This window comes from Camelus bactrianus, chromosome 1 (genome assembly GCF_048773025.1).
Source record: "Camelus bactrianus isolate YW-2024 breed Bactrian camel chromosome 1, ASM4877302v1, whole genome shotgun sequence".
NCBI classification, from domain to species: Eukaryota; Metazoa; Chordata; class Mammalia; order Artiodactyla; family Camelidae; genus Camelus; species Camelus bactrianus.
Window position 1 is genome coordinate 129,193,737 of NC_133539.1, and position 121,896 is coordinate 129,315,632.

The 121,896-nt window shown below is 42.8% G+C and overlaps 1 long non-coding RNA gene across 6 annotated transcripts; it reads right to left on the reverse strand.

Annotated features, from left to right (window-relative positions):
* Positions 1–9,394: 9,394 nt before the first annotated feature.
* On the reverse strand, positions 9,395–121,598 carry LOC141578904 (uncharacterized). Of its 6 annotated transcripts, XR_012509770.1 has the most exons (6): positions 65,404–65,556; positions 43,399–43,584; positions 40,715–40,935; positions 34,434–34,633; positions 21,855–21,950; positions 9,395–10,439 (listed from the first exon to the last, which is right to left on the reverse strand). It is a non-coding gene; the product is annotated as an uncharacterized LOC141578904 (long non-coding RNA). The 6 variants fall into 6 exon arrangements; XR_012509777.1 differs by lacking the exons at positions 21,855–21,950; positions 34,434–34,633; positions 65,404–65,556 and adding exons at positions 88,086–88,209; positions 121,441–121,598; XR_012509776.1 differs by lacking the exons at positions 21,855–21,950; positions 34,434–34,633; positions 65,404–65,556 and adding exons at positions 88,086–88,209; positions 120,954–121,598.
* Positions 121,599–121,896: the final 298 nt, after the last annotated feature.

Below are 121,896 nucleotides of genomic sequence, written 5' to 3' on the forward strand. Positions count from 1 at the left end.
TTCCCTGGAGAACACACGTGTCACAGGTGAGGGAACCAAGATCATCCAGTGTAAGTGGCTGGAAGGCAGATGGGTTGGAGGGCTTACTCTCCTTCAGGCTGAGACAGAGACACCAAGGTTTATTGACAAGCGTGTAGCTGAAGTGGTTTATTTAATACTTTGCTTCCTTGATGAATTGGATCTCTTGAAATTGTTTATGTCTGGCTTATCTTCCCCTCTCTCCTCTGCCTCAGGACTTCTCCTCGTAAGTAGTATGAATTCAGCCTGAGCTGATTCAGGAAAATCAGAAAATAAAAAATTAGCCCACACAAATGACTCCTTAGTCCTTGTAATTCAGTACTTCCTAAAATTCTCAGAAACGCAAGGAAGGTGTGTTACCTCGGGGACTGAGTGCATTTGAAGAGTGAGAAATGTTAAGTGTGATATGGTAAAGGCGCAGGCTCTATAGACAAAGATCCGGGTTTGGGTACTGGCTCCATCAAGTACTGGAAACATGACCACCTACAGCCTCAGTTTCTTCATGTGTTAAATGGGCTGATGGAGCTCACGTCCAAGTGGTCAGGTCAAAATGAGATGGTACGAGTGACTCTCAGGCAGAATGCTTGGCAAAGTGCTAGTTGCTCTTGCTGGTTTATAATGTCCTCTTAGGTAATTCTGTTGTCCATTGGCTTGAGAATACCTCCTCATTTGATTTAAGAAAAATAGCATACCTTAAGAATTTTAAAATAAGGAATGAAGATTTACTGATTAATGCTGGGTGTATTTTATAGGTCATTTATTAAAAAAAAAAAGTAGGAGTTCTCTAAAGAGAATTTATTCAGTGTGCCTAGAATATGATTCAGTTAAAAATGGTTTTCCTTTAAATACTTTTCAGAAATTTTCTGTGATATTTTTCTTGAAAAGTACTTGAAGATTTCTGAGGAGGTTTTACATTTAGAAAAGTTTATTCTTGTAACAATTGACACATTAAATAAATGATTCATATCCCTGGACAGCATAAAGCACTGGCTTTTTTTTTTTAATATATATAATTTTGGTGGTTAGTTCTATGACATTTTATTGGGTAGAACTATCTCCCATTTCCATTTTACAGGCAGAGAAGATGAGTCATACGATACTCACTATACAAGAGAAGCAGAGGCTGATTAATTTGGGCAGAAGTGTAAAAGGGTGTGGAGAAAAAAATCGTTGACTCACAAACTGGACGCATTCTGTGGTGCTGTGCAGCTGAAACGGATTTGATTTTGCTTCTGGGTTGTCCTAGGTTTTGGCACATGTGCCTGGAAATGTCTGTCGGGCAAAGATGCTTATTTAAGAAGGTTGTCATTGTAAATGTTCTTAAGAGTATTAAACAAATTCCACAGCAAATAAATGAACATGTTTGGAAGGTTTTCCACCCTCATGTAATTTCCAGAAAACAGACATGATTCACTTGCTAAACCAAACACACAGGTACAGTAATGAGCCTGGCTCACATGACTGGACAGCACGGAGGGAGCCTCATCTATTGGCGTGGGTTACGCTGCAGGAAGCGCAACTGAAATTTTAATTAGAATTTATTTACAGCGAGTGCTGCTTCCGCGTTTTTCTCCCCAAAGTAAGGAAGCGCCCTCAATGCCTGGCCATTAGTCTGCAGAGCCCCGCGGCTCACACACTCCCCTGCTCATCAGGAGGCTGATGGAGCCAGTTTGCTTAGACACACTTAGCTACACTCGCAGCGGGGATCATCAGTCTCTTCTGTGTGTTGATCTCCACGTGCAGGGGAGAAAATCGACTTTTGCTGCCGACAAACGCTAATTGACTACCAGTTGTTTCAGAGGGACTGTGATGTTGAAAACTGGTGTCCCATTCATTTTTATATGTTGGATGCTGACAAATTTCACGGCAACAACTGCACGGTAAGTACACCCACCAGGGAGGGTGTCGGAGTTTGAATCTGTGTGTTTTAGTATTCAGATCCTGGCACTGGTCAGTTTACAGTGTTCTCGCTGGGTTTGGGAGACTGTTTCTGGAGCGATTTCTTTGGCTTCCAATAAATTTGCAAAGCCGTCTCCTTCAGTCGATTTCTGATGAGTTGAGTTGGGAGGGGCATGTGAAATTGGGGCGGGCAGAGAGGTGCAATGAAAACTAGCCACCATCTGGTTACCTTTCATTTTTTGTGGGCCAAAAATGCTTGTCTTCTTTTCTTTCCTCCTCCATCCATCCCTTCAGGTCAGGGAGTCGTCTTCAAGAATTTCTTCCTAAAATGTAAAGTAATGATGAAGGCAGTGTGTTTCTGTGGTTGATTTCATTTGATTTGCTTTCATTGTTAAAGATTTTCTGGTGAGGTTCTTATGAGCTCTTAAAAGCTGGAAGAGCAGCAATACCAAGGAGAGAAAGTCAGAGAAACGAGTCAGCGGCCCCTGTGAGGTCTGCAGGATGAAGGCAGGAGGTGGGGCGGAGGCAGCATCGTGGCCTCCCCTGCAGCCATGAGGGCAACGTGTGCATGTAAAGCCAGCGTCTCTTGTCACCATGTGTTCTAACAGGACTCCCACTAAAGGAATGCTAGGAGATTTGGGGAGGCCTTACCTTTTACCCTCTTGCCAAACATCTTTAATGCTGACTGTATTTATTCAAGATGACACAGAGATCACCTGCAGAGTGTGAGGAAGCGGTGCTTGCTTCCTGTCTTGCCCGCCCCAGGCTCACTCATCAGACACCTGATTCTTGCAGGCACTGCAGTGCCCGTGGGGGGAGCTGTGCTCCTCGGGGAGCTGGGCACGTCAGTGCGCACACTGAAGCCGGCCGCACCATCGCTGATCCCACTCCAAATGGTGAGATGAGCCCTTTGTGTAAGTAGTAGAGGTGGGATCCAGAGTCTTCCTGTGTTTAAGGAGTTCTGCAGTAAAGCCAACTTGGAGGAAAGAAAGAAAATGCCTACTGTTCCATGACTGTGTCCTAAGGGTTTAAAGCTCACTGTGGAGCACACGTGAGATCTCATTCAGTAAACACTCTGGGGTCTTGATTCTGACTTGTCTTGAATTTGGCATTCTCATGTTATTTCTCTTAAAATATGTCTAAGCAATCATTTTTGTTTGATGGTTATGTGTGCATAAGGGTCCTGAAGTAACTGTTGTGGATGGAAGTGTGGGTACCAGAAGGGCTGGTGGCCCTGGGGGCTGCCCGAGCTCCACATCATTTGTTACCAGCAGTCTTTCAGATTGCATCTTATTCCAGAGCTCATCAGGGCTCCCATCTCTCACTACGTGTCTTGAGAGAATATTTGTTCAGAGGGGAGGGGACGGGGTGCTTCCAAGTTTGGGTTCTGGGGTTCCCTGTCTAAAGGTGGCACTGGAACAAATCATTTATTCATGGAGTAATGAAGCCCCCCAGTCTCGTGGCTAATTGGGACTCCCTGTCCTTCTTGATTTTAGGAGCTGGAGGGCTTGGGTTAGGCCCCCAAACCTGTTTTTTGGTGAGCTTTCAGTCCTATAACTCCACCTGGGTTGTCCCGTTTCAGTCACATGACTTTGATTTTTGCAGGTAGGTGTTAATCCTGGATAGTGCCTGGGACTTCCTAGTTTCCCCTACAGTAGGGACACTGAAGAAAGTTCACCCCATAAGGTGTGTTCGGGGGCCTCGAGGACAAGTAGGGACCCACAGACAGATGTCTGGATGGGTGGCGATCAGGCCCAAGTCTTGGAAGAACAGAGATTCCATTACTGTTTTAACAGTGAAATTGAAGGAGTAATTCTGGAAGATCTGATGCAACTGAGATTAAAATTATTATATGGTTTTTATTGTTAGCAGGAGTGGTTTTTAACCCTTAGACCCACTCCCCCCTATTGACAATAAATATTTTTTAACCTTTCTTTTCTGGTGCCCGGAAGTGAACGTCATAGAAAATGTAAAGTAACTATAAATATGATAAACAAATAGACAGGTAGATGGAAAGATGTTTTGCCTAAATTCTTATATTATGGGGTATTTTATATTCTATGCTAATTAGTGACCACTCAGGACAAAAGGCACATACAAAGGGAGTCACTTCTAATAAACTATTTTTCCAACCCTTACCTAACTGGGAAACAAGTGGCTTCAGAATGTTAGAGCACCTCCCAAGTCCCTGGGGAAATCTCCTTGTCAGAGTTACACTTGCTGATGGTGTCCTGTGCCAAGTGAAAGCAAATGCGGTTCGGAAGCTGCCCGGAGGCTGACTCCGGGGATTCCTTCTCCGTCGCAGCTGTGAGGGAGCCTTGTCTTTCCTGACCACAACCAAAGAGGCGATTTTGAATCTCTTAAAACTGCCATACCAGTGTATATCACAACCCTCACAAGATACATTGAATAAAGTAGAAAAATTTAAGTGTCTCCTTTAGGATAGAAATAGGGTATAAAAGAAATAAATTAAAAAATTCTAGTGCCCGAATAAGTGCTACATTACACTGGCTGCATTATAAGGTTAGAAAACTTCATTACCGCTTTACATACCACATCTTGTATTTAGATTTTATTTATCTTTTTTTCCCTAAAGAAAAAACAATCATTTGATGAGTTCTTGTGTCAGAGGTGATGAGAAGAGAGCAAGTGTAAAACCGGGAATCGTGGTGCTGGTTAGTCTAAGACCATCTCCGTCACTGCGCAGATCATCTTTACTCATTTTACTGCACTTTTTGGAATCACCTTCTCACTTGGAAAAACTCCCGTGTCAGTTGGATTTGCTAGTAAAACAATTATTTTTCTTACCTAGAACATCAGTGATGTTTTCAAGATGATAAAAAAAATTTGCCCATGGCATTTAAACAGTTGCTTGTTCTCGTAACTCATGGCTCACGGTCTCGTATTTGTCACAATTGGAACTGTGTTTTCTTTCTGCAAATTCACATTGCTTTGGTGACGCAGGGACACTTGTCCTTACTGGATGGAGTATGATAGTAGTTTTTTGCATTCTCTCCCTAAATCTGGAGTCCTGTGTTATGTTTCCTGTTAACTTAAAAAATAGGAATATTGTTATTTACCTAAATATCTAACCTCACACCAGTGGTGCATATCAAATTGGTCCAAATAGGAATTCCAATATTAAATGAAACAGTAATTTCACAACCCACTTTTCCAAAAATTTGGATTGATGGTTCAATTATACCAGGGACATTAGCTGTTTTAATTGAATCAATCATTGCTTTCTTCAATAAAATTTTCCATTCCATCTGCTCTTTTGGTTTATTGTTCTTCAGTGTTTCATTTGCTTTCTTTCCCAAAAATATATGATTTTGGCTTTTGTCATTGAAAACCCTTACTGGTTTTGCTACCTCTTGCTGGAGAGGAAGGCTTGTGACTGTTTTATAGTCACTGGTTTCATGGTTGTATGAGTGCTTAATGCCACGTTGCAGGGGTGTGGAGACCTAATGAATTGTGTACATAAAAGGCTTAGTCTACACTGAGTGCAGGGTTAGTGTTCGCAGCCCATGTCATCAGTATCATAATTAATCCATTACAATCATCCTCTATTAATCAGTGTTTTCCTTCTAACGTCTCCAGGAGAGGAAATGTAGTAGTCTAAATGCAAATCTTTGCCAAACTTTCAGTCAATTCAAAACCTTTAAAGCTTTGCTGTCAATAGGACTGTGTGCCTTCTATCCCTAATTCTGCTCCTCCTGACCCAGGACGCGGTCTCCACAGCTGATGATCCATGAGACACTGGATTCTTGGTCCCATGGCTCTGTGTGTTCTGGGGCTTCTGGGGACTTCAGCACTGTTTTAGGGGCTTTGGGTCCCACCTCTTCATAGCATTGCTGAGATGAGATCTGTGGGTTCACCCTCATACTTGACTGTATGGTGCATTTTTTCTAGAACCAACACACGCCACCATGGCAGCACTACTTTGAACACGTGCTGGGTCAGCGTGTGCTTGTCAGTTCTTGGGTTTAAATTTTCTGTTCTAATTTCTATAATGGGGTATATTGACAGATACACTCCATGTAAACAGAAGCTTTGTGGGGTTTTCAGCAACTTCTAAGAGCATAAATATTCCTGAAGCAGCTAATCTTCCTCCCAACAATTGAGGAGCAAGCCGGCAAGTCCTGCGTGCCTGTGGCGGCCAAGCTGTGCAGCCCAGGCTGCTCACCGAGGAGCAAGGAGAAAATCTTAAAAACCTACTTCCATGCCGTCTTTCACAGAATCTCAGAAATGAACGTTTTAATATCTACAGAGGGGTGTTTTTTTTAAAAAAATTTTTATTTTTTTCCTTTTTCAGTTTTATCAGGTAGAATTTTTACAGTTCAACTTCACATACACATATTGCATGTAAATACATGTATAGAGCATACTGCAGTTTTTAGTTTACATATATGTACTAATTATTGTTTCATAAGAACAGATTAGAGCTTTAGATTTTTAAAATTAGTTACCAGAGGAATAAGGACATCTACAAAAGAATAAACAGAATATGGTAATCCAATCACAAAGGACAGTCAGATGTGCTTGCATATATTCAAGAAATCAAAACAATATTTAGTTCATTTGTGGTCTTATTATTATTGCTATTAATTTTAGATTCCCCATAAATGAAGTCATATGGCATTTTTCTTTCTCTTTCCACCCCACTTCACTTAGAATGACAGTCTTCAGGTCCATCCATATTGCTGCAAATGGCATCTTTTATGGCTGAGTAGTATTCCATTGTATATATGTATCACCTCGTCTTTATCCAGTCATGTGCTGATGGACATTTGTGTTGTTTACATGTTCCTTGTTCTATGTCCCTTCTGGCAACAATTACGGATTTTAAATATTTTCCACCTTAAAATCCTTCCTGAAGGAGATGTGGTAACTGGAATCAAAAACAGTTACAGCACAGGGTTGTTTGTGATGGCCTTGGGGGCTTGGTAGAAAGGTTGGCAGAAAGGATTTCAGATTCTGATCAAATGAGTCCTCCTCTTGTAGCCCTGCTGACCGCCTCTCTCACGGCCTGCCCTACAAGTCTGACCAGTCCCTTCTGTGAATCCTACTGTATTGTGCACAAATTTTGTCCAATTGGTGTCATCCAGTAGGGACCTTAAGTGAGGCACCCAAGCTCCTGTGTTGGTTTCTTCCATCAGCCCTTACTTCCTTGGGAGCCAGGACTGTCTCATTGCCCCAAGGATCCCTAATGCCTAGTGAGATGCATGATAAAGCTGGTACTTAATGAGCACATGGGTCAAATGGAAAAACCTGATCAAAAAAAGGCCCTCATTTTTCAGACATGCCTACTTGAGCACATAGGGTAAAATGACATGTCTTCTTGGATTTGCTGTCAAATACTTCAACAAAGGACAAATAAAAGAACAAAGGTCTGAATAAAGGAAATATGGAAAAGTTTGTGAATTCCTTAATCTGGGTGATTGGCTTATTGTACTATACTTACTCATGTATACTTAAGTTAGTTTATAATTTTACTGTCATTAGCTGAATAGCAAGTATTAATACGTATTAATTGAAATCCTTAGAACTGAACAAACTTACCCCACACAAAATCCTTAATATCCTAGTTGTTTGTCTTTCAGAAATCTTTTCCCACAAAGACAGGAAAAAAGGGAAAGGCAGATCCGTGCAGTATTTCCACGTTGTCAAAAGACCAAAGGCCGATACAAAAGAAGAGATTGTAAAAAATATAAAGAGGCTGAAATCAATGTCCGGAAAACCTAGCTAACAATCCTAAATGGCCCAACTTAACTAACCTCAGCACTGCTGCATCAAGAATGGGGCAAATAGCACCTAGTGGATTTTTTTTTAATAAATAAATAACAATCCAGTTCCTACCACAGGCAATTATGATAAGACTGAGTATAATTTCTAACACCAACTAGTGTACAAATCATAATTTCTACTTGATTCAAACTGCTTCTTCTATAAAATTTGAATCTTTTTATTCTTAAGACAGATTTGTGGCCTATGACCAAGTGATAAAATTTTCAACTGGCTTGTATTAAAAAAGGTTCACCATAGTGAGAGTTTATTACATCAAGTATTACTTTTTGGGAAACCCATGTGCCTTGTCACTCTCTTTCATAAGATTTCCTGTGGAAAATTCAATCCTTCATTCAGGAAAAGGCTGAGCAATATATCTCATGGGAAAACCTTCATAAACTGCAACACAAGAAAATGAAAATGACAGTGAGCAGCCCGTGAAGCAGGCAGACACGAAGCGCACGGCTGTGTTCCCGCCTCGAATTTCTGTAACCAGCAGGGAAAATGTGCATTTCAAGAAATAGACATAAACAATTTTCAGGACCTGAGCACACAATTTCCCTTTCAGGGTTTAGTGGGCTTCCATTTAATTCTATGAGAAATGTTTAAAACAACAGAAAAACAGCTGAGATAGGGTTTAAAGTAACTTTTATGTCTTAGTGAAAATAAAGCCAACTGATAGTTATCATTTTTACTTTATTTGATCTCACTCTCTTACTTTACCTCCCCAACCTCCTCCAGAAAATGATTGTGAACATCCCCTCCTGTGTCAGAAGGCTAAGTAGAAAGTACCAATCAAATGGAGGTGTGCTTTGTTGTTTTATTTTTCAAAACAAACAAGTTTCATTCATGTGATTTAATAATTTACATCAGAAACAAAGTCTACTCAATAAATGGTAGCCAACACATGTCATCATAGCTGCTCATCAGGTTTGGCCCCACGTTACACACTTTTACACGGACATGTGCCATGTGCTGTCATGGGAAATGGTGAGTGGGGACAAGGCCTCTGCTCTCACAGGGCACACAGCCTGGTGGGGGAGGTGGTGTTCAATCATTGCCCTTTTTTTTTTAATATACTTACAAATTATGGGAAATGCTATTTAAAAAGAACAAAATGAGTCAATGAAAGTGAAAAATACAAGGACAGTATTTAGGCTGAGGGAAGACAGGGAACCTCTTTGAAGAGCTGACACTCCACTGAGACCCAAAGGACAACTCCGGTGCTGCAGGTGAAGGGCAGGGACACATTGATAAGGGGCTGATATCCAGAATATACCAAAATCTCTTTAAACTCAACAAGAAGGATGAACAACCTGATTAAAAAATGAGCAAAATTCCTGACACAGACCTCATCAAAGAAAAAATCTAGATGCCAAAGAAATCTATGGAAAGGTGCTCCACAGCATCTGTCATCAAGGGGATGCAGACTGAAACAGCGAGGTACCACTGCACACCTGTCAGAACTGCCAAAACGCAGAACGCTGACAGCACCGAATGCTGGTGAGGATGTGGAGCATAAGGAATTCTCATGCATTGCTGGTGGGAATGTAAAATGGCCCAGATACTTTGGAAGACGGTCTGGCAATTTTTTACAAAACTAAACGTACTCCTAACACATGATCCGGCAACTGTGCTCCTTGGTGTTTACTCGACGAAATGGAAACTTATGTCCACACACAAAACTGCATACAGATGTTAATAGCAGCTTTATTCATAATCACCAGAACTCAGAAGCAACTAAGCTGTTCTTCAGTAGGTGAATGGATTAACTGTGGTCCAGCCAGAAAATGGACTATTATTTGGTGCTAAAATGAAATGAGTTATCAAGGCATGGAAAGACATGGAGGAACCTTAAATGCATATTACTAAGTGAAAGAAGCCAATCTGGGAAGGTTCCGCAACTGTCTGATTCCAACTGTATGGTGTTCTGGGAAAGGGAAAACCACAGAGACTAAAAGATCAGTGGCTGTCAGAGGCTAGAGGGGAAGGAGCAATGAATGAGGTGCAGCACGGAGCATTTTAAGGTCACTAAGACAGACTACTCTGTATGATGCTGTGACGGTGGATACATGTCATTGCACATCTGTCCAAACCCACAGAGTGCACACCACCAAGTGTAAATCCTAGTGTCAAGTCTGGGCTCTGGGTGATGATGACGTGTCAGTGCAGGTTCACCCAGTGTCGCAAATGCATGCTCTGTTGAAGGCGTCAATAATGAGGAGGCTGTGGGGACAAACTGCAGTTCATACACTGAATCCAGCCCCAGACACCGCTGTTAATAAAGCTCTGTGGGTGTGTGGAATGTCCGGATGCTCTGGCGTCTGAACAGCAGAGCTGAGCAGCTGCACCAGAGATCAGGAGGTTTGCAGACCCTGAAATACTTACTCCCAAGCCCTTGACAGAAAAAGTCTGCTGAGCCCTATTCTAAACGAATCAGAATTCACCCTGATGAGACAGGACAGCAGGGCCCAAACCAGGCATGGTTAATGGGACTGAAGCAATGTTTTAGTTCCAACACCTTTGCTGAAGTCCTGCAGATCCAGCGACAGACTGTAGCCAGGAAGCGTCTGCAGAAGGAGTCGGTAGCAGGCCTTCGCGCCAGGCTCCGTAATGCCGGGGGCCACACGCTGCACGGGGGCCACCCTCTTGAAGAAGGCGGACTTGCGGTGGAAGCCGATCAACTCATAGAGCTCGGAGAGGATGCTGCACTGCTGAATTCTCTCCTAGGAATGCTGAAGCACAGGGAAAAAAGCAACAAGCATCTGAACGAAACATGTAATGGAAAAAAGACCCGTAAAAAATTTTCCCTTAAAACAGAGACCCAACGATACAGGAAGGAAGAGGAAGGCTGACTTCATGCACTGATGGGACCGGATGCAGAAATGCAGGGAAGCAGCGCTGTGCAGATGCTCCAGACCCACTCTGGGCCCCACCTTTCCGCGTTCCGCCTCTCCTTTTACTAGAAAGTTCCGTATTCCCTGAAACAGAGGAATCTCCTACCTAAACATGGGACACAGAGAAGGGAAATAGGAAAAGGACGGGAAAGTAAAGGAACAACAGTTCATCTACATCCTAGGGTTTGGGCGGGACTTTCACCAAACACACAACCTCTCAAAGCACAGAGCACACAGTGAGAGGCTGACAGAGTGACTGCGACTTCTGCTCCTTAAACACCAGCTACCTGCCAGCACACGCTGTGCCCGTTACTGAATCATTACAGTCATTTCAGAAACTATTACTACCCCGGCTCACAGGCAAGGAAATCTGAATCTCGGGGAGGATTTATTATCATCCTGGACAAATTCCCATGGCCCAGAAGTGTCAGAGCCTCCGGCAGACCCTGGACTAAAATGCTCCTCATCACCACGGGCCCTGAGCCCACGTTAGGTCTGCACGGGCCCAGAGCATGAGTCTGTGTGACAGGGAGTGGTCCCATTTGAAGTGCCAGGCCAAGGCCCTCAGGAACATATGTAATGAAACCAAATACCCAAACTCATTTCCAACGCACTTCCCTGTCCGGTAGGACTGCTCGGCACATCTGGCTTATCACCTGTGCACAGGCTGTGCAAGGGGCCCAGACAGTGACGTGACGTCCCCATGGAAGTGGCTCAGAGACCGCTTCATCACAGGACAGACTCTCCCGGCTTCCAACGTTAACTCTCCATTCCATTTCCAACTGGAAAGTAACTTTAGACTTGTTTTCCTCTCCAGAAACAAAGACAGTGGTAACATCAGCGGGAAACTCAAGACTGAGGAAGAGTCTCCTGGACATTTGGAAGGATAGGCTGGGGAGGGAACAGAGATAGGGATCAGAAAGACCCGTGTTCCAGTCCAAAGTCTGCACATCACTCGCTTTGACAGTTTCCTTATTAATACAGGTGATAAAATCTAATTATGATTGTTTTGAAAACTAAAAGAAATAACGTATGCCATTAGCATAGGTGTTAAATCCTCCATGAGTGTTCCAGAAATGGACGTGACCATGGTTAGATACTGTCTGCCAAGTCTTGTGTGCTAAGCTCACATCAGCCAGCCAGAGATGTGCCAGAGAATGCCTCAACAGCCAGCAGCCTTCTCCAACTTGGAAACTCACAGTGTCCGAAGAACAGGCAGTGGTGGATGCTTTGGGACACTGTGGAGGTAGCACTCCAGTGATGACTTTAAAAAGCTGGGGAGAATTTAGGGGACCATACAGTTCAAATACAGTAAACTCATTCCATGTCTACAAATATTCATCTGTAGCCATGATGATTCAGAGAGGAAATACATATTCAAACGTACATCATTTTCCCACATAAGTGCATCAAAACAATTTGGAAAGAATGTAACTTTATTCTCTAGATCACACAGTGGGGATTACAAGGTTTGTACTGACAGCACTACGTGTAAATCATATGCAAACGTAACTGGGTCCATTATCAGTCATCATCATTTGAAGGGAAGGATGGAAAAGAACAAAGCCAAGCTAATACGCTCCGGTATTTTGTTGGGTTACTATGTCACAGAGGAGACGGACAGGTCATCAAGGAACCACTCTGCCGTGATCACGGAGCCAGGGAACGGGATGGGCGGCAAGATGTATGGCGCAGCCGTAGCTGTGCCCGCCCTTCTAGGCAGGTACCCAGTCACTTTGACAAGATGTCAAAAGTGTATGCCCACGTCCTCATCACCTGTCATGCATTAAAGAGAAATGGAAACCTATAAACTGCCAATAACCTCGGTGGGTACACCGTCCAAAGAGCAACGTCACAGTTTGACAACTGGCCATCCCGGTTCCCTGGGCTTCATTCTTGGAGAACCTTAAAAACCACTCCTCTGTCCTCAAGAAGTGCTGCCTACTTGTCCTATCTTTGGCTCAGGGATACAGCACGTTCACGTGGACTTTAATGTCTGCACAGATTTGACTGTCTTTCTCCAGGTTCACTTGTCCATTCTGAAGAGGCCTGAGTTAAGTCCAAACTCCATAAGATCAATTCCCTCCAGTGACAACTCAACGAGCCTGCAATTACAAACCAACTGAACAGGACTGTCCTCAGCTAAAAATGTCACCCGCCCTTCACTGCTTTCTTAATCTCCTCTCCTGGCTAATTGCAACAGACTAAAACCACCCTCCACCAAGTTCCCTAACTATGTCAAATAGAAAGTAAGGTCCATAAAAGAGGTGACAACTCCATAGTCACCTCTGAATTCCTAGCATATGTTAGTGTCAATAAGTAGAACTATGATTATGGCTTCTTTCCTTTAAAACCTTTCTGGTTATTTAAATGAGACCATGGAAGGGAGGAGTTTGGGTTCAGTATCTTGATCCAGTAGACTCTGGAGACATTTTTCGGAATGGCTGTCCACTGATTCATTCAAAACACAACTTCTCTTTCCGGGAGGAGCTGTGATTTTCTGCCAGGAGCTTGTTGTCACTCTCATGCCAGAACAGATTTAAACTAAATACATACATTGGATATGTTATTTTTCCCCGCTTCCAAAAAATTTAACTTTCCTTACTTCCTTGCCTTGAGGAATGCTTTTTTACTTTTCATTCTAATTCACCCTTTTATAAAGCAGGATTCTCAGGATGTGCTTGGCCTTACATAAGAACAGCCATCCAACTCCCAGTGTGAGAGGCCTTGGGCTCATCTCCTGACCTCCTGTCAAGGCAACTGAAACTCAGTTCAGGAGCCAACTGGCCCCCCAGGGCTTCTAAGGCTCGCGTATCTCCCAGAATCCCTGCTTTCTGGTTTGACATGTCTTCTGAGGATTTCCCCTCACTTACTTCACAATTAGCTGTGCAGCTTGAAATATGAGGAAGGAAGGTCTTATTTCTTAATCAGCATTTTAAGGAACTTATGTAATGAAGGTTTTCAAGACTTTCTAGAACCCTCCATTGCCAAGGCAGAAAACACAATAGATATTTTCTAAATTTAGCTTTCATGTGCAATTTTTCTTTGCTTTTGTTTTCTTAACTGCTAACAGACATTTTTTAATTAAAAAATAAAATAAGGCCCCAAATAGGATAGAACATTGAAGAGGAAACAAAATTAAAGGGCAAAGACAGAAAAATGATAAGTACTCTACAAAGTTAATAGAAAACATACACTATGGATCAGATCAGCAATTCTCAGTAACAACTAATTGAAAACTGACTATGAGGTAAAATGTCTCTCCTGTCAGGAGACGGCCAACAGAAAGCAGAATTAAATCAACAAACTAAAATTCTAAGTCTGGCGAAGTAGAGAAGTCTACCAGCTAAATGTGTTTTCTTCTGGAAGAGAGGGAGACTCATAAGATCTTTTCTGTGGAGCCTGAGCCCAGGTGAGGACGGTGAAGTGAGGTCTGTAAGTACCCAATTAGCAAAGTGAGTGATGAATAAAGAGACGTGAGCTTTGATGACAGAGATGATACTACTATTCACTTGTCCTTTAAGTATGTCTTCACGTTCAATGATCAATACCTCGGCGTCCTCAGGGATTGAGATTATAGGAAAATGCACAGCCCGGGCCTAGACCTCCTCTGTGATTGTGGCACTGCACTTAGATGTTTCAAGGGCACCTCCAACTCCACCTGCAAAGAGCTGACTTCATGGTGCTCCTCCCATGGCCGTCCTGCCCAGGGCCCCTTGTCGGGGTCAAGGTCTGTCTGCCTCTCCCAGCTCAGTCCCATCACTCACAGATGTGACTGGACCCCTCCTTCAGGGCCCAATTTCCTCAGTCAACGAGTCCCACCACCCACACCTCACCTACCAGGTTCTCACTGGCACTCCCTCAGCACTGACTCTGTGCTGGGGACCACACTGCACACTATGAACACGTTATCTCACTGGATCTCCACAGCAGTCCTGGGAAGTCGGTATATCACTGCTTCAAGTAATAAGATAAATTGTTTCACTTCCTTGAGTGTGTCATCCAAAGTGACACGGCTACTGAGACACAAACATGGTACTGAAAATCACTTGAAAATTGAACACTGCTACACCTCAAAAACACCCTACTCTGACTTATCACATCACCTCCTGCCGAGCCTTCTAAATGTTTCTAAGCATTCTACAAGACAAAAGTGATCTACGAGAGCACCCTTCTCCCCTACTTAAAATCTGACAATGACGTTCCACTTCCCTTAGGAGAAAGCCCCACCGGGCCTGAGCAAAGCCCAACAGCCCGGCATCCGTGTTCCCTGCGCGGCCGCGCCGCCTCACCCACCACGCAGCTCTACACGTGCCGTGTCCAGGACAGGGATGCTGACTCCCTACAACCCGGGGATCGTCTCAATCGAACAATGATCACCCTCTTCAGTGGTCACCCTATTCATTGCTGACTCTCAGAAAAATATTTTCTCAGGGTGAATCAATATCTTTTTCCTTACAACTTCCCATCATTGATAATGAGCTCCCCCCAAAAGAGAGAAGACCTAATCCTCAGTCTCCTTATCTGCAATGTATGAATAACAAGGAAATATGAGAGGTTTTAAGCGAAATAATATTGATATGAAGCTGAGGGACAATTCCCAACATACAGTAAGCACTCAATATGTGCTTACTTAATATTAATAAAATAGATTCCATTCCAGCAACCTTAAATCAAAGTTTTATGGCTTTGTCCAAAAGACTACTGACAAACTATTGGACGAACCCCTTTGAGCAGATCCGCCCAAGCGTACTGGGATAGGTAAGCCTTGACTCCAGTTACAGCTGCAGCCAACCAGCACTACGGGGCAGGGGCAGTTTGCTCAAACTCTTACATGTTGTTTGAGCATTTAGTTGTAGTTATTGAATAAAGACATGTATTATATAGTCAAAGCTCCTGAAACATAAATCTTCAAAGATTGATTCAAATTAGGTTTCAAGTACAACACTCTCACTAGAAATTATTTGAAAATTATTGTCTTAGCTCCTCTGCACATCAAAAGGTCATGTTCTTAATGTATCTGACTATATACACTGAGAGGATTGTTTAAAAGAAATTAAGATGAAGCCATAATGAATAAGCTTTCATTATAATCTGCACAAAGCCCCACCCAAGGGTCTCACTTCTCACTTCCACATAGGAGTTCAGGTAGCTTAACCTGGGTCTTGGTTTCTTATGACACGGGGGTGGGAAGAATTGTGGATAGATTTATGTAGCAAATATAAATCTAGGGTATTTGCTGTGTAGGAATGCTAGAAATAAATAAATTGATATATAGTCCCACCCTTAGGAAGCTCAGCCTTTCAAATTACAACAGCATAAAAAATGAAATGAGAGATACATTTAAGAAAATTTTACAAGATTTTCACATTGAACATTTTGAAGTATCACCAAAAAAATAATTAAAAGATCTACATATATGGAAGGCATCCCATGTTCATGGAATGGTAGACAATATTGTTAAAAATGTTAAGACTCCCGAAAGTGATCTACAAATTAAATGGAGTCCCTATCAAAATTCCAGCTGACTTCTTTGCAAAAATTGAAAAACTGATGCCAAAATTCATATGGAAGTGCAAGGGGCCCAGGACAGCCAAAACAATCTTGAAAAAGAAGAGCAAATTTGGAGGACTCACTCAAAGGTTACTACAAATCTATAGTACTAAAGTCATTATGGTACTGGCATAAGTTTGAATGCAAAAATCTATGAGACACAATAAAAAATCCAGGGGGGAAACTTACATTTACAGTCATTTTTCCAGAAATGTGCCAACAACACTCCATTGAAAGAATAGTCTATTCAACAAATGGTGCAGAGACACCTGGGTAGCTGAAGGCAAAAGAATGATTCTGGAATCTGGACCCCCGTATTTTATATAACAAATAAAATATTAATTCAAAATGGATCACAGACAGAAACGTAAAAACTAAATGTATAAATTTTCTAAAAGAAGACATAGTTTAAATCTTTGTGGTCCTAGGATAGGCTATGGCTTCCTAGATACAATACCAAGAGCACAAGTGAAAAACAAGAAAGATAAGATGGACTTCATCAAAATTAAAACCATTTGTTACAAAGGACATCATCAAGAAAGTGAAATGAAAGGGGAAGGGGGTAGCTCAAGTGATAGAGTGCGTGCTTAGCAAGAAAAATAAAATGAATAAATCTAATTACCTCCCCTAGAAAGAAATTGTTTTAATGTTTAAAAAAAGTAAAGTGAAACGACAATCTGCTGAATAGGAGAAAAATTTTGCAGAGCATATATCTAATAAGAGACTAGTATCCAGGATATAAAACAAATGCTTACAACTGACCAATACAAAGAAAATTGACCCAATTTTTAAATATGCCAAGTATTTAAATAGATACACAATTGGCCAATAAGCATATGAAAAGATGCTCAGCATCACTTGCGAAATCAAAATCAAAATGATATCTGATTTTACACTCACTAGGATGGTTATAATCAAAACATGGACAATAACAAGTGTCGGTCAGGAGGCAGAGAAATGGGAAACCTCAATATGCAGCCGTTGGAAAGGAGCAATGGTGCAGCTTCTTTGGAAAAGCCTGGTGTTTCCTCAAAAGGTTAGAAATATATGGCTCAGCAATTCCACTCCTACATATAGAGTCATCCCTCAGTATCCTCGGGGGGTTCGTTTCAGGAACCCCCCACCCTGGATACCATAATCCAAGGATGTTCGAGTCCCTTTACAACCAGCCATCTGGATCCATGAAGTGGAAACTACAGATATGGCGGGCCAACTGTACAGCCAACAGAATGAAAATATATTCTCACAAAAACTTACACATCAATATTCATGGCAGTATCATTCAGAGTAGCCAAAGGTTACAAACAATATCCATCCATCAATGAATGGGTAAACAAAATTACCAAGAATAGGCCCACAAATTTTTGGTCATTGAATCTTTGACAAAGGAGGTGAGAACATACAATGGAGTAAAGACAGCCTCTTCAGCAAATGATGTAGGGAAAACTGGACAGCTGCATGTAAATGAATGAAGTTAGACTACTCCCTCACAGCATACACAAAAATGAATTCAAAATGGCTTAAAGACTTAAACATGTAGTCAAGACACTATGAACCTCTTAGAAGAAAACATAGGCAAAACATCTGACATACATCTCAACAATGTTTTCCTAGAGCAGTCTACTCAAGCAATAGAAATACAAGCAAAAATATACAAGTGGGATTTAATTAAACTTGCAAGCTTTAGCACAGAAAAGGAAACAATAAGCAAAACAAAAAGACAATCTATGGAATGGGAGAAAATAGTTGCAATAAATGAGACTGACAAGGGCTTAATTCCCAGAATATGTAAACAGCTTTTACACTTCATAAGAAAGAAAAACAAACAATTCAATCCAAAAATGGTCAGAAGTCCTAAAGAAACATTTCTCCAATGAAGACATACAATTGACCAAGAGGCACATGAAAAAATGCTCAATATCATTATCAGAGAAATGCAAATCAAAACTGCAATCAAGTATCAACTCTCACTAGTCAGAATAGCCATCATTCAGAAGTTCACAGACAGTAAATGCTGGAGAGGCTGCGGGGAATTGGGAACCCTCCTACACTGTGGTGGGAATGAAGTTTGGTGGAGCCATTGTGGAAAACAGTATAGAGGTTCCTCAAAAGACTAAAAATTGACCTCTCATATGACCCAGCAATCTCACTCCTGGGCGTATATCCAGAAGGATCCGTAATTCAAAAAGACACCTACACCCCAACTTTCAGAGCAGCACTATTTACAATAGCAAGACATGGAAACAACCTAAATGTCCACTGACAGATGACTGGATAAAGAGTTTGTAGTGTATTTGTACAATAGATTACTATTCACCCATAAAAAAATAATAAAATAATGCCATTTGCAGCAACATGAATGGACCTGGAGAATGTCATTCTAAGTGAAGTAAGCCCGAAAGAGAAAGAAAAATACCATATGAGATCGCTCACATGTGGAATCTAAAACAAACAAACAAACAAAAAACAAAAAACAAAAAATAAAGCAAAGAAACAAAAAGATAAACTTATCTACAGAACAGAAACAGACACAGAGACATAGAAACCAAACTATGGTTACCAGAGAGGAGAAGTTGTGGGAAGGAATATATTGGGAGTTCAAGATTTGCAGATACAGAGTATGTATAGAATAAACAGCAAGTTTATACTGTATAGCACAGGAGAATATATTTATTATCTTATAGTAACTTATGTTTAAAAAGAATATGAAAATGAATACAGGTATGTTCTTCTTTAACTGAAGTGTTGTGCTGTACAAAAGAAACTGACACATTATAAACTGACTAGACTTCAATGAAAATGTTTTTAAATAGACCAAAAACGAAAAAAAAGAAAAAGGATATTATCAAACTAAAAGAATAAAGTACTGATTCAGGCTACAACATGGATGAACCTTCAAACTTTATGCTAAAATAAGCCAGACACAAAAGGCCAAATAGTGCCCTTTAAGGTGAACTGTATCTGAGTGTTTATTGTACTATTCCTGTAAATTTTCCGGAGGTTTGAAGTCTATCAATATCAAAAAAAAGTTTTATTCATTAAAATCATAAAACGCTTCCTCACAGGAGGGCTTTAATTATTAAATGCAAAAATGCATGTAAAGCTCTTGAAACAACACTGCACGTCCACACACAGTCACTGCTTTCACTGCCACTCAGAGGTTGGTACCAGCGCTGATGAGAGCTACCTCCACTCGCTCTCCTGCATACAGGAGTGAGGGCCTGAGCTCTAACAGGCAGTGTGAGCGTGAACCTGGGTCAGACACAGCCACATCCCAGACTCTGCGTTACCCAACTTTCTTATACAAACTGCAACATATAATGTAAACACGCTACAGGGATGTATCTTACAACGCAGGGAATACAGCCAATGTTTTACAGTAACTATAAATGGAGCATCTATTGTACACCTGAAATATATCATATTTTAAATCAGCTATATCTTTGTAAAAAATTAAAAAATAATTTAAAAATGTTATCACTTTAATATTCAATTCAGTTTTTAAGTAACTACTAAACAGCTTAGAATGTATAAAAGCATTTAAGTGTGCTGTTTGTTTACATATTTATTTACTTTTAGCCTCCTGCTAAAAGAGAAATTAAACAATTTTTTCAAACACAGCTTAACAACCATAACAACAAAAAGGCAAAACTGAGAGTGAAGAGAAAATGGAGATTCAATACTTAAATGAAACCAGGGGGAGGTAAAGTCATAAAAATGGATTCCATGAAGTCAGGGCAAGTGTTAAAGGCCGACTAGAAATTCAGGTGTAAGATTCTTGACAGATAAAGCAAAAAGAAAAAGATGATGGGGAGGGCGGTACAGCGTGTGCTTAGCGTGCACAGGGTCCTGGGTTCGAACACCAGGGCCTCCACTAACAGATAAATACACCTAATTACCTACCCCCCCAAAGAGCCCCAAAGAAAAGAAAAAGACAAATTTCTTTCCCAAATAATCCTGATATTAAATTTGGATTAAATACTTAAAAAAAAAAAAAAAACAGAAAAGATGAGTGACACTGTGAAGGAAAAGCCCAGCTGGGCTAACAAGCTAAGTCACAAATCTAAGTGTGATAAGTGTCCGTTTACTGATGTAAGTTTTGCTGGGCTAACTCGTAAATCCGATGTCAACAATTGTCAGTAATGTGATCTGTTCCAAATTGATAAGCTTCAGTGTACTGATTCCTTGCTTTTTGTTGTTGGAGCCTTATTGGCTAATAGCCCCATACTTGTAATTAAACCTATAAAACCTCACGTGCAGGTCTTGGAGGTGCTCAGAGCTTCGGAACAGAAGCCCCTCTGAGCCCGCCGGGGTAATAAATCTCAGTACTCCAACCCTCTGTGTGGTGCTTGTTTCTTGGCTGGCCTGTTGTTTCCAAAACAACACAAGCGACGATGCCCGTGAGATAGTTCTGCAGTGGGTGCTGGCAGGTCCCCATGTCTCACGTGGGAAAATCTGAAACATCCTTCTCACCACTCAGAGTCATCATAAGCCCACACCTCACCTCCCGCTGTTAAATGCAGGAGCACAGGCAGGGCCCGGCCTTTGTTCTCTCTGTGTCATCACAGTGAGATAGGATGGAAGGGGGCAGAGCACATCCATTCAAGGAAGGCCACAACAATTAACATCATAATGGTGAAGGATTCAACCCCCAATAGGCCTTGAGGCACAGGATGAAGAGATTTAACTTCTAGCAGATCTTGAGCTTCATTATGCACCCACTGTAATAGTAACATGGTGAATAACATGCCCCAGGCACCATGGCAGTCCCAAGGCTAGCCACAAAAGGTCAAAGGGTGGGAAATGGTCAACTCTCTGGGAATACAAGCCCCTTGCCCTAAGGCTGATCCTTCTACTTATTAGCATATGAAACCACCAAGCCCAAGAAAAAAGAGCAACAAAACACCACCTCGGGGTCACCACTCTCTCTCCCTCTTCAGAGAAGGCCCACACTATGTGGAGTGTGTACCTACTTTTAATCTGAGCATCAAACCCCCACAACTCGTGAAGTTTCTCTTGCCTTTCAATGTATCTCTCTGAATAAATATACCTTTACTCAACACTGGCTTGCTCTTGAATTCTTTACTGCATGAAGCCAAGGAACAAAATCTGGTGGGGCACATCCCAGGGGCTCATCCAAAGCCTGAGACACAGCCCTTCTCATGCGTCACGTTTTTTTTTTCTTGTATCAACAGGACTGGGTTGTGAAGGGAGCTCTGAGGCCCCAGCTAAGGGACAGAAGCAGCCCCCAGGGCTCGAATTGGCGGGCAGCCTCTTCCCCAGCAGGGGCCCTGGGGTCTGCCCAGTTCTGTGTGTTTCCCTGTTGTGCTGACTCCCCAGCCTGACAGCGTTCTCCCTAGGCCTGTCCCCACAAAACCCTTCTCTCCAAAATACAAGCACATCATGTCACAGTCCTCTTGTTCAACCAGGAAATGTTCAACCCACTGTTTCCCTCCCCAGTAAAGTACCTAACTGTCCTCCCTCCCATCCCACCACTTCTTTCTTTGTGACAACTCTGCACTCCCCACCCACCATCCTGAACGCAGGTGCCTTGCTGGCTGGGACCGAGATGTTTCAGTCTCACACATCCTGCGTCCATTCACTTTCCCCTTGTTACCTTATAAAAGCCTTTCCTGAGTCACCCACGAATCTGATACTGAACATCACAAAGTGCTGAGTTTGCAGTCACTGTGTGCATACCTCCCAGGTTTTGAGTAGGTTTCCTTCACAAGATCTTCATTAAGGAGCTGCATCAAGAAGTTTAAAGAGTCTTTTCTTACATCTGAGCTGAGGAGCCTGCAAAAAATTTAAATGGCTTTGAAGAGAGGGTTAACCAGGGACAGAGGGTTCGCAGGTCCTATTCAACAGTGTCATGAGGCAAAATGTTCTTCAAAGGCTCAGAGTGGCTTCTGAACGTGGAGTCAGCAAGGAGGAGGTGACAGGCAGTGAGTAGGGTGGGTGACACTGGGTGCGCTTCCCCAGCTGGGGAAGAATTGGATTTTGTTCTAGTTTTCCAAACAATTTCTTACTACCTTTTTCACCTATTGTCACATACCATTTCCTACGAATTAAGAATATCAATGTCAGTCATTTGGGCCACTTGGGAGAAGCAACACGATGCCATTCACAGGCCTGGGACATGACAGCCACACCAGTCTAGGTTGATAGACCAGTGGGGGTATTTCCAAGGTGATCACGGGCATGCAGCAAACTCCCCAGCTTCAATGACCTCATCTCAAAGGTGGGGCCAATAAAACTACCAAGAAAAGTGCGTGATGATTATTGCCGACAACTGTTTACTAGGTAATTGCCCGTGACAGCTGCAGCTTAATGGGTAATGAGTATGATAACAAGGCCCTGTCTACCTGGCCACACGCTCCCTGCCTTCCTGCCTTGGTGCAGCAGCAGAGTTTGTTTAGCCGATATGAACGCCCCCAGAGCAGCACTGATGGGAAAGCTCGCAGCTCTGCACTGCGAGGTGTGTTCCTTTCCTTCTCAGTGCTGATCACAGTTTGCTGTCATCTGTTTTTATGTTTATCCCTTTTATAACTGCCTCCCCCGGAGTTTTTGCTCAAGCAGCGCAGGGCCAGTGTGTCTTGCGGCCTGCCAGATATTCTGGGCTGGGAAACAGCTGACCCCACATCTGGCTCTATTGCTGAACGGAGAGGGCAGAAGGCCCTGGGGCACATGCTGAACCGAGGCCACTGCACCCAAAATTATGATCTGACTTTGGGCAAATTACAGTCTTCTTTACCCTGAGATTCCTCATCTGTCCATGAAAATAAATGCCCATGGCACACAGAGTTACAAGGATTAAAGGAAATCACCAAATTCATAACCTAGCCAAGGGGCTACCAGTGCGTCCTCAACAGACAAATGCTGCTTTTACGGCTCTGACACACGTGAAGTGGGGCGGCCGCACACAGTGAACACTGATAAATGCCAGTGTGTTAAGTGCTTCATGTGTGCTACAATACTCTTCAGAACTTACAACAATCCCAGGAAGAAACGAATAATATCATGCCCATTTCACAGATTCACCAACAGGTTAAGAGAGGTTACATTCTAGTCCAAGGCCCTATGGTGAGGAAATGGCGATTTAAACCGGATTCTGGGCCCAGGCCTTGTCTCCAACTCTCTCCCAGCCACCTGATCACTTGCCTATGAATTCCACCTGTCCAATACCTAAGTGTGCAGTCGGCCAGCTCTTAAATGCAATGTGTGCCACCGTTTGTCAATGTTGGTTAATTACCATAAACTGTTCTCAGAAACCACTACAGAAAAGAAAGGTGGACTTAAGGAATTCTGCATTGCGTTCTCCTGTAATGTGCAGAAACCCTTCCCTACACCACCAAATCCAAATGTATGCTTCCTCCATGTTTATGTTTGCACACGGCTTATTAAAGTAGAAGGTACCTGCAGTAATTCCATCTCGGCTGCTTTCCAAGGTTGCAGATTATCCATAATCATTCCGTGAATGAAAATACTACAATGTGAATGAAAATACTGCAACCATGTCAGTAAGCAAAGAATGCTGAAACCAAGTCATTAGCGGCTGCTGCCACCCCCCAGCGAGGAAAGGCCTGCAGCCCAGCCGCTGCAGCAACTCACAATGGTGCCCTCTGAGCAGACTCAGAATAAGAAAGGACAGGATACTGGCCCTAGATAGCTAGGTGCTTGTCTAAAGAATGAATTCAGTGAGTCCAAAATATTTTCTTCCTCCCATATATAGAAAAGCACTAAATTATTGAACTTGAGATACCTGGCTTTCTTTAGATAACAAGCAATCTTTTATTGTTCCAACAACCTTGTCTTTGTTGTAAAGCTCCTATATATCCTAGCTCATCCCAAACCTCTTGGGAGCAGTCCCTCAGAGAGATCTGAGAGGCTGTCATCCCGGCTCGAGTCCTCCCACAAATAAAACATAACTCTTAAATTTTAGGTGGCACATGTATTTCAGTCAACTGTTTTGGACACCATGAAGGGACCCAGAGCAGACTTTCTCCACCTGAACTCTCCGAGTAACTGGGGCCTTTGTACCAGCAGTGGCCCTTTGTGACCATCCGCCTCCTCGGGGAGTCCAGATGAATTTGGGTGAGTCTCTCCTGTTTCTCGGATCTCATATATTGGTTGATAATCCTGAGTTTTATTTGGCGGTGTTTCCAGGTACCTGGCCCTCCAGTTGAAGGAGACTGGGGGGAATTACCCACCCAGTGGAGACATACTGGGTGGGACCTCGTTGAAAGGTAACGGGAAATACCCACATTGAAGAGACGTCAGAAGTGGGCTGGTGGAAACCTATTAGGAAAATACTCACCCAGTGGAGACGTCCTGAGTGGGTCCAAGTTGAAAACACTGGGTTCAGGACTGAGTGGTTAGGTAAGAGGCTGGTCTAATGTTTTCCTCAATTTGGTTACATCCATTGAATTTTTCAGGATAAAAGTAAAACTCTTACGAGGAACCTTTCAACTCCAAAAATGGGACCATCCTCCTGGCTGGTAACAGCTTTCTCGGGTGACAGAGAATCTTGCAGGAGTGGTAGAGACAAAGACTTCATGCCATAGAGTTGTCCCTGCGGGAAATCTTACTAGCAAATTTATTCTGAGTACCCGACCTTACAATGGGGAATAGAACTTTCAAAAAAAATAAAAAAAAGAAAAGAAAAGAAAAAGAAATGACAGATTGCCAGCCTCCAATTAATACCCCAGCCAGGTTTATGTACATACAAAACTTACAACATTAATTGGGAATTAGAAAAGAAAATCTCAATCTGAAAGTAAATAATCAGGCCTGATAGAAACATTTTTTGGAATTCTGAACTTATAAAAACTAAATCCACTTTAGGGGGAACTTGAATTTCTCTTCCTGTGTCCTTGAAATGTAAACGTTTTATCTTTCTCTGGGTCTTTTAAGTGTGTTTATGTATGTATATGTATGTTTACTTTCTTTTTAAAGGAAACCTTGGACTCTGCCATACAAAAGGTACAAGTATTGCGTACATATGGTGGCCACGTAAATAAATTGGATTCTAAGCAATTCTTTGTTTGTACCAATTTTCAGATATTTTGCCATCTTAAACTTTGTTGCATCAGCCTGGACCACAAAGGCCTTTAGATTTTGGAGAGTAAAGCTTTGAATTTTATTTAGGCAACACCCCCACTCTCATGTGGAAAAGCCTCTTCATCTTATTCATTTAAAATCACTATATATATATATATATATAAATTGATGGCCATATGATGGATCCTTTAATTTGGAAAAGCTTTTAAATTTGTGAAAGTTGAAAGAGATCTCATGATAAACAGCTGTTTAATTGGTACCTATTAAAATCAAGTTTAAAGATAGAAAAATATATCTAATTGTTAACCTAAGAACTTAGTTAAAAAAAAAAAACTGTTTTGAAAAGCTACATTTGTGTTTTTCCTTTCCAATAAATGGTTCTAGAGATGTTAATAAAAACTTAGAATAATTATTGGTAATTAAGTTGAATAACTGGAAAAAGGATTGTAAAAATGTCAGAAAAAAAAAGATAAGGGCTTATCCCAAATGGATAAATATTTTTATATGGTTATTTTGAATGAGATAAATAAAATGGACATTTTTGGAATAGATACAAGGTTTTGATACTACACTAGTAAAGTTAAAAAAAAGGGCCAAAGAGATCACCTACTGTCCCCCAACATTAAAGTTCAAACAAGTCCATTTTATTTGCCACAGTTTAAAATATATGTATATATAGACTGATATACTTGATTAATGATTGGGACAACAGACCAATTAATCAAATTAAAAATTGAGTAGGACCTAAGCACTTTGGCTGAAACTTGGGCATCCTAGAGACTTTTCTATAAAATTAGATACAATGAACAACAACAACAAAAAGTTTCTGGCAATCCTTCTAGAAATAAAAATTATTGATTAAACCTAATAAATATAAAAATTAAAGGTATAAGATTTAAAAAATTTGAGATAAATATTTATAAAATTGGTATATTTAAATGGTCTTTATATAAACCTTTTGCTTAATTATGTTGTGGGGTAGATCTGTTTCAATGGAAAAACGCTTCCCCTTCTTGGTATTATAAGGCTGGGCACATATCTGTCCCTCAGAAAATATTAATTGAACAAAGTAAAGGAAACCAATAGAGTTACATGAGCCACCCAATATAACGTAGAACTAAAAACTAATATACAGTGGCTAATAAAAAAAATATAATAAGAGGTTTACCCTGGGTTTAACTTATAACTCAAGGAAAAGAGACATCACTAAATACCTTATGCAAGCTTTGGAAGACATGATAAAGTAAACCTTAAAGTTTTAAAACATTGAATTCTTTGTTTACAGCTCTCCTGATTGATAAAAAAAATGCCAATTAAGGAGATACAATTGGTTCTGGGTGACAGAGCAGTTCTCTGGGGAACTGGAAGCGTGTGTCTTTGTCTTGCAGACCAGAAATGTAAATACAGAAACAGTGACCTAGGACTGAGCCTAGTTAGCTCAATGAGATAAAACTTAGGGCCAAGAAATTTTTGGCATTTTAGAACTCAGAACTCTGACGGGTCCTTCAGACTTTGTCAAGAAATCTTAAATATCTGTTTCATAAATAGTAAGCCTTAGTGATTTGAGCAAGCAAATTCAGCCTACTAGAACTATTATTATACCTATATTATAATTAACTTTTAAAGTGAAGCTATGAGATCTCTAGCTTTTGTCTGTTTATAAACCTGCGTACACATTACAGATGTGAGATATTTATACAGCTAAAAAAAAAAATCAAAGTGAAAGATCTCTGCTTAATTGACGTAAAAAATAAGAGCTTACAAATTAAGTATTTTTAAAATAAAAACTGAACAAATTGACTTTCAGCATCACGTGAACTGGAAAAATTCAATATTAAGATAATATTTGATATTGTTTAGTTTAAGTTTGTTCTAATTAATATAGACATCTTTAAAGTCATCAATATTAAGTATAATACCTTTACTGTACCTAGGTTTACTGAAAGTCAAATAAGATTCTGTTATATCTGGTGAAGATTTGTCAAGAAAAAAATAACAGTAATGTGGTGTGGTAAAATTTTAAGTAAATTAAATGCAAATGAGATGAGAGCTTTGGGTAAATTTTTAAAATATATTTTTAAAATGTATGCTTAACATAATCTCTAAATGTTTGGTATCTTTAAATTCTAGAGTTGTGCTAAATTAAGTTAAATGATAGGATTTTATTTAATAGCTATGCCATTTTCAGATAAAATAAGATTGAAATATGAATTACTTAACATTTAACTTACTCTTACAGAGAAACTAAAGGTGTTTAGATATATTAATAAATGGTTGGTGCCACCCTGAAATAGACTCTATTTTTAAGGGAATGATCTCAGTATCCTAGGAAAGTAAGATAAATGTGTAAAGGAAGATATAAGAATGGAATTATATTTTGTTAATGAAAAATAGTGACTTTGTCCTGAAGCTGGTTATTTCTGAATGGAAGAGAAAATAAGGGACACACTAATATGAGAATAGAAAGCTGTGGAAGGCTTGTGGAAGAGGTACCCTAAGGAAAGAGTTTCGTACGTTGTCGGAATTGGCTAAATTTAGAATCAACTTGGGCAAAGTAAATGAATCTTAGAAGTAAGTTGGTACAAGACTAGATTTGGTTTTCTCGCTGTTAAGAGGAAACATGTTTTTTGAAATGTTAATCCACCTTCAGCAACAGATTGTAAACCTTCTTATACCACTTAACTGATCTGTTCTGCCTTTACCTTTGACGTAGTTTCTTGTTAATGAATAAGTACTGCTTTACAGTGACCTATATGTTTATCTGACCAAGTGTTCTGAAATCTTTTAAAAAGATCCCCAGATATCAATTTCTAATTAAAGTTCTTTTAATCTCCAGTTAAGTTTGGGAAGTTACAGATGGCCCCTGAAACATCCCAAAGAGAGATTTTAAAAGAGTAAGTTTCAATTGGCGTGTTAAATAACATGATATTGTCAAATGAATAATAAATCTTCTAAGGTTATATTGTATGAGAAAATATTATTAATATAGACATTGTAGAAATTATATGGACTCCCTAAAATTCTGGTATATCTGAAATGTTACCAGTGATAATTCTGGGTATAGTGACCAGGTTTCTTTATCGATTATAGTGTAACGGTGTTTAACCATGATTTTAAATCTTTTGTCATTTATAGACAGTTAATGGTTGTCTTCTGATGGTTTTGCAAAATGCTTGCTCTTCAAGGAGATTTACTGATTTCTAATAAATTTCAAACTATAGCAGTGAACTAAACTGGGTAAGAAATTTTAAATTTCCAATGAAAACTGTGATTAAAAGAATTAGTTACATGGGACTGAGTAAACTGGTGAATATGTTTATAAATTTTGATTTTGTTTAAAATACTACTGGCTTTTAACCTGTTTCCCAGACATAAAGAATCTCTTCTCTTTAAGCTAGCTATGATTCACAGCAATTTGATAAATTATACCTATGTAATCAGACTTGGAACAGTTATCTTTTCTCTCTATCTGATCCCTCAATAGACTAAAAACTCTTAGGTCCCCAGTGGCTCTATCAGACAAATGAGGAAGATCATCTCCTAACAGATATAGGAATCTCAAGGTATTTTAAGGATTTTAAAGAGAAAAGAATTTACCTAAATTTGTAAGGCAGAAATCCATGACAAGCCGTTGACGGGGCTTTCCAGGCCTTAGCAAATCTTATTAACATTCTACCCTGAGACTCCTTATTAAAAGTTCCAACACAGCCAATTTAAAAAAGCCTATATGATCAAATAATCAGACTTGACTTGTAAAGAAATTAATCTTGATTTGGCTTTGAGAAAAATGAGGGTAATTTTAGAGAGAAAAAATCTTATATTTTACTGGATATTAAGTTCTAGTTTTGTTAATTGAAGTCTATATTTACTAAGACACTTCCCAGATCATTCCTTGCTTTTATGTCATATTGCTGTACAGTTTAATTTAATTATGAAAAGGATACTCTAGGTTTGTTTCCGAAGCTCAGTAATCTATCCTTGTGTAAATTTCCAATGCTCCATGACCTAAGCCAGGGGATTATACATACTGGAACATGCATGACTTAAAGAACTGTCTCCAACCTGAATGGAAAGACCTTTTATCAAGTACTCTTAACTAGACCATACACACAAAAGCTGAAGGAAACGGAATTTCGGATTCATTTCCTATCAGAAACAGCCACTGCAATGCACTGGCCTATAGAGCACTTGCTCACCTGAAAACAATGCCAAAATGGTGAAAAAGCTACCAGGCCAGGATGAGAAGAAGACGACATCTGAGCTCGACAGCTGACCCAAGACAACGGACCAGGCTTGTATACCAATTACTTTGACAATTTCTCCTACCTTTGATTATGAACTACTCCAATTGTTAAGTTTATGGTAAATTACCTATGTCTAGTACTTCTGTGTTACCTTGGTGGGTTTCCCTACTCCAAGGCTCTAACTAGATAGCCCTCAGAAACGTTATTCTAAAAATAATTTATAGTTCTGTTTAGGCCGCTGTTGATCTTACAACGTGGGAGAACTCACCTGGCCAATTAATACCTGCTCGGAGCCTGACCATAAATATGAACTTTCTCATAAGATCACTCAAACTCAATCAGAAATACAAGCAAAATTTTAACCCAAATATACAACTTCTCTACTATTAAATTCTTACTCGTTACTTAAAAACGTTACTAGCTATATTAGTTATATGATCTCTATTTTATTAAATTGTTGTCTGTTACATTTCCCAACGTGTAACTAGGCCTACAAGATTGATGATGGCTAAACATCCTGAAGAAATAGATAAAATTTTTAACCCTGCATAAAATAAATGTAATAGTGTGATTCTAGGTATGGGAATGAGCAACGAAGGGCAAACATTTCCTGGATCATAATAGACTAGTAAGACAGGCGATCCAGAAAACTTTTAGTATCAACAGGCCCTGATAAAAAAACCTAACACCTTGAATGGCAGCTCAGAAAATTCTTCACCTGAAATAGGAATGAGCCATCCTAGCACCGTGGGACAAAATTGGTCATGAAATGTCTCTCAAAATATAGGTCGAATTTAGGACCAAGGGGGAGCACTGTGAATGAAAATACTACAATGTGAGTGAAAATACTGCAACCATGTCAGTAAACAAAGAATGCTGAGACCAAGCCCTCAGCAGCTGCTGCCACACCCCAGCGAGGATATGCCTGAAACCCAGCCTTTCAGCCACTCGCAGTGGTGCCCTCTGAGCAGACTCAGAATAAGAAAGGACAGGATACTGTCCCTAGATAGCTAGGTGCTTGCCAAAGGAATGAATTCAATAACCCATATGTTTGCTTCATCCCATACATAGAAAAGCACTAAATACTTGAACTTGAGATATCTGGCTTTCTTTAGATAACAAGCAATCTTTTATTGTTCCAAGTACCTGGTCTTTGTTGTAAAGCTCCTATTTATCCAAGCTCCTCCCCTACCTCTTGGGAGCAGTCCCTCAGAGATCTGAGAGGCTGTCATCCAGGCTCGAGGCCTCCCGCCAAATAAAACATAACTCTTAAATTTTAGGCTGAACGATTATTTCAATGAAGTCCCAGAATAGACACAACTCATCAATTCTGTAATGGAACACACTGAGTCAGGAACCAAAAGCATGTTCTAGTCCCGAAAAACTACGGTTTCCTCTTTCTTCCTGTCATTATACAATCCCACCAGAACTCATTAATTTGCTGTCTGCACGCTTGGCAACCAAACTCAGAGAAGATTCAACTTAACAGAGCTCCATGCTGGGGAGAACCCCCCGCAGAAGCACAGCGGTTGGCCTGCCCTCCCGCACGCTCTGCTGACCCCTAGTGTCCTCCGTGGAGACCAGGCCAACAGAACTGCTCCAAACAGCTACAAAGTCCCACAGATTAAATAAAAGCATTTTATTTTATACTATATGTTATGTATATACTCATCTCTGAAAACAGCTTTGCCAGAAGCCCAAATCTTCAACATTAATCTGCAAAGGCAAATCCGGTCCCCAAGGGAAAACAAGTTTTAAGATGATGCTATGGCCTCCAAAGTCCTCTCCAGGACCATCAACCAAACTGCCTGCAGGCCTGCAGCTGCAGGCGGCTACATGTCTGCTTTTAAAGCAACCCCTTCCTGCCCTCGGGCACTACAATGTCCCTCTACGCCCTCCCTTCTCAGGGTAAGAGCAGCTGCTGCAGAACCTTGCAGGGCAGCACTGACAGGACTGGACTAAAGGATCAGAGCTAAACTAAGCCTTCTGATGACACGAGCTGTGTCACTTTACAGATGAAGATATATATAGAGAGGGTTGGGGTGATATTGCTCAAAGTCACACAGCTAATAAGTGGCAAAGTCCATACCTCTGCTCCTCCCTCTGGCGTGATGCCCCAGCTGGGACGCCCACAGGGTTCTCTCGTGCCTGCCTGACCAGTCCTTTACTGTCACTCATAACCCACAACACGGTCTGACCCTAGCCTGCTTTTTCAGCATCTTTTCCTTCCAATCTCGCAGGAACAAGGCTGCTTGGGCCACTTTATGACTTCCGGCTTCCCAAAACCTCCATGCTCAGGCTGGTCTTGCCTGTGCATCCTTCCCCCTGCTCAGAGGCACTTCTTCCCCTGCAGGAGGACTTTTCCACTCTCCACAGGGACACCCCCTCAGGGGAGCCCTCTTCTTGCCCTCAGAAAGGCAGGTGTCCCAGGCCACATCCCGAGCTGCCCCATTAGGTCTGCGGGTGCTCAGGTATGCTAGTCAGACCAGCAGCCTCAGAGCCAGGAATTATGCCCGGGTCACCCTGCAAACCTACTGCCCGCCTCACAGCCCCCAGCCAGCAGGCCACCTGGAAGTCACAGCAAGTGCCCCACCCAATCCAGAAGTCTCTTCATTTGCCAGCACCGCTGATGACTTGTCTCCAACCTTTGGTCAGTTTTGCAAAAAAAAGCACCTTCCACAGTGAACAGGGGGTTTTCGCTTCTGCTCCCATCCTTACTGCAAATGTCAAGGGAAACCAAAAGGCCTTTTCTCAACACTTTTCTGATGACACCCTTCCACCCACTATACTCATATGCTCAAGAAAATTGGGTCCACGTGATTTTGTTTCCCTTACGCTAAGTGGCTCAAAACACTTTGTGATTTTTTTTTTCCTTTTTTGAGGGTATTTGTACTCAGTTTCTCGGCTTTAATCGGTTTTCGTCTCTCTCTTCAGTATCCCAAGCAGTTACCACTTCTTAGCCCCTTCAGCAGCCTCCCTCCCAACATCTAGTCTAGGAAATCAGCTGTGATGAGGGGCCTGGAGGCAGTCACAGAAGAAGTAACTAAGGGACAGAGAGGCGACATAGTTTGCCCAAGGTGATCAGCCTCAACCCCCAACAGTGTGTTTCACGTCCCTCTGTTTAACTCTTATGCTAAACAAGCTAACTTTTTGTAGATTATGGTTATAAACAGATGAGGTATCAAAATACATACAAGGACACACATCAACTCTAAGATGTTCATTAACTTCACTATTTTGTTTCTATTTTTTTATTTCTATTAAAAAATAATTAAGAACCTCTGCAGTCAATATAGAAAAATGTTACTGGGTTTTAATCCAGAATATAGAGGTGTTGTGTGTCATTACTCATACTTATTTGTATGTTCACAAGACAAAATGATTTGAAGGTCTCTCTCCCCTCCTCCTACTCAGTACCTGCTCTCACCAGATCTCCCAGTCCACACATCTAACAGCCTTTCACTTCACCCACAGCTGAACTCATCAGTTTTCCCCCAGAGCTCCCTCTGCAGCTTTCCCTCCTCAGAGCACAGCAGGACCATCACTTACCTCATTAATCCACCCAGAAACCTGGGCCTTCCTCCATCCTACCTTCACAGACAGCATTCATCCTTTCATTTTTACCATCTAAACATGCCTTCAATCTGTTCGCTTTTACACACTGACCGTCCCACCGCTCAAGTGGAAGCCACCAACACTGCACACCTGGACTCACGAGTCTCCCAAGTGTCCCCACAGCCGCTCTCACGTACTTGAGACAAAAGGGATTGTGTCACTCCCGCGGTTTTAGGACTCTTTTCAAACCCACTCTTCTTAGAAGAAACTCCCAGTTCTTCACCTGATAAAGATCTTTGCCATCAAATTGTCAGCTCAGGGAGGGCAGGACAAGCCCTCTCCCCTCGGCCCCTCCCTCTGGCAGAGCATCAGGTTGGGAGGACCTGCTGAGCTACACCAGCCTGTATTCTAACCCTGGTCTTGAGTTCTTAGCAAACTGCTTCACTTATCCATACAAACCCAAGGTAGATTAGAAAGATTTTAGATGTTGAGCTAGACTATTGATTTGGGGATTTTGCACTAGCAACCTGCAAGTACATGTTCTAATGATTCTGTCTTCTTAAAACCACACCCAGATTTAAGGAGTATTTGTGGAATGTCTTCGGAGTAAAAGGGACTGTACTTTAACAGACTATATGTTTTATAACATGAACAACCCTGACAGGGTCACAAATGGAACCACCTCACAAGTGACAGAAGACAGGTGAGAGGCACAAAGCAACAGGTCACAGAGATGGTAAGAGCAAAGTTGTTTCTCCAACCCCCAAAAAATTTTTTGAAAGAACCGAAAACTCTGAATTTTGAAAGTAAAACACTATCATATAAAGAAATAAAATAAATAATCCTCTTCATCAGTGTTTCAAGATCTGACTGCAGAATTTTTAGCATGCCATACTGAATCCTAGCACAGAAAAATCAGATGGACTAGTGGTGAGTAAGTTCCAGGGAAACGGCAGCAATTCCTCCACTTGTAAGAGGACACACACTCAATTGTCGAAGGTGATTTTAAACCACATTCTGGAGAAATTCAGAAGATTCAGGCACCGATTCTAGATGGTGATGACACGGAAGGACGGGTTGGATGCATGCTTCTAACTGAGTCACCGGCATTCTTACACTGCAGGGGGAAACGGAGGCTCTCAGTTATGAGCAGAGATGTTCCTGTCATGTCTCCCAGGCCGTGCCTCGGGGACTCAGTGTCCTGCAGCAGCCTGGCCCCAGACGAGGACCCGCAGCGTGGCCCACTCAACCAGGAGGGGCACTGTGCTTGAGAAAGCCCATCCCCGATGGGAGAAAGAGGGGCTGGTGGGGTTGTGTGTACCTATAAATGATCATAGAAATACACCTGCATACATTCATTTGATACAATTAATATTAGCAGGCTATTTAACAAAATTTCAATTGTCAGTGTTAATTTTACCATTCCTTTCCTCTTGTCCCCTGCACTCTGAGACAGGCTTAGGCTCTCTCACACCTGCAGCTCTGATGCAATATTTGTGAAGTCATTTTACTTTGCTGCAAGTGTCCTCGCTCCCCGTGTCGCTGTGACTGTCGTCTCTTAACAGAGTCAGATGTCTTCCTGGATCTCTCCCTGAGTTCCTTGCTCCTGCTTCTCAGATCCTGAGATAAAGAACAGGTGAAGACACATGACTAGAAAAGGCACTGTGGACTTGACCAAGTCCTCAGTGACCCCCTAGGTGAGTGCTGCCCACACCTTACCTTCGATTCTCAACGTTCTGCCCAGGGTGACATCCAGACAGGAAAGAGTCTTGGGCCCAATTAAAAGCTGTGAGGCTTGGGTGCAGGGAAAGGTGCAGGAGCTGGTTCTGGAGCCGGGCCCCTCCCCACCTCTGCTACTCTCTCTCCCAAGGCCCTGCCCCCAAGCCCCCAGGCTCCCTGATCTTCTGTCCTTCTCTTCTACACTACTCCAAGCCCTTTTCCCCTTCCTTTATTCCCTGATTATCCCCAGCTGGAGTGATTTTTTCATCACAGCATCTAAAAAAAATTTCCTACAGCTGAAAAAGAAGTCTCCAGAGGTCAATGCCCACATGGTGGTTCCTGAAGAGAGCCCCTGGTTAGGGGGACTCTCACCAACACTCACAGGGCATCAGACATGTTGCAGGGTTGACCACCCCCAACAAGAATTTGCTGTGACCCCTATGCCCGCACAGCATCCCTGTTCACAAAACTGTAGTTGGGCCACTTATCCGTTATTAAGAAGCAAAAGTAAAAAAATTGCTCATGTTTCTTACTAAAATTATCTATGAGGTGGAAAAAGAAATTGTAATAGAAAAGAACAAATTTGACTCCATGTTAGATGTGTTCGTTTGTCTTTAAACCTGTACCCTGTTTTCTAGGCTAAGACTTGTTATCTCTGCACCTTTTGTAAAAGAAAGTTGCCTTTAGCCTGAAATATCCAGGAGGGCCTATTTTGCGGGCTCTGATCTTTAAGGATGTTAGCTCTTCTACACTTATGTAGAGATGGCAAGTTGCAAAATAAAGAATAAACTTTGTTTTTTTGAGGTTTTACAGGGGTGCCATGATTTGACCCACATGGACAGCTGCAAGAACAAAGGATTCCAAGGAAATCAATTCGTACAGCAAGAAGTTTGCAACAACCAACCACACCCCCGCCCCTTTTTAGTAAAAAAGGAGACTGAATTCTGACTTGGGGAAGAGGGTTCTCCAGGATATCAGTATGCCATCTTCTGGGTCTGCCAGCTTTTCAAATAAAGTCACTATTCCTTGCTCTAACACCTCATCTCCCAATTTACTGGCCTGTCATTCAGGAAGCAGAACTAGTTTTGACGTGGTAACTAAATGACTTCATTGGAGGTAGTATGTCTCCACTGTTTCCTCATTTCCAATATGTCACAACCTATCAATTTTATATGCTGTTTAACAACACAACCAAAAAACCTTTGTTAGGGAATTGATTCTATGGAAAGAAAGTTATTTCTACTCCTTCAAACCTTTTTTTTTCTTTTCTATTTTATTTTGTTTTGCTTATTGAAAAGAAAATAAAAATGAAATCATTTTATTTCACGTATTTTTGTTACAACTACATATTTTAAATTCTACAGAAAGATTTAAATTGCATTATAAATTTGTTCATATATTAATATAAAGATATATACACAATCAATGCGGATTAGGAAAGGAATGGATATTTACTAAAAATCCACTGCACATCCAGTCTTTTACAAGCATATCCTGGAATATAATAAGCTCTAGAATCCAGGGGTCCCCCACCCCCTTTCTCCCTGCCGAGTGCCTTAGTAATCAACAACCAAGGCACCATCATAGAGCCACGCGATATGAATTTTAGGTATAAATGAGGAAATTAACTCATTCAACTCTAAATCAAAAACCTTAAAATAAATACTTAACTTATTTACAAACAAAGAAAATTGAACACAATTAAGTACAGTTTCTTCCCCAAGGTCACTAAGCTAATAACTGGTAAAGGCAAGATTTGAGCTCATCTGCCTGATTCTAAACACTAAGGTGGAAAACACATTTGATTGTGGAGGGTCCAGCAGCAAAGCCTATCACCCTATCTTTATTCAGATCTAGCCTTAGACAGCCTGAGACAGCACCCCATTCCTATGGAACTCGAGGATAACACAAAGGATTTTATATCCAGTAGTTTCTTAGGTCTCATTTATATAAAGTGTCAGCAGGTCAGCAGAAAAAACTCTGGGAAATATGAGTGGGTCCAGAGCTTTTTGCTGATTAGTAACTTTATCAGAACAGCGTGACCTTCCCATGAGAGGCCACATGGACCTTAACTAAAGGCAGGTGAGCAATGAAAACTAGCAAGACCCTGGAACTCAAGCAAGAAGGATCACTGCCATCCCCCACCAAGTTGCCTCTTCACCCTCGTGGGCACGATGGCAGAAGATCCAGGTTCTTGTCCAAGTTACACTATCATGGATTCTCACCCATAAACAGATACGACTCTATGCTGTCTTAAGTCCTTCCCAGCTCAAATATGATGACACCAATATCTGAGCAGAATGTCTATGTCTCCACTTCCTCTCTTCTGTTAGGAGAATAATTCTATGGCCACAAAGCAGAAATCCAACTAAAAACACCATGCATGAAGCCAGGTGAAAGTCTGCATAAGACACTTTGCTCTCACGGACAGTGAATGAAAACTCAGAATAAGTGGTTCTTCTTCCTCTGTAAGTGGGAGGTAGCCTGATTGTGTGTGTGTGTGTGTGCGCGCGCGTGTGTGCGTAAATCAAATACAATGAATTCTGGGATGTGTACAGATTTTTTTATGTTACTGTCATTTCATGAGGATGAGACAACCTTTAAAGTAATTTGAATCTAGTGTTCTGAGATATTCTCAGGTTCTTTTGGTGGAGGAGGGGAAAGGGGAAATGAAAGGAGGAAAGAAGTAAATGAAGCAAAGGAGTAAGAATACTGCTAGCGAAAGGCAAGACATTAATTTTGTTCCTACTTGCATCACACACAAATTAGGGACTGGCTTTCCCCAGGTGTGTTGTCGAACACTGAGTTGCAGAAGAGGCAACAGCCCATTTCTCACTGAACTTGTGACAGTACGTGGCATCTTATAGACACAAATCATTTACCCTGATCAAACACTCTAGCAGCAGGCCGTAATTCTCCTATTTTGAGACACAAGAAAACAGGAGTTCAAAGCGGATATATAACTTGACAAAAGTCAGAGGACCATTAAACAAGAGAGGATGAATTCAAACTCAGATCTGAATGCAGAGTCTGCTCTTCTCACTCCCAGGACTGGAAAATCCTTAACACACAGGCTCCCCAGCTCCCCTGCAGTGTTCCTGGCGCCAAGCATTTCCCATGTTAATGGTCGCCAGTTCTCACAGTCACAGCGCTCTGTGCAGCCAATGGCCTCCATCGGACCTTGATCATCTACCTGTCACGCCCAACAGGCTTCTCCACAAAGGCAGGAATGCTGGCTTTCAAGTGCATAAAAAGCCATCCCTGGTCTAATCTGGGCTCTTCGGAGGCCTCTCCAGCCTAAAGGCAGCCATGAAAATGCTCACAGTTTGTACATGAGCCACACTACCTCTCTCCATCAGTCTCCCCAAATACACTACTTAGCTACGACCACTTTGATAATCTTGGAAACAAATTTTGAAAAACAGAAAAGAAAGGATTCTGGAACAAGTATTTAATACTTACAATTTTAAATGACAAGTTACAAAGTGAGTATTGACAATCCGAATCTGCCTTCCTAGGTGTCAGTTTGAAGAGTTAAAAAATATAATTGCAAAAAATTCTCACTTACAAAATTAAGTAAAACATAAACAATAATCTGGGCTAAACTCAAAAATAATGCCCATGTTGTACATGGAGAAAAATACAGGACTATACTGAGGGGTAAATTAAGAGATGTGAATGTAGAGACATCAACATATTGCATGGAGGAAAGCAGCTTTGTAAAATGAATGCTCTTTTAAAGATAATTCAAAACTTACTAAAAAATCCTATGAAAACCCTTATCTGTTTTTATTCTTTAACTTGAACAAAGAATTTTAGAATTCTTCAGGAATAATAAAGTCATAATACTAGCCAAGAAAAATTGGGATGGAAGAAAAGAATCAAAAAAAAAATCACACTGTCAGATATTAAATAAATTTTTACAATATGTAAGTTATGGTGCTGGAGTAATAAAGTAAGATTGACAGAAATAAACCATGAGCTCAAAAAGAGACTTTAGTGTACATAAGTATTTTGTGCATGTGGGATTTCAAATCAAAGAGCAAAGTATGAATTCAATAATTGTCCTGGGAAAATCAGAGAATCACCTGGAAAGAACAAATTCTATTCCTGTCATAATGACCAAAGAAAAATTACAGATAGTGATGTAAATATTAAAAAGTACTAATAACAGCAAATGCAACTCTTTGCTCATATTAATTCAACTTCTCCTCACTATAACAAGTACTATTATCATCTCCATCTTAGAGATTAAAAAACCTACAGAAGAGATTTGTACCATTATAAGAAAGTATTTCTAAAATAATACCAAAAATAAAACCCAAAAAGAAGACATTTACTATCTTAAGTATATTTTGGGCCACAACAAAAGTAAACCTACTGAATAAAATGAAAGGCAAGAAATGACAAGTAAAAACTGCGTGATACATATTGATGAAGTCAAGGGGTTAATGTTCATAACATACAAAGAGCTGTCACAAAGCAACAAGAAGCTCCCTCACTTAACTGTGTGCGAAGGACAAAAGGGATCATTCACGTTTTAAAAGTCAGATGGCTAATAAGTGAAAAATGCTGAATACCTCATTGGTCATCAAATGCAAACTAAAACAATGAAAAAGCACTTTTGCTCATCATATTGGCAAATATTTTTAAAAGTTGTTCTAGCTAGTGTCCATCTGTGAGAGAACAAACTGTGAGCAACGTGTTTGGAGGACGACATGTCAATGGATATGTAAACTCTGATAAACGTGTGTACACACAGATTCAACTCCCCTTCTAGGAATCGTTTCGTTTAGAAAAAAATCAGTTCAAAAAGATTTACTCATCAGAGCATTTACACAGCACTTTTTACAATGGTGGGAAGAAAAGCTGAAGTGAAATCATATCCAGCGATAGAGAATTGGTTACATAAGTTATTCTACATCTTTTCATTCCCCGCAGGAGAAGGAATTTCTAGAGTCACTTGAAAGGAGCCTGTGATGTATGTAATTGTCACATCCAGGGACTAAATTTCCAGAAACCTTAACTAAAGGAATACTCATACAAGATCACAGGAATGTTTGTACAAGAAGGACGCCAGTCAAACACCCTTTCTGACAGTGGAAAATGGAGAAAACTTAAGTATCCACCATCAAGACAATGATGCGGTAAATCAAGGCGAGCTGTGGGCACTAAGGGGCAGGCGTTTTGGCGTGGTCCAAGGCCTTGTCCACAGTACTCTCCCACCAAAGGTGTCCTTACACAAGAGACCAAATCTACTGCACATCAGGAGACCCCTCTACTCTATCTGAAAGGACCGGGTGAGTCTGGAGTGGGAGGACGTCTATGATATACACCTCAGTGAATAAACCGAGCTGCACAAAACATATAGTGTGGCCTTATTTTTCAATACAGCATATATACACACACATATACATAGATTTCTCATATACATGTATGTATGTATGTGTATATATATATGACAGGCATAAAGGTCATGAAATATATACACCACATTGTCAGCAGTTTTTACTCTCAGGAAAAAAAGGGGAAGGGATGTAGGGGCCTTTCGGTACCACCACAGTTCTCTTTTCAGTATTTCAGTTAAATATACTTGGAATTTAAAAGTTTATTTAAGTCCGAAGTAAAATGGACGATGCCTCCACAAGACAGAATGCTATACTGGTCATTAAAAATCATGCCAGGGGAGAGAGAATACTGTAGAAAAACGTGTAATAAGCCGAATGGAAAATGGATGTCTCCACACAGTAAACAGGCACAGAGTGCTCGCTGGTTTTTATGACAGATGTAATACACACTGATGAAAAGAACAGAAAATAGATGTAAAAAGTGTTAATTATTATCTCTGAGTAGTGGGACCAGGATAGACACTTTTGTCCCTTTTTTCAGACTTATTATATTAAATACACATTATTTTTCATCTGAAAAAAGCATTTTTAGATGTCTAGTAACACACATTGAAAAAATTACACTAGTACTTACAGAAATAACTAGGAGACACGGCAGCAGCGTCACAAAGTGTAGAACGGGCGATCCTGAATAACACCGCGCAGTTACATAAGGACCCACAAAGTAAGAGCACCTGCTGTCTTAGGGCGTAGCCCCCTTCTATTTGTCAGTTGTGTCTTCAGGGCTAAGGCAGTTGTGAGCACGGCCAGTGTCAGTGCTGGTGTCTGGATGGATGCCACTGGAGGTGAGGGCACCTGCAAGCCGAGAGGAAGAACAGAAATCATCCTCTGCTTTTTCCGTCTTGTTTCTTTGTTACTTTTGAAGAGAGGTGTAAATAAGATAAACTAAATCTTCCCTATTAAAATTTCAGTAATGAAACCGTTTTTAAAGGGTTCACAACTTATATTCTGCCTATAACTGTCTTTTCAAAAAGCATCATATTTCTTAAATGTTAATTAACTCAGTTAATTAACTACCTGTTGAAACCTATTAAAGAACATGAAATGCACTATGTAAAATCACCACGCCTGCAGTGACTGGCACATCTGTCTTGATAGCAGTGCAGTCAGCCCCCACCATCCCGTGGCCCTGAGCTCCTTATGCTGCTAAGAGAGCACGCTGCCACCTCAGATGGAGAGAAATGGTGAAAGCGTTTTCTGAAATCTACAGCACTGACAAAACATAACTGACAAATCCCAGGCTCCTTTGAGGCTGTCATTTTCTGTTTCTGGCCTACACCCGTCAGTGAGCAGAACCACCCCATTCCCGAGCCATGGGACTCACGTGGGAAGCAGTTTTGGAGAAATTTCCAGGTATAGAATGTAACAAACTATACATAGAACTCTGAAAAAAGAAAAGATGCAATACTCTGATTTTGGAAGAAACTCAAAATATTCTCCTAAGCCTTAGTAGCTGGAAAGGCTGGGCATCTCCTAAGCCACTTATTTATTTCACAGCCAGTGAGCATCTCCCACAAACCCTGTTTCCCTGTGTCTGCTGGGAGCCTCAGGCACACTGTTGCTGTCGATCTTATAAGTCACAGGCCTGAGGCGTGTGTCTCACGCCTGCAACTCTCACACAGGCTCGCCTCCTAGCCTCACTGTCTGAACTTGGCCCCATTTTCTCACCTGTTTATTTGGTATCTGTTCTTCTGTAAGCTGCCTGAAATGCTTTTTGGAACAAGTCAGAAGAATCAGTGGGTAGAGAAATGGACAGATGGACAGGTGAGAGTTGGGGAGACAGAGTGACTCCAAGAAAAGGGGAACAAAGAAAATTTCCTATGCAGAACCCTCTTCTAGTCAGGGAAGAAAACCACCACGGAGAAGTGTGAAGAGGCAGGTGGCTTAGGACTGTTTCCTGGATTCCATGAAAAGTCACACCAAGAGATGAGAGGGTAGAACTATAAATAATAAAAGAAAAAAGCATGCATGCTTGAAAAATATATCTACAATATGTACTTTCTAAAGAATAGATTCAAATCAGCACGGCCCAATAACACAATCCTTGGGTATTTACAGAAGTGAGAATCCCATCTCCAAACCACAAGGCATCCCTTCGGAGCACTAAGAGTCTACACGGGACGGTCATAAGGCTGTCATCGCAAAAGCGATGCTATCCTGCCCTTACGAGGAATGAGCAGCTGTGCTCGGGCTGCCCACGCGCGCCATTTACACCCCACAGCACCTCTACGGGAGAGGGACGCCTAGCGAGCCCCATCTCTGCAGGACAGAAAACAAGTCCGGGAGAGGCTAAGCCGACCTACCAGTTCTCCATCTCACAGGACTGGTCACTCCAGAGCAGGACTCGAACTCGGACCCACGTTTGTAACCGCAGTACTACCGTGATTTGTGTGCTTTTTGTGTGTATAATACATTTGTTTCCGGCATGAAAGGATATTTAACAAATGTTCGGTTGTCTTGTCTATCTCATTAGCTCACAATCTTTATATTTTTGAATTGTACTCTTTTCCCCTGGAGAAAGGAACGGAAAGAGCGGGGGTCAGAATGAGATGGGGCTCCATTCTTTATCTGTTACCTCATCTCATCCAGTCCCCAACCAGGGAGAAGGAGCAAATGTTCTCTTCATCTTTAAAGAGAGAGCTCCACTGATGGTGACTTACTCAACTCCAAAACCATGTCTGGGGGAAGGGCACAGACAGCAACCAGAGAAGTATCACCCGTAGGAAGGAGAAAAGAGCTCAGGGTGTCAGCCTGATTTAATTTCAATGGATAATATAATACCACAGACTAAAAATACTAGCATGCAGTGAATTTGCTATTTCTTGACATCTAGCAAGTTTTCATAGCCCGCATGAAACATTATCGTGAACTAGTTAAAGGAAGAGTCCACACTCAGGGAAAATCAATGCCACAGGCAGGCTGAAACCGAGGCTGGAGGAAAGGAAGAGAAAAGGCATAGTTAAGAAGAGGGGAAAGTCTGGGAAAAAGACATCATCACAAGGACTCTCCAGCATCATCCAGCTATCATATAATCATTCATTCAAGAGAGAGTTACTTAGGTCCTATTTTGTGCAAGATTTTACACAGGGCAAAGCAAGAGTGCAGCGTACATGGTGGCAGCAAGTGGCGGGGCTATAATACAATTCTGATCCTGGTACCTTGCACAATTGTACTCAGTATAAAGGCAAAAAAATAAGGTAAAATAATACTATGTAAACTCTATGCATTGTTGAAAAAAATTAAAGAAGACCTAAATACCTGGACAGACACACCACGCACATTCCTGGATCAGATGACAGCGCTCTTGGGATGGCAGTGCTCCCCAGAGCGATCTGTATACTCAACGTGGTCTCGATCACAATCCCAGCGGGCTCCTCTGCAGTAACTGACTAGCTGCTGCTACTATTCATATGGGAATTCGAGGGACTCAGTAACCAAAACGTACTTGAAAAAAAGAAAAAAATGAGAGGACTTGTAATTCTCAATTTCAAACCTTACAACTGTATCTCCAGGTGAGATTAGAGGCCATTTTTAAGTTATTACTGGGTTTATCCTTATTTTCAAAATTCTCTACAATGAATATACCTGTTAGAATAAGAAAAATAAAAAGAAAGGTATCTTGTAAAATATGCACAGTGATTCATTCATTGGGAAAAAAATTATTTTAACTATAAAGAGGTAAACAAATATCTAGTGAAAAAGGACTACTTAAAAACAAGTGTGCATTTACAATTTTCATAATTTGAAAACTGAAAAGCACAAAAACATCAAGTTACTAGGGAGACTAGTGAAACATATTAATAGTTATTTTCAAAAATTCTAATTGAACAATGAAAACTCAAGAAAGGGAAAATTGTGATTGACACCCAAGTGCAAACACATGGAGAGCAAACGCCTAGAAATCACAGTTCCTTTAAATCTGCTTCTAACTCAATAGGAGAGGAAATTCCTCACTTAGGGGACAGTGGAATCCCATACATAAGACAGGATACACAGTACAAACTGCAGTAGTATCGGGAGTGAATTTCTTAGAATTCTAATGTTACAACATTGCTGAAAAACTATAAAAACACTGACAGACAGATTAAAACACACAGTCATATATATTATATAGAAACATATGTAGTCTGCTCCCATGTTGCATAGAAATACAAACATATTTGTTCATTTATAGGCACTGATTACTTTATCACAGATAGAATATTTCAAATAAAACAAAAAATCAATAATACACTCCTCTTGTCAAATCTACTTGATAAGTTACTCTGCTATGCAACCATAATGTGTTTAAGATAGATCTAAAATTAGTGAAAAATCTTTGTATGGTTTCTTGAATTGTTCTCAAAATTCCAAGCTTAATATTAAAATAGATCTGAGCAGTATTTCTATATTATCTTTTCCCTTGTGAAATGAACAACACAGTCTGTTGTCAAAATTCTGTCCTTACAATGATTCACGAGCACCGTTTCCTAACAAAACTGCTGAACAGCAAGGCACTATCCAGACACTGTGACCAAATAAATGAAACACAATGAAGACAGTGACCCTATCCTGGAGGGCTTATAATCTGTGTCAACAGCGGGTTTTTATTTGATTGGTTTGATTGGGTAGCAAAATAAAATCAATCAAGTACTTTCTGCTTTTAGCATTCTGTAAGTCATGACTGTTTTTAGTGTCATGAGAAGGAAAGACTTAAGCATGACTTGATTAGGTCAACTAGCAACAATCATCACTGGAGAGTGAGTAATAAAGAAGTTAACTGATAGAAATACTTCTGACTACATGCAACCTAAAATAAATCTACACTGATATCCGAAAGGAAAATGAGGAGATGAGGTCCCCAATGAGAAAACAAACTAACAAGGAATCAAAAAAGGAAAGACGTTTTCATTAACGATTCCAGGCAGTAGTGGAGCATAGTGGTGAGGATCACAGATGTTTGGGACGAACATGAGTGCCTGAACTCCCACAGCACTGGGTAGCTGTGAAACTGATATTTCAGAGAAATTTTCTGCATCTCAGTCTTCTATCCATACACTGGGGACAACAACCGCACCCATCTCCTAGAACGGTCCTACGAATTAAGTTATTTTATATATAAAATTTTAAATAAAATACCTCAGATTTTAAATAATACCCCAAAAGCACAAGGAACAAAGAAAACAGAGATAAATTGGAGTTCATCAAAATTTAAAACTTTGCTTCAAAGGGCACCATCCAGGAAGTGAAAAAACAACACACAGGAGAAATTTTTTTCAAATCATTTATCTGATAAGGAATTTGTATCTATAAAAAAAAAAAGTACCTCCTACAACTCAACAATAAAAAGGCAACTCAATTAAAAGGTGAATAAAGGATCTGAAATGGTATTTTTCAAGGAAAATATACAAATGGCCAATAAGCACAAAGAAACGATGTTCAATATCTTTAGCTGTAAGGGAAATCAAGTCAAAATCACTAGGAGAAACCGCTTCACACTCACAACAATAGCTTATAATAAAAAAAAAGTGTAACAAGCACTAATAATGACACAGAGGAAGCGGAGCGCACAGCCCTTTCTGGTGAGGACGTAACTCAGCGTGGCCACTTTGGAAAACAGCCTGGCAGGTCCTCAGAGAGTTGAACATTTGGTTTCTGAATGACCCAGCAACTCTGCTGTCTGGGCACAGACGTAAGAGAACTGAAAACAAATATCCACATAAAAACTCCTACAGGAATATTCATGGCGACATTACTCATCACAGCCAAAAAGCAGAAACAACCCAATTGCCTATCACCTGATGAATGGGTAAACAGTGGGGCCCAGCCATACAGTGGAATATTATTCAGCAATAGCAAAGCATAGAGTACTGACCCAGGCCACAACGTGGACAAACTTTGATAACGTTACTCAGTGTGAAATAAGTCAGTCACAATAGACGGTTAAACTTACATGAAGTGACTCGATTTAAATGAAATGTCCAGCACAGGCAAATCCACAGAGAGAGAAGAGTGGCTCCTTGGGGCTGGGGGAGGATGGGGAAGATGGGAATGACTGCTTATGCATACGGGGCTTCCTGTTGGGGGAATGAAAATATTCTAAGATTAAATGGGATGCACAATTCTGGGCATAGAGTAAAAACGACTGTATATTTAAATGGTTGAATTGTATTAAAACTGGTAAGAAAAAAAGCACCTCGGGCCAGTACCTTCCCTAGTAAATGCAAATTGCTAACTTTTATTAGAGGAAGAAGAAACTGCCCTCAGCATGAAAGTAGGAGATAAGCAAATGTGAGTTAACCGAAATTGGACAGGAGCATTTCACTTGAAACAGTTGCTGAGTGTACACGAAATATTCAGAAATAAGAAAATCTGTTTCACATCAGGAAGAAGCATTCTGCTTCAAATGCAGATCAAGGATTCGGCAAGCCCAGCTGCTACAAATGACCAGAGAAGAAACCTGGTTCTTAAAACAAGCACCAGAGCCAACAAGGAAATGGTGGTGAGGAAAGCAGGCGGCCGAATATCTGGAACAGTTTGCTACAAATAATTTCTCCACTGAAAATTTAAAAATAAAATGAAAGTGATAAAATGCTCTGTTGACCTCACGTGAATGGGCTTCCTTCGGTGCTCGACTGTTCTGTAACCCCGATTGAGAGACTCAGGAGAATCAGCATGTCTCCTGGGAGTCCCCAAAGGACTGCCCACCAGCACGCTGACCACCATCACATCTACCAGGGTTGAATTGCAGAGAAGAGACCAACTTCTGAAAGGCACAGGAAATGTTGACAAGGGAAGAAAAAGCTGCAGTCAGTCCTGGGACAGAGGCCCTCTGAGCAGAGGCCAGAAGGCTGCAGGTGAACTGCAGTGGCCGTGGGACAGGAAGGGACCATGGGGGAGCATATCTCAATTCTCTCCTCTCTCTCCATCGGGTAGGAGAGATAAACCTGCATCCTTCTCACCTGGAACTGTGGGTTGGCTGGCAGAATTCTTACCGACATGGAATGATTATTCAAGTCTCTGTGGAAAAAGTCAATAAATCGAGAGGGAGTAGGGAGCCAACTCCACGAGCCTCTCAATTGCACCCTTATTTATTGTGTATAATCAAAGGAAAAATTCATTAACAGTTGTGTGATAGTAATAGGAACTTCGGGAAAGACAGTATGAAGCAGAGATTGTAGAATACACAATGAGTACAAAGGATTAGTGTATCTTTAGGGAAGTCATGGGGTGAGGGGAGCAAGATACATTTTTAGACATGTGAATTACAAAGCAGACCACCAGACCAGCCAGGTCCTTGTTCTGTGGATCATAGACTATCTAACAGCACACAAGCTCAGCGTTTATAGCTGAGGGCCTCGGTCCTTGCTTTGCAACCAGCAGAGTGCTATCTAAAAGCTCAACTATGCAAGCAAAGCATTGTCTCTGCTTTTTAAGGCAAGAAGACTGGAGTGAGGATGTACAGGCACTTGCTTGCAAAGCAGTTTTTAAGCATATATTTTTCTTCTTAAAGTTCACAGGAGGCTGGAGTGTGTTACAATTTGTTAAACCAATCATGGGGTCCCACATGGAACCATTATGGAGGACACCCTAGGATGACAAATCCTGCCTCTGGGTCTTTTCCTGCCATCTTCAGCCACTCTAGCAGGGTCTAGGCACATCCGTGAATAACGATCCTACAGAACTACCCACACTCTTAACTCCTGGTGCTTGAAACTTAATTTTAGCTCTACACAACTTACCGTAGAAAAGTTTCAGAAATAAAAGATATAATATTCCTTTTATATCTCATCATATTACTGATTTTTCTGATTGCTCTAAGTTGCTTCTACTTGGTAAAGCACATAATTCTGCAGGTGAATTCAGTAATTTCCATTGGGCATATCTAGCCATTTTGGGCTCTCTAACTTCTATTGGTCAAATACCGATACACTTAATTGATTTCTTTGTTTATCAATTTCAGCCGGGAGGAGAGGGAGTGTCACTCTTTTCCTCAGCCCACCCTCAACCCTTTTCTCATCAACTCAGGCCTCCTGAAAACAAAACAAAGGATTTGTTTCCCTTCTACTCTTTCCACAAAAGCAACAGGAAACATCAGCCTGGAGAAAGAATTCAACACAAATGTTAAAACAAAAATCTATAAACCTGGAGCAACTCCATCTCCGAATCATGATACACAATGACATGAGAGTAAGTGTGTCAGGCACAAAGCATGCGTGAGCCTGACCACCTGATTTCTATTCTTCAAAGGAAGGAAGGTTTTCATATTTTTTATTATCATACTTTGTCATTGTTTCTGATTATGCCAAAAAATAGTTTATGAAAGAATTATGCACTGCAATAACAGATTACTATTGTATAAATTATAGAAGGCATTCAGAGGGGATAGGAAAAGCCACCTCTGTAAAAAATGCAAAATTTCTTCCCCTGTTAAGAACACGTATACAAAATGCCACAGAGAATTCAAATTCTTGTGGAGAGGAGCAAAAGCCACAGAACCAAAGCAAAGTCAATAGAATGAGTTAATTCAGAATTCACTGGACAAACATGCTCAATGCATTCAAATAATTTTAAAGGCACACTGCAAACCATTCACTTAATGATCTGCAGGCTAGAGGAAGCATTTCCCGCTTTAACAGACAAGAGAAATCAATAGGGTGCCCCAACAAACAAGGACCAAAGAACAATCAGGTTTTTAACAGCTCTGATAAATCAGCATGTTCTAAAGATCAAAATCCAGAAATTTTAAACATTCATTCACACCACAATGAAACAAGCACTTAAAAAAAAAAAAAAAACAAAGAAACTAAGCACATAGATCATGTACATAGATCAATGAGGACTTCATGTACCGCTGGAAGAACAGGCTATAGCCTTCTACTTGAAAAATAAAACTACTTTTAATGATAAGTGCTAAAACACATTTCATCATTCATGTTGCCTTGAAAAATCTGAGGCACTTGTATCTGATCAGAAAAGCAATTCTGGGTAATAGTAGGTTACAATTCAGTGCCAGTTTGCTTTAGAAGAAAAGAGAAAAAAAAGCTACTGTTTCTCATATCCTGCACAAAGTGTGAAGTGTCTCCCTGCCTCTTTCTCCTCCCGTTTTCTGAGCTCATGCTCCCCAACCCTTCTGAAACAAGTATGAGAAACTCTTATTCCCACCAATATGCCAAATGACAAAAGAATATCAATTTATTTGTGTAAATATATGCCTATACCTTGAACTGTAGGAGAAAGGTATCAGAAGTCCATATGAAACTTATTTCTAGATTCCTGAAGTCACAAACACAAACGTTCACACAGACACAGACACATACCCCCTGGATTACTGGGCACTTCACAAGTTTAGGAATTCCAACTTCTAGAAGATAACTTTGTAGTTAGTTTAAAATACAAATCTGTCAGCTTTTGAAAGCCTTGATCATCTGCTAAACCATCCAAATATCAAAGAGATCCAATTAGCTTTCTCTGTAGAATGTAATTTCACTTGATGGCAAAACAGACCCTAAGAAGTACTGGATCAAAGATTCGTGTTTATCACTACCTATGATCGTTTTTAAGCACATTAACAGATTCAGAAATGTATGTCTCAACAACGTTTATTCTTATTGAAAAAGCATACGTGTTCAACTCTCTATACAGTGACTAGGTCCCATGATGGTGTTTAAGAGCTATTTTGTGTATTGAAATATTTACTTTCAAGTGCAGACAAGGAGGGTGTGTATTACTCAGTTGTAGAGCACCTGCTTAGCATGAACAATGTCCTGGATTCAGTCCCCAGTACCTCCAAAAAAATAAATAAAAATAAGTGCATATTTAAAAATAAGAATAAAGTTATATAAAAAAAAGCAGACTAAAAAGCACTGCAATCTATGTGCTACAATTATAGTAAAAAAAAAAGTGTTTCTTTCAAATATTGACTATATGCCAATCACAGAGACAATCACAAATCACACCTGATAACCATCACGTGTGATTCTCAGCAACACTACTAAGTAGACATGGATGAGAATCCCGGCACTGCGGATGAGGAGACGGAGCTCGGAGGAGCTGCGGACCCTGACCGTCCTGCTCCCCGTGACACCGCGTCTACCCAGGGCAAGCTCTGACAGACCTGCTCTGAGGGGACACCCAGCTGCATGGAACCTTGGGGCATTGGGGAGTCGCAGAAAACACTAAAAATTGTTCAGTGAAAAACCAGCTCAAATATATTACACTTTGCCACATCCTTTAAAAAGGGAAAATGACTGAGACCTTTTTGATGCCTCCGTGTCCTTTCTGCCATCATCAATTATTTGCCCTCTCAGGGTGACCAGTGATGAACTGGACCCCATATGAAATGCACTCATATGGAAGAGCTTTTAAAGTTATTTTAAGAAGTTTGTAAGACCCTGTCTATGCCTCACACAGGTGGTCATCCATCACTTCTCACCGGTGTGGACGTACCACCTGAAATCACTCCTTTCTGCTTTTTAAAATCCCTTCATCTAATCCAGGCTTTTCAACAGCAAAGAAGCACCTCAACCACAGACACTGGACAGCTTTTCACCAAACGGACTCGAACAGCCCATTGGACTACCTGGAAACCCTTTTCTTCTATTAAAACCACTTCCAGGTACTTCATCATTTTCTGATTGGTGGACTTGGCCTCTGACTGGCCTACTCAGAGAGCTCCCAGCCTCACATGCGGGGGTGGGAGAGGACCCTGCTGTTGGGGGAAATCAGTGAGGAAGGCGGACATACTCCCGCCAGGTCTGCAAGGGTAGAAGTGCCACAACGTGCTCAGAAATTATACCGTCATCACCCCTGGGCTCCCATGGACTTGTTTCACATTAACCAAACTCATGACACACTGATGAAAGAAAACCAGAAACTTAACTTATTAATGTAACAGAAGACGTGAAACTATGAACCAGACTGAAATATCAGAGTTCAACCATGAGTACATTTTCTCAATGGCCTAATCACGGGGAGGCAGTCACATGGCAAGCATGGACAGAAACAGAGCAGGAAGGGTTTCTAGATTAACTCAATGGACTAAATTTCTGTTATAAGAACTGATCTACTGCCTGGAAAACAAATAACGCCAATCACGATGCACTCTCTGTGGACAGTGGCCAAGACATGACTATGAGCATCTGTGTAACTCTCCTTTCCCTGTCCTTTCTGGGCTAACATATGCACAGAGGTACAAAGATTCAGGGATGCAGATAACTCTAAACACCCAAAGCCCATCTCTGGGAGCCTCAAACCAGTAAGCCAGGGTTTAAATACCAGCTCTGCCACTTACTATTTCTGTGATTTTGGCCAACTTACCCTCTGTGTGCCTCAATTTCCACACTGTAAAACTGGGATAACAATCAAACCTTCCTTACTCGCTTGTTGAGAAGATTGAAGGATTCATTTCTGTAAAACTCTCAGAAAAGAATGTAGCACAAATGTCAACTTAATATCAAAGTGATTTACAAGTCTCCCTTCTAATCATCTTATGTGTTTCCTGGCTAGTCTAAGTCCCAAAGAAAATCCTTATTTCTCCTTTTATAAACTCTTGGGGAGGACCCTTCTATTCCATCCCACCACCTGTTTAAACCGAGGGAGGGAATGCCTCCTAACCACTCCTCTGGGCCATGGAGAGTGCTTCTCCATTCACACCCCTGGCCCCTGGCCAACAGATAGCCCTCGTCACACTAACAGAGTGAGGTGTGAGTCCGGGAAGACAAGCAGGGCATTTGAAACCCTTCCTTTCCCTCCAGTGTTGATCACCATTGGGAAGCACTTGGGATGCTCGGCTCCATGGCAGGACAGCCTTGTGCATGAATGGGCAGGTCCTCTCAAGGGAAGGTTCGCTGTGTCACAGAGCTACATGGGACAGGGTGAGTCTCTAATTCTGGGACACAGTATCATGACACGCATTTTCCCACAGCCCTGAAGTTCATGGAGAACGTGGCTTCATCAGTAACAAATAAGACATTTATCGCCTGCCTACTCTTATGTGTCATCTCTCAGTTGGCTGCTGGAGACAACATGTGTATAAGTATTGGATCCCTTTAAGCCCCAAAATATATGAAGTAACAAAGAATTCTGTGGCTTAACGTTGGTTCAGGGCGACTGTGTAACAGTTCTGACTCTGCTGATGCTTAATTATGGGTATAGGAACTAAGGAACCTCCTCAAATATCTCTCAGCATAAAACCAGCTTTTCTTATATTCCTGTTTCTTAGTAATTGCCAAAGACTCTCAAATGATGGCTTCACACAAAAAAGCAGCTAAAGTTTATGAGCCCTCTTGACATACCCACTGTGGTAAACAATTTACATAATTTCTAATTCTCACAATTCTGCAAAGCAGATACAAGCGTCCCCATCTCACAGACGAGGGAAAAACTCAGAGCAAACTGACTCAGGCTCACGTGGCTCAGTGGCAGCACGTGCACGCAAACCCAAGACAAAAAACTACACCCCTTCTTATATGTACAAAATCACCTCCCAACAAATGATACACAGCTGCTGGGTCAATACTCAGGGAACTCAGTACACTTTTCAGCTTTAAGGTGCTCCAGAGGCCGCTCTTAGCTGCTTTATAAAATTCCGGCTCACTGGTTGCTAACACTGGAAGAAAAGACCGATTTTGCCATTGTTTGCACAGCAAGTCTGAAATGTTCACAGCGAGATGACAGAATAAGTCTAAGACATAAGCAGAATAATTTTTCCAGGTAGACAGACATAATGGACATTGTGCTATTCTGAAGCACTAAGCAACGGAATCAAAACAAAATAACATTTGTTAAGCCTTCTTTTGCAAAAGGAATATTAAGACTGTTAGAAGGTGCAACAGCGCCACCTATGGCTAAAATGACCTTCCAGGTTGCCGGGAAAGATGCAACACAAAAATTGCCTGTAGGATCAGAAAAGAGAATCAGATAACTAAAAGCTTATGTAGCACATACTGCACTTTGCTTCGGGGGAAGGGAAGGGTATTTAGTATTTAATCTGATATTGCTAATACTCCTGAATATAAACAAAAGACATAGGTTCATGGAAACTCATCTTAGAAGAGGAAAGAATCCAGTCCAGCCACTTCATTTTACAGGAGGGGAAACTGAGACATGGGTTCTGTCCTGCAATCGGCAGCAAAGCTCTCCCAGGCCTCATGTCTTGCACTGTAGCATAAACCAAAAGATCTGTACTAGGCCTATATTCATAAAAGTCACGTTTGTATTTTTCCAACATTAGGTTATCTAAGTATCTTGCAAAATAATTCTCAAAGAGCCAGGATATCATACAAGATTGATGAAATACAAAAACATTTATTTACATAATAAAACAGCATGAGCTTTATTCTATTAAAAAAGTGACTTGTTAAATCAATGTTTTGATATTTTAAACCTGTTAAGAGTGCAGGAAAAAAAATCAAAATTTTGCTTAATCACAAAAGAGAGAAGCTTATTCCCTGAAAATGATCAATGTGGATTTTACTAAACTTAATGAATCTGGTCAGAATCCCACGAATTTAAATGTCTGTGTGGATGGTTACACGGCAACATGAATTCTGAGTTGTAACAATACATATTCTGTGTAAATAATATTCAAGGTCGTCTGATTAAGGCAATTTAACTAGTCCCTGTCTCACTAGTATGATACAGATTTCATTAAAACTTCATACTACACTAAAAAAAAAAAATGAATCCTTGTTACTTTAAACCATATTCAAATATATCATATATATGAATATTATAAATATTGAATATGCATCAGAAATAAGCGACACTCTTTAGTATTCAGAGTTGATCCTTCTAAAATATCTGTCATTCTGACAGCACATATTTATTAAGCACCTCTTGGGTTCTTTGTATACAAGGCGTCTAACTCTCACAGTCAGACAAGTTAAACGATATTACTCAAATTTCACAAATAAGGAAATGTACTTAAGCCATGAAAACAACTTACATATTCACCATCAAGAAAGAAAAGAGTAAAGATTTTACTTATAATATTCACTGACAATCTTTTCTTCCATATTAAGACTACATAAAACCAATTCAGTCTTTGTAAGTATTTCTGTCAATAAGGGCCACTAGAGAAAAACAAGTAACATCATTAACAGTGGTTGGACTTTCAAAGCCCACTTCTCTTTGGCACTATAATTGTTTTTAATGTTTTTTTTTTTGTGCTAACAGACCACTAAATTAAAAAAATTAACTTTTTAAGTAATTACCTGAGAATTAAACATTTGTGAAAATGTACAATTTTAATTTATGACACTCTGTCTCACATTCTCACTGGTGTCTCTCCTTTGAAGGCCTCATAAGGCTGAGATCACAAAAATCGGCCATTTATGGAGGCACAGCAGTTCGGGTAACCACTCAACGGGAGGCTGATTAGAGGAGCAATTAAGAATGCATCCTGTGCAGCCTGGGTTCCAGCACCGAGCTAGCCACCGCCAGCTGGGTGTGATTTAGGACAAGCTGCTCCATCTCTCAATCCCTCAGCTGCAAAAAAGGAGACACTGATACCTACCCTCAAACACCTGCTATGAAGTAAAACATGAGGAAAGCATTTTAGTGTTAGGTAGGTGTCCACCCAGAGCGAGTTTGGTCATTATGATGATGAGGATGGCTGTTAATAAATTAAGCTAGACCAAAAAGGAGAAATCACCTTAAAGGAGAAACATTTTAATTCAATCAGCATTTCCTTTTGGATGGATTGCAGAAAGTTCTATTGATGTTTTTAATAAACCAAGTTTTGTCCATTAATTATAGATTTACAGGTTCATGGACAAGTCTCCAGAAAAAGAATTAGAGGCCTCTAACTTCTGAATACTAAGAAAGTAAATTAAAAAAAAAATCATTTGGGAGATTATACCTCATTTGGGAGAGTATGTGCTTAGCATGCATGAGGCCCTCACTTCAGTCCCCAGTAACTCCATTTAAAAACTTTCTTTTTTAAGAAATGGAGAATTAAAGCAAAAAGATGGAGGAATACAGAATTTTTTAGAGACTCATCTCAGATTTAAGATGAGGAGAAAACATCCATTTCTCAGAGGAAATCTTGAGAACTATGTAAACAGGATCTGAGATGTCTAGTCTTCTAACATTATTCATGAATTCATATTACCAAGTCTTAAAACTACCTGATAACCCACAGAGGTGATACTGATCGTAACACCTGCCAACACGGATCGAGCTCCCGCTAGGACTGCTCTGTTCTGACATCTCTGCTCCTGAGGCCTGACCAGGCTGAGAGCACTAAATTCGGTCATTCATGAGCATCTCGTGTAAGTCCTCCATGTGTGCTTCTAACTCTCCCCTCACCAGCCCCTCTGAGGGAAGCACTGTTATCATCATCCCCACCCGCAGATAAGGCCACTGAGGCACAGAGACTAAACCTTTCCAGGTCACATTGGCATTAAAGGACGTCTGTATTTCTGCTGTTTTCCTTTTGACAAAGTAATCTGAGATATCAATTCAAGGGAGACTGTTAAATAGTCAAGTCTGTCAGGTCTTCACCTCAAAGAGCAGATACTATAAATTCCTGATGTAGGATGAGGCTGCCGCCACAAACTGACTCAGCTTGAAATTAATATCCAAGATGAAGCAGCGGATTCATGTAAATATTCACGACTGTCAACTCCGCTCTCGGGTCTGGGCCCTTCACTGCCTGAACGGGGGTGAAATCCCCACCCGTGTCAGGGAGGGACGCGCAGCTCTTCCGGGACTCATCCAGGATTCACGGGCTGTTTCCCCCCACAGGCTGTCCTCAACGATTAAAAAGCTCTCAAGATTTTTACACCATGCAAAACTAAAAGACATTTCTGCAGATGGAGCACTTTCTCAGGCTTAAACCTTTTTTGCCTACACTCAGCAAGGGGCAAAAAAAAAAGGAACATGACTCTACAAAGTCTCTGACCCTCACCACTCACGGGAGTAGAACGGCCACAGCAGCAGATGAGTCTTCTCATTGCACGATGAGAACAAAATAAAGCCGCCCCAACAACAGGCACTCCCAGAGACAGAGCTCAGCAGTCTTCTGCACACTCACAGTTGTGCAGCCCTCACCACCATCTATTTCCTGAACACTTCATCACCCCAGAAGAAACCTCCTGTCACTAACAGTCACTCCCTAATCCCCCTCCACCCAGCCCCTTTCAACCATCACCTGCTCTCTGCCTCTGCATGTGCCTTTTCTGGGCATTTCAGATCACTGAAATCAACAATATGTGGCCGTTTGTGTCTGCTTCCTTTCACTTAAAATGCTGTTTTCAAGGCTTGTCCATTTTGAAGTGGTATCAGCATCTCTCTCTCTCTCTCTTTTTTTTTTTTTTTTTGAAAACGTTAAAGTTTATTAGAAGGTAGTAAGTACTATCAAAAAGAGTACGGTGGAGCATAAGTGATTGGGTTTCAAAGGGAAAAGTGCGGGTTGAACAGTCAGGGAGGAGTTCCCAGAACAGGTGGCCTTTTTCATTTTCCTCTTTATTTGTTTTTTCTTTTTTATTCACTCTTACATGTGAATAATGTTCCACTACATGGAGATACTACATTCTGTTCTTCCATTCAGCAGCTATTTATGGACGAAGTCCAGTAGAATGAGTGTAAGAAGCGACTACCATGGATGGCATTTAAGCAAAGGGCAAGACGTGCTTTCAAAAAACAAGCCAACAAACAGAGGCACAAGGAAATTCAGTGCGTTTCTGAGCAAAGAACATGCTTGCTTCGGCAGGACTACCGTGCAGGGCTGGGGCGGATACTGGCAAGAATCACGGTGAGGGAGTCACCTGAGAAGACTCCCCACTGCAAGCAGCTCAGCCAATTCTCCCTCACCCTGTATTGTTAGAGCCATGTTTCTAGGTTACTCTTATTTCAAGTAATAGTACTTTAACTGCACATCTGATCATCTGCCTCAGACCACATTACCTAGAAGCCACAGAAAATCATTCACTGTCCGGAGCAGCTCCAGGACATAACGGTGATGGATCAGGGAGTCCAGCAGCATTCCAGCCTGCAGGCATAAACCCCACATGTGCCCTGGTGATGTCCGGAAAATAAAATGCATGGAAATATCTCATTGCTGGTACACGACATCTGCCCTCAAATTGCCCCAAAATCATGCTGGCAAAGCACTACTCAAACTTTTCACTCCAAAAAAAAAAAAAAATGCTAAGAAGGCAAATTTAGGCCCTTCCATTAAAAACCAGCAACCATCACTGCCAGTATCTGAGCTGGAATTCTCCTGACTTCAAAAACCACCGCGCAGTTACTTTTCAAAAGTGAAAGTCATATATGTATTCCACGTAGATGATATTACAGTTGGATTTTTCTTTTCAAAATTTCCAGTTGCAACATTAGCACAAGAAAGTTTATGTTTCAGCTTTAAAAAAATCAATTATCCTCCACTTTCTTAATTTTGAACCTATTATTATTTTATAAAGGGAGCTATGCTGCATATTAAAAACCAACTGTTTGGTTTCTGCGAATAAGACCTTTATGGCCTCACTATTTCAGAGCAAACTTTAATGATGTTTTGAGAGGTGGGGCCTGGGGCGCTCACTAACAGCTCTTTAAATACTGACAAGTATGTGCTCTTAAGTAATGCAAAGGCTCTAACTCCACACTAGCTCAGAAAGCAAAGAAACTGCACCAAAGACTTACTTTAAAATTTTAATATATTCCTATTGTTTTGAATATTAAAGTTCTTAAAAGATATGATTTTTTTTGAGAAAGCCAACAGTTGTATTAAATTTCCTCTCACCAAGAAAGCAATCTTTATCAAGAATAAAAACCCCTATAGAAATCGAAATGACGGGACGTTTCTAGCTAAGTGAACATGCAGATCTGAACACAAACCTAAATCCTATCAGATCTCACTCGAACGAGCTCAACAAAGTCCTGGGCTACCCTGGAACTTAGCTCTTCTTTTCCAAAAGCTGGCTGAGCTAAGATCATCACACAAGGCAGGGAAGGAGAGAAGACGAAAGTCCACCTGGCAGCCTCCATCTGTTTTCTTCCAGCCAAAAGTCGCCTCTAGGGTCGCCCTGCTAACAAGCATTCCCCATAAGGAAATCCGGCATCCACACTGCCCCTGCCGTCCCCAAGCAGTCCCGACGCCTCTCTCCCAGCCTGTGAATGTTCTTCTAATGACCCCCCCTGTTGGTGGCACCCTTCCCCTCTTCCCTGCTACACACACACACACACACAGAGCCACAGCAGTCTTCCCAAATCACAAATTTGATTACATCACCCCCACTTCAAACCCTTCAGAGGCTCCATGGTGGAATTCTAGCCCCACTCCAGACACTGCTTGCCCAGCCTCACCTCAGTACACAGGTCCCCAGTGACCTCAGGGGCCCCCTGACTTGCTCCTACTTCCCACTTGTCTCCAGGCTCATTTTGACTGTTCCCCAAGGAAGCCTTCCCTCCTTCCAACTACCACAATTAGTTCCTCTATTCCTAGAACATTCTAGGCTAAGTCAACTTCTGACAATGCTAAGCTCACAAGAAGCAAATACATTTTGCTTACTAATGTGGCTCCACCCTCTCTCCCCTAGACACACAGAAGTGCACGTGTTATGAATAAATGAATGACGGGGTGGGTCTCAAAGGGACAGACATACCTACTCTCACCCGTCCTGACCCTTGTGTCTGTAGGATATCAGAAGAAAAACCAGAATTACCTTTCCTGAGGGTCACTTTCTGATGACACCCTTCACTGACTACTGTGTCAGTTCTAGTAAAACCCAAGCTCTTCCAAAGCCCTCCATCCCGGACTCTCTCCAGTGTCCTCACCAGCAGGGGCACCTTCCACCCTGGACCACACAGGGCACTCTCCCCATTTCCCCACGCCAAAAGCCTCCAGGCATCTGCCCGGGCTGCACCTGCCACCTGAGCCACATTCTTGACTACTTCTCCTGGCTGACACTCTGTCCTCACAAATGAATGTAGAGTCCATTTCTTCCAGGAAGTCCTCTCTGATAATGTCCTTTAGGTCTTGGTTGGGCTTCATCTATAGCAGCAGTACATGGTGACCAACTGGGTGTTTGCCCGCTCCTTTGAGACCACGAACTCTTGGGGGCCACGTGGGAAGGAGTGAGAGATTACAAGAGGGGTGCGGGAAGCAAAAAGCAAAAATCACAGCCCAAGTCCCAAATTCAAGGATACTTTCTCAGGAAAAAGTATAAACAATTTCACATGTGTGCAATTTGGCTACTGTTTTTGTGGCTTGTGGACAGCAAGAACTTGGTGTTCTAGTCCAAAACCAAGATTACATGCAAAGAAATGTATATATTCATATCCAAAGGAAACCAGAGCTGCTCAACAACAGTTTGCAGTTAGAATTGAAAGGAACTTTGATAAAGGCAATCTCTCTCTCTCTCTTCCTTCTTTTCTGGCATCATATAATTTTAGAAGTATTTGCGTGACCAAGAGATGGCTACAGCCCGTGATTCTTCACTGAAGTGTTTGGGGCTGAGGAAGACCAGATTACATTCACTGCATAAATGCAATCACACCAACACACTGATAGGTGCCGTGGTGGTGGAGATGATGTTCCAAAGCAGGCAACCTTATTCTGTAAGAGAGCTCTAAATAGAAAGTAAGAAATGCAATGTTCTGTAGTCAATTTCATTTGCTATATGGGTCATTAATTGATAGTATATCTTGACTAATGAAACCCAAAAATAAATTGTCAAAGTCGATTTTCTTCATCTGACCATTTTATGCTAACTTTGGATATTAAACCCTCACTCCATAAGTAAAACTCAGGCCTACGCTGCAGCATAGTTACATCCCGTGGAAGAAAGCCGATCAAGGGAGAACTGGAGAGTTTCCCTTCAGAAGCTGCTAAGTCTGGTTTTGCACCTGTACGTGATTTGCAACCACGTCATCGAGAATGGAGAAAACCTAACAACTGTGGGGCGAAAAGCACTGCGGTGCTTCAGAAAAATCAAAGAACGCTGAGCTTTGTGAAACAGTCCTGAGGCACTTAAATAGTACTTTTTCTGAAAGGCTCCAAAACTGACCCAATTCACCATTCCAGGTTCAACAGGGAGGTACCGGAATTAGTAGAGAAAACATGCCCTTGAAGTCTGACAAGGCCTTGCTTGAATTCTGCTGCAGCATTTACTAGCCACTAAACGGACCAATTCCTTAACCCTCTGAGAATGCTTCCCGATCTGCAAAAGGGGGCTGCCACCGCCCACCTGGGAAGCATGGATGTGAATTCAACACGCAAGTAGGGTGGCCGACTGGTACCTGACACGGGGCCTGGCTAGTTTCCCTCCGCTGCCCTTCTCCCCCTTTAAACTTGCACTGTTCCCCCGGTAAGGATCAAAACCACGGAACAGAATGCCCGATTTTTCTGTGTATCCCCGGATACATGACTTACCCTTAGGAGGCCAGAAAAACTGCTTCCTCCCCAGTCACTATCAACGTTCTTAAGATTCTGGGTATTTTTAACTCTATTTTCCAGGGAGACTATTCCAGACCTTTCCAAGCACCATTCTCCAGGTTGGCTCCCCTCCCAGCACCCATCCTTTCTCACTTCAGATACTCTGTATGATTGCCTTCTGTTCATGGGAAAGCGAGTCCGGTAGGGTGTGGACTACCAAGGACTCCACCCTCCCTCACAGGTGAGTGTGACTACCTTCTGCCCACTCCTCACTCCAACTCCAGCTTCTAAGAACTCTACCCTCCAGGACCCTGCAGACTCTGCATCTTCCCAAGACACACACGTGGCCACGACCCTCCCTTCAGATTTCTTCCTGGCTGGCCCTGCACACACCCCAGCCCCTTAAAGATAAATGGCATTAGGCTGAAAATCGCAAATGCCGCTGACTGACACACCAAAGCTGCATGGTCTGGGCTTTCCTCCAACCCAGGCAGGGCCCTGCCCCGCCTCAGCCTCAGTCTGCAGCTCTCGAGATGATGTAATTCACATGCAAGGCTATGAACACCAGCTAAGAATGACGATTCCCAACGTGTATCTATAGTCCGGCTCCTTCACCTGAGCCACAATCTCATAGACACGAGTGCCTCTTTGAAGTCCTAACTTGGATGACAAATGGCATCTTAAAAATGCCTCATGTTCACCATTTAATCTGGAATTCGATTCCTGGCAGGTACCTCCCAGACTCCCCATTTTAGTAACAGCCCCAGCACCCAACTATGTGTTTGAGGTCACATTCAATTTCCAATGTTCCCTCCCCTAATCCCTGCCCTGGAATCAGTCCTATTATTTCCGTCACTAAGCCCATCTCAAATGTGGTTCTACAGGGACCATGGCCGTAACCCCCCAAGTTCACAGCATGGTACACTGACTAACAGTCCTCCGTAGGGTGCTCCCTGGAGGGGGAGGCATCTCCTGCCACTGGTCACCTCAGAAGGCACTGGATTCTCACAAAGGAGGCCCAGGAGAAGGGACTCAAGGTTCTCCCGTGGTCTGAGCTTTGAAGGGCCCGAGGTCTGGGGGAGCTCCTAATTAGCAGACACACTTGCCAGTGAGCAGATGAGGATGGAGGAACCCAGGCAAGGCTGTTCTCACTCCAACCCCTGGGCTCTCGGGAGCCACGGGAAAGGCCTGTGTCCAGGGCACAGCCCGGCCATCACAGATCCCAGCCAGCATTAGCCAACACGGACAGCCTAGACTCCATCTAATTGTGACACTTACTTCTGTTCTGTTCCCCACCCAGAATGTGATGGACTCATTCAGATATTATGGCCTGTCTCAAGCGATACAAATTCAGTGATAAATGAAGTGCCCACATTTGGACTAGAGCATGAAAGGAGAAACAAGGCCTCATGTTCAGCATGATGGTGGTGGCCATACCCTTCCACCGAGTGAGATGAAGCATGATGGGGGTGAGAATCCAAGGTCCTAGGTCGGCCAAAACATCTTCCTTCAAGGTTGGCTGGGGTGTTGCAGACTCCCTACCGCAAACTAACTACACGGCCGTCAGTGGTGTACATCAGCTGCAACAGACACGGAGTCAGCTATTTATGCCAACATGGGTTAAAAGTAAAGGCCGTTGCAGGGAGGCCTGCACGGCTGCTGAGGCAAAGCACAGACCCGGCTCTGAATGCCCACTGGCTGGAGAAGAGAGGAAGCTACGGTCCCCTTTAGCGGTCGCTGTGTCAACAAGATCCAGGTGAGCCAGCTACTTAGGAGAAGGCCATGTTTTCCTGATACTCAGAAAAACCAGCCTCGTAAAGGGAACACAAGAGTGGCATGGATTTTAGACCCCCCTAAGCCACTTTATGAAGGCAAAGTAAAGTAAATGGCACAGGGATGTTGAATGCAAAAAAAAAAAATTAAATAAGTAAACGGTGACTGCTTCCTCCAACAGCGTCCCCTGCAGCTGCACACCCATGAGCCTGCCACTCTCTCACCAGTGACCGCTGGTCAGGAAGTGCCATCACGCACGTCACACAGTGACAGCCAGGAACCGCGTGAAGAGCACGTTTGTGTAAAAGCAGGAATCGAGCAAGATGCTGCAGAATTTGACTTTCCAAATTTAAATACTCCATGAAAAGAATCCCTCAGCAGCCGCCTAAATCAATTCGCATCTGACTTCTTCAAAACAATCAAACAAATTTAATAAGGGCGCATTTGTCACCAAATATAAGGAGGACCAAACAGGTTCCTCAAAGCAAGGATTTTAACAGGTATCAAACACCAGTGGGTGATGTGCTAACAAAGCAAATATTCCAAAAAATTAGAAAATAAAAAATGACTAGGATAATACATGGATCAAGGCAACTGTTAAGTTTTTGCTCTTTAAAGCGATGGAGACAGTACGGAGGGCAATCTGGATATTTCCAATGCAGGGTGTGCACAGCCCACATTTTCAGACGCAACAACATGCTCACTTGGCAGTACAAGAGAAAAAGAATAAAGAAAAAGGAAAAGAGGAACAAGAGAAAATTAGAAACACACAAGAACAAAAATGATTTTGACAGCATATACAAGAATTTATGTGAGTGTGTGAGGCCAGGGATGCTGGGACGGTGAGACCCACACTCACCTCCTGCTCCGGGGAAGGCAGGGGCCTGAGGGGAGTGGCGCTGCCGGGGGACCCCAACATGATCAGCGCCCCTAACCAAAACTCCACCTATATGCGTCTAGGCAGATTTTGAGCTACAAAATGTGGTCGCATTTCAGGCTGGACAGTTTTACTCACTTCCACCAAGAGTAGCAGGAGAGAATTAGGCTGTTCCTGTACCAAAGCATTGTTTAAAAAATTAATGACTGTGGAATAGTAAAAGCAAAAATTGAGTAAAAGTGACTGGAGGAGAATGTGGTTGACCCGAGCTCACTGGCCACGTTATCTCACTGACGTTAAGATGCTGGCTGAGCCCTTATGGTACCAAAACAGACAGACCCACCAGGAGGGAGGTTTAATGCGCTGCTGTATTTTGATGCCGAGAGCCATGCCTGGTACACGAGGTTCTGGGTAAACAATGGTGACAGTGTCAACCACTATGGGCTAAGCACACATCCAGCTACTCCGCCAAATCCCAAGGGCAGACTTCAAAAGGCAAAAACAAGTTGGCATTCTCTGGTGGGTCTGCAGAGTCAGAGCCAAGCAGTTGCTGAGCAAAAATGTCACCAGTGCCTCCTATGACAAAAGAGGAGGCACTGGCCTGGGGCTGGGGCAGGGCTCTAGGCTTCCACTGCTCACCAACCAATCTGTCCAGGGGGAGAACGTGGTCTCTGCGTATGTTGCACCTATGCACCTACCTTGACTGACGCCTGGGGGCTCAGCAGGAGGTGACATGTGAGGTGAACGGAGCCAGCCTCGGTGTAGCACGGTGCTGGCAGCTATGCCCTCAGCAGCGCCCAGGCTCCTAAACCTGACACCTCGTCTCCAAGGAGCAGAAGGGGAGTGCGGGCATGAAGATCACAGGGCCCTGTGAGGACAAGTACAGGCCATGACATGCCTTGCCCATTCCTTAAGCCATAGAGTTATGTCCGGGAGGAACAGAAAATTCATCCAGAGCCCGCTAGGCACCTCACACACGTGGGGGACTCGGGTCCCCTGTGCCTATCACTCACAGGGCTGGTCTGGACATTCTTTTTATCAATTCTCTGGCATCTTCTCCTCCAACTTACCAACAAACAGAAAGTAGAATCTGATCTTAGTTAATTTCAAGAATCACAGAGCACCGCCTCCACAGTGGGCCCGGCAGCCGTGCCAGGTCCTCCGACCGTCACCTGTCAGACCGCCATGAGTACTCTCCAGACTCAAGGCCTGAGGCCGTAGGCCGTGGGCACACAGCTTCCCTCACTCTCCCCAGCAAAGGGGGACCACCTCTCGGCAAAGGCATGTCACCCTCTTCTGCACGAAGGACAGCACTATAGATACACGGGGAAACAGAGCAGATGGTGGGGGGGGTAGGCAGCCCAGAAGAGCTCGTCTGTAATTCCGAGACAAAGTGGGGCCGTTGACTTAATCACAGGGACAAAGTGAGGATGAACATTTCCCTGCTCTTTCCCATACTCCGTGATACGCCTTTCCCTGCATAAGGAGTTCATTCGGAGGTCCCTGGCGGTGATTCTGATGTCCTAAAATGGCATGCTGGCTGTCGGGCAGAAATAGAGGGCCTGAGCCGAACAGGTGATGGGCCTGGGAGGCAGGAGACACCGGCTCCAGCCCCAGCTCAACCAGCGCCTCGTTCTGCCTCTCGGGATTCAGCATCTCATCTACAAGCAAAGGGATGAGACTATCTTAAGACAGGCTGCCCAACATAAATGAAATGAGAGCCATGTAAAGAAAGTTTCCCAGTTGCCACATTTAAAACGGTAAACAAAGAAACAAACCAAGAAACAAAAAACAAATACTAGAAAATGATTTTAAGAACAAATCTTAACCTACTGTATGTAAAATACTATCATTTTGACATGTAATCAATATAGGAAGTGATAAGATAGTTTACATTCTTTTTACTAGACAAGTCTCAGCGTCTGATGTTCATTTGACCTACAGCAAATCTCAGCTCAGAGCAGCCTCCTCCCCAGCTCTCCTAGCATCAGTGGCTGTGGCTACTCTATTGGACAGCAACTCCAGGGGTCCCACCAGGGTTCTGGCTGAAAACCTGGAGTAAGTGTCCACAATAACCCTAAAAGGATCTCTCTGAAACAAAGGCGGATTCACTTTTAAATGTCTGTAAACCGGCGGGCTGGACCTCCCTCCACCCTTGGCTACAAGAGAGTCCTCTTCCTTGCTGATTCCTTTCTGGATGTAGGGAAGAAACCCGGCACACAGCCAGGGTGGACTGGCCTCCAGGTAAACTTACCTGCTTTCTGTGTCCAGTCCCATGATGTCCTCCTTCTCAAATGGGATGCAGAGAAGGAGGATCTTGTCCCCAGAATTGTCGGATGCACAGTCCAGCCTCTTGGACTTGGGCAAGATGAAGAGTGACTCAGTGAAGTCCTTGATCCTCTTCTCCACCACCCTGAAGTCCTCGTAAATTGAAGGCCACTTTGGTGCGCGGCTGCTCGGCCACCTCCCCATGCAGCAGAAAGTCAAAGAGCTGAGAGTCATAGAGCGTGGTGCCATACAGCTCCTCTGCACGTGGAGCTTTTCGAAGCCTTGGCCGAGAGGCAGTCAGTAATGATGACAAGGCCCGAGACCTTGCGGTGGGTCTGGAAGTCGCTCCACCCATTCTTGGACGCATAGTGGTGCCTGTAGTGGATACAGTTTGCCCACTGGGAGCCGCACGGACTGATCTGACTCACCAAGGTGATTCACTTATAGATGCAAAAGAAATTCTCCTCTGAGATGATCCCCACCTGTTCGACCACCACGGGGAAAGTCTGGTGGTCCTCAGCACACTGCTCGTAGTCAGGGATGCTCATGTTGCAGGCCCTGACGAGAGGGGAGAGGAGATCGAGGTACATACTGTACTGTGGGCTGCAGGCCCATCTGGGTTGTGGTGACCTGGTGTGTACCAACCAGAAGGCAAGGGAAGCTCAAATAAATCCGGGGGTACAGTTTGTCCTCAGAGTCTTCAAATGGCTACCGTAGCTCGGATCACATTACCCAGCTTTTGGTCTAGGCTTTCTGCCCTGCAGAGAAGGGTCATTTCTTGTTTTCTGTTTCCAAGCACCTACCAAGGCCCTGATGCAAAGTCACTGCTGAAAAATGCTGAATAAGGAAGTGAACAAAGGAAGTGCTTTCCCCAACCTCCTTCAGCAGAATATAAAGAAAAGGACTACAGTGGGATCAAAAGATCTGGTTTTCTATCCAATTTATTTGAACTACTAAGCTTCAGAATAATGGATAAGAAAACTTGCCTTGGGGAGGAGGGTACAGTTCAGTGGTAGAGCACGTGCTTAGCATGTACGAGGTCCTGGGTTCAAACACCAGTACCTCATTTTAAAAAATGAAACAAATAAATAAACCTAATTACCCTCCTGAAAAAATATTTTTTAATTCAAAATTCAAAAAAAAAACCTTGCAATTGACACAACATTGTAAACTTGACTATACTTCAATTAAAAAAAAAATCTTTGTCTTACATGAATATATCTGGATTACAGAAGTTTGCAAATGTAAAATGCCTAGGGTACCACCTGCATAAAAAGGGGTGACTGTACAAATTTAGTATCGCTCCTTTATGAGCTATATTTCATTTGGGGGGTTTATAACTTCTTAGAGCTAATTTTCTCAGATTAAAAAATATAAACAATACCTGATTCTCAGGACTGCTGAAGAATCAGATAACCCTATGAAAACATCTGACCCACAGAGGTTACTCAATAATGTTTGTTGAATGAATGAATAAACCAGCAAAATGAATGCTGCTCCCTGCCACAGACCATCATAATGGTACTGCCTGGAAATCCCAAGCCCACGTTCCACCCGTCTCGACACTAACCATGTGGGTGACCTGGTCAGGCCTGTGTGATTCTCTAAGCCCCAGTTTAATCGTGAATAAAATTAGGGCAATAAAACAAACCTCAAATTGTTAGTGAGTCAGTAATGAATTGTACCCCAAACTTGCAAGTTGGAACCATTAAGGAAAACTATACAAAGGGTCCATAGGCCCTCTCCATATTATCTCTTACAACTACATGGGAATCTACATTATATCTCAAAATAAAAAGTCTAATTTTTTAAAGAGGCTATTGAGGTTAAATGAGCTCACTGTCTCAAATAAGGAACACAAAGCACAAATAGGACAATGCCCAGCACATGAGATACACTCAGTTAACATTCCCACTCAACCCATTGTTCCCTCCAACTTCAGAGCAAGAGGATGGGTCCTCGTGGCAAGAGGCCACTGCACCTGAAGCTAACAAAACTAATGGTGCCCACTTCCAAGAGCTCCTGTCATCACCCTTGTTCTAATTTTCTATTAGTAATTTTTTTCTTTTTATTAAATAGAAACTCCCAATTGCATAGCCTTCACCTGACTAGACATCATGATGGCAGCCCTTCAAAACCTGACCACAGAGATCATGATGGCAGCCCTTCTTGGTGAAACAATAAAATGAAAATCCATTTCCACAAGACCTCTGTGTAAATCTACTAGGGAACTTAATCCTGGACTGAGGAAGAGGACTGGGGAGGAGGGGGCAATCAGGTGCACAGAAAACTATGGGCCACCTGTCCCACGATGGACTTTAGACTCAACCCTCACCCTCCAGGAAATTCAAAATACACACCGACAGATTGCTATGGACAAGATTTTTTTTTTTTAAACAAATCCCTGAATCCCTAGCAGGTCTTATTTCTACCGAAACACCAATGGATTATGTGTATAATGTTTCACAAAAGCCCTAAAATATTATCACGCCAACTTGACACATCAAGAAAAACTGAGGTAGAGAAGTTTATCACATTGTACATGATTAGAGAGAGGCCACGTCAGACACCGTATTTAAATCCAAGCCACTGCTCCAGTGCTCACACTAGAAAGTGTGACATACTGCACCTTTCCTGCCCTCTCCCTGCAATAAATCTCTGAAGAGTCTTTTCTGTGCCACCTGGAATCACAATCACATCAATTTTCCACAAAGTGCTTTGTCACTCCTTGGAGGCTGTATCAAAATCTAAAGGGTTGGGATTGGAGAAGTGATTTGCATTTTCTGTTTCTCAAAGGAAACATGGCTTTAAAAGAAACTGAAAAGCACATATCTAGTCTAAGCCCTCATTGTGCAGAGAAAAAAATGGAGGCTCAGAAGAGATGAGGAAAGTTCCTTATTAATAAATATATCCTCAGCGCAGCACCAAGCCAGCCCTGGGCACTGCTGGGGGAGGATCTGGGAGACCCAGGAGAATGAGTGTTAGAAAAAGGAAAGAGAATAAGCATAAAAGGCCCTGTCTCTACACCACCATACAATGGAATTCCACCAAATTACCAAGTAAGGGTGCAGCCAATATTAAGGTGGGCTAAGCAGGTTATAGAAACCTGGAAGTCTCAACCATATTGGAAATTCCAACATTTACTATGTTTTTTTCCCAGTTCAAGCATCAACTCAGTGGGAACTCTGTACCAGGGACTACACGAGGCCTGGAGTTCTCCCAAATACAGACCTATATTACCACGTGTACAAACCACATAAAGGCCACCAGAAGAAAAGCACCCACAGATGGAATTACTGAAACTGAAAGCAGCCAACCAGCATATATTACTAAGAAAAATGATGCTCCTAGAAATGGACTCATGGACATAGAAAGCCAACTGTGTTTAGCAGGCAGGAAAGGGGGGATTAACAGATACACGTTAATAAATATAAAATAAATGACAAGGACCTACTATATAGCACAGGGAACTATATTCAATTTCTTGTAATGAGTTGTACTAAAAACAATCTAAAACATATTTATACACATATGCATATGTTTATAACTGAATCTCTGCTGTACACCTGAAACCAACATTGTAAATTGACTACACTTCAATAAAAATTAATTTAAAAAAATAAGTAAAAATAAAAGCAACGCCATTAAGAAAAAATAAAAGAACACTCTAATCCCCTTAGCTGTAGCTGCTGAAGAATTTTGGTTGCAAGCACCAAGTCCACTAGATCACTCCAGCACTGGCTGTCACTCTTTCTGACCATCAGAGAGTCACTTGGCTTCACTGAGGTTAATTTTCTCTTCTGTGAAAGGCTACAGTTGCAACTAATGATGTATAGAATCTCATCATTCACAAGCCCAACAATTAGTGAGGACTTCCCATGGGCCAGGCTCTGGAGAGATGAAAATATAGGGTCCCAGTTATATTCATGGGTAGAAGAAGTTTATGCCATAAAGACATTAATTCTTCCTATTTTGATAGACAGATTCATTGCAATTCTGATTAGAATTCCTACCAGATTTTTCATGGAATGTAACAAGTTAATTTATGGTCAAGAATAGGCAAGAAACTTCTTTAGAACCACCACTGGGGAGAGGTGGATTGGTCATTCATTTCCACTGGTCTTTCTGATGTGATGAAAATGTTCTGGAATAATAATTGTTGCACAAGTGTAAATATGCTAAAAGCTGCTGAATTGTACCATTTAAATGGGTGGAATTCATGGTGTGTGAACAATATCACAATAAAGCTGTTATATGAAAAAATATTTCTTGACAATTATTTTTCCCTCTATACTACTTAGTCTGCCCCACAATTTAAGAAAAACAAAAAACCAAAACAAACCAAACTGTGCCAGGAGCTCTTTAGGACTGCAATGTCCCTGGGTCTCCAACGCCTCTGGTGGTGCTGTTCCTGTTAACACACCAAGCTGGGCTGGGCTAGTTAGGGAATGTAACTGTCTTTTTAAAATCGATGGTCACACGTTTCACCCTGGGAGAGGGAAGGAAGGAGGATGACACAGCCTTATGCCTTCAGCTCATTTTTAACTGAACCAAGCCCTGCTATCAACACTGTAATCCCTCTCACTATAAAAACACATGACACCAACAAGCATCGCCATCATAACACCTGAAAGTGTTCAAGGTACTTACCTGGGGCAGAAACACTGAGGGAGGAGACAGAAGCTCGCTTGGCACTGAGGATCCCTTTTCCCAACTCCACCAGTAGCTGGGCTTTACAGCCAGAGTCTCTCAGCCCAGGGAGCAGCGCAGACGCCACTGAGCTGTTCCTCAGGGAGCGGGAAAGGAAGACCAGGGCAGCCCCGGAGTCGCGGGGCAGGGAAATGGGTGGAAACGCGGGCTGCAGCCCCGCTCGGTGGCCATCCGCAGCCCCAGCCCCAGCTGCCCCGTCCGGGTCCGCAGACCCCGCCCGCCTGGGACGCAGCCCGCCCAGTTGTGGGGACCGGCCGGTGGCCAAGGAGAGGAAGCCCGGGAGGAGAGGACTCGCGGGCGAGAGAGGGGAAGGGGACGCCAGCAGCGGACTGAGTGGAGGCCGGCTGGGTGAGAGGCGGCAGGTGCACACCTGGCCCCGGGAAGCTGTGGCACTGGGGCACTGGGGCAGGTGGCGCGGGCAGAGGGGTCTGGCCCGAGCAATTCAGCTGAACACAGGCTGACTCGCGCCCTCGTGGTCTGTGACACGCGGACCGCCCTCCCGCAGCCACCTGACCCCTTTCCCGGGAGACCCCACATTGCACTTCCACAGCCAGAGGCACCGGCCCCAGGCAGGAGCTAAAGGCCTGCCGGGCGACAGAGCTGAGAAGCCTTTGGGGCTAATCCCCGGCTCGGAGCTGGAGCTTCCAACCCGCGGTCCAGCTGACACCGACCGCCCATGCGCAGGAGGGCCAGCAATCCGCTCTGGGTTCTGCGAGAGAAGGTGGGGCAGTGAGGGAGGGAAAAGATGGGAGGGGGAGGAGAGGAGGGAAAAAGTGGAGGGAGACAGATGGACAGGAACAGCAGAGAGAAGGGAGGGATCTGGAAAGGGTAAGGTCCTAGCGGGGATGGAGAGAAAAAGCTTTACCTCTGGTGGCACCCTGAAGAAGGCGGCAGTCCTGCCTCTGTACCCTTCTGTAACACTTCAAGGCCCGCAGCTCAAGTTTTACCTCCCTGATCCAGCCCTCCATCCGATGCTGCTGCAGAACCCCTACGGGTATCACACCTGTTGCCCCCACGCGGAGCAGGGTTTTCTGTTGGTCTGGGAACCAAGCACCCGCAGGTGTTGTCGCTCAGAACTACCTTGGGAAGAGTACATATTCCCCTTTTACACGCTGGGAAACAGGCAGGCACGATCTTTGCCTTAGCTCCACTGTCCCAGGTGTTGGGCTGGCAGGGAGCGGGGTGGTTCAAGATCAGAGCCCCAGACAGAGCAGACTGCCTGAGTGTTGGTGCATAGTCCCCATCCGTCCTGGGTAAACCACACTCCACCCTAGTGGAACCATCAAGGGCTCACAGTAGTTCCCTGGGTGTGGGAGAGCTGTCCTCATGTGAAGGAAAAGCCCAGCTGGGCTAACAAGCTAAGTCACAAATCTAAGTGTGATAAGTGTCGGTTTACTGATCTAAATTCTGCTGGGCTAACTCGTAAATCTGAAGTTTAGTGTCAGTTTACTGGGCTAACAAGCTAAGTCGTAAATCGAAGCTCAACAAGTGTCTATTACAAGTTGACAAGCACCAGTGTGCTGATTCCTTGCTTTTTGTTGCTTGAGCCTTATTGGCTAATACACCCTTACTTGTAATTAACCCTTTAAAACTTCATGTGTATGTCTTGGAGGTGGGTGCTCAGAACTTCGGAGCAGAAGCCCCTTTGAGCCCGCCGGCATAATAAATCTGAGTACGCCAACACTCCGAGTGGTGATTGTTCCTTGGCTGGCCTGTTGTTTCCATAACACTCAGTTCCAGTGCCCAGCTTGCTAGGTATATAGGAGTGCTACCAAATCCAAATTCATTCTCTTCAGTGCAGGACAGGCCAATAAGTTGGGAGACCAGGTGTTGGGGCATGGAATAGCAAGTTTCTGTAGACCTAGATGGCAAACTAATGTCCTGGAAAACCATCTCCCCAAGTCAGAATTCAGGCTCTTTTCCTACTTGCTTGGTTGTTGCAATCTTCTTGGTGTAGGAATTCCTTCTTGTTAGAATCCTTTGTTCTTGCAGCTATCTGCCTGGGTCAAATCTCTGTAAACCTCTAACAAAACAAACGTTATTTTCTATTCTGCAATTTCTTATCTTTTTATGAATGAAAATGTGTTAAATATACTTAAAGATCAGAGCCTTCAGAATAGGTTCTCCTGTATATTTCAGGCTCTAAGCAACATTGTTTTACAAGCAAGATGAAGCCTAGGAGACAGACCATAGGGTTAAAGTCAAAGGAAAAGATCTAATATGGAGTCAGATTTGTTCTGTTCTATTACCCAGGCAGAAGCCACTTGAGGTTTTAAATCACTTTAAGTTAAAAATAACTAAAACTTTAAAGGAATTTACATAGGAGGGAATGTGCATAGCATATCTGGAAAAGCACCCAAAGGATAGTAAACAGTGGCATCTCCAGGGAGGGCTGGAAGAACAGAGGATGAGGGAAAACTTCTTTCACTTGTGTATTTTTGTGCTCTGTTTGAATTTTTTTTAACCATTTGCATGTATTTCTTTTTCAGTTAAAAAAATGTGTAATGGAGCAAAGGAGTAACTAGCTCAGCAAATACAGCAGCCATGGAATCACTGAGTCATCACTTTTGATTTAAGCCAGGAAGCATTTATTGACTCTCACCTATGTGCCCAGTGCTGTTTTAAGACTTCTTTTATTATTATTATTATTATTATTAATTATTATTATTATTATTATTAATATTATTATTACTATTATTATTTTTATTATTACTATTTTTATTATTATTATTATTTTATGAAATAATAACAAGGTATCCCTCACCCCTGCCCATGGCTGGTGGAAAACCAACTGAGTTTTTATTGAGTTGTTTTCCAAGGAGTAGAGATGAGTTATAAACTGAACACATCTTCAGGGCAAAACAGTCGGAGTGGTTTTCCAGCAGGCCAGACAGCTATGAAGGGTTTTCAATAGAGGCCCCCAGAGGCTGAGAGAGAAATCCTCGAGGACCCTACAAAAAGCTGCCCAAACTGTCTTCTCCATGGCAATACTGAAATAGGAAAGAACAAATCTGACTCCATATTAGATCTGTTCCTTTGACTTTAACAAAGCCAAGTTAATACTCTCCGGTCTTTTCATGGGTTATGATGTCACAGAGGAGATGGACAGGTCAACAAGGAACCACTCTGCCGTGATCACGGAGACGGGCAGCGGGATGGGCGGCAACATGTGTGACGCAGCTGTAGCCGTGCCCGCGTTTCTAGGCAGGTACCCAAAGTCGCCTCGACAAGATGTCAAACACTTGTGCCCACGTCCTCATCACCTGACATGTATTAAAGAGAAATGGAAATGTATAAAAGGCCAATACCCTTGGTGGGTACACCGTCCAAAGAGCAAAGTCACAGTTTGACAACTGGCCATCTCGGTTCCCTGGGCTTCATTCTTGGAGAACCTTAAAAACCACTCCTCTGTCCTTAAGAAGTGCTGCATATTTGTCCTATCTTTGGCTCAGGGATGGAGCACGTTCAAGTGAACTTTAATGTCTGCACAGATTTGACTGTCTTTCTCCAGGTTCACTTGTCCATTCTAAAGAGGCCTGAGCTAAGTCCATCCTCCATAAGTTCTATTCCCTCCAGTGAAAACTCATCGAGCCTGCAATTAAAAGCCAACTGAACAAGACTCTCCTCAGCTAAAAAGTTCACCCACTCTTCACTGATTTCTTAATCTCCTTTCCTAGCTAATTGCAACAGACTAACAACTCCCTCCACCAAGCTCCCCAACTATGTCAGTTTGTCTCCCCAAACAGAAAGTGAGGTCCATAAAAGAGGTGACTCCATAGTCACCTCTGAATTCCTAGCATACAGTAATGTTAAGAAATAGAACTATGATTATGGCTTCTTTCCTTTAAAACCTTTCTGGTTATTTGATTGAGACCTTGGAAGACAGGTGTTTGCAGTCAAGTATCTTGATCCTCAAGACTCTGGAGGCCTTTTTCGGAATGGCTGCTCACTGATTCATTCAAACCACAGCTTCTCATTCCAGGAGTAGCTGTGATTCTCTGCCAGGAGTTTGTGGTTACTCTCATGCCAGAAGAGCTTTAAACTATATCCTTACATTGGATTTGTTATTTTTCCCCTCTTCCAAAAAAATTGACTTTCCTTACTGTCTTACCTTGAGGAATTTTTTTTCATAGTTAACCCTTTTGTAAACCATGCTTCTCGGGATGGGCTTGGCCTTACATATGATCAGTCATCCAACTCCCAGTGTGAGAGGACTCGGGTTCACCTCCTACCCTCCTGTCAAGGCAACTGAAACTCAGTACAGGAGCCAACAGGCACCCCAGGGCTTCTAAGGCTCGTGTATCACCCAGAATCCCTGCTTTCTGGTTTGTCTTGGCTTCTGAGGATTTCCCCTCACTTTCTTCACAATTAGCTGTGCAGCTTGAAAGATGAAGAAAGAAGGTTTTATTTCTTAATCAGCATTTTAAGAAACTTGTGTAATGAAGGTTTTCACGAGTTTCTAGAACCCTCCGTTGCCGAGACAGAAAACACACTAGATATTTTCTAAGTTTAGCTATCATGTGTATTTTTTCTTTTCTTTTGTTTTCTTAACTGCAAATAGACATTTTTTAATTAAAAAAAATAAGGCCCCAAATAGGATAGAGACTTCAAGGGGCATACAAAATTAAAGGGCAAAGACAGAAAAATGATAAATACTCTACAAGGTTAATATAATACTTACACTATGGATCAGATCAGCAATTCTCAGTAACAGCTAATTGAAATATGCCCATGAGGTAAAACGTCTCTCCTGTCAGGAGATGGCTAACAGAAAATAGAATTAAAAAAACAAACTAAAATTCTAAGTCTGGCGAGGTACAGAATTCTACCAGCTAAATGTGTCTTCTTCTGGAAAAGAGGGAGGCTCACCAGCTCTTTACTGTGGAGCCTGAGCCCAGGGGAAGGCGGTGAAGTGAGCTCTGTAAGTACCCAATAGCAAACTTGTGATGAATAAAGAGATGTGAGCTTTGATGACAGAGATGATAATACTATTCACTTGTCCTGTAAAGTATGTCTTCACGTTCAATGATCAATACCTCGGCGTCCTCAGGGATTAAGATTATAGGAAAATTCACAGCCCGGGCCCAGACCTCCTCTTTGAGCTCATGACAATGCACTTAGATGTCTCAAAGGCAACTCGAGCTCCACCTGCAAAGAGCTGACTTCACGGTGCTCCTCCCATAGCCGTCCTACCCAGGGCCCCTGGTCGGGGGGCAAGGTCTCCCTGCCTCTCCCAGCTCAGGCCCATCACTCACAGATGTGACTGGACCCCACCTTCAGGGCCCAGATTTCCTCAGTCACCGAGTCCCACCACCCACACCTGACCTACCAGGTACTCACTGGCACTCACTCAGCACTGACTGTGTGCTGGGGACCACGCTGCACACTGTGCACACGTTATCTCACTGGATCGCCACAGCAGTCCTGGGAGGTCGGTACATCACTTCTTCAATTGATTAGATAAATTGTTTACTTCCTTGAGTGCATCATCCAAAGTGACACAGCTACTCAGCCACAAAACTGGGACTGAAAACCACTTGAAAATTCTACACTCCTACACCTGGCAGCCACCCTAATCTGACTCATCACATCACCTCCTGCAGAGCCTTCTAAATGTTTCTAAGCATTCTACAAGACAAAAGTGATCTACGAGAGCACCCCACTCCCCTACTTAAGATCTGTCAATGACGGTCCACTGCCCTTAGGAGAAAGCCCCACCAGGCCTGAGCACAGCCCAATGGCCCGGCATCCGCGTTCCCTGCGCGGCCTCGCCGCCTCACCCACCACACAGATCTACACGTGCCGTGTCCAGGACAGGGATGCTGACTCCGTACAATCCGGGGCTCGTCTCACTCAAACAATGATCACCTTCTTCAGTGTTCACCCTCTTCACTGCTGACGGTCAGAAAAATATTTTCTCAGGATGAATCAATATCTTTTTCCTTACAACTTCCTGTCATTGATAATGAGCTCCATCCAAAATACAGAAGACCTAATTCTCAGTCTCCTTATCTGTAAAGTGAGAATAACAAGGAAATATATGAAGTTTTAAGTGAAATAATATACATGTGAGGCTGAGGGACAATTCCCAACATACAGTAAGCACTCAATATGTGCTTACTTAATATTAATAGGAATATATTGCATTCCAGCAATCTTAACTCAATGTTTTATGGCTTTGTCCAACAGACTACAGACAAACATTTGGACGAACACCTTTGAGCAGATCAGCCCAAGCGTGCTGGGAGAGGTAAGCACTGACTCCAGTTACAGCTGCAGCCAACCAGCACTACGGGGCTGGGGCAGTTTGCTCAAACTCTTACATGTTGCTTGAGAATTTAGTTGTCATTAATGAATAAAGACAGGTGTTCTTTAGTCAAAATTCCTGAAACATATATCTTCAAAGATTGATGCAAATTTGATTTCAAGTACAACACTCTCACTAGAAATTATTTGAAAATGATAGTCTTAGCTCCTCTGCACATCAAAAGGGCATGATCTTAATGTATCTGACTACACCAAAAGTGTTGTTTAAAGGAATTTAAGATGAAGCCATCCTAAATAAGCTCTCAGTATCATCTTCACAAAGCCCCACCCAAGGGTCTCATTTCTCACTTCCTCATAGGTGTTCAGGTAGCTTAACCTGGGTCTTGGTTTCTTATAACATGGGGGTGGGAAGAGTTGTGGATAGATTTATGTAGCAAATATAAACCTAGAGTATTTGCTGTGTAGAAATCCTAGAAATAAACAAATTAATATATAGTCCTACCCTCAAGAAGCTCAGCCTTTCCATTTACAACAGCATTAAAAATAAAATGAGAGATACATTTAACAAAAATTTACAAGATTTGTACATTGAATATTTTGATGTATCATCAAAATAATACTTAAAAGATCTACATATATGGAACACATCCCATTTTCATGGAATGGTAGACAATATTGTTAAAAATGTTAAGACTCCCCAAAGTGAGTTACATATTCAGTGGAATCCTTATCAATATTCCAGCTGACTTCTTTGCAAAAATTGAAAAAGTGATCCCAAAATTCATATGGAAGTGCAAGGGGCCCAGGTCAGCCAAAACAATCTTGAAAAAGCAGAGAAAAGTTGGAGGACTCACTTTAAAGGGTACTAAAGCTATAGTACTAAGTCAGAATGGTACTGGCATAAGTTTGGGTAAATAAATCTATGAGACATAATAAAAACCCAGGGGGAAAAACTTACATTTACAGTCAGTTTTCCACAAGGGTGTCAACAACACTCCATTGAAAGAATAGTCTATTCAACAAATGGTGCAGGGAGTGCTGAGTATCTGCAGGCAAAAGAATGAATCTGGAATCTGGACCCCCATATTTTAAATAAATAAAAATTATTTCAAAATTGATCACAGACAGAAACGTAAAAACTAATCCTATAAACTTTCTAAAAGAAGACACAGTATAAATCTTTGTGGTCATAGGATAGGCTTTGGTTTCCTAGATACAATACGAAGAGCACAAGTGATAGAAGAAAAAAGCAGATAAACTGGACTTCATGAAAGTTAAAACCTTTTTGTTACAAATTACATCATCAAGAAAGTGAAATGACAGGGGAAGGGGGTATATCAAGTGACAGAGTGCATGCTTAGCAAGAAAAATAAAATAAATCAATACATCTAATTACCTCCCCTGTAAAGAAATTGTTTTAATGCTTAAAAAAAGCTAAAGTGAAAGGACAATCTGCAGAATAGGAGAAAAATTTTGCAAAGCATGTATCTAAGAAGAGACTAGTATTCAGGATATATAAAAAATGCTTACAACTGAACAATACAAAGAAAATCGACCCAATGTTTAAATTTGCCAAGGATTTAAATAAATACACAAATGGCCGATAAGCACATGAAAAGAAGCTCAGCATCACTAGCCAAATCAAAATCAAAATGAGTTCTCATTTTACACCCACTAGGACGGTTTTAATCAAAACATGGACAATAACAAGTGTCGTTGAGGAGGCAGAGATACCTCATTTGCGGCCAGTGGAAAGGGACAATGGTGCAGCTTCTTTGGAGAAGTCTGGTGTTTCCTCAAAAGGTTAGAGTTATATGGCTCAGCAATTCCACTCCTACATGTAGAGTCATCCCTCAGTATCCTCGGGGGGTTGGTTTCAGGAACCCCCCACCCTGGATACCATAATCCAAGGATGTTCGAGTCCCTTTACAATCAGCCATCTGGATCGATGAAGTGGAAATTACAGATATGGCGGGCCAACTCTACAGCCAACAGAATGAAAACATATTGTCACAAAAACTTGCACATCAATATTCATGGCAGTATCATTCAGAGTAGACAAAGGTTACAAACAATATCCATCCATCAATGAACGGATAAACAAAATTACCAAGAATAGGCCCACAAACTTTTGGTCATTGAATCTTTGACAAAGGAGGTGAGAACATACAATGGAGTAAAGACAGCCTCTTCAGCAAATGGTGTAGGGATAACTGGACAGCTGCATGTAAATGAATGAAGTTAGACTACTCCCTCACAGCATACACAAAAATAAATTCAAAATGGCTTAAAGACTTAAACACGTAGACAAGACACTATAAACGTCTTAGAAGAAAACATAGGCAAAATATCTGACATACATCTCAGCAATGTTCTCCTAGAGCAGTCTACTCAAGCAATAGAAATACAAGCAAAAATATACAAGTGGGATGTAATTAAACTTACAAGGTTTTGCACAGCAAAGGAAACAGTAAGCAAAACTAAAAGGCAACCTATGGAATGGGAGAAAATAGTTGCAATAAATGAGACTGACAAGGGCTTAATTCCCAGAATATATAACACCTTTTACACTTGATAAGAAAGAAAAACAAACAATTCAATTCAAAAATGGGCAGAAGGCCTAAAGAAGCTTTTCTCCAATGAAGACATACAAATGGCCAATAGGCACATGAAAAAATGCTCAATATCTTTATCAGAGAAATGCAAATCAAAACTGCAATCAAATATCACATCTCACCAGTCAGAATAGGCATCATTCAGAAGTTCACAAACAATAAATGCTGGAGAGGCTGTGGAGAATAGGGAACTCTCCTACACTGTGGTTGCAATTTGGTGGAGCCATTGTGGAAAACAGTACAGAGGTTCCTCAAAAGACAAAACATTGACCTCCCATATGACCCAGCAATCCCACTCCTGGGCAAATATCCAGAAGGAATCGTAATTCAAAAAGATACCTACACCCCAATATTCAGAGCAGCACTATTTACAATAGCAAGACATGGAAACAACCTAAATGTCCACTGACAGATGACTGGATAAAGAGGTTGTAGTATATTTGTACAATAGACTACTATTCAGCCATAAAAAAATAATAAAATAATGCCATTGTAGAAACATGAATGGACGTGGAGAATGTCATTCTAAGTGAAGTAAGCCAGAAAGAGAAAGAAAAATACCATATGAGATCGCTCACATGTGGAATCTAAAAAAACAAACAAACGAAAAGATAAACTTATCTACAGAACAGAAACAGACACAAAGACATAGAAACCAAACTATGGTTACCAGAGGGGAGAGGGTGTGGGAAGAAATAAATTGGGAGTTCAAGATTTGCAGATACTGAGTATGTATAGAGTAAACAGCAAGTTTATACTGTATAGCACAGGAGAATATATTTAATAACTTATAGTAACTTATGTTGAAAAAGAATATGAAAATGAATACATGTATGTTCCTATATAAATGAAGTGTTGTGCTGTACACAAGAAACTGATGCAAAATTATAAACTGACGCAACATTATAAACTGACTAGAATTCAATGAAAATATTTTTAAATAGAGAAAAAACGAAAAAAAAAAAAGAAAAAGGATATTATAAAACCAAAAGATTAAAGTACTGACTGAGGCTACAACATGGATGAACCTTGAAAGTTTATACTAAAATAAGCCAGACACAAAAGGGCAAACAGTGCCCTTTTAGGTGAACTGTATCTAAGCCTTTATTGTACTATTCCAGTAAATTTTCTGGAAGTTTGAACTCTCAAAATCAAAATAAAATGTATTATTCATTAAAAACCTAAAATGATTCCTCACAGGAGGGCTTTAATTATTAAATGCAGAAATGCATGTAAAGCTCCTGGAACAACACTTTGCACGTCCACACACAGTCACTGCTGTCACTGCCACTCAGAGGGTGGTGCCAGCGCTGATGAGGGCTGCCTCCAGGTGCTCCCCTGCAGAAAGGAGTGAGGGCCTGGGCTCTGACAGGAAGGGTGACCGGGAACATGGGTTAGACAGAGCCACGCCCCAGACTTTGTATTACCCAACTTTCTTATACAAACTGCTCCATGTAACATAAACACGCTACAGGGATGTATCTTACGACACAGGGAATATAGCCAATGTTTTACAATAACTATAAATGGAGCATAACAATAAAAATTGTGCAACTATTGTACACCTGAAACTTATATCATATTGTAAATCAGCTATAATTTTATAAAATGTTAAAAAATAATTTTAAAATGTTATCACTTCAGTATTCAATTCGGTTTTTAAGTAAATAATAAACAGCTTAGAATGTATAAAACATTTAAGTGTGATAAGTTTGTTTACATATTTATTTACTTTCAGCCTCCTGCTAAAAGAGAAATTAAACAATTTTTAACACAGCTTAACAACCATAACAACAAAAAGACAAAAGTTAGAGTGAAGAGAAAATGGAGATTCAATACTTAAATGAAACCAGGGGGAAGAAAACTCATAAAAACGAATGCCATGAAGTGAGGGTAAGTGTTAAAGGCCAACTAGAAATTCAGCCGTAAGATTCTTGGCAGCTAAAGCAAAAAGTAAAAGATGATGGGGCGGGTGGTAGAGCTCAGTGGTAGAGCATGTTCTTAGCGTGCACGGGGTCCCGGGTTCAACCGCCAGGGCCTCCTCTAACAGATAAATACACCTAATTACCTACCCCCCCAAAAGAGCCCCAATGAAAAGAAAAAGAGAAATTTCTTTCCTAAGAAAACCTGATGTTAAATTTAGATTAAATACTTGAAAAAAAAAAAAGAAAGAAAAATAGAAAAAGATGAGTGACACAAGCGATAATGCCCGTGAGATAAATCTGCGGTGGCTGCTGGCACGTCCCCATGTCCCACGTGGGAAAATCTGAAACATCCTTCTCACCACTCAGAGTCATCCTCAGCCCACCCCACCCCTCTCCCTGTTAAATGCAGGAGCACAGGCAGGGCCCGGCCTTTGCTCTCTCTGTGTCAACACAGTGAGACAGGATGGAAGGGACTAGAGCACAGCCATTCAATGAAGGCCACAGCAATTAACATCAAAATGGTGAAGGATTCAACCCCCAGTAGGCCTTGAGGCTCAGGATGAAGAGATTTTACTTCTAGCAGATCTTGAGCTTCATTATACACCAGTTGTAATAGTAACATGGTGAATAACACGCCCCAAGGCACCATGGCCATCCCAAGGCTAGCCACAAAAGGTCAAAGGGTGGGAAATGGCCAAATCCCTGGGAATCCCAGCCCCTTGCCCTTAGGCTGCTCCTTCTAATTATTAGCATATAAAACAACCAAGCCCATGAAAACCAGCAACACAGCGCCACCTCGCGGTCATCACTCTCTCTCCCTCTTCGGAGAAGGCCCACACTTTGTCTGTGGAGTGTGTACCTACTTTTAATCTGAGCACCCAACCCCCACACCTCGTGGAATTTCTCCTGCCTTTCAATGTGTCTCTGTGAATAAATCTACCTTTACTCAACAGTTGCTTTTGAAACCTTTCCTGCATGAAGCCAAGGACCCACGTCTGGTGGGGCACATTCCAGGGGCTCAACCAAAGCCTGGGACACAGCCCTTCCCATGCCCCACATATGTTTTCTTGTATCAACAGGACTGGGATGTGAAGGGAGCTCTGAGGCCCCAGCTAAGGGACAGAAGTAGCTCCCAGGACCAAAATGGCGGGCAGCCCCTCCCCCAGCAGGGGCCCTGAGGTTAGCCCGGTTCTCTGTGGTTCTCTGTTGTGCTGACTCCCCAGCCAGAGAGCGTTCTCCTAGGCCTGTCCCCACAAAACCCTTATCTCCAAAATGCAAGCACATCATGTCACAGTCCTCTTATTCAACCAGGAAATTTTCAGCCCACTTTTTCCTTCCCTAGTAAAGAATCTATCTGTCCTCCCTCCCATCCCACCACTTCTTTTTTGTGAGAACTCTGCACTCCCCATACACCATCCTGAACGCAGGTGCCTTGCTGGCTGGGACCGAGATATTTCAGTCTCACACAGCCTGCATCCTTTCACTTTCCCCTTTCTACCTTAAAAAGCCTTTCCTGAGTCTCCCACCCCTCTGATTCTGAACTTCACAAAGTGCTGAGGTTGCATGCAGTCACTGTGTGCATACCTCCCAGGTTTTGACTAGGTTTCCTTCACAAGATCTTCATTAAGGAGCTTCATCAAGAAGTTTAAAGAGTCTTTTCTTACATCGGAGTGGAGGAGCCTGCATAAAATTTAAATGGCCTTGAAGAGAGAGTAAACCAGGGACAGAGAGGTCATAGGTCTTAGTCAACAGTGTCACGAGGCAAAATGTTCTTCGAAGGCTCAGAGTGGCTTCTGAACACGGAGTCGGGAGGGAGGAGGTGCCAGGCTGTGAGTGGGATGAGTGACACTGGGTACGCTACCCCAGCTGGGGAAGTATTGGATTTTGTTCTAGTTTTCCAAAGAATTTCTTACCACCTTTTCTCTTATTGTCACATACCATTTCCTACGGATTAAGAAAATCAATGTCAGTCATTTGGGCCACTTGGTAGAAGCTACATGATGCCATTCACAGGGCTGGGATGTAACAGCCACACCAGTCTAGGTTGAAAGACCAGTAGGGGTATTTCCGAGGTAATCACGGGCATGCAGCAAACTCCCCAGCTTCAATTACCTCATCTCAAAAGTGGGGCCAATAAAACTACCAAGCAAAGTGCGTGATGATTATGGCCGACATCTGTTTACTAGGTAAGTGCCCGTGACAGCTGACACTGGATTAGGAATGAATATGATCAACGAGGCACAGTCAGCCTGGTTACATGCACCCTGCCTTCATGCCTTGGTGCAGGAGCTGAGTTTGTTTAGCTGAAATGAACGCCCCCAGAGCAGCCCTGAAGGGAAAGCTCCCAGCTCTGCACGGCGAGGCGTGTTCCTTTCCTTCTCTGAGCTGATAACAGTTTGCAGTCGTCTGTTTTTACATTTATCCCTTTAGTACCTGCCTCCCCTCCGGAGTTTTTGCTTAAGCAGAACAGGTCCAGGTTTGTGTTGCTGCCTGCCGGATATTCTGGGCTGGGAGACAGGCGACTCCACGTCTGGCTCTGGTGCTGAACGGAGAGGGCAAAAATCCCAGGGGCCCATGCTGAACAGAGGCCCCTGCACCCAAAATTATGGTCTGACTTTGGGCAAATTACACCGTCTTCTTTACCCTAAGATTCCTCATCTGTTCATGAAAATAACTGCCCATGGCATGTAGAGTTTCAAGGATTAAAGGAAATCACCGAATTCACAACCTATTCAAGCGGCTACCAGTACGTCCTCAACAGGCACATGCTACCTTTACGGCTGTAACACACGCTAAGCGGGGCGGAAGGACACAGTAAACACTGCTAAGTGCCTTTTAAGTGTTTCATGTGTGTTATAATACTGTTTAAAACTTACAACAAACCCAGGAAGAAACGAATATTATAATGCATATTTCACAGATTCACCAACAGTTTAATGGAGGTTACACTCTAGTCCAAGGTCCTTTGGTGAGGAAATGGCGATTTAAACCTGAATCTGAGCCCAGGCCTGGGCTACACCTCTCTCCAATCCACCTCACCACTTGCCTATGAAATCCACCTGTCCAATACACGTTTGCACAGGTCAGCTCTTAAATGCAAAGTGTGCCACCGTTTGTCAATGTTTGTTAATTACCATAAAGTGCTCTCAGAAACCGCTACAGAAAAGACAGGTTGACCCACATCCCTGCCAACAAAGAAGAGATATTCTGCCTTGCGTTCTCCTGTAATGTGCAGAAACCCTTCCCTACACCACCAAATTCAAATGTATGCTTCCTCCATGTTTATGTTTGCACACGGCTTATTAAAGTAGAAGGTACCTGCAGTAATTCCATCTCGTTTCCTTTGCAAGATTCCAGATTATCCACAATCAGTCTGTGAATGAAAATACTACAATGTGAATTAAAATACTACAACCATTTCAGTAAACAAAGAATGCTGAAACCAAGTCATCAAGGCTGCCGCCACCCCCCAGCGCGGACAGACCTGAAGCCCAGCCTATACAGCCACTCACAATGCTGCCCTCTGAACAGACTGAGAATAAGAAGACAGGATAATTGCCCTAGATAGCTAGGTGCTTGTCTAAAGAATGAATCCAGTGAGGTCAAATGATACATACAAAGGCACTAAATTCTTTAACTTGAGATGCCTGGATTTCTTTAGATAAAAAGCAATCTTTTATTGTTCCAACTCCCTGGTCTTTGTTGTAAAGCTCCTATATAATCCTAGTTCCTCCCCTACTTCTTGGGAGCAGTCCCTCAGACAGATTTGAAGACTGTCATCCCGCCTCGAGTCCTCCCGCCTAATAAAGTGTAACTCTAAACTTTCAGGCTACACATTTCTTTCAGTCGACAAGTCCCAGAATAGACACAACTCATCAATTCTGTAATGGAACACACTGGATCAGGAACCAAAAGCGTGTTCTAGTCCAGAAAAACTACGGGTCCCTCTTTCTTTCTGTCATTATACAATCCCACCAGAACTCATTAATTTGCTGTCTGCTCATCTGGCAACCAAACTCAGAGAAGAGTCAACTCAGCAGAGTGCTCTACTCGGGAGAACACCCCGCAGCAGCACTGCAGGCTACCTGCCCTCCCGCACGCTCTGCCGACCCCTAGTGTCCTCCGTGGAGACCAGGCCAACAGAGGTGTTCCCAACAGCTGCAAAGTCCCACAGATTAAATAAAAGCATTATATTTTCTACGATATGTTATGTATATTACCATTTCTGAAAACAGCTTTGCCAGAAGCCCAAATTTTCCACATTAATCTGCATAGGCAATTCCGGCCCCCAAGGGAAAACAAGTCTTATGACGATGCTAAGGCCTCCAAAGTCCTCTCCAGGACCATCAACCAAACTGCCTGCAGGCCTACAGCTGCAGGCGGCTACATGTCTGTTTTTAAAGCAACCCCTTCCTGCCCTCGGGCGCTACAAAGTCCCTCTATGCCCTCCCATCTCAGGGTAAGAGCAGCCACTGCAGAAACTTGCAGGGCAGCACTGACAGGACTGGACACAGAGGATCAGAGCTAAACTAAGCCTTCTGATGACACGAGCTTGTCACTGTGTCATTTTACAGATGAAGGTATATATAGAGAGGTGGGGTGATCTTGCTCAAAGTCACACAGCTAATAAGTTGCGAAGTCTATAACTCAGCTCCACCCTCTGGCGTGACGCTCCAGCTGGGACACCCACAGGGTTCTCTCGTGCCTGCCTGACCAGTCCTTTTCTGTCACTCATAACCCACCACAGTGTCTGACCCTAGCCTGACTTTTCAGCCTCATCTCCCTCTAGTTTCTCAGGAACAAGGCTGCTCGGGCCACTGTGTGACTTCCGGCTTCCCAAACCCTCAGTGCTCAGGGTGGTCTTGCCTGTGCAACCAGCACCCTGCTCAGAGGCTCTTCCTTCCCTGCAGGAGGACGTTTCCACTCTCCGCAGGGACACCCCCTCTGGGAAGCGCTCTTCTCCCCTTCAGCACGGCAGGTGTCCGAGGCCACATCCCGAGCTGCCCCATTAGGACTGCCTGTGCCCAGGTCTGCTAGTCAGACCAGCAGCCTCAGAGCCAGGGATTATGCCCGGGTCTCCCTGCAAACCTACTGCCCGCCTCACAGCCCCCAGCCAGTAGGTCACCTGGAAGTCACAGCAAGTGCCCCACCCAATCCCGAAATCTCTTCATTTGCCAGCACCGCTGATGACTGGTCTCCAAAGTTTGGTCAGTTTCACACAAAACAGCAGCTTCCACTGAAGCTGAGGGTTTTCACTTCTGCTCCCCATCCTTAATGGAAACGTCAAGGGAAACCAAAAGACCTTTTCTCAACCCTTTTCTGATGACACATTCCCACCCACATTACTCACATGCTCAAGAGTTTTGGGTCCACGTGATTTCGTTTCCCTTATGCTAAGTCGCTCAAAACACTGCAGGATTCTTTCTCTTTTGAGAGTATTTGTTTGTACTGAGTTTATTGACTTTAATCTCTTTTTGTCTCTCTCTTAAGTGTCCCTAGCAGTTGCCACTTCTTAGCCCCTTCAGCAGCCTCCCTCCCATCATCTAGTCTAGGAAATCATCTGTGATGAGGGGCCCGGGGGCAGTCACAGAAGATGGAACAAAGGTACAGAGAGGCTACATAATTTGCCCGAGAAGATCAGCTTCAAGCCCCAAAACTGTGTGTCACGTCCCTCTGTTTAACACTTATGCTAAAACTAGTTAACTTTTTATAGATTATGGTTATAAACAGATGAGGTATCAAAATACATAGAAGGACACACATCAACTCTAAGATGTTTATTAACTCCACTATTTTGTTTCTATTTATTTTATTTCTATTAAAAAATATTAGGAACCTCTGCAGTCAATATAACAAAATGTTAATGGGTGTTAAATCCAGAATATAGAGGCGTAAGTGTATCATTACTCATAATTATTTGTATGCTCACAAGACAAAATGATTTGAACGTCTCTCTCCCCTCCCCCTACTCGCTACTGGCTCTCACCTGAGCTCCCAGACCACACATATAACAGCCTTTCACTTTATCCACAGCTGAACTCATCAGCGTTCCCCCAAAGCTCCCTCTGCAGCTTTCCCTGCTCAGAGCACAGCAGGACCATCATTTACCTCATTAATCCACCCAGAAACCTGGGCCTTACTCCATCCTACCTTCACAGACATCATTCATCCTTTCCTTTTTACCATCTAAACATGCCTAAAATCTGTTCGTTTTTTCCCGGTGACTGTCCCACTGACTGTCCCACCGCTCAGGTAGAAGCCACCAACACTGCCCACCTGGACTCACGAGTCTCCCAAGTGGCCTTCCAGCTGCTCTCCCCTACTTGAGACAAATTGGATTTTGTCACTCCCGTTCTTTTATGACTCTTTTCAAACCTAGTGTTCTTAGAAGAAACTCCAAGTTCTTCACATGGTGAAGGTGTTTGCCATGAAACTGTCAGCTCAGGGAGGGCAGGACCCCCCTCCTCCTTGGCCCTCCTCTTTCCCTAAGCCCCGCCCTCTCCCTCGGCCCCGCCCTCTGGCACAGCGCTGGCTCAGGAGGACCTGCTGAGCTACACCATCCTGTATTCTAACCCTGGTGTTCAATTCTTAGCAAATTGCTTCACTTATCCATACAAATCCAAGGTAGATTAGAAAGATTTTAGATGTTGAGCTAGACTATTGATTTGGGGATTTTGCACTAGCAACCTGCAATTACATGTTCTAATGATTCTGTCTTCTTAAAACAACACCCAGATTTAAGGAGTTATTTGTGGAATGTCTTCGGAGTAAAAGGGACTGTACTTTTACAGACTTTATGTTGTATAACATGAACAACACGGACAGGGTCACAAATGGAACTGCCTCACAAGTGACAGAAGACAGGTGAGAGGCACAAAGCAACAGGTCGCAAAGACGGTAAGAGCAAATTTGTTTTGCCAACCCCCCCAAAAATGCCTGAAAGAACCAAAAATTCTGAATTTTGAAAGTAAAAGATTATCATATAGTGAAATAAAATAAATAATCCTCTTCATCAGGGTTTCAAAATCTGACTCCAGATTTTTTAGCAGGCCATACTGAATCCTAGCACAGAAAAATCAGATGGACTAGTGGTGAGTAAGTTCCAGGAAAACTGCAGTAATTCCTCCACTTGTGTAAGGACATACACTCACCTGCCGAAGGTGAATGTAGACTGCATTCTGGAGAAATTCGGAAGCTTCCAGGCTCCGCTTCTGGATGCCGAGGACACGGACAGCTTGGAAGCATGCTTCTAACTCAGTCACCGGAATTCTTACACTGCAGGGGGAAAAGGAGGCCCTCAGTCGATAGCAGAGATGTTCCTGTCGTGTATCACAGGCCGTGCCTCAGGGACTCAGTGCCTTGCAGCAGCCCGGCCCCAGGCGAGGACCCGAAGCGTGGCCCACCGAAGCAGGAGGTGCACTGTGCTTGAGAAATCCCATCCCCGATGGGGGCAAGAGGGGCTGGTGGGGTTGAGTGAACCTATAAATGCCCACAGAAATATGCCTGCATTCATTCAAGTGATACAAGCAACAGTAGCAGGCTATTTAACAAAATTTCAATTTTCAGTGGAAATTTTGCCATTCCTTTCCGCTTGTTTCCTGCACTCTGAAACAGGCTTAGGCTCTCTCACACCTGCAGCTCTGAAGCAATAGTTGTGAAGTCATTTTACTTTGCTGCAAGTGTCCTCGCTCCCCGTGTCACTGTGTCTGTCCTCTCTTAACACAGTCGGATATCTTCCTGGATCTCTATCTGAGTTCCTTTCTCCTCTTCCTCAGATCCTGAGATAAAGGACAAGTGAAGACACATGAACAGAAAAGGCACTGTGGACTTGACCGAAATCTACAGTGACCCCTAGGTGAGTGCTGCCCACCCCTTACCTTCGATTCTCAAGGTTCTGCACAGGGTGACATCCAGCCCAGAGAGGTGGCCCAATTAAAAGCTATGTGGCTTGGGCATGTTGACAGGTGCAGGAGCTGGTTCCGGTGCCAGGCCCCTCCCCACGTCTGCTCCCCTCTCCCCCGAAGCCCCGCTGCCAAGCACTCAGGCTCCGTGATCTTATGTCCTTCTCTTCTACTCTACTCCAAACCCTTTTACTTTTCCTTTTTTCCCTAATTATCCCCAGCTGGAGTGATTTTTCAATCGCAGTATCTAAAAAATTTCCTGCAGCCGAAAATGAGGTCTCCAGATATCAATGCCCATATGCTGCCTCCTGAAGAGAGCCGCTGGCTAGGGGACCCTCACCAACACTCACGGGGCATCAGACATGTTCCAGGGTCGGCCACCCCCAACAAGAGTTTGCTGTGACCCCTATGCCCGCACAGCATCCCTGCTCACAAAAATATAGTTGGCCCACTTATCGGTTATTAAGAAGCAAAAATACAAAATTGCTCATGTTTCTTACTAAAATTATCTATGAAGCGGAAAAGGGAATTGTAATAGAAAAGAACAATTTTGACCCCATGTTAGGTCTGTTCCTTTGGCTTTAAACCTGTGTCCTGTTTTCTAGGCTCAGACTTGCTATCTCTGCAACATTTGTAAAAGAAAGTTGCCTTTAGACTGAAATATCCAGGACAGCCTCTTCTCCTGGCCGTGATCTTGAAGGATGCTAACTAATCTGCACTTATGTAGAGATGGCAAGTTGCAAAATAGAGAATAACTTTGTTTTACTTTTGGAGGTATTACAATGGCAACATGATTTGATCCACATGGACAGCTGCAAGAACAGCGGATTCAAAGGACAAGCAATTCATACAACAAGAAGTTTCCAACAACCAACTGCAGCCCCACCCCTTTTTAGTATAAAAGGAGACTCAATTCTGACTTGGGGAAGATGGTTCTTCAGGACATCAGTCTGCCATCTTCTGGGTCTGCCAGCTTTGCAAATAAAGTCACTATTCCTTGCTCCAACACCTCATCTCCCAGTTTATTGGCCTGTCATTTGGTGAGCAGAATGAGTTTGGACTCGGTAACAAAATGACTGCATTGGAGGTAGTATGTCTCCACTCTTTCCTCGTTTCCAATATGTAACATGCACATTATTTATGATCTAGTGCAAATAATTCATCAAAGACAACCGCAAAAAGAAACTATACTCACCCAGCTATCAACACTGAAGTCAAAACCTGTCAATTTTATATGCTGTTTAAGAACACAACCGAAAAACCTAACATAGGGAGTCGATTACACGGAAATAAAATTATTTCTACTCCTTCAAAACTTTTTCTTTTCTTTTCTATTTTATTTTGTTTTGTTTATTGAAAAGAAAATAAAAGTCAAATCATTTTATTTCACGTATTTTTGTTATAGCTACATACTTTAAATACTACAAAAAGACTTATATTGCAATAAAAAATTGTTCATATATTAGTATAAAGATATATACACAATCAATGGGGATTAGGAAAAGAATGGACATTTACTAAAAATCCACTGCAATCCAGTCTTTTACAAGCATATCATGGAATATAAGCTCTATTATCCAGGGAGCCTCACCCACATTCTCACTACTGAGTCCCTTAGTAATCAACCACTAGGTCACCAGCATAGAACCATGTGATCAGTATTTTAGGAATAAATGAGGGAATTAGCTCATTCAATTCTAAAACAAAAACCCTAAAATAAATACTGAACTTATTTACGGATAAAGAAAATTTGTCCCCAAAAAAGTAAAGTTTCTTCCTCAAGGTCACAAAGCTAATAACTGGTAAAGGTAAGATTTGAACTCATCTGCCTGATTCTAAAAACTAAGGTGGAAATCCCATTCGACTGGGGAGTGTCCAGCTGCACAGCCTATCACCCTATCTTTGTTCAGAGCTGGCCTTAGACAGCCTGAGACAGCACCCCATTCCTGTGGAACTCGAGGGCAAATGATAACAATAAGGATTTTATATCCAGCAGTTTCTAAGATCTCATGTATATAAACTGTCAGCAGGTCAGCAGAAAATCTCTGGGAAACATGAGTGGGTCCAGACCTTTTTGCTGATTAGAAACTCAATCTATCAGGATAGAGTGACCTTCCCATGAGAGGCCACATGGACATAAACTAAAGGCAGCTGAAGAATGGAAACTAGCAAGACCCCGGAACTCAAGTAAGGATCCCTGCCATCCCCCACCCAGTTGCCTCTTCATCCGCGTGGACATGAAGACAGAAGACCCGGGTTCTTGTCCAAGTTACACTATCATGGATTCTCACCCATAAAAAGGTACGACTCTATGCTGTCGTAAGTCCTTTCCAACTCAAATATGATGACACCAATATCTCAGCAGAATATCTATGTCTCCACTTCCCCTCTTCTAATAGGAGTCTATTTCTGTGGACACAAAGCAGAAATCCAATTTAAAAAACCATGCAAGAAGCCAGGCGAATTTCTGCTTAAGAGACTTTGCTCTCACGCTCAGTGAATGAAAACTCAGAAAAAGTGGTCCTTCTCCCTCAGCAAATGGGAGGTAGCCTGATTTTGTGTGTGTGTGTGTGTGTGTGTGTGTGTGTGTGTGTGTGTGTAAATCAAATATAATCATGTCTGGGATGTGTACAGATTATTTTTAATTTCACTGTAATTTCATGGGGATGAGCCAACATTTAAAGTAATTTGAATCTAGTGTTCTCAGTCTCAGTCTCTTTTGGTGGAGGAGGTGAAAGGGGAGAGTAAAGGAGGAAAGAGGTAAATGAAACAAAGAAGTAAGAATACTGCTAGGGAAAGGCAAGACGTTAATTTTGTTCCTCATTGCATCACAACAAATTAGGGACTGGCTTTCCCCCGATGTCTTATCGAGCACTGAGTTGCAGAAGAAGAGGCGACAACCCATTTCTCACTGAGATTGTGGCTGTACGTGGCATCTTATAGACACAAATCATTTACACTGATCAAACACTCTAGCAGCAGGCCGTAATTCTCCTGTTTTGAGAGACAAGAAAACAGGAGTTCAAAGAGGATGTATAACTTGACAAAATTCAGAGGACCAGTAAACTAAAGAGGATGAATTCAAACTCAGATCTGAATGCAGAGTCTGCTCTTCCCACTCCCAGGACTGGAAAATCCTTAACACACAGGCTCCCCAGCTCCCCTGCAGTGTTCCTGGCGCCAAGCATTTCCCATGGTAATGTTAGCCAGTTCTCACAGACACAGCGCTCTGTGCAGCCAATGACCTCCATCGGACCTTGATCATCTACCTGCCACGCCCACTAGGCTTCACCATACAGGCAGGAGAGCTGGCTTTCAAGTGCATACAAAGCCACCCCCGGTCTAACCTGGGCTCTTCTGTGGCTTCTCCAGCCTAAAGGCAGCCATGAAACTGCTCACAGTCTGTACATGAGCCACACTACCTCTCTCCATCTGTCTCCCCACCTATACTACTACTTAGCTATGACCATTTTGAAAATCTTGGAAACAAATTTTTAAAAACAGAAAAGAAAGGATTCTGGAACAAGTGCTTAATACTTACAATTTTAAATGACAAGTTACAAATTGAGTATTGACAAACAGAATCTTCCTTTCTAAATGTCAGTTTTAAGCATTTAAATATATAATAGCAAAAAATTCTCACAAAATTAACAAAAACATAAACAATAAACTGGAATAAATTCAAAAATAATGCCCATGTTCTAAATGGAGAAACTTCAGGACTATACTGAGTGTTAAAGTAAGTGGTATGAATGTAGAGACATAAACATATTGCATGGAGGAAAGCAGTTTTGTAAAGATGTATGTTCTCCTAAGAATAATACAAAACTTACTAAAAACTCCCATGAAAATTCCAATCTGATTTTTTTAACTTGAACAAAATATTTTGGAACCCTTCAGGAATAATAAAGTCATAATAGTAGACAAGAAAATTTGGGATGGATGAAAAGAATAAAAAAAAAATCAGATTGCCAGTGATTAAATAAATTTTTACAATATGTAAGATATGGTGCTGGAGTAAGGAAGGGAGATTGACAGAAAGGAACCATGAGTTCAAAAAGAGACTCTAGTGTATGTAATTATTTTGTACAGATGGGATTTCAAATCAAAGAGAAAAGTATGAATTCAATAATTGTCCTGGGACAATCAGAATCACCTAGAAAGAATAAATTCTATTCCTGTCATAATGACCACAAGATAAATTGCACATAGTGATGTAAATATTAAAAAGTACTAATAACAGCAAATACAACCCTTTGCTCTTATTAACTCAACTTCTCCTCACTATAACAAGTACTATTATAATCACCACGTTAGAGATTAAAAAAACTTACAGAAGAGATTTATTCCATTATAAGGAAGTATTTCTAAGAATGTCAAAGATAAAACCCACAAGGAAGACATTTACTATCTTAAGAGTAGTTTGAGCCACAACAAGAATAAAAAACTTTCTGAACAAAATGAAAGGAAAGAAATGACAAGAAAAAGCTCTGTGATACATGTTGATGAAGTCACGAAGTAAATTTTCATAACATACAAAGAGCTGTCACAAAGCAACAAGAAGCTCCCTCACTTAAATGTTTGCAAAGGACAAAATGAATCATTCATTTTAAAAAATTCAAAAGGCTAATGAGTGAAAAAAGCTCAAAATTTCACTGGTCATGAAATGCAAACTAAAACGATGAAAAAGCACTTTTGCTTATCATATTGGCGAATATTTTTAAGATATTCTAGTTAGTGTCCATCTGTTGGAGAACAAATCATGAGCGACTTTTTCAGAGGATGACATATCAATGGATATGTAAACTCTGAAAAACGTACATACACACTGACTCAACTCCACTTCTAGGAATCGTTTCCTTTAGAAAAAAAAACAATCAGTCCAAACAGATGTATCCATCAGGGCATTTACACAGCACTGTTTACAAAGGTGGGAAGAAAAACTGAAGTGAAATAATATCCAGCGATAGAGAATTGGTTACATAAGTAATTGTGCATTTTTTCATTCCCCAATGGAGAAGGAATTTCTAGAGTCACTTGAAAGGAGTCTGTGATGAATGTAAGTGTCACATCCAGGGACTAAATTTCCAGAAGCCTTAACTAAAGGAATATACATACAAGATCACAGGAATGTCTGTACAAGAAGGATGCAAGTCAAACATTCTTTCTGACAGTGGAAAGTGGAGAAAACTTAACTGTCCACCATTAAGACAATGTTACGGTAAATCAAGGCGAGCTGCGGGCGCTGAGGGAGCCGGCGTTTCACCGTGGTCCAGGGCCTTGTCCACAGCACTCTCCCACCAAATGTGTCCGTGGACAAGAGACGACACCCGCACATCAGGAGACCCCTCCAATCTATCTGAAAGGACCGGGTGAGTCTGGAGTGGGAGGACGTCTATGATATACCCCTGAGTGAATAAAGCGAGCTGCAGAAAAACATATAGTATGGTCTCATTCTTAAATAAAGCATATATACACACACCTATACATTGATTTCTCATATGTGTATATATATGTATCTCATAGGCATAAAGGTCATGAAATATATATACCAAATTTTCCACAGCTTTTACTCTCAGGAAATAATGGGAAGTGAGTTAGGGGCCTTCCTGTACCACCACAGTTCTCTTTTCAGTATTTCAGTTAAGTATACTTGGAATTTAAATGTTTATTTAAGTCCGAAGTAAAATGGACGATGCATTCCTTAAGACAGAATGCTACACTGGTCATTAAAAATCATGCCAGGGGAGATAGAATATTGTAGAAAAACATGTAATAAGCCGAATGGAAAATGGAGATTTCCGCACAGTAAACAGGGACAGAGTGCTCACTGGTTTTTATGACAGAGCTGATACACACTGACGAAAAGAACAGAAAATAAATGTTAAATTGTTAATTATTATCTCTGAGTAGCGGGACCAGGATAGACTCTTTTGCCCCTTTTTTCAGACTTATTATATTAAATGCAAATTATTTTTCATCTGAAAAAATCATTTTTAGGCGTGTAGTACCACGCATTGGGGAATAATACATGAATACTTACAGAAACAAGTAACTAGGAGACACCGCAGCAGCACTACACAATGTAGAACGGGCGATCCTGATTAACATGGTGCAGTTACATAAGGACCCACAAAGTGAGAGCACCTGCTGTAACAGGGCGTCGCCCCCTTCTATTTGTCAGTTGTGTCTTCAGGTCTGAGGCAGTTCTGAGCACGGCCAGTGTCAGTGCTGGTGTCTGGATGGATGCTACTGGAGGTGAGGGCACCTGCAAGTGGAGAGGAAGAACAGAAACCATCCTCTGCCTTTTCTGTCTTGTTTCTTTGTTACTTTAAAAGAGAGGAATAAATAAGATAAACTGTGTATCTTCCCTACAGAAATTTCAGTAATGAAACCGTTTTTAAAGTCTTCACAGCTTATATTCTGCCTATAACTGTCTTTTCAACAAAGCATCATATTTATTAAATGTGAATTGACTCAGTTAATTAACTCCCTGTTGAAACATTCTAGTAAAGAACATGAAATGCCGTATGTAAAAGAACCACACCTGCAGTGACTAGCACAGCTGTCTTGACGGCAGTGTATTCAGCCCGCACCATCCTGTGGTCCTGAGCTCCTGATGCTGGTAAGAGAGCACGCTGCCGCCTCAGATGGAGAGATACTGTGAAAGAGTTTGAACTCTACAGTACTGACAAAACATAACTGACAAATCCCAGGTTCCTTTGAGGCTGTCATTTTCTGTTTCTGGCCAACCCCCGTCAATGAGCAGAACCACCCCATTCCCGAGCCATGGGAATCATGTGGGAAGCAGTTTTGGAGAAATTTCCAGGTATAGAATGTAACAAACTATACATAGATCTCTGAAAAAAGAAAAGATGCAATATTCTGATTTTGGAAGAAACTCAAAATATTCTCCTAAGCCTTAGTAGCTGGAAAGGCTGGGCATCTCCTAAGCCACTTATTTATTTCGCAGCCAGTGAGCATCTCCCACAAACCCTGTTTCCCTGTGTCTGCTGGGAGCCTCAGGCACACTGTTGCTGTCGATCTTATAAGTCACAGGCCTGAGGCGTGTGTCTCACGCCTGCAACTCTCACACAGGCTCGCCTCCTAGCCTCACTGTCTGAACTTGGCCCCATTTTCTCACCTGTTTATTTGGTATCTGTTCTTCTGTAAGCTGCCTGAAATGCTTTTTGGAACATGTCAGAAGATTCAGTGGGTAGATAAATGGACAGATGGACAGGTGAGAAATGGGCAGACAGACAGAGTGACTCCAAGAAAAGGGGAACAAAGAAAATTTCCTATGCAGAACCCTCTTCTAGTCAGGGAAGAAAACCACCACGGAGAAGTGTGAAGAGGCAGGTGGCTTAGGACTGTTTCCTGGATTCCATGAAAAGTCACACCAAGAGAGAGGGTAGAACTATAAATAATAAAAGAAAAAAGCATGCATGCTTGAAAAATATATCTACAATATGTACTTTCTAAAGAATAGATTCAAATCAGCACGGCCCAATAACACAATCCTTGGGTATTTACAGAAGTGAGAATCCCATCTCCAAACCACAAGGCATCCCTTCGGAGCACTAAGAGTCTACACGGGACGGTCTTAAAGCCGTAATCACAAAAGCTATGCTATCCTGCCCTTACGAGGAATGAGCAGCTGTGCTCGGGCTGCCCACGCGCCATTTACACCCCACAGCACCTCTAAGGGGGAGGGACGCCTAGCAAGCCCGTCTTTGCAGGACAGCAAACAAGTCCGGGAGAAGCTAATCTGACCTAACATTTCTCCATATCTCAGGACTGGTCACTCCAGAGCAGGACTCGAACTCGGACCCACATGTGTAATCACGTTACTACCGTGCTTTGTGTGCTTTTTGTGTGTATAATACATTTGTTTCTGGCATGAAAGGATATTTAATAAATGATCGGTTGTCCTGTCTATCTCATTAGCTCACAATCAATGTTTATATTGTTGAATTGTACTCTTTTTCCCTGGAGAAAGGAATGGAACGAGAGGGTGTTAGAATGAGGTGGGGCTCCATTCTTTATCTGGTACCTCATCTCATCCAAGTCCCCAACCAGGGAGAAGGAGCAAATGTTCTCTTCATCTTTTAAAGAGAGGGCTCCACTGATGGTGACTTAACTCCAAAACCAAGTCTGGGGAAAGGGCACATTCAGCAACCAGAGCAGTATCACCTGTAGGAAGGCGAAAACAGCTCACGGGAGGGCTCAGGGGGTCAGCCTGATTTAATTTCAATCGATAAAACAGCAACACACTCTAAAAATACTAGCATGCAATCGATTGGCTCTTTCTGGACATCTAGCAATTTTCCACAGCCCACATGTAAAATGATCGTGAACCAGTGAAAGGTAGTGTCTACAGACAAGAAAAATCAATGCCACAGGTAGACTGAAACCCAGGCTGCAGGAAAGGAAGAGAAAGGGCATAGTAAAGAAGTGGGGAAAGGCTGGGGAAATAAAATCATCACAAGGACTCTCAAGCATCATCCAACAATCATACAATCATTCAAGAGAGAGAGAGAGTTACTGAGGTCCTATTCTGTGCAAGATTGTAGAGCGGGTGAAGCAAGTGCGCAGTGACCATTGTGGCAGCAAGTGGCGGGGCTCAAATACACTTCTGATTCTGGTACCTTGCACACTTGTCCTCAGTATAAAGGCAAAAAACAAAAAGTAAAATAAAACTCTGTAAACTCAAAGCATTGTTGAAAAAAAAATTAAAGAAGACCTAAATAACTGGACAGACACACCACGCATATTCCTGGATCAGAAGTCAGAGCTCTTGGAATGGCAGTGCTCCTCAAAGCGATCTGTATATTCAACGTGGTCTCGATCACAATCCCAGCGGGCTTCTCTGCAGAAACTGACTAGCTGCTGCTACAATTCATATGGGAATTCAAGGGTCTCAGTAACCAAATCGTACTTGAAAAAGAAGAACAATTTAAGAGGACTTGTAATTCTCAATTTCAATCCTTACAACTGTATCTCCAGGTGAGATTAGAGGCCATTGTGAAGTTATTACTGTGTTTATCCTTATTTTCTAAATTCTCTACAATGAATATAACTGTTACAATAAAAAGAATAAAAAGTAAAGTTTCTTTTAAAATATACACACCGATTCACTCATTGGGAAAAAAATATTTTAACTATAAAGAGGTAAACAAATATCTAGTGAAAAAGGACTACTTAAAAACAAGAGTGTATTTACATTTTTCATTAATTGAAAACTGAAAAGCACAAACACATCAAGTTTCTAGGGAGACCGATGCAACAAATTATTTTCAAAAATTCTAATTGAACAATGAAAACTCAAGAAAGGGAAAATTGTGATTGACACCCAAGTGCAAACACATGGAAAGCAAAGGCCTAGAAATCACAGTTCCTTTAACTCTGATACTAACACAAGAGAAGAGGAAATTCCTCACTAAGGGGACAGTGGAATCCCATGCATAAGACAGCATACACAGTACAAACTGCACTAGAATCTGAGGTGATTTTCTTAGAAGAATTCCAAAGTTACAACATTGCTGAAAAACTATAAAAACACTGACAGACAGAATAAAACACACAGTCATATATATTATATAGAAACATATGAAGTCTACTCCCATGTTGCATAGAAATACAAACATATTTGTTCATTTATGGGCACTGAATATTTTATCCCAGGTAGAATATTTCAACTAAAACAAATAATCAATTATACACTCCTCTTGTCAAATCTACTTGATAAGTTACTCTGCTATGTAACCATAATTTGTCTAAGATAGATCTAAAATTAGTGAAAAAGATCTTTGTATGGTTTCTTGAACTCTTCTCAAATTTCCAAACTTAATTTTAAAATAGATCTGAGCAGTATTTCTATATTAACTTTTCCCCCGTGAAATGAACAACACAGTCTGTTGTCAAAATTCTGTCCTTAGAATGATTCACAAGCACCATATCCTAACAAAACTGCTGGACAGCAAGGCACTATCCAGACACTGTGACCAAACAAATGAAACACAAGGAAGACAGTGACCCTATTCTGGAAGGCTTACCGTATGTTTCAACACCGGGTATTTATTTGATTGGTTTGATTGGTTAGCAAAATAAAATCAATCAAGTACTTTCTGCTTTGAGCATTCAGTAAGTCATGACTCTGTTGTTAGTGTCATGAGAAGGAAAGACTTAAGCATGACTTGATTAGGTCAATTAGCAAAAGCCATCACTGGGGAGTGAGTAATAAAGAAGTTAACTGATAGCAATGCTTCTGCCTACAAGAGACCTAAAATAAACCTACACTGATCTCTTTAAGGAAATGAGGAGATGAAGCCCCAATGAGAAAAAAAAAACTAACAAGAAATCAAAAAAGTAAAGACTTTTTCATTAACGGTTCCAGGAAGGAGTGGAGCATGGTGGTGAGGATCACAGATACTTGGGACAAACATGAGGGTCTGAATTCCAACAGCACTGTGTAGCTTTGACACTGATAAGTCAGTGAAATTTTCTGAATCTCAGTCTCCTATCCATAGACTGGGGACAAAAACAGCACCCGTCTCCTAGAACGGTCCTAATAATTAAGTTATTTTATATATAAAAGGTTAAATAAAATACCTCAGATATTAAATATTACCACAAAAGCACAAGGAAAAAAGAAAACAGAGATAAATTGGAGTTCATCAAAATTAAAAACTTTGCTTCAAATGACACCATAAAGAAAGTGAAAAAACAACACACAGGAGAAAATTTTTTCAAATCATTTATCTGATAAGGAATTTGTATCTATAAAAAAAAAAAAAGGACCTCCTACAACTCAACAATAAAAAGGCAACTCAATTAAAAAATGAATAGAGTATCTGAAAAGTATTTTTCAAGGAAAATATACAAATGGTCAACAAGCACAAAGAAACGATGTTCAATATCATTAGCTGTAAGGGAAATCAAGTCAAAACCACTAGGAGAAACCGCTTCGCACTCACTACAATAGGTTATAATCAAAAAAATAGTAACAAGCACTAATGAGGACACAGAAGATGCAGAGGTCGCAGCCGTTGCTGGTGAGGATGTAACACAGCCTGGCCACTTTGGAAAAACGCCTGGCAGGTCCTTAGAGAGTTGAACATTTGGTTTCTGAATGACCAGGCAATTTTGCTTCCTGAGCACACACGTAAGAGAACTGAAAACAAATGTTCATATAAAAACTCCTACAGGAATATTCACGGCGCCATTACTCATCACAGCCAAAAAGCAGAAACAACACAAATGTCTATCACGTGATGAATGGGTAAACAGAGGGGCCCAGCCATACAGTGGAATATTATTCAGCAATAGCAAGGCATAGAGTACTGACCCAGGCCACAACTTGGACAAATATTGAAAACGTTACTCAGTGTGAAAGAAGTCAGTCACAATAGATGCTTCCACTTACATGAAGTAACTCGATTTACATGAAATTTCCAGCACAGGCAAATCCACAGAGAGAGAAAAGTGGCTTTCTGAGGCTGTGGGAGGATGGGGAAGATGGGAATGTCTGCATATGCGTAAGGGGCTTCCTGTTGGGGGGATGAAAATTTTCTAAGATTGACTGGGATGAACAATTCTGGGCATAGAGTAAAAACCGCCGTACATTTTAATGGGTGAATTGTTATTAAAACTGGTAAGAAAAAAAGCACCTCCAGCCAGTTACCTTCCCATAGTAAATGCAAATTGCTAAATTTTATTACAGGAAGAAGAAACTGCCCTCAGCATGAAAGCAGGAGTTCAGCAAATGTGAGTTAACCGAAATTGGAAAAGAGCATTTCACTTGAAACAATTGATGAGTGTACACAAATTATTAAGACATGACAAGGAAAATCAGTTTGACATCACGAAGAAGCATTCTGCTTCAAATGCAGATCAAGGATTCGGCAAGCCCAGCTGATACAAATGACCAGAGAAGAAACCTGGTTCTTTAAACAAGCGCCAGAGCCAACAAGGAAATAATGGTGAGGAAAGCAGGCGGCCGAAAATCTGGAACAGTTTCCTACTAATACTTTCTCCACTGAAAATTCAAAAACAAAATGAAAGTGATGTGATGTTGTGTTGAGCTCACGTGAATGGGCTTCCTCCGGTGCTCGACAGTTTTGTAACCCCGAATGAGAGACTCAGGAGAATCATCATGGCTCCTGGGAGTCACCAAATGACTGCCCACCAGCTCGCTGACCACCATCACATCTGCCAGGGTTGAATTGCAGAGAAGAGACCAACTTCTGAAAGGCACAGGAAATATAGACAAGGGAAGAAAAGGCTGCAGTCAGTCCTGGGACAGAGGCCTTGTGAGCAGAGGCCAGAAGTCTGCAGGTGAACATGAGTGGCCCTGGGGCAGAAAGGGACCACGGGGGAGCAGACCTCAATTCTCTTCTCTCTCTCCCTCGGGTAGGAGAGATAAAGTCTGCATCCTTCTCACCTGGAACTGTGGGTTCTGGCTGGCAGAAGTCTTACCAACATGTAATGAATTACTCAAGACTGTGGAAAAAGGAAAGAAAGCGAGAGGGATTAGGGAGCCAACTCCAAGAACCTCTCAAATGCTCCCATATTTATTGTGTATAATCAAAGGAAATAGTCTTTAACAGTTGTGTGTTAGTAAGGAGGAACTTCGTGAAAGATGGGATGAGGCAGAGATTGTAGAATCCGCAATGAGTAAAAAGGCTTAGTTTACCTTTAGGGGAGACATGGGGAGAGGGGAACAAGATAAATTCTTTAGATATCTTCATTACAAAGCAGACCACCAGATCAGCCAGGTCCCTGTTTTGGGAATAATGTACTATCTAACAGCAAGCACGCCCAGCGTTTATAGATGAGTGCCTGGGTCATTGCTGTGCAGAAATCTTCCACGCAGGTCCGCACAGGTAGAAGTGCCACAACGTGCTCAGAAATTATACCGTCAGCACCCCTGGGCTCCCATGGACTGGTTTCACATTAACCAAACTCATGAGAGACTGATGCAAGAAAACCAGAAATTTAATTTATTAATGTAACAGGAGATGTGAAACTACAAACCAGACTGAAATATCAGAGTTCAACCATGAGTACAGATTCTCCTCAACAGCCCAATCACAGGCAGGCAGTCACATGACAAGAGTGGACAGAAGCAGAGCAGGAAGGGTTTCTGGATTAACTGAATGGACTAAATTTCTGTTATACGAAAAGATCTGCTGCCCAGAAGACATTTAACGCCAATCACAGTGCACTGTCCGTGGACTGTGGCTGAGACACGACTATGAGCACCTGTGTAACTCTCCTTTCCCTTTCCTTTCTGGGCTAAGTGATGCACAGAGGTACAGAGATCCAGGGATGCAGATACCTCTAAACACCCAAAGCCCATCCCTGGGAGCCTGGAAACCAGACAGCCAGGGTTTAAATACCAGCTCTGTCACTTACTAGCTCTGTGACTTTGGCCAACTTACTTACTCTCTCCGTGCCTCAATTTCCACATTGTAAACCTGGGATAACTATCAAACCTTCCTTACTCACTTGTTGTGAAGATTGAAGGATTCATTTCTGTAAAATCTCAGAAAAGAATGTAGCACATTTTTGGTGCTCAACAAATGTGAATTTAATAAGAAAGTGATTTACAAATCTCCCTTCTAATCATCTTCTGTGTTTCATGGCTAGTCTGAGTCCCAAAGGAAATCCTTATTTCCCCTCTTATAAACTCTTGGGGAGCACCCTTCTGTTGCATCCCACCACCTGTTTAAACTGAGGGAAGGGATGCCTCCTCCACAATCTGGTCCATGGAGAGTGTTTTTCCCTTCACACCCCTGACCCCTGGACAACGGCTAGCCCTCCTCAGACTAACAGATTGAGGTGTGAGTCCGGATCTACAAGCAGGGCATATGAAACCTTTCCTTTCCCTCCAGTGTTGGCCACCATTGGGAAGCACCCAGGATGCTCAGCTCCATGGCAGGCAGCCCTGTGCATGATGGGGCAGATCCTCTTAAGGGAAGGCTCACTGTGGCCCAGAGCTAACTGGGACTGCATGAGTCTCTAGTTCTGGGGCACAGTATCATGACACGCATTTTCCCACAGCCCTGAAGTTCATGGAGAACGTGGCTTCATCAGTAATACAGGAGCCATTTATCGCCTGCCTGTTCTTCTGTGTCATCTCTCAGTTGGCTGCTGGAGAAAACATGTGTATATGTATTGGGTCCCATTAAGCCCCAATATATATGAAGTAACAAAAAATTCTGTGGCTTAACATTGGTTCAGGGCGACTGTGTAACTGTCCTGACCCTGCTGATGCTAAATTATGGGTATAGGAACTATGGAACCTCCTCAAATATCTTTCAGCATAAAACCAGCTTTTCTTATTTTCCTGTTTCTTAGTAACTGCCAAAGACTGTAAAATGATGGCTTCATACAAAACAGGAGCTAAACTTTATGAGCCATTTGACATTCCCACTGTGCTAAACACTTTACATAATTTCTAATTCTCACAATTCTGCAAAGCAGATACGAGCGTCCCCATCTCACAGACGAGGGAAAAACTCAGAGCAAACTAACTCAGGCTCACGTGGCTCAGTGGCAGCACGTGCACGCAAACCCAAGACAAAAAACTACACCCCTTCTTATATGTACAAAATCACCTCCCAACAAATGATACACAGCTGCTTGGTCAATACTCAGGGAACTCAGTACACTTTCCAGCTTTAAGGTGCTCCAGAGGCCGCTCTTAGCTGCTTTATAAAATTCCGGCTCACTGGTTGCTAACACTGGAAGAAAAGACCGATTTTGCCATTGTTTGCACAGCAAGTCTGAAATGTTCACAGCGAGATGACAGAATAAGTCTAAGACATAAGCAGAATAATTTTTCCAGGTAGACAGACATAATGGACATTGTGCTATTCTGAAGCACTAAGCAACGGAATCAAAACAAAATAACATTTGTTAAACCTTCTTTTGCAAAAGGAATATTAAGACTGTTAGAAGGTGCAACAGCACCACCTATGGCTAAATACACCTTCCAGGTTGCTGGGAAAGATGCAACACAAAAATTGCCTGTTGGATCAGAAAGAAGAATCAGATAATTATATCTTATGTAGCACATACTGCACTTTGCTTCGGGGAAGGGAGGGGTATTCAGTATTTAATCTGACATTGCTAATACTCCTGAATATAAACAAAAGACACAGGCTCATGGAAACTTCTTAGTAGAGGAAAGAATCCAGTCCAGCCACTTCATTTTACAGGAGGGGAGACTGAGATCTGGGATCTGTCCTCCTGGCAATCAGCAGCAAATCTCTCCTAGGCCTCATGTCTTGCACTGTAGCAAAAACCAACAGATCTGTACTAGGCCTATATTCATAAAAGTCACGTCTGTATTTTTCCAACAGTAATTAATCTAGGTATCTTGCAAAATACTTCTCAAAGAGCCAGGAAAGCATACAAGTGTATTGAAATTCAAAAACATTTATTTGCACATTAAAACAGCATGAGATTTATTCTATTAATAAAAGTGACATGTCAAATCAATGTTTTGATATTTTAAAACCTATTAAGAGTGCAGAAAAATAAATCAAAATTTTCTTTAATCACAAAAGAGAGAAGCTTATTCCCTGAAAATGATCAATGTAGATTTTTCTAAACTTAATGATTCTGGTCAGATTCCTACGAATTTAAATGTCTGAGTGGATGGTTACACGGCAACATGAATTCTGAGTTGTAACAACACACATTCTGTGTAAATAATATTCAAGGCCGTCTGCTTAAGGTGATTTAACTACTCCCTGTCTCACTAGAATGATAAAGATTTCATTAAAACTTCATACTGCACACACACACACAAAACCCTGAATCCTTGTTACTTTAAGCCATATTAATACATTCATAAATATGCATATTGAATATGCATCAGAAACAAGCCACCCTCTTTAGTATTCAGAGTTGATCCTTCTAAACTATCTGTCCTTGTGACAGCATATTTTTACTAAGCAGCTCTTGGGTGCTTCATATACAAGGTGTCCACATCTCACAGTCAAACAAGGTAAAGGGCATCACTCAAATTTCACAAATGAGGAAATGTACTTAAGCCATGAAAACAACTTACATATTCATCATCAGGAAAGAAAAGATTAAAGATTTTACTTACAATATTCACTGACAAAACTTTCCTCCATACTAAGACTACATAGAAACAATTCAGTCTTTGTAAATTTTTCTGTCAATAAGCACCACTAGAGAAAAACAAGCAACATCATTAGTAATGGTTGGACTTTCAAAGTCCACTCCAATTTTGCAGTATAATCATTTTTAATGTTTTGATTTTAGTGTTTACAGAGCACTAAAATAAAAAAAATATAAAGTTTTTAACTCATTGCCTGAGAAAGCAACATTTGTGAAAATGTACAATTTTAATTTATGCCACTCTGTCTAACATTCTCACTGGTGTCTCTCCTTTGAAGGCTTCATGAAGCTGAGATCACTAAAATCGGTCATTTATGGACTCACAGGGGTTCGGGAAACCACTCAACTTGGGGCTGATCAGAGGAGCCATTGAGAATGCATCCTGTGCAGCCTGGGTTCCAGCCCTGAGCCTGCCAACGCCAGCTGCGTGAGATTTGGGACAAGCTGCCCCGTCTCTCAACCCCTCAGCTGCAGAAAAGGAGACACTGATACCTACCCTTAAACACCTGCTATGAATTAAAACATGAGGAAAGCATTTTAGCCTTAGGTAAGTGTCCACTCAGAGCAAGTTTGGTCATTATGATGATGAGGATTACTTTTAATAAGTTAAGGCAGACCAAAAATTAGAAATCACCATAAAGGAGAAACATTATATGTCAATGAGCATTTCCTTTTGAATGGATTGCAGAATGTTCCATTGATTTTTTTAATAAATCAAATTTTGTCCACTAATTATAGATTTACAGGTTCATGGACAAGTCTCCAGAAAAAGAATTAGAGGTCACTAACCTCTGCATACAAAGAAAGTAAAGTTTAAAAAAAATCAGGGGGGAGATTATACCTCACTTGAGAGAGTATGTGCTCAGCATGCATGCGGCCCTCAGTTCAGACACCAGTAACTCCATTTAAAAACTTTTTTTTTAAGAAATGGAGAATTAACTCAAAAAGGTGGAGGAATGCAGAATTTTTTTAGAGAATCAACTCAGATTTAAGATGGGGAAAAAAATATCCATTTCTCACAGGAAATCTTGAGAACTATGTAAACCGGATCTGAGTTGTCTAATCTTTTAACATTATTCATGAATTCATATTACCAAGTCTTAAAACTGCCTGATAACCCACAGGGGTGATCCTGATCATAACAGCTGCCAACACGGATCGAGCTCCGGCTACGAATGGTCTGATCTGCCATCTCTGCCCCTGAGGCCTCACCAGGCTGGGAGCACTAAATTCGGTCATTCATGAGCATCACGTGTAAGTCCTCCCTTTGTGCTTCTCACTCCCCCCTCACCAGACCCTCTGAGGGAAGCACTGTTATCATCTTCCCCAACCGAAGATAAGGCCACTGAGGCACAGAGACTAAACCTGCTCCAGGTCACATCGGCAATAAAGGACGTCTATAATTCTGCTGTTCTATTATTGACAAAGGAATCTGACATATCAATTCAAGGGAGACTGTTAAATAATCAAGTCTGTCAGGTCTTCACCTCAAAGAGCAGATACTATAGATTCCTGACGTAGGATGAGGCTGCCGCCACATACTGACTCAGCTTGAAATTAATATCCAAGATGAAGCAGCGGATACATGTAAATATTCACGACTGTCAACTCCGCTCTCGGATCTGGGCCCTTCACTGCCTGAACGGGGGTGAAATCCCCACCCGTGTCAGGGAGGGAAGCGCAGCTCTTCCGGGACTCACCCAGGATTCACGGGCTGTTTCCCACCCACAGGCTGTCCTCAACGATTAAAAAGCTCTCAAGAATTTTACACCATGCAAAACTAAAAGACGTTTCTGCAGATGGAGCAGTTTCTCAGGCTTAAACCTTTTTTGCCTACACTCAGCATGTGGGAAAATAACACATGACTCTGCAAAGTCTCTGACCCTCACCACTCATAGGAGTAGAATGGCCTCAGCACAAGATGACTCTTCACAGATGAGAACAAAATAAAGCCGCCCCCAACCACAGGCACTCCCAGAGACAGCGCTCAGCAGTCTTCTGCACACTCACGGTTGTGCAGCCCTCACCACCATCTATTTCCAGAACACTTCATCATCCTAGAAGAACACCCCTGCCACTAGCAATCACTCCCCAACCCCCCTCCACCCAACCCCTTGCAACCATCACCTGCCCTCTGCCTCTGCATGTGCCTATTCTGGGCATTTCAGATCACTGAATTCAACAATATGTGGCCGTTTGTGTCTGGTTCCTTTCACTTAACGTGCTGTTATCAAGGCTCGTCCAGGTTGAAGTGGTATCAGCATCTCTCTTTTTTTTTTTTTGAAAGTGTTAAAGTTTATTAGAAGGTGGTAAGTACTATCAAAAAGAGTAGAGAGGAGCATAAGTGATTGGGTTTCAAAGGGAAAAGTGCGGGTTGAGCAGTCAGTGTGGACTTCGCAGAGCAGGTGGCCTTTTTCATATTCCCCTATATTTATTTTTTCTTTTTTATTCACTTTTACGTCTGAATAATGTTCCACAACATGGAGATACTACATTCTGTTCATCCATTCAGCAGCTATGTATGGACGAGCTCCAGACGAATGAGTGTAAGAGGTGACTAGGCAGGGATGGCATTTAAGCAAAGGGCAAGATGTGCTTTCAAAAAAAAAAAAAAGCCAACAAACAGAGGCACAAAGAAATTCAGCGCGTTTCTGAGAAAGTGCATGCTTGCTTCACGATGACTGCCGTGCAGGGCTGGGGGGGGGAGTGACAGGAGACACAATGAGGGAGTAACCTGAGAATATTCCCCATGCAAGCAGCTCAGCCAATTCTCCTCCCTCATCCTGTATTTTAGAGCCATTTTTGATAGGTTTTCTATTTCAAGTAACAGTACTTAGTTACACATCTGATCATCTGCATCAGATCACCTTACCTCCAAGCCACAGAAAGTCATTCACTGACTGGAGCAGCTCCAAGACATAAAGGTGATGGACCAGGGAGTCCTGCAGCATCCCGGCCTGCAGGCACAAACCCCCACATGTTCCATGGTGATGTCCGGAAAGTAAAATGCATGGAAATATCTCACTGCTTGTGCACGATATCTGCCCCCAAATTGCCCCAAAATCATGCTGGCAAAGCACTACTGAGCCCTCTCACTACAAAAAAAAAAAAAAAAAAGAGAGAGAGAGAGAACAGAAAAGAAAAGAATAAAGCTAAGAAGGCAAATTTAGGGTCTTCCATTCAAAACCAGCAACCATCACTGCCAGTAACTCAGCTGGAATGGTCCTGACTTCAAAAACCACTGCGCAGTTACATTGCAAACGTGATAGACATATATGTATTCCACTTAGATGATATTACAGTAGGATTTTTCTTTTCGAAATTTCCAGTTGCAACATTAACACAAGAAAGATTATGTTTCAGCTTTAAAAAAATCAATTATTTTCCACTTTCTTAATTTTGAACCTATTATTATTTTATAAAGGGTGCTATGCTGCAAATTATAAACCAACTATTTGGCTTCTGCCAACAAGACCTTTATGACTTCACTATTTCAGAGCAAGATTTAATGATGCTTTGAGAAGTGGGTCCTGGGGCGCTCACTAACAGCTCTTTAAATACTGACAAGAATGTGCTATTTAAGTAATGCAAAGGCTCTAACTCTACATTAACTCAGAAACCAAAGAAACTACACCAAAGCCTTACTTTATCATTTTTAAATTTTGCTATTCTTTTGAATATTAAATTTCTTAAAAGATAAGATTTTTTTTGAGAAACACAGCAGCTGTATTAAATTTCCTCTCACCAAGAAAGCAATCTTTATCAAGAATAAATACCCCTATAGAAATCCAAAAGACGGGACGTTTCTAGCTAAGTGAACATGCAGATCTCAACACAAGACTAAATCCTATCAGATCTCACTCGAACGAGCTCAACAATGTCCTGTGCTACCCTGAAACTTAGCTCTTCTCTTCCAAATGTTGGCTGAGCTAAGATCATCACACAATGCAGGGAAGAAGAGAAAAGTCCACCTGGTTGCATCCGTTTTCTTCCAGCCACAAGGTGCCGCTAGGGGGTCCCCGTTAATAAGCTCTCCCCATGAGGAAATCCGGCATTCACACTGCCCCTGCCGTCCCCAAGCAGCCCCGACGCCCCTCTCCCACTGGTGGCCCCCTAGCCTGTCAATGGTCTTCTAATGACCCTCCCAGTTGGTGGCACTCTCCCCCTCTTCCCTGCTTCACACACACACACACACACAAACACACACACACACACACACACGGAGCCAGGACAGCCTTCCCAAAGCACAAATTTGATTACATCACCCCCACTTCAAACCCTTCAGAGGCTCCCTGGTAGAGTTCTAGCCCCACCCCCGACGCTGCTCGCCCAGCCTCACCTCAGTACCCAGGTCCCCAGTGACCTCAGGCGCCCCCTGACCTGCTGCTACTTCCCACTTGCCTCCAAGCCCATTTTGACTGTTTGTCAAGGGAGACTTCCTTCCCTCGAACCTCTACACTTTGCGTTAGGTGCCCCTGCTGTGTTCCTAGAACATTCTACGCTAAGACAACTTCTGACAATGCTAAACTCTCAAGAAGCAATACATTTTGCTTACTACTGTGAGTCCACCCTCTCTCCCCTGGACACTCAGAATTGCATGTGTTATGAATAAATGAATGAAGGGGTGGGTCTCAAAGGGACGGGCAGAGCTGCTCTCGCCCACCCCGACCACTTCTTTCTGTAGAACATCAGAAGCAAAACCAGGAGTACCTCTCCTGAGGGTCACTTTCTGCTGACACCCTTCACTGCCTCTTCTGTGTCAGTTCTAGTAAAAAGCCAAGCTCCTCCTAAGCCCTCCATCCCTAGGCCCACTCCAGTGTCCTCCCAAGCAGGGGCACCCTCCACCCTGGACCACACAGTGCACTCTCCCCGAGTCCCCACCCCACAAGCCTCCAGGCCTCTACCCGGGCTGCTCCTGCAACCTGAGTCACCCTCTTGATTCCTTCTCCTGGCTGACTCTTACTCTGTCCTCATAACAGAATGTAGAGCACATTTCTTCAAGGAAGCCCTCTCTGATGATGTCCTTTAGCTCTTGGCTGGGCTCCCTCTACAGCAGGACTGCTTGGCGACCAACTGGTGTTTGTCCACCTGCTCCTCTGAGACCATGACCTCTTGGAGGCCACGTGGGAAAAAGGAGTGAGACGATAAGAAGGGTGGGAAGAGCAAAAAGCAAAATCACAGCCCAAGTCCCAGATTCAAGGATTCTGTCTCAGAAGAAAAGAATAAAATGTTTCATACGTATGTCATTTGGCTATGATTTTTGTGGCTCATGGAAAGCAAGAGGTTGGTGTTCTAGTCTAAAATCCAAGTTACATGCAAAGAAATGTACATATTCATATCCAAAGGAAACCAGAGCTGCTCAACAACAGTTTGCAGTTAAAATCAAAGGAAATTTGATAAAGGCAATCTCTCTCTCTCTTTGTTTTTTTTTTTTTTTGTATCATATAGTTGTAGAAGTATTTGTATAACTAAGTGATGGCTACAGCCTATGATTCTGCACTGGAGTGTTTGGGGCAGAGGAAGCCCAGATTACATGCACTGTGTAAATGCAATCACACCAACACACTGACAGGTGCCCTACTGGCTGAGCTGAAGTTCCAAAGCAGACAACCTTATGATGCAAGACAGCTCTCATTAGAAAGTAAGGAATGCAATGTTCTGTACTCAATTACATACGTTATATGGGCCATTAAGCGATAGTGCATCTTGTCTAATGAAACCCCAAAATAAATTGTTAACGTCGATTTTCTCCATCTGACCCTTATTTGCTAACTTTGGATATCAAACCCTCACTCCATACAGAAAGCTCAGACCTACGCTGCAGCAGGTTACATCCCGTGGAAGAAAGCCTATCAAGGAAGAACTGGAGAGTTTCCCTTCAGAAGCTGCTAAGTCTGGTTTTGCACCTGTACGTCATTTGCAACCACGTCATCGTCAAAAGAGTAAGACCTTACCTCTGTGGGGCGAAAAGCACTGCGGTGCTTCTGAACCATTAAAGAACACTGAGCTTTGGGAAAGAGTCCTGAGGCACTTAAATCGTACTTTTTGTGAAAGGCTCCAATACTGACCCAATTCACCAATCCAGGTACAACAGGAAGGTACCGGAATTAGTAGAGAGAACATGCCCTTGAAGTCTGACAAGGCCCTGCTTGAATCCTGCTACAGCATTTACTAGCCGCGAAATGGACCAATTCCTTAACCCCTCTGAGAAGGCTTCCCAATCTGCAAAAGTGGGCTGCCACCGCCCACCTGGGAGGCACGGATGTGAATGCAACACGCAAGTAGTGAGGCCGACTGCTACCTGACACGAGACCTGGCTAGTTTCCCTCTGCTGCCCTTCTCCCCCTTTAAACTTGCCCTGTTCCCACTGGTAAGGGTCAAGCCCCGGACCAGAATGCCCGATTCTTCTGTGTATCCCCGGATACATGTCTTACCCTTAGGAGGCCAGAAAAAGAACTATCTCCTCCAACGTCACTATCAATGTTCTTAAGAGTCTGGGTTTTTTAAACTCTATTTTGCAGGGAGACTATTCCAGAACTGTCCAACCACCATTCTCCACTTTGGCTCCTTCTCACCTCAAATCTTCTGACTGCTGGCCTTTTGTTCGTGGGAAAGAGAGTCCGCTAGGTGGAGACTCCCTAGGCCTCTGTCCCTCCCTCACACGTGAGTGTGACTACCTTCTCAACACTCCTCACTCCGACTCCATCTTCCGAGGAGGTTCCCCTCCTGGAACATGCAGCCTCTGCATCATCCCCAGACGTGCACGCGTGGCCACAACCCTCCATTCAGATTTCTTCCTGGGTGGCCCTGCCCACCCCCAAGACCCTTAAGGATAAATGCCATTGCTCTGAAAATCCCAAACGCCACTGAGTGACACGCCAAAGCTGCATGGTCTGGGCTTTCCTCCAACACAGGCACAGCCCTGACCCGCCTCAGCCTCAGTCTGCACCTCTCGAGATGAGCTCATCCACCTGCACGGCTGTGAACACCAGCTAAGAATGACGACTCCCAACGTGTATCTCTAGTCCGGCTCCTTCACTTGAGCCCCGGGGCCATAGAACCGAGTGCCTCTTTGAAGTCCTAACTTGGATGACAAATGGAATCTTAAAAATGCCTCATGTCCACCATTTACTCTAGAGTTCGATTCCTGGCAGGTACCTCCCAGGCTCCAGATTTCAGTAACAGACCCAGAACCCACCTAGGTGTTTGAGGTCACATTCAATTTCCCCTGTTCCTCCCCCCGGCCCTGCCCTGGAATCAGTCTTGTCATTTCTATTGCTTAGCCAGTCTCAAGTCTGGTTCTGCAAGGACCACGGATGGAACCCCACAAGCTGACAGCAAGGTGCAGTGCATCACAGTCCTCCGAAGAGAGCTCCCTGGAGGGGGAGGCATCTCCTGCCTCTGGTCACCTCAGAAGGCACTGGATTCTCACAAAGGAGGCCCAGGAGAAGGGACTCAAGGTTCTCTTGTGGTCTGAACTTTGAAGGTCCCGAAGTTTGGGGGAGTTCCTAGTTAGCAGACACACCTGCCAGTGAGCAGATGAGGATGGGGGAACCCAGGCAAGGCTGTTCTCACTCCGACCCCTGGGCTCTCGGGAGCCACGGGAAAGGCCTGTGTTCAGGGCACAGCCCAGCCTTCACAGATCCCAGCCTGCATTTGCCAACCCAGAGAGCCTAGACTCCTACTTGCGATTCTTGTGATCTGTTCCCCCCCAGAATGTGATGGGCTCTTTCAGAACGCCTGGCCTGTCTCAAGCGAGACCAAGTCAGTGAAGGATGAAGTGTCCACAATTGGACCAGGGCATGAAAGGAGAAACAAGGTCTCATGGCCAGCATGACGGTGGTGGCCAAACCCTTCCCCCGGGTGAGATGAACCAGGGTGTGGGTGAGATTGCAAGGACACTTCACAGCTGAATAGGGTGTTGGAGACTCACTACCGCAAACTAACGACACGGCCGTCAGTGGTGGACGTCAGCTGCAACAGACACGGAGTCAGCTATTTACTGCCATCATGGGTTAATAGTAAAAGCTGGTGCAGGGAGGACTGCATGGCTGCTGGAGCAAACCACAGACCCGGCTCTGAATGCCCACTGGCTGGAGCAGAGAGGAAGCTACAGTCCCCTTTAGCGGTCCCTGTATCCACCAGATCCAAGTGAGCCAGCTACTTAGTAGAAGGCCATGTTGTTCTGATACTCAGAAAATCCAGCCTCATAAAGGGAAAATAAGAGTGGCATGGAGTTTAGACCCGCTCCTGCCTCTCTATGAAGGCAAAGTTAAGTAAATGGCACCGGGAAGGTGAATGAAAAAACAAAAAACAAAAAACCGGTGACTGCTTCTTCCAACAGCATCCCCTGCAGCTGCTCACCCCCGAGACTGCCACTTTCTCACCAGTGACTGCCGGCCAGGAAGCTCCGTCACGCACGTCACACAGCGACAGCCCTGAGCCGCGTGCCAAGCACGTTTGTCTAAAAGCCAGAATCAAGGAAGATGCTGCAGATTTTGACATTCCAAGTTTAAATACTCCTTGAAAAAAATCCCTCAGCAGCCGCCTAAATCAATTCACATCTCACTTCTTCAAAACAATCAAACAAATTTAATAAGGGCGCATTTGTCACCAAACATAAGGAGGACCAAACTGGTTCCTCAAAGCAAGGATTTTAACAGGTATCAAACACCAGTGGGTGATGTGCTAACAAAGCAAAAATTCCAAAAATCTAGAAAATAAAAAAATGACTAGGATAATATATGGATCAAGGCAACTATTAAGTTTTTGCTTTTTAAAGCTATGGGGACAGCACGGAGGACAATCTCGCTATTTCCAATGCAGGGTGTGCACAGTCCACTTTTCAGACGCAACAACATGCTCACAGGGCGGTACAAGATAGAAAGGGAAATAGAAAAAGGAAAAGAGGAACAGCGAAAATTAGAAACACATGAGAACAAAAATAACTGAGAGCAATTACAAGAATTTACGTGAGTTTGGTGAGGACAGGGACGAGGGGACGGTGAGACCCACCCTCACCTATTGTTCCAGGGAAGGCAGGGGCCTGAAGCGAGCGGCGCTGCCGGGGGACCCCAACGTGGTCAGCGCCCCAAACCTAAACTTCACCTAGATGCGTGTAAACAACTTTTGAGCTACAAAATGTGGTCGCATTTCAAGCTGGACAATTTTACTCACTCCCACCAAGAGTAACAGGAGAGAATTAGGCTCTGTTCCTGCACCAAAGCATTGTTTAAAAAAGTAATGACTGTGTAATAGTAAAAGCAACAATGGAGTAAAAGTGACTGGAGGAGAACTTACTTGACCCGAGGTCACAGGCCGCGTTATCTCACTGACGTTCAGATGCTGGCTGAGCCCTTACGGTACCAAAACAGACCCACCAGGAGGGAGGTTTAATGCACTGCTGTATTTTGATGCCGGGAGCCGTGCCTTGTACACAAGGTTCTGGGTAAACAATGGTGACAGTGTCAACCACTATGGGCTAAGCACACAACCAGCTACTCCGCCAAATACCAAGGACAGACTTCAAAAGGCAAAAACAAGCTGGCATTCTCTGGTGGGTCTGCAGACTCAGAGCCAAGCAGTTGCTGAGCAAACATGTCACCAGTGCCTCCTGTGACAAAAGAAGAGGCACTGGTCCGGGGGCTGGGGCAGGGCTCCAGGCTTCCACTGCTCACCCACCATTTTGTCCAGGGGGAGATGTTGTTCCCTGCTTACGTTGCACCGATGTACCGACATTGACTGACGCCTGGGGACTCAGCAGGAGGTGACAGGTGACGGGAATGGAGCCAGCCTGGGAGTGGCACGGTGCTGGCATCTGTGTCCTCAGCTTTGCCCAGGCCAATACATCTGCCAGCTCATCTACAAGAAGCAGAAGGGGAGAAAGCAGTGTAGATCACGGGGCCCTGTGAGGACAAGTCCTGGTCATGGCCACGACATGCCTCGCCCCTTCCTTAAAATATAGAGGTATGTCCGGGGAGGAAGTGAAAATTCATCCAGAGCCCGCCAGGCACCACAAGCAGGTGGGACTCGGGTCCCCTGTGCCTGTCACTCACAGGACTGGTCTGGACTTTCTTTTTATCAATTCTCTGGCATCTTCTCCTCTAACTTACCAACAACCAGAAAGTAGAATCTGATTTTAGACTCACAGAGAATCGCAGAAAACCTCCTCCACATCAGGCCCGGCAGCACGTGCCAGGCCCTCCGACCGTCACCTGTGGGACCGCCATGAGCCCTCTCCAGACTCAAGGCCCGAGGCCGTAGGTCGGGGGGGCACAGATTCCCACACTCTCCCCAGCAAAGGGGGACCACCTCTCGGCAAAGGCATCTCACCTTCTTCTGCCCAAGGGACATCTCGATAGATACACAGGGAAACAGAGCAGAATGTGGGGGGGTAGGCAGCCCAGAAGAGCTCGTCTGCACTTCCAAGGCAAAGTGGGTCCGTTGACCTAATCACAGGGACAAAGTGAGGACGAATCTTTCCCTGCTGTGCCCCATACTCCGTGACACGCCTTTCCCTGCGTAAGGAGCTAATTTGGAAGCCCCTGGCAGTGTTTCTGTTGTCCTAAATTGGCATGGTGGTTGTCAGGCAGGGAGAGAGGGCCTGAGCCGTGCAGGTGCTGGACCTGGGAGGCAGGAGATACTGGCTCCACTCCCAGCTCAACCAGCACCTCATTCTGCGTCTCAGGATTCAGCATGACATCTATAAGCAAAGGAATGAGACTGTCCCAGGACATGCTGTCCAACAGGAATGAAATGACAGCCATGTAAAGAAAGTTTCCCAGATGCCACATTTAAAAATGTAACCCCCCCCAAAAAAAACCCTAGAAACTGATTTTAAGAACATATCTTACTTATTCTACTGTATGTAAAATACTATCATTTTGACATGTAATCAATAAAGAAAGAAACAACATAGTTTACATTTTTTTTACTAGACAAGTCTCAGCGTCTGATGTGCATTTGACCTAGAGCACATCTCAGCTCAGAGCAGCCTCCTCCCCAGCTCTCCTAGCATCAGTGGCTTTGGCTACTCTATTGGACAGCAACTCCAGGGGTCACACCAGGGGAATTGGCTGAAAAGCGGGAGTAAGTGTCCATAATAACCCTAAAAGAATCTCTCTGAAACAAATGTGGATTCAATTTTAAACGTCTGAAAACCGGCGGGATTCACCTCCCTCACGCCTTGGCTACAAGACAGCCCTCCTCCTTGCTGATCCCTTTCTGGATGTAGGGAAGCAACCCTTCATATAGCCAGGGTGGCCGGGCATCCAGGTAGACTTTCCTGCTCTCTGTGTCCAATCCCACAAAGTCCTCCTTCTCAAACAGGATGTAGAGAAGGAGGATCTTATCCCCAGTCTTGTCGGATGCACAGTCCAGCCACTTGGACTTGAGCATGATGAAGAGAGACTCAGTGAAGTCCTCGATCCTCTTCTCCACCACCCTGCAGTCCTCGTAAATTGAAGGCCACGTCGGTGCGTGGCTGCTCTGGCACCTCCCCATGCAGCACAAAGACAAAGAGCCGAGAGTCATAGAGCGTGGTGCCATACAGCTCCTCTGCACGTGGAGCTTCTCTAAGGTCTTGGCCAAGAGGCAGTCGGTAATGATGACAAGGCCCACGACCTTGCGGTGGGTCTGGAAGTCGCTCCACCCATTCTCGGGCGCATAGTGGTGACTCTAGTGGATACAGAGTGCCCACTGCGAGCCGCAAGGGATGATCTGCCTCACCAAGGAGATTCGCTTATAGATGCAAAAGAAATTCTCCTCTGAGATGATCCCCACGGGTTGGACCACCACGGGGAGAGTCTGGTGGTCCTAAGCACACTGCACGTAGTCAGGGATGTTCATGTTGCAGGCCCTGACGAGAGGGAAGAGGAGACCGAGGTACATACTGTGCTGCGGGCTGCGGGCCTCACTGGGTTGCGGTGACCTGGTGTGTACCAGTCAGAAGGCAGGGGAAGCCCAAGCAAAGCCGTGGGTAAAGTTTGTCCTCAGCGTCTGCACATGGCTACCGCAGCTCGGATCACATTACGCAGCTTTTGGTCTAGGCGTCCGCCCTCTGCAGAAAAGGGTCATTTCTTGTTTTCTGTTTCCAAGCACCTAGCCAGGCCCTGATGCAAAGTCAATGCTCAAAACTGCTGAATAAAGGAATGAATAAAGGAACTGCTTCCACACCCCTCAGCAGGATATAATGCAAAGAAACACAGTAGGATCAAAAGACCTGGATTTCAACTCCAATTTATTTGAACTCCTAAGCTGCAGAATACTTGATAAGAAAACTTGCTTTGGGGAGGAGAGTACAGTTCAGTGGTAGAACACATGCTTAGCATGTATGAGGTCCTGGGTTGAATCCTCAGTACCTCATTTTAAAAAAAATGAAACAAATAAATTAACCTATTTACACCCCTCAAAAAATATTTTTTGAATTCCAAATTCAAGAAAAAATAAACACCTTGCTATTGACACAACGTTGTAAACATGAGTATACTTCAATTAAAAAAAAATCCTTGCCTTACAAGAATATATCTGGATTATGGAACTTTACAAATGTAAAATGCCTAGGTTACCACCTGCATAAAAAGAAGGAAATGTACAAATTTACTATCCCTCATTTATCAGGTATATTTCCTTTGGGGGGTTTATAACCTCTCAGAGCTAATTTTCTCAGATTAAAAAAAGAAGGAAACATTACCGGATTCTCCATAGTGCTGAAGAATCAGATAAACCTATGATAACATCTGACCCACAGAGTTTACTCAATAAATGCTTGTTGAATGAATGAATAAACAAGCAAAGTGAATGCTGCTCCCTGCCACAGAGCATCATGTTGGTACTGCCTGGAAATTCCAAGCCCACGTTTCACCCGACTCTACACTAACCATGGGTGACCTGGGCAGGCCTGTGTTCTCCTCTTAACCCCAGTTTAATCATGAATAGAAATGAGGGCAATAACACAAACCTCAAAGGGTTAGAGAGACATTACTGAATTGTATCCCAACTTTGCAAGATGGAACCTTTAAAGAAATTTGGGCAAAAAGTCCGTAGGCCCTCTCCATATAATCTCTTACAACTACATGGGAATCTACATTATCTCAAAATTAAAAAGTCTAATTTATTAAAGAGGCTATTGAGGTTAAACGTGCTCACTGTCTCAAATAAGGAACACACAGTACAAATAGGTCAATGCCCAGCCCATGAGATACACTCAGTAAACATTCCCACTGAGCCCACTGGTCCCTCCAACTTCGGAGCACGATGATGTGTCCTCATGGCCAGAGGCCCCTGCACCTGAAACTAACAAAGCTAATGGTCCCCACTTTCAAGAACCCCTGCCACCACCGTAGGACTAATTTTGTACTTGTAATTTTTTTCTTTATATTAAATAGAAAAACGTAATTGCATAGCCTTCAGGCCACCAAAAGCTGACTACAGAGATCATGATGGCAGCCCTTCTTCGTGAAACAATAAAATGAAAAGCCATTTCCACAAGATCTCTGTGTAAATCTACTAGGGAACTTCATCCTGGACTGAGAGGAAGAGGACTGGGGAGGAGGGGGCAATCTGCGGCACACAGACCCATGGGCCACCTGTCCCACGATGGAGTTTAGACCCAACACTCACCCTCAAGGAACTTCAGAATAGACACAAGACAGAGTGCTGTGGACAAGATTTTTTTTTTTTTAAAGAAATCCCTTATTCCCTCGCAGGATTTGTTTCTACTGAGAAACAAATTTCTTATGTGTATAATGTTTCACAAAACACTTAAATTATTATCACCCCAACTTGACGCATTAAGAAACTGAGGGAGAGAGGTTTATCACATTGTGCAAGATTAGAGAGAGGCAAAAAAAAAAAAAAAAGATAGAGAGAGGCCACGTCGGACACCGTATTTAAACCCAAGCCCCTGTTCCAGTGCTCACACTAGAAAGTGGGATATACTGCCCCTTTCCTGCCCTCTCCCTGCAATAAATCTCTGAAGACTCTTTTGTGTGCCACCTGGAATCACAATCACTTCAATTTTCCACAAAGAGCTATGTCACATTTTGGATGTGTCAAAATCTATATGTTGAATGGGAGGAGAGATTTGTATTTTCTGTTTCTCAAAGGAAACATGGCTTAAAAGAAACTGAAAAGCACTTTTCTAGTCTAAGTCTTCATTGTGCAGAGAAGGAAACGGAGGCTCAGAAGAGATGAGGAAAAGGCCTTATTAACAAATATTGCCTCAGCGCAGCACCAAGCCAGCCTTGGGCACTTCTGGGGGAGGATCTGGAAGGCCCAGGAGAATGAGTCTTAGAAAACGGAAAGAGAAGAAGCATACAAGGCCCCGTCTCTACACCATCATACCATGAAGTTCCACCAAATTACCCAGTATGTGTGCAGCCAACATTAATGTGGGATAAACAGGTTATAGAAACCTGGAAGTCTCAACCATAGTGGAAATTCCAACATTTACTTTGTTTTTTTCCCAGTTCAAGCATCAGCTCAGTGGGCAATCTGTACCAAGCACTACACGAGGCCTGGGGTTCTCCCAAATACACAACTCTTATATCACGTGTGCAAACCACACACAGGCCCACCAGAAGGAAAATGCCCACAGATAAGGTGGAATTACTGAAACTGAAAGCAGCCAACCAGCATATATTACTAGCAAAAACGGTGCTGCTAGAAATAGACTCATGGACATAGAAAGCAAACTGTGGTTAGCAGGCAGGAAAAGGGGGATTAACAGATACACATTAATAAATATAAAATAAATGACAAGGACCTACTATATAGCACAGGGAACTATATTCAATTTCTTGTAATGAGTTGTACTAAAAACAAACTAAAAGATATATAGATACATATGCATATGTTTATAACTGAATCTCTGCTGTACATCTGAAACTAACATTCTAAATTGACTACACTTCAATAAAAAATAATTTTAAAAAATAAGTAAAAATAAAATCAACGCCATTTAGAAAAAATAAAAGAATACTCTGATCCCCTTAGCTGTAGGTGCTGGAGAATTCTGGTTACAAACACCAAGTCCACTGGATCACTCCAGAACTGGCTGTCACTCTTTCTGACCATCAGAGAGTCACTTGGCTTCATTGAGTTTATTTTCTCTTCTGTGAAAGGCTTCAGTTTGCAACTAACGATGTATAGAATCTCATCATTCACAAACCCAACAATTAATGAGGACTTCCCATGGGCCAGGCTCTGGAAATATGAAAATATAGGGTCCGAGATATATTCATGGGTAGAAGAAATTTATGCCATAAAGACATTAATTCTTCTTGCTTTGATAGACTGATTCAATACAATACTGTTTAGATTTCCTACCAGAGTTTTTATGGGTAACAAGATAATTTATGGTCAGGAACAACCAAGAATCTTCTTTAGAACCAGCACTGGGAAGGGGTGGATAGGTCAATCATTTCCACTGGTCTTTCTGAAGTGATGAAAACTTTCTGGAATATTAATGGTTGCACCACTGTGAATATGCTAAAGCTGCTGAATTGTAGCATTTAAGTGGGTGGACTTCATGGTGTGTGAACAATATCACAATAAAGACTTTAAATGAATAAATATTTCTTGACAATTATTTTTCCCTCTATACAACTAGTCTGCCCCACAATTTAAGAAGAACCAAAAAACCAAAACAAACCAAATTTTGCCAGGAGCTCTTTAGGACTGCAATGTCATTGAGTCTCCAACGCCTCTGGTGGTGCTGTTCCTGTTAACACACCCTAGCTGGGCTGGGCTAGTTAGGGACTGTAACTATCTTTTTAAGATCGACGGTCACACGTTTCACCCTGGGAGAGGGAAAGATGGAGGATGTCACAGCCTCATGCCTTCAGCTCATTTTTAACTGAACCAAGCCTTGCTTTCAACACTGTAATCCCTATCACTATAAAAACAGTGACATCATCAAGCACCGCCATCATAACACGTGAAAGTGTTCAAGGTACTTACCTGGGGCAGAAACACTGAGGGAGGAGACGGAAACTCCCTCAGGACTGACGCTCCCTTTTCCCGACTCCACCAGCAGAAGCTGGGGTTCACAGCCGGAGGCTCTCAGCCCGGGGAGGAGCGCCAACAACACTGAGCTGGCCCCCAGGGAGAGGGGAAGGGAGACGAGGGCAGCCCCGGGGTCGCGGGGCAGGGAAAGCCGGGGGGGGACGCGGGCAGTAGCCCCGCTCGGAAGCCAGCCCCAGCCCCAGCCGCCCGCCCCCATCCGTGTCCGCAGACCCCGCCCGCCCGGGACACAGCCCTCCCAGGGGCAGGGACGGGCCGGCGGCCGAGGAGAGGCAGCCCGGGAGGAGAGGACTCGCGGGCGGGAGAGGGGAAAGGGACTCCAGCCGCGGACTCAGGGGAGCCCGGCTTGGGCGAGAGGCGGCAGGTGCACACCTGGCCCTGGACAGCTGTGGCCGTGGCGCCGGGGCAGGAGCAAAAGTCCTACCAGGCGAAAGAGCTGAGCAGAATTTGGGGCCGATCCCATGCTCTGAGCTGGAGCTTCCAACCCTCGTTCCAGCTGGCACCGACTGCGCATGCGCAGGAGGGCCAGCGATCCTCTCTGGGTTCTGCGAGAGAAGGTGGGGAAGCGAGGGACGGAGAAGATGGGAGGGGGAGGGGAGAAGGGGAAAAGTGGGGGGAGAGACATGGACAGGAGGAGCAGAGAGAAGGCAGGGATCTGGAGGTTGGAGGAGAGTAGCAGAGATGGAGAGAAATAGTTTTAACGATGGGGGCATCCTGAAGGAGGCAGCAGTTCTGCCTCTGCACACTTCTCTAACCCTTCAAGGCCCGCAGGTCATATTTTACCTCCCTGGTCCAGCCCTCCACCCAAGGCCTCTGCAGGACCCCTACGGGGATCACACCCGTTTCCCCAAAGTGGAGCTGGGTTTCATTTTGCTCTGGG